The sequence below is a fragment of the Lygodium microphyllum genome, chromosome 24 (assembly GCF_053477565.2).
Source record: "Lygodium microphyllum isolate KBCC chromosome 24, Lygodium_microphyllum_v1.1.10, whole genome shotgun sequence".
NCBI classification, from domain to species: Eukaryota; Viridiplantae; Streptophyta; class Polypodiopsida; order Schizaeales; family Lygodiaceae; genus Lygodium; species Lygodium microphyllum.
In genome coordinates, this window is record NC_141158.1 from 23,907,737 (window position 1) to 24,051,915 (window position 144,179).

The following is a 144,179-nucleotide window of genomic DNA, read 5'->3' on the forward strand; positions in this document are numbered from 1 at the left end:
AAAGAGAGAGAGAGAGAGAAGAAGAGAAGAAAAGGGGAGAGAGAGAAATTAGAAATAGAGAGGGAAAAGAGGAGAGAGAAAGAGGAGAAACGGATTGTTGAGTGAAGTTGCTGTGCCGCACATCAACTTTGCTTGCCACTTTGTGGTAGCGAGGCCTAGTATTCTCTGTGCACATGAAAGTAGGTAATTTGTCAATAAAAGTCAATATTTAGACAAGTAGACAATTTTGTGTGAGAAACCTTTTATCTTAAGCATTTTAAGGTGATTTTTTTGAGTTAGATATTTGTTACGATTCTTTTGTACATACAAAACCATCTTTTTTGTATACATTGTTTAGATGAATTTAAATAGAAAGATTTCAAGCCAAAAACAGAACCCAATTTGTCATACAATCTTAAAAAAAAAGGCAATTAGATGATGCCGCCCAAACCCTAATAAGAGGGGTATTTTATCCCATAGGATAAGATGTTCAAAGTCACTGAGATGAGAGGATTTGAACCAAAAACATTTTGAAATGCACACACTTGCCCCTACCATCAAAGTTGCTGCTTGTTGACATACTCAGAAGGGTTTTTCAGAGGGCATGCTTTGCGAGTCTATCTTGAATGTGGAAATGATGTCTTGGACTTTGTAACTACACCAAAAGAGGAAACAAAAAAAAAAAAAGGTTTATTTTGCTGCGCAAAGCGAAGGCGATCAAAGGAGTAAATAAAGGCATGGTTTGTGTGTGAAGGTTCTCTTAGAATCCAAAATTCTTATAACTAGCTGGTCTGGCCTGATTCTCATAATACTCAAACGTTCCAAAAGTTAGGCAGGCACTCTCTCTCTCCGGGATGCCCCCTTCTTATTTGGGATGGGGGCGGGTCAAAAACACGTTGCGAGGAAAATAATTAATTTTTCGTAATTGACTGGACTCTTCTTAAGTTCTTCCTGGGAAAATTCAATGTTTTAGTATTTTTAAAAATTCACACACACACATACACATTCTCTCTCTCTCTCTCTCTCTCTCTCTCTCACATACAACACCATTTTATTGTGGGTCTAAGAGGACGAATATCAGCTCGCCTGTCGCACCGGTTCTTAACACAGATCTCCAGAGAAAACCCAAGAAATCCATCGGAAGTAGCCCCTTTTGAAGCCTTGGGACTGCCATTTGCTTGCTGCGATCAGGCCTCAAGCGCAATTGTTTGTTCCCATTGACACAAGCAGCTGGTTTTGGAACAGAGGCAGCAAAAGCAGCTGGTTTGAGGAAGGCAGTAGATCTACGATCAGGTGTGTTTTCACGTGTAATTACACAGTTTTCTCGGAGAACACAATGTACAGTTTTCTCGGAGAACACAATGTGATTACCTCATACAATGGTGGGTCATTACATGAGCATGTTTTACATTGTTAATTACATAAGCATACACAGATGTATGGTTGTGTGTGTTTTGAGAGAGAGAGAGAGAGAGTGTGTGTGTGTGTGTGTGTGTGGGGGGGGGGGGGGGGTTTTCGGAGGGCGCACGCATCCACACACTCTGTTCCACCCCAGCGAGAGAGAGAGAGAGAGAGAGAGAGAGAGAGAGAGAGATTGGGGGGGTGTGCGCGTCCACACACTCTGTTCCCCCCCATGTCTCCGACATTCTTTTGGTCGCCATAGAACTGGGGTTTGAGAGAGAGAGAGAGAGAGTGTGTGTGTGTGTGTGAAATATAATGATTGATCAATTGCTAGAGACTTTGACAGGACACAGCAAAACTGAAGTAGGTTCATCGATATAGTAGGTTTGCTTGTACAATTATAGTTGTTATAGTTTAATAGCTCCATGATTTGAAAACCTTCGCAATGATTTATGGACTGACTAAGTACTGGAATAGGTTCTTCAATCGAGTAGGATTGCTTGTATAAGTATAGTTGTCATAGTTTGGTAGCTCTGTGAGTTGAAAACCTTCACAATGATTTTTGAAGTAGCTTATGTACTGAATACTTACTCCATGTTCGAAATTTTAAGTAAACATTAAACCAAATTTTTCAGTACATTGAATGGTCTGGATGATGGTGATAAACATTCAAGAGGTGCGATACCATTAGGGTCACTCAACAATAAGGCTTGCATGGGTGACGATGTTTTAACTGGCCTTCTGCCTGGAGCATCTTCGTCTGTTTTTCTTTTTTCCATACCTGAATATGACAAGACATGGGATGATGTGGAATCAGTAACAGGCGACCTCATAGAGTGCATTCAGCCCTCACGACTTTCAGAAGCAAAGAGGAGGGCTGTAACTGAATATGTGGAGAGACTGATCAGAAAATACTTTGGATGCCAGGTGAGATTTGTCAAAATTATAAGGAAGAACTAAATAGCTGTTTAGATGCTAGTTTTAAATGTTAAACACTGGTATCCCTCTACTTTTGGCATTGTTATGTCAGCAAATTCCTTTGTCCTCATTAATGTGTGAAGTTTTAGGTTTGCACATTTGGCTCGGTACCACTGAAAACATACCTTCCTGATGGTGATATCGATCTTGCAACATTTAGTTTGGGCCATCATGCGAATGCTACTTTGGCTAATGACCTTAAAATGGTACTTGAAAATGAAGAGCGCAACAAAGACACCAAGTTTCGAGTTAAAGAAGTGCAATGCATACATGCTGAGGTTAGGTGATTTTGATTTACCAGTTTTATGAAATACTCTAGCATGAATTATTTACACATGCTGCATGACCAAGCCGACTCTTCCTTCTCCCTCATCTCTTTTTAAAAAACTGTTTGTATTTAATTTCTTGATAGAAGATCTCGTTGGGCTTGCTAGTTCATGGAACCTTAAATTTGGATAGGTAGGGACGTGGTCTCTCTTAGCTTTTGTACCTGTTTTTTCAAGCAATGGAAAGTTTTAGACTTGCAAATTTTTGGATATGAGATCAAGCTCAACTTTAATTTAAAAATTTTATATGACATGGGAGAGCACGATCAACACATGTATCTCTAATCTAAGCACATCAGGTAAGAGGAGGTAATGTCTTACTTATACTAAATAATATATATGTCACAAGCATAGGCAGAGACAACTATGTTGGAAATAATAAGTAATAGAATGGCAAACTGATTGACTCCAAACAACACTTTGGCTGATTGTTAGTGTGGAGATTTCTTCTAGAAAGAAACCAATCTCACTGTTCACCTAAACAATACTTACAGCTTGGTTTTCATATTTGATTAGACAACAATGGTGCTTGCAATAGAGGGTGGTTTGAAGTGTTTATTGCAATCTGCTTTGCATGTGGGCTGTCAAGGCAAATCGTATGCTCTGTAGCAGGGTCAAACAGCAGTATACTTGTGTTTGGTAGCTGCACTTGAGGTTTGCATCAGCCATCAGCATAGGTCTTTGAGTGATTGCATTCTGTGTGGAGAGGATAGTTTCAGCAGTGACATATATGCAGCTCTGCAATTTAACCACCTTAGCAGTTTCTCATCAATAATTCTCTTAAACTTGCAGGGAACACCACTTAAATCCACAGCTTTAACCACATTGTGTAGTGTTTACTGCTCTATGCATTCAGTACATGTCTTCTGTGCCTTTCTTTATTGAGTTTTGGTCTTTTGTAACTCAAGTATTAAGTGCATTGTTTTGAGTAATACCTCAGTAAATTTCAACACAGAAAAACTAGTCTTTGTGTGAGGTCATTGGGACAGGTGGCAGCTCTTGGATGCAGGTGTGGCAGCAAAAGAGATGATGTTAATGGCTGATGACTGAAAGAGAGAATGATAATGATGAAGGATGGAAAGGAATGGCCACAACATGTCCTTCCAAAGTTTCCATTCCAAAGGGACCAAGGTATTGGACCATGTTTGTTACAACAAGGTTGTAGAAAGCTTGGGAGATGAGAGAGAATGCTGAGGAGAGAGAAAATTCAGACTTTCTTCGCGAAGAATTGATGAAAATCTTCCTTTATTGCTGTTGCCCTGTCTCAACAGCTTATAGATGCAAAGAATTGAAGAAAATCAGTCATTTATTGTTGCTACCCTGTCTCAATGACCTGTAGATGCTGTCACCTACTATTGATTGGTCTTCTCCCACCCCTGGTTGCCTTAGAAGGTCCTCCAATGGCTGTAAATTAGACCAGCAATATCTCCTCCCTCTCTCGTGTAGGTTGAATACACTAAAATGCCTCTCTCCAGTCTCTAAAGATTTTTTTCAGTCTTGCATGGGCATTTTTGACAAAAGTGGCAGTCTTCCCAAATGGTTTTTTTAGCATAATCCATAATTAAATATTAAATTTTAGTCTTTAAAAAATCTAAAAATTAATCTAATAATTATTTTGATATCTCTACTGTCACCAACTAATACTTATGGCCAAATGAATGACCTAGGCCAATGCGTGGCACCAGATCCCACCAAGTACTTGTGCGGTATAATTTATACTAACTTTTGTCTTTGACATCTCGTGATTTTCTTGGATTTTGAGCTCGTAAATTTATTTTAACCTCAGTTACACCTCACATGTGCAACATTTACTTAACCATGTGATTAAAAATTAATCCACATGTTAAGTGAGGTTTCAAAAATATATATCCTTACGACAGAAATCCCTCTTTGGAACGTGTATACCTGTATACTTGTATAGATGAGGCTCATCTAGATGAGGTTTACTTATCCCATCTCACTATCCTTTTACACTCTCTAGCACGAGAGTTGTGAGGGATGACCCCATCACCTATACTAGCAGCCTAGAAGGAAGGCCCCTATAGCCATTGTCGAGGCCATATAGATGGAGGGGGATTGAGAGAAGAGAAAGACTCGCCAAGAGAGTCGTCACCCGTCGTTGCCATCCACACTTTCTCTTGTTGTGAAGCACAATAATAGCACTGAGATTTCTTTTGGAGGTATAACTTTTTTGTCAGAATAATAGCATTGAGACTTTTTTTGTCGCATGGTATTTCTCTCTGAAATGGGTATATTTGAAGCACCAAGAGATAGCATCCTCATAGAAACTTGAAGTTGAACACAATAAGTCTCCAATATAATAATTGTAGATAAGTAACGAATATATGTATGTTGACTATTAGGAGGAGATATTGCAGCATTGAGATCGCTAGAGGTTGAGAAATTTCAGATTTCTTTGGTGTAAATCCTAATCTGCAGATATAAATTAGGGTTTAGCAGCAGCCTCGAGAAGGGTGCTAGAAATTGGAAGCTCCAAGACGTGGATTCAACAGGGCTAGAGTTGTTTTCAGTCAAATTCAAGTGATGGGACTAGCAAATCAATGAATTTGGGGCATTTTTCATCTCCATCAAAGCGGGTGAAGGTAATTGACTGTCCAAATCAAGGGATAAATTAGATTGAAGGCTTGCTGATCATTTGGATAGCAAGGGGAGTTGGAATACCGAAAGGGATTGGGAGAATCTAATTGTATATCAACTTTTTTTTCAATTAAGTTAAAGAAATACTGAAAGGGATGTAGGTTTTGGGGCCAACAAGGTGTCCATTGTCCAAGATTGTAAGTTAATTTGCATTTCTCAGTTTTGTAATAAATGTTACTGCTTTAACTAAGTTGTAACCACTGAATTACCACCCATCCACGGAAGGAAGGTTGGTTTCATGGTTTCATTGTTGGGATACCACTCAATTTTTTGATTTGTTGTACTTGAGGCACCTGATTACAAGCCAAAGCTTTGTGCTAGTGTTGATTTTTACTCTTAGTTGAGAAATTACAGCAATATGTCTTCATACAATGAGATGGACTCAAGCAATGATAATACCTCTCAGTATGAACATTCGCATGGGAATGAAGGAAATACAATGCTTGACCTTGGACAAGGCTCAAATCATGGACAATAAGCTGAAAATGTTGCTGTTGGCCAAGATGCACGGCCTTCATGGCATAAGGAGATTGATGACTAGCAAAGTGAAGAGAAATTTGATGAGTTTAAGAATTGGATGAGGACAATAGCAAATCTCTTTGCTAAATTGGAAAAGGATCCTCAATTTACTCGATTTTTGAATGCTCCAAAGAAGGATAGCAAAGACAAGAAGAAGAAGATGTCTTCTATACCTTCGGGATAGCAAGATGTACCGAAGATAATGCCAAACCCTTCATTTGAATCACAGAAGTGCAAATCCAATGGATTTTGGAGAGTTGGGCATGTATGCTATGATAGGGCAGCTAGGATGTTTTGGTGAAAGCATGATTTTTCATGCTATGGTTGGACAAGGACCATAGATGGGAATGTATGACATAAATCCTTATGGTATGTAGCAACCAATGCATGGTGTGCAAGGGCCAATGTATTCGGGTATGACTGGAAATATGCAAAACTCTATGTATGGCAGCATTGGTTTGATGCTTGGGGTACAAAGTAGCATGTTTGGTACTGCATCTGCACCTTCGAATGCTTACGGGGCTCAAGGAATGAATGTTGGTCATGCGAATGCTCCGTTTGGTGTTGGTTTTGATGTAAATTCAGCAAATGCACCCTTTTTGCAAATTCAGCAAATGCACCCTTTTTGCAACAGCTAGTGTATGACAACTTGACACCCAAAGGAGCAGCAAAAGACTGTGAGAAGAATGGAAATGCAGTGAAGTTTGAGTTTTGTAGTGGTGCACAAGATAGGTTGAAAGCTTTGACTTTCATTCAGTAGTTTGATGGAACCTATTCAAGGGGAAACTTCACGGAGTCCTTGAAGATTTGAAAGACAGTCACTTTCTTGAAAGGGAATGCAATACAGTGGTGATCCATTGTTTTGATGCAAGGTAGAACATTGCCAACGTAGGTACAATTCAAGCAAATGTTTGTATCGAATTGGTTAATAAGTATCTTTGAGGTGGACATTATGACAACTTGGAATAAGTTGGATGCTAAGGAATGTAAGAATTTGGAGTAATATAATAAGAAGTTTTGGGATGCATTGTTGTCTATTACTTCTTATTTCCCTGTATCTCTTCATGAGCAAGTGGAAAAATACGTTTGTGGGCTGTTCAAAGGAATTAGGGATTTTTGCATTAAATCCATCGTGTCTAGCATGTCTCAGCCTATAGAGACTGTTGCTATAGTCGATGCTTTGTTGCGTGGGAAGGATTCAGACTTCCTAGAGAGTGGGGAGAAGCAAAATAAAAAGTTATGAAAAAGGGGCAGATTTGAAAAGCAATCTGAAAAGAGGCCAAAACAGCAAAGAAAGGGCTCGAAAACATTGGCACAACGTAGGGAATTTATGGCTGCAAATAAATGTTTTATTTGTGAACAGGAAGGTCACATTGCAAGGAATTGTCTTAATAGGCAACAAGCTGGAAAATCAGAAAATCAGGGGGATTCTAAAGGAAAAAGCCCAAAACATTAGTGGGATTGGTGCTCGATGTTGTTAGTAATTAGCCCAATGATGATGCTACTGAGTTGTATAGAGCATGGGGCAAAGTTAGGAATCAATATGCATTGATTTTCTTTGATAATGATGCACGAGCCAACTTCATCTCTGGTGACATGGCAGCTTGTCTAGGCATCAAAGAGGATGAGATGGGACCCATGGGGGAAGTTGGAATGGTATGTAAAGGCCATGCAGAGCCCGCCACATCACTCATTGGAAAGCTTTGGTTGCATATACAAGGATATGTGGACAACGAAGAGTTCTTCATTGCTCCACTTGAGGTTTGTGATGTATTGCTTGGTATGCCATGGTGTCACCATATGTATGCAATGATTGATGCTCTTGCAAAAAAGATCACTATTTAGCACTAATAGGAGATCACGAGTCAGGTGAATGAGCTGTTAGAACAAGGACTGATTTAGCCAAGCTTATCTCCTTTTTGTTCTCTAATACTATTGGTGCAAAAAAAGGATGGTTTATGGCGTATGTGCATTGGTTATCATGCTTTGAACAAGATCACGATAAAGAATCGCTTTTCGATTTCTGGGATCGACGATGTTATGGATAGATTGCAAGGGGCAGCCATACTCAACCGTATAGAGATGAAAAAAAAGTGGGTATCATTAGATACGCATTAGACCGGAAGATGTGCCTAAGACGGCTTTTAGGACATCTTTTGGATTGTATGAGTTTCTTGTTATGCCTTTTGGACTTACAAATGCTTGTTCCACTTTTAATGTTGAAATTGCATCTCCATTGCATGCTTTGTGAAAGAAGGATGTGCCATATAAATGGACAATAGTAGAAATTTCAGCATTTGAAAAGTTGAAGGAAAAGATGACTTCAGATCTTGTACTTGTGTTGCCTGATCTAAGGAAGTCATTCATAGCTCAATGTGATGCATGTGGTAACAACATTGGGGCTGTTCTTATGCAGGACGGTTGAGTTATGGCTTATAGGAGCCGAATTCTTCACGGTGCAGAAAAGAATTTGCAAGTCTATAAGAAAGAGCTCTTTGCTATAATTCTCGTACTATCTACGTGGAAACATTATTTGTTGGGGGACTGATTTTACAGTGCGGACAGACCATCAAACTTTGAGATAGTTTCTGATGCAGACAAAGTTGTTAGAGAAGCATATAAATGGGCAAATTTTCTCTCTATGTTTTACTTTTAGATTGTATATATTGATGGTAAAAAAGAATGCTGTGGCCAATGCATTGTCGCGTAAGTCACAAATTTCGGCCATCAGCATGGTTTATCCCACTGAGTTGGATGCCATGAAAGAACAATATGTTGCCGATTCAGACTTTGCTAATGTTTATGATCAGCTTTGCAATGGCCAAAGGCATTAATACTTTGTGCTAAGAGATGGATTTTTGATTATGCATGGATGATTGTGTGTCTCAAAGTAGTTAAGGCCTAGAGTTATCATTGAAAGTCATTCTTCTCTATATGCAAGACATAGAGGTATTGATGCCACGGTCAAGGCAGTGGAACATTTCTTTTATTGGCCAGCTTTGAGGCATGATATAGAACAGTTTGTTAAGACATGCATCGTATGTCAGAAGCTAAAGAATGATAGGTAAAACATGTCGAGTTTGTTGCAGCCCTTGCCTATTCTAGATAGGCCTTGGCAGAGCATAGTAACGGACTTTATTTTTGAGCTTCCTAAGACACCTATAGGGAATGATGGGATATGGACTATCATTTGCAGGTTTAGCAAACATGTCAATTTTATTCCGACGAGGAAGAAAATAAAGTTTGATCATATGGTAGGATTGTTTTTGCAGGACATCTTTAAGTATCATGGTATGCTAGAGTTGATCATTAGTGATCGAGACCCCCGGGTGACCAGCTTATTTTGGAAGGGGTTGTTTGAGAATATGGGTACTATGCTGAAATTCTTATCATCCTTCCATTTGCAGACAGATGGTCAGTTTGAGGAAGCAAATTCCATAGTATTAGATCTTTTGAGGTGCTATGTTTTAGACCACAAGACATAGTGGGAGTAGTATTTGCCCTTGGTTGAGTTTGCTTATAACAACACAGTTCATAGTTCCACGGGCAAAGCTCCATTTGAGGATGTGAGGGTGGCAGGCAGGTACCACCTATTCTACAAACTAAGGATAAGATCTTTGAGGTTGATCGTTATGTGGAAAACTTGGATGTAGCCTATGTAAAAATAAATATTCACTTTAGAGATTGCAAAAAAAGTAAAAGAGGGCAGCTGATTGCCACAGATATGCCTTGCAATTTGCAAAGGGTGATTATGCGTTGTTGCGCTTTGAAAAGGCAAGGTTGAAAAAGATGAAAGGAAGAGAAAGATTGTATGTGATGTTGAGTATGAGATACTATGGGCCCTTTCAGGTGTGAAGAAGATCAAGAATGTGGTATATTGGTTGTATTATCTCCACATTAGCGGATACATAATGCCTTTCATGTCAGCTTGTTGAGGCCTTTTCATGGTGATGTGCCAAAGGATATGTTTGCCAAAATTCAGCTTGAGGTTGAGGAGCTGGATGAGATTTTGGTACTCGAGCAGATTTTAGTACATAAGGAAAGAAAGGTTAAAGGTAAAGTTTCCAAGAGATACTACTTGAAAGTTAGAGCCACTCATCCAGTTATGGACAGCTCTTGTATGTAGTGGATCTCAGATGTATTCTGTATACACCCAAGGTACTGTGCTGATAGTATGTAGTGGATCTCAGATGTATTCCATATGCATCCAAGGTAGTGTGTTGATAGTATATTTGCCATGAGGTCACTACTTAGTGTACTAGTCATTGTGAGATGTATGCAAATGAGTATGAGTTTCCCCCGGGCATTGGAACTATACTTTTGCATTAGCTTATGATCAATTTGGCATGAAATTTACCTTAATTTTGAGAACAAAAATTTTGATAAGTTTTAGCTCAGTTTTTAATTAGCTTGAGAACCATTTATGGTTACTTTTGGGATTACTTTTGTATCATTTTTTCTATTGATTACTGGTTAGCTTTTGCAATTGAGTTTGTGATCAGCTTGGGGTCACATTTTCAACAATTTGTGATCAGTTCTCAGATCAATAAGTGATCAGTTTGTGATCAGATTATGCTAAGTTTTCAATGGTTTACATTTGGTTCCATGGACAACAACATATGTTATGATGCCATTGATGTTTTAACCATGGTTTATGCTTGGTTATGCTATGCTATGGTTTGGTTTTGCCAGATGAGTTAAACTCATGAGAAATAGAGATGTCATATGATAATCTCGTAATGTTTTTGAGATTCTTTGTAAGTCTTATGTTATATTATGTTGGTTAGTAATTTTCAGCATGTATTGGGCATATAGAATTATTGAGCAAGAGTGCGCAATGTTGTGTTAACTATGATGCATTGTGGAAATTCCAGTCCACTATTTTACTTTTGATGCATTTGGCGGTGTAATTGAGGACGATTGCAAGGATTTTTAAGGGGAGGGCTATCATGAGGACATGTATCTTTGAAACCTCACTTCACATGTGGATTAATTTTTAATCACATGGTTAAGTAAATGTTGGGAATAAAGGGCCATCGGGCCTTTTATATGTACACGGGTGTGAACACACACACATCACATTTGTACTTTCATATATATCTATCTAAAACCTAAAGAGGTACACACAAGAATTGTACCCAAGAACATTATGTCTCTCTCTCTATGACTCTCACTCTCTACTCTTGCTCATGTTTCGCTCTCTACCTAACATTTTTATCGCCAAACATTGTGTTGCCATTGCGCATCGCTCACTTCAAATTGGTATCAGAACTTAAGTTTCCGTGCGGACAATCCCAACGCTTCCCAGTCCACAGACGTCATCAAGCAATTGACGGGTGCTAAACGACACGGTCAGGACCAAGTAGACAACAACGGACCAGTGGGGCACTGACGCAACGCACAGTTGACGGGCTGTGTGTGACGAGGTAGTCATGCAACAAGGCAAGTGCAGGCACAACGTGACGGGGAAAGACCGGCAGACAGAGCGGTCTCTGCAGGCGCATGATGAGACATGCAACTAGTCATGTCGCGTGACTGATATGACAGGCAAGCGGGTCAACGAACACCACGTCATGTGTTAAAAAAAAAATCAAAAATTTTCTCCAAATCTTTTCTTTTACCCCCTTTCCTTTGACGGCGTTCACGTGTGGAAGCACAGTTTCCAGATCTGTGCAAATCTGGCTTGGAAAAATTGGGGCTTTTCTCGGATTTGGGGACTTTGATGCAGAAGGGGACAATTTGACTCAGAAATTGTGAAATCAGTGCACAATTGCTCGTAAAAATTTGGGGTTTTTTCACATTTTGGTGAAATTTCTTCTATTTTAGTGAAATTTGTGTACATTGGACTTGAAAAAATTTGGGGATTTGTCCAGATTTGATGCGAGCAAGACACAATAGTGATATTTGTCTCAGAAATTGCAGGAATTTGTGACATTTTGCCTCTGACATTTGGGGCTTTTCATGTATAGGCAAAAATTGGGCTGAAATTTACTCGATTTCTCGACATTGATGCACATTGGATCCCGTGCAATTTGGGGCTTTTGCCATTTGGGTGAAATTTGTGTGCCATTTGGTCATTTTATGTACATGCGGGTTTAATTCCATGCAATTTGGACATCTAGCACTTGGAAAAATTTGGGGGTTCTACTGAAATTGCTCTATTTTGGCAAAATTGGCCTATTCTATGCATGTTAGAGATAGTGCAGATGTATGGTTGATGCTTTGAGCACAAAAAATTTGGGGCTTTTGACCATGTGTGTCAAATTTTGTGCCCGTGGGTGCATGTACAACAGAAGTTGCAGCTAAAATTTGGGACTTCTCATGTAATGTGATGTATTTATCCTTGGAATGGAAGTAATCAGTTGTGGAGTGCTGTAGCACAAGATTTAGTGCTTCTGAAAATTTATTTGCAGATCTGAAATTTCTGCTTTTACATGGTTAGTTATTGCTGGCTGGTACTTGTTTGTACCTTGGTCACTTGTGTGACAGTTTGGGCCTGCACTTGCTGAAATTTTTGGTCACATTTGGGTTGAAAATCATGGCTGGCAGCAGTGACAGCAGTCAGCTCATGCACATTAAGAAGCTTGAAGGAGCACATAACTTTGCAGTCTGGCAAAAACAGTGCTATAATATCCTGTTGTAGAAGAAGCAGGCAAGGTCGATTAAGACCAAAGGGGCAAAGCCCGCAGATATGGAACAGGAAGACTGGGATGAGTTAAACGAGCTTGCATGCTCAACCATTGAGTTATCGATTTCTGATGCCTTGCTGTTTAACATTGAAGGTTTGGATTCTGCCTATGCTATTTGGACTCAACTGGAAGAACTGTATGCCCAGAAGAGTGCCGCTAGCAAAGTTTATTGGCTGAAAAAGCTTATGGAAATGCGTATGAAAGAGGGTGTATCAATGTCTACTCACTTGAGTGAGTTTAACTCCATTTTTGGCCAGCTAGTTGCCTTGAAGTTCATGATGGATGAAGAATTTAAGGCTACGTTCTTGCTTTGCACTTTGCCAGAGAGTTGGGATACATTCAGGACTGCTATGAGTAATTCTAATGTGATACTTTTGTATGCTGATGTAGAGAGTGCTCTACTCATGGAAGAAATGAATCGGCTGAACAATGCATCCAGTAAGTCTTCCAGTGCTTTGCATATTAGGGGCAGATCATAGCAGAAAGGCAAATCTGATAGCAAGGGATGCAATGAATCACGTGGTAAGGATGTTGAATGCCATCATTGTGGCAAGAAGGATCACTTTAAATGTGACTGCTACAAATTGAAGAAAGAGAAAGAAAAGGGCAAGAAGACAGATGATAGCAAGGAAGAGAAGAAAGAGAGTCAGCCTAAGAAGAGCAATGTTAAAATTGAAGAGGTGAATGTAGTCACTTACGACAATGACAATGGAAATGATGTACTCTTTGTTTCTTCACACTTTAGTACTCATGCTTTACTTGCAGATACGGATGATGACATGCAGACTTGGATTCTAGATTCAGGTGCTTCCTTTCATGTCACCTCTCATCATGAGTGGTTTTTTGATTATACAAGGGGTCAACATGGTGTTGTCCATCTTGGGGATCAACTATGCATGTGACATTGTAGGTCTTGGCAGTGTTGTGCACTTGTAGTCTCAGCATGGTTCTGTCTTCACACTTCAGCATGTACGGCATGTACCTCAGCTCAAGAAGAGCTTGATTAGCATAGGGCAGCTAGATGATGATGGATTTTATACCACCTTTGGTGATGGGAAATGGAAGATCTGTAAGAGATCTAGAGTGATTGCCAGAGGTTGTAAAAGTGATACCTTGTATCCTCTCCATGTATCTAGTGTGCGTGACCATGTTGCTGCCGTGACCGAGCAGCCAAGTGTTTCTTTGTGGCATGGCCGGTTGGGACACATGAGTCAAACTAGAATGAAAGTGCTTTCTCGTTTGGGTTACTTGCCTTGTCTTCGTTATGCTGATTTTGAGCATTGTGATCATTGTGTTTATGGTAAACATGCACAGATGTCTCATAAGAAGTCTCTTTCGCTGAAATCTTCTCCTCTAGAGTTAGTATATTCAGATGTATGTTAGATGCCAGGGTTATCTTCAAGGGGAAAGAAATACTTTGTTACCTTTGTTGATGATGCTACACGGAAGGTATGGGTTTATCCTATTTGTAGCAAGGATGAAGTGCTTGACAAGTTTAAAAAATTCTTGGCATTGGTTGAAAATCAAACAGATAAGATATTTTTTTTTTGCAAATAAAAAGTGGCTAATTATATTACTTCAGAAAAACCTTTGAATATAAGGAAGTGCTCATGCTCAACAGAATAGCTGGAACTGATGCCGAGTCGCAAATATATCAAATGTACAAGCCTCTCAGGGTGGTCTAGGGGGGATGGGGGCAAGAAGCCATGGAGGGGGGGTGTAATGCCATTTGGGGCTGCCTGCTTGCAGCCCGAAAAACTGATCCTGGCCACCTCAAGTGCGTATGAAATGACAATGGAGCTCTTGATGAACCCTAGACTCGCCTTGCACCTGATCCCATCGTCCGTGGAGGGAGTGGATGATGCAGGTCCAGAGCTCTGCTAGGGTCGCATGTATTGAAAGTCTCTCTTAGCCAAAAATCTCCTGACACCGCGCCTTCTAGATATGCCATCCAGTAAGACTCTCTATGATCTCCCATACTTCAGAGCGATTCGTTGTGGGCTCTAATACTTAGCGGATGGGTAGAGCCTTCAAATCGACCATTGCGCATGATGCTGCCTCGATAATGAATATCGTGTCTTGCATCCCGGCCTCATACAGAAGGTGACAACCCTAGCTGACTGCCTGCCAGCAGAAAGCTCTCCAAGAGATGCATCCAAGGTTGGAAGCCATGCGGCGAAGGATGCGACATGCTCCTCTCCATACTAGCTGCGTTGCCTGGCACGACCAAAGGCAATGTTTTGGGGTTTCCAGAGGCTGTGTGTAGCGCTTACAAACTCCCTCCTTCTGTATCTGGGCAAGCCAACTTTCCACCGCGAAGCTTCCATGTGCCACCAACCATAAGAAATAGGATACCCTTCTCGATCTCCAGCTATCCCATAGGCGGCGCCAGAAGGTCCGTTGGAAAGGCTCCGTGATGCGGTGCTCCGCCCAGTGCCTGCTACGCGATGGCGCCCAATCCATATCCTCTTGCATCAGTACGTGTTTGCCAATCGTGGCAATGTACTCTAGAAGCCTCGGTGGCTTCTTGGCGACTGCAGTGGTTGGCCACAGCCATTTCCCTGGATCCCACTTCAGCTCATCAAGTGGCCTGCCCTCTCGGATCCAAAGGCACCACTTCCTGAACTACTCCCAGAAGACAAAAACTTCCAGCCACCATGTCTTCCCTTGAAGGCCAATCACTCGGATCCTCCTCCGTGAAAGGATAGTAATCCCCTCATCTTGCTGCCGCCTGTCAAGAGCCAGACGCCCCTCCTCTTGCACAGTGAAGAAAGTCCCAAGTGGAGCGCCGCCCACTCTACCTGCCACCTGGAGGGGGATGCCTCTGCTGGTGAAAACCTAGCAGCCCATATCTCCTCGGGCTCTATTAGCTCTTATATCGGGGGACCAAGCCAATCTCAAGGAATTGCTGCATATATCTCCCTTCTCAGCTCCACGCCTCTCTGGCAGCTTGATACTTGCTACAACACCTCCTCGTCCACCGATCTATACACCTCCCACCATGTCCTGATGGTACGAGCCAGGCCGGCCTCCCACGTAGCCCACTAGATGTGGGGGTGCTCGCCAATCTGTGCCCCATCCTGATCTTTGACCTGGGGGTTCCAGATCATCGGTTGACGGTCTACCTCCTCCTGGCAGCTTGGGGGGCTCTGGATTAGGGCCTTATGGAGGCCCTACCACACGCGGAGCAAGCTGCATAGGAAAGGTGATCTGGGTTGATGTGAAGATCCATCTCAGGGACGACCTTCACTTACCACCGAGCCTCGGTCTACACTCCTGAAGACCCTCTTGCAATAGGACCTTCCAAGTTTGCTCTTCTAGTGTGAGGCCACGGATGACTAGCTTGCCCAAGAGGGCCATACTTTGATACTCTCGGTCTATGATCCCGAGCCCTCCCTCTGATTAATGCCGTATGATGGTCGCCCATGCCACCTTGGCCCCAGAATCCCTAGAGCCGTCTGACTCGGACCACAAGAAGTTCCGCACTAAGCGGCAAAGCTTCCCTGCACATGACGAGGAGAAGCACCAACATGAGGTGATGTACCAGGCCGTCGCTAGGAGGACCTGGTTAACCACCAGGGCTCGGCCTACTGATGAGAGGCGAGTCGTGCTCCAGTAGGTCAGTTTCCTTCAAATAGAATCGAGGATTGGAAGAAACTGCTATAGGCAGGAGTGATGTCGAGTCCCACGTGGAACCCTAGATAACGGACGGTCTGCCCTCTACTTACCTATCTTAATCCCAAGTGGATGTCCCACGCGGTTCTAGAGTCTGGGTTTGTGAGAAGACCAACCGACTTTCGCCAGTTGATTTTTGCTCCCACTACAGAATAGAACACCTCAAGAGCCAGCCTCACTCTCTCTAGTATCAGCACATCGTCCCCAATGTAGAGTGCTGTATCATCAGCATACTATGAGTCTAGCAACTTAGTCTCCTTCCTTATGGGAAGTTGGCCGCGTAATTCGCTCACCCGAGACTAGAGAAAATGGGACATCACCTCTGCAAAGAGTAGGAACAGGTATGGGGCCAAGCGGTAGTCCTGTCGGACCAATCTTGCCAGCCGAAACTCCTTTCCTCGCCTACTACCTATGAGAACCCTGCTGGTGGCCGATCTGTAAAGTGCGGAGACTCCGCGAATCCAAGTGTGGGGGAAACCCAACCTCACCATGGTGCCCTCTAGGAAATCCCAGTCCACCTTGTCATAAGCTTTCTCGAAATCCAAGAGTAGTACGACCAGTCTCTACCTACTGCGCTGAGTCCACTTTGTCGCCTTAAAGAAGGTGAATACATTGTCGAGGATGCTCTTATCCTGGACAAAGCTTGTCTGTGTGTCACGGATAATGTTTGGAAGCTCGGGGCGTAATTGCCTACCAATCATCTTTGCCAGTGTCTTATAGGCCACTGACAATAAGGTGATCGGTCTCCACTGGGAAAGCTCCAATCTATCTCTCCCTTTGGGGAGAAGACTGATAAGGCCTGCTGAGAGACTCCTTGTCATCTGTCCTGAAGTGAAAATTTCCTGGAATGCCATCAGTAGGGGGTCCTTCACCACCTCCCAGTAGGTAGTGAAGAAGGCCTTAGAGAGGCCATCCTCTCTTGGGCATTTCTGCCCGTTTTGTGTTTGGAAGGCCTCCTTAGGTTCCTTCTTTGTGAAAGGGGCTAGGAGGGAGCGTCCCATCTCCTCTGTGACGAGGGACGAGATGTAATCCCAGACCTGCTATCTACATTGCTGTCGTCTGGCGGCTGAGGTTGTCTCTTGCTAGAACAGGCGCCTATAGTAGTCGATGTCAATCTCCATCACCTCGTCTGGGCTAGAACGAGTCCTCCCATACTGATCTCGAAGGTTGCATATGTGCTCTCTTCAGGTGCGAGGCTGGTGCACTTGGAAAAACTCCCTACACATCGTGTCCCCTTTTCGCGCCCAGAAAGCTGCTGAGGTGTGGAAGGAAAACTTCGAGCGCTTGTCCTCAAGGCTAGCAATGGCAGCTCGCACGCACACCTCCTATGCCTGGAGGGTGGGGTCCCTTGGTGCCTCTTGTAATAATCTCTGTGTGGCTGCAAGGTCCTGCCAAAGTGCTCTCTCCTCCTCCTAGCTCTGCTGCCTAGCCTATATGGCTGCCTCTTGGCAGATATTGCTCGACTCGGCTAGGACCTCTGCAACCTCCTCTATGATCCGGTCCCTCTTGCCCCACTCCTTGGTCCAAATCTACTCAATTTGTCTTGTCACCCTCTCCCTCCTATAGATCGAGCCCGAGATCCGACAAGATCGTGCATCAAGGGCAGATGCTGGAGGATCAAGTGTTAAGAGAACCAGGCAATGATTGGACAATGTGGTGCCCGCCAACTGCCCAATCTGGCCTCCGCGAGAGTATCCCCACTCTCCCACATAAAACCTGCCCAACCGCTCTAGCAAGACATCACCTAGCTTCCTGTATCCCTAAGAGAAATCCAGCGACCTCTCCCTCCTGTGGAAGGCAGGATCTCTCCAGGCATCACGTGCTCCTACTGCCAGTAGGAAGATCTCCCATGCCTCCTGCTCCTCCCCGGTCATGCCCTGGTAGTTTCTGCCTCTGCCCTGGTGGTCCTCTAAAGCCTCCAAGTTGTTGAAGTCTTCTCCAACGATCCAAGAGTCCACCTCTAGAAGTCTATCCGCGATCTCCACCCAGAACCTGCTGCGTGCCCTAATCTCAGTAGGGGCATAGACATTGAGGACTCCAAGGTATGAGTCCCCAATATCCAATCTTATCCATAGAACCCTCCCTACCACTATCGTCCTGTGATCTTGTACACAGGCGGTGAGACTCGGTCCAATAGAGGTGCATGCGCTTCCGCTCTTGCCATGGGCACCAATGGCATGCTCCCAATAAGTGTGCAAGCTGCTTGAGAGTACCTTCCCTACCCTCTGAGCATGGGTGGGAGTGAGCTTGTACTCCTGTAGAAGTAAGATGTTGATCCGACTGGTAAGGGCAGGTTGTAGCTCCTACCGAACAATCAACTTCCTAGAACCACGTGTCCCACTATAGTGGAGGCTATTCACGTTCCAAGATGCAAGATGTAAACTCATGGGGAAACCTGTGATTGATTGAACAAGCATCTGTTTAGCATGGAAGCTGCAGACAAAGAAGAGGAGCTGTGAGGCATGCGGATGCGCTTCGCTGCCGGCCTAGATGTGGTGAACTCCATTCCCCCATGGTAGCCCTCGGTTGGACCATGGGGGTGATGAATGCGCTTGGTGGTACCACCAAGGCAGCATCAATCAGCCAAGCTGAGAAACGAGACTCCGTACACTGGTAGAAACAGGCTGCCTGTGCTAGGGGCCAGTCAATCACATCTACTGGTGCTCTCCACTGCGGGGGGGGGGCTCGAAAGATAATGCTCAAATGAGGGATCTCGGCTCCTGCCCACCAGTTGATGTCCATCATGCAGCCTGGCCACTATTGGGAGAAAAGTATCAATCCCCCTTCTCCCATCCACTGGGAGAAGCGGTCTGTCACTTGGCTCTTCACCTCCTCCTCTACCTGAGTCATCGTCCAGCCTCTTGTGTGAGAGGTTTGACAGAAGAAGACGTAGTTTGGTCCATTCGGTGGTGCTAGTAGATGGACCTTACTGCTCCTAGCCTTGCGTACCACGAAGATTCCCACCTCTAGGGGTAGTGGGAAAACTCCGCTCTGCGCAACTCTCAAATAAGAACATGGCCCACTACGAAAAAACTCCTGTGGTAGCAGCTGTGCCTGTCTCAGGTAAGTGTGGCGTGCGGCATGGACAGATGAACTGATGGCTGTGTGAGGGAGAGAGGAGGGGCTAGAGAGCCGATGGGTGGAGGATGTCAGCGTCTGGGGTTCCTCATTTACTGTAGGAGGAGTGGGGATGGATCACTTAAATTGGGTGGGGATCAAGGGGGGGCGGGGTGGTGGGGGTGAGGATCGAGAGACGGTAGGGGGGTCGGAGGCACCCTGCAGGCGTGGGGGGGTGTGTCTCTGGGGAAGGGGGGGTGTATGCTAGGGTTGGGGGAGGAGGAGGGGAGGGGGTGGGGGGTGTGGGCCCTTGGGTGAGGCGGCCTGAGACGCCTCTATGGGGGGTGGATGTGAAGATTTGTGGACCTGTCGGGTAGGGCGAGGAGGAGGGGGGGGGGGGGGTTTTGCGTGGTGCTATGCCAAGGGGAGGGGATGCTCGCTCTCCATCACCCTACCATGGCTGTGTCTGAGGAGCTCCATGCAGCCCCCCTTGCCGTCTCCCTCTCTGTCGTCTGTGTACTCGTGTGAAACCGTCCATATCGACTTGCGGGCCTGTCGACGGAGCCACCCTAGCATCGAAGCGCGTGCACTCTGCTGCCAGGTGCCCAAAGTCATGGCAATGCAAGCACTGCGTTGGCTGCCCAGTCACAATGATGTGCTGCCTAAAGGAGTGTCCGCTTGCCTCGATCTCTAGGAATTGTGGGATATTCTTGACCTCTTGCACTGCCACCCGTACCTTTGGGACTCATGCGGCTGTCACTGCGTCCGCAAAAGACGCGAGGACAGTGCCGAAGAGCCGTTCGAAGGCTTCCACCAATTGGCGATACTCTATTGCTAGGCCGGGAAAGAGAAGGGTGACCGGGTGCCGAAGAAACTTGTTGTGGAGTGCAAATGCCTCCACAGTGAAGCCACTGTACCAAGGGACCATGTATATGACCCCCTTCATGGACACATATGGTGAACTGGAAAGTAACTCATGAGTTGTGTTAGCTGAATTGAGCCGAACCATGAAGATCCCTTGGCCCATTAGAACCGTCTCCACGATCTGCGCCGTGCCGATACGCAGCGTGGAGTGAAGCCAGTTCTGAAGTTGGGCCTTGGCTGGGGAATGTCCTACTACTTGACCATAAATCGTTGTTTCCTTTAGCTCTAGCTCTTTACCTCGGACGGCTAAGAGCTGCTCCTCAGAAAGGACGACGCGTAAGGTGTTTGACTAGGGGGACACTTGTTGAATGCGCCGGCGTCTGACCAGAGGTTTCCATTGCGTGTCCCTTCTGAAAAACCACCAATCATATTGTGGTGCTATCTGAGGGGGAAAGTTGCTGCAGATGGAGGGAGCAACTTGAGGGTGGGGGGGAATGATGGCGAGGGGGGGGGGGAGCTGCTATTTTTTGGCAGTGGGGGAGGTGTTGGACGCCGTGGAGGTAGTGTGCCGGGGGGGGGGGATAGCGGGGCAGGGGGTGGATATGGCGGGGGAGGGATCGTGCTAGGGAAAAAGCAACTCCACGGGGAAGGGAGATGACGGGGAGTGGTGTGTCCCAAGGCGACAGGCGGAAGGGTGTGTAGTGGCAACGCCCGATAGGGCGGGTGTGAACCGTTGGGGTGGGGGGGGGGGGGGGGCGATTAGCCGGGGCAAGGGCGAACGGTCGGGGGCAGACAAGGCGGGTGCGAGTAGTCGAGGTGGGGGGGAATGAGTGTGGGGGCGAGTTGTCGAGCGGGCGCGAGCAATTGGGATGGGGGGCAACGATGCGTTGTGACGGGCGACTGATAAGACACTTAAGTATCTTCGTTGTGACAATGGTGGGGAATATGTGTCCAAGGCCTTTCAGGCATTTTGTGACAACAAAGGGATAAAGAGGGAGCTCACTGCCCCTCATAATCCATCCCAAAATGAAGTTGCAGAGCGTATGAATTGGACCATACAGGATAAGCTCTGTACGATGCTGTCACGTGCAGCTTTATCTCATGGTTTTTGGGCCGAAGTTGTTATGACAGCCGTATACTTGATTAATCGGTCACCAAACAGGTCTTTGGGGGGGGAGGGGAGTTCCCCAAGAAGTTTTGGGGGGGGAGTTCCCCAAGAAGCGTGGTCGGGCAAGCCACCTTCGTATGCACACTTGAAAGTGTTTGGCTGTGAAGCATTTGTGCACATATGTAAGGAAGAACGCAACAAACTTGAGCCAAAGTCTTGTAAATGTATTTTCCTAGGATGTGGTGATGAAGGTGAAATGGGGTATAGATTATGGGATCCCGAGAAAAGAAAAGTAGTACGTAGCAACGATGTTATCTTCCGGGAAGATCACATGCATAAACAACTCGAAAGAACAGAGGAAGTCCATAGGGTTGTATTTCGGGAAGAAATACCTTTTGGACAACAAAATGTGCCTGTCACAAGACTGTGACAACTAGTACATTTTTGTTGATTTCTTTATTACATATTTTATTTGGTTTTTCTTTTTGGAAGGATCCCTCTTGAAATATAAACGCCTGAGTTGCATGGCTAATATGTGAAACAGACAGGAATGTCTAGTGAGTCAAGACTGGACAGTTAAGGTCCAGTACAAGTCTGGAAGAGACTGATGGCACTGTAGATTGACAAGCCTGGAAGAGACTTGTGAAAGTGTATATGGACAAGTGTGTTGAAGAACTAGCCTGGAAGAGACTAGTTCAAAGTGAAGATGGACAAATCTTCAAGAGATTAGTCCATGTGGGGTCATCAGTGGAAATTCACTTTCAATTGAGCTACATTACAAATTTGGATGTAGCTATAGTCTGCAAAGATGGTCAGAAGACTAGTGGGATGTAATGGAAGCAACTCCTAAAATTTAGGGAGTTACTATTTTTGGACCTCGGAATCTGTTCACGTCATTATCTTCGTTTTTGCACGAGGATTAATCCTCTGGCTTGTGCCGAGGTCAAATTCTGCACCGAGCATGGAGAATTTTAAACCGGAAGGTTAGAACGGGAAATATCTTACAGTGCTGCCATTTGGCACAAATTGGTGCACTTACCTCTTTAAAGAGGACTGGCGTGCAGTTTTTTGGCGTGTAGGGGCTCATTTGAGAAGGACAGTTGCTGATGAAGAAGATTGGAGAGCTTGCCTACCTTGTCTATGATGCACAGAGGGCTGAGCTTGCTCCCTACTCTCTCTCTCTCTCTGACAGTATGGTTATGCTTCAGAATCAAGGGTTTTTCTTCTGATTCAGGTACAGCTGTGTGGGAATATGCTATTTTTGCATGAGGCAAGAGCCTCCTTTTTCCAGGAACAGGAGCAGTTGTTTGCTGTCCCAGGAGGGACAGGTGAGGGTGGTAACCTCACCAAGCAAGTGTCTGAAACAGCACTAAATCAGTACAGATTTTGGATTGTTCAGAGGTTAATTCAAAGCCCAATTGATGCCAGAATCAAGGGGCATTTGCCACAGATGTTGGAGAATAGTACAGGGAACAATATGAGCTGAAAATAGGTTTCAGAACAGGTCTGAACCAGTAAATACAGTGGGCTGAACAGTGCAGGGTATAGTATGAGTTGAAAACAGGTTTCGGAACAGGTCTGAACCAGTAATTACAGCAGACTGAAATGGTCAATTCTGCACTCCAACCAGAAGTTTCAGACTTGGGTAGAGTTTCCCCTCCTGGTCAACTTGTTTTGGGTCAGTAATTGTATTGTTATACTGCCAAATTTCACCCAGAATAGGTGAAAGACAGCCCATTGTACTCTCTCTCTCTTTAAAAATAAAGAAATACCGCAAGGGGCGCTTGACTTAGGGGCCAACAGGGTGTCTGTGTGGCAACAGGAGCATTCTAGCTTCCTGTATTCCTTCTTGATTCTATGTCTTTTAAGTTCAGGTAATGTGGGCAACTGCTAATTGGGTGAAAGCATTTATATATTTTGGTTGTACACTACCGCCCTTCCCAGTGAATAGGCCGGTTACAGTGCCCATTGTACATTAGCAAATACCTGCTGTAAATGAACCTGCAAATGCAGAAAGTAATGCTGGAAATGATCAGCCAGCCAGTTCCCATAATGACGAGCGACTGTATGTGCATGAATAGCTAGGACAACAAGCTGTTAATACTGATTTGCAGGCTGAAATGCCAGGACAGCAAGTTGAAAATGGAAATTTGCAGGCTTAACAGTCAGCAAACAATGATCATTGGGTTAGGAGATCATCTAGGGCTACTAGACAACCTGATAGATTCGTTCCTGGTGCAAACGATGTAACTGATTATGTCATATTGATAGACTGTGGTGAACCGTCTAGCTTCAAGGAAGCAATGGACAGATAGGACAGCAAAAAATGGTATAAAGCCATGTTGTCAGAGATGGAATCTCTTGAGAAAAATGACACTTGGAACTTGGTGCAGTTGCCTAAAGGGTGGAAAACCCTTCCATGCAAATGGGTTTACAAGATGAAGGTCACTTCTGGTTCCTTGCCAAAGTACAAGGTAAGATTGGTTGCGAAGGGGTACAAGCAGGAACATGGAGTTGACTTTTATGAGATATTCTCTCATGTAGTCAAGATGACTGCATTCAGAACCATTTTGGGCTTGGTTGCAGTTGAGGATATGGAGCTCATACAAATGGATGTAAAGACTGCATTCTTACATGGTGATTTGCATGAAGACATATATATGCAACAGCTTGAAGGGTTTGTGGCAAAAGGGAAAGAGAAGATGGTACGTAAACTCAAAAGGAGTTTATATGGGCTGAAACAAGCACCAAGAGAATGGTATTATAAGTTTGATACATTTATACAGTCTCAAGGTTTTCATAGAAGTCAAGTGGATGACTACTTGTACACGAAGAAGGCAGCAGATGACAGCCTGATTATCTTGGTTCTGTATGTTGATGACATGCTAATTGCTAGCAGGGATACTCATGCCTTGGACTCACTGAAGCAAAGTATTTATGGCAGCTTTGACATGAAAGGTCTTGATGATGCAAATCACATTCTTGGCATGTGAATACTCAGAGATAGGTCAAAAGGATTACTCTATCTATCTCAGCAAGAGTATATCTCCAAGGTTTTGCAGCGTTTCAATATGGAGGGGGGGAAAACAATTGGGGTTCCATTGCCTCCATATGTGAAACTCAGTGCAGAGGACAATCCTACATTTGATGATGAGAAGGCTGAAATGGCCAAGATACCATATGCTTCAACTGTTGATAGTTTGATGTGTGCTATGGTTACTACACGTCCTGACATTGCCTTTGCAGTGGGATTGGTTAGCAGATACATGGCAAACCTTGGAAAAAGCATTGGGAAACAGTGAAAGGTATTATGAGATACCTCAAAGGCGCAAAGGATTTGTGCATCTGCTTTGGAAAGCCGGCATCTGTCGTTGGCTTTACGGATGTAGACTATGCTGGTCGTGCGGCTTGCAGAAAGTCCACTTCTGGGTATGTGTTTATCTTCACAAAAGGAGTAGTCTGTTGGATCTCCAGGCTACAAAAGTGTGTTGCATTGTCTACTACAGAGGTAGAGTATGTGGTTGCCACTGAGACATGCAAGGAAGCTTTATTGCTTTCACGTCTCGTGGGAGAGCTTGGCATTACAGGGTTACATGTTCTCCATTGTGATAGTCAGAGTGCTATCACGCTAGCACAGAATCCCGTGTTTCATGCAAAGACGAAACACATACAGGTGAAGTATTACTTTATTAGAGATGTACTTAACAGCGAGAGTATTGAGCTTGTTAAAGTGCATATAGATGATAATTCTACAGATCTTCTCACGAAGGGTCTTCTAGTAGAGCGGTTTGCTCATTGCCGACAGATGATGGGAGTTGGATAGATATACGTATTTCAGCTTTGTACATACCTAGACTTAGCTGATTTTTTTCTCCTCTTAAGACACATTGCCTTTAGGTGGGAGGTTGTTGGGAATAAAGAGCCATCGTGCCTTTTATATGTGCACGGGTGTGAACACACCCTTAGCACGTTTGTACTTTCATATATATCTATCTAAAACCTAAAGAGGTATACACAAGAATTGTACCCAAGAACATCGTGTATCTCTCTCTCTGACTCTGACTCTCTACTCTTGCTCACGTTTTGCTCTCTACTTAACATTTCCATTCCTAGACATTGCATTGCCATTGCGCATCGCTCACTTTAGTAAATGTTGCACATGTGAGGTGTAACTGAGGTTAGAGTAAATTTACGAGCATGGGACCCAAGGAAATCACGGGATGTCAATGGAAAAAGTTGTTATAAGTTATGCTGCACAGGTACTTGGTGGTATCTAGTGCTAGTTGTTGGCCTAGGTCATTCATTTGGCCATAAGTGTCAGTTATTGGTGACATTAGAGAAGTGACATTTAACAGTATATAACACCAATTTGATGGTTAAAGATGGCACAAGGATACTTGGGAATGGAAGTTGCCCAACCAATTTAATCATTAGCGAGTTAGATTATTTTTCTAGACACCGAAATAATCATTAGATTAATTTGCAGAATTTAAAGATTGAAAATTAATATTTAAGTATGGATAATGTTGGAAAAACCATTTGGAAAGGTTGCCACTTGTCAAAAATTCCCATGCAAGACTGAAAAATGTCTTTAGAGGCTGGAGAGAGGCATTTTAGTGTATCTAGCTTGCAAGAGAGAGGGAAGGGATGTTGTTGGTCTGATTTGCAGCCCAATGAGGACTTTCTGAGGCAACCAGGGGCATGAGAAGACCAATCAACAACAGCTGTTGAGACAGGGCGATAGCAGTAATGGACTGATTTTCTTTAGTTCTTTGTGAAGAAAATCTGAATTTTCTCTCTCCTCAGCATTCTCTTTCATCTCTAGCCTTTCCATAGTCTTGCTATGAAGATTTCAGCATCAAGATCACCAGAGGTTGAAAAATTTCAGATTTCTTTGCTGTAAATCCTAATTTGTAGGCAGAAATTAGGGTTTAGCAATAGCCTCGAGAAGCATGCTTGAAATTGGAAGCTCCAAGACTTGGATTCAACAGGGCTAGAGCTGTTTTTAGTCAAATTTAGGTGGAGGGACCAGCAAATCAATGAATTTGGGGCATTTTCCATCTCCATCAAAGTGGGTGAATGGCAATTGATTGCTCGAATCAAGGGGCAAGTCAAATTGAAGACTTGCTGGTCATTTTGGACAGCAAGGGGAGTTGGAATATTGAAAGGGATTGGGAGAATCTCATTGTACAACAACTTCTTTTTCAATTAAGTTAAAGAAGTACTAAAAGGGGCGTAGGTTTTGGGGCTAACAAGGTGTCCATTGTCCAAGATTGTAAGTTAATTTGCCTTTCTCAATTTTGTAATAAATATTGCTATTGTAAGTAAGTTGTAATTAGGGAATGATCACCCATCCACGGAAGGAAGGCTGGTTTCATAAACCCTCTCTAAAGCTGAGCAGTGTACCACACGGTGAGAAGATAGACAAAAAATAACTAGAACCAGCCTGAAAATACTATCACCCAGAGCAACAACCAAAACGTAGGTGCTGATTAGTAAAACGTAGGTAGCAGACACCAAAACGTAGAGTTGGAAAGGGTCAGTAATAGGTCCCCAGCCTTGAAACAGGCCCAACAAGCTGAAAATGAGAATGTCAGTCTACAAAACGCTGAGGAAACAAGCCGAAAATGATCAAAAGATGGTTGCTCAAGCTGGAAATTAGTCGCAGCAATCAGAAATATGTCCAATCAGTAGTAGAAAAGCTAAAACTCAGACCTGAAACAGTGTAAAACAGCAGTATGAACAATGATCTTGCATTCTGATACCATGTTAGAAGTGGATGCAGTGATGGAAGCGAGGAAAACTGTTGTAAATTGCTAAACACAAGAGACAAAGGAAAGAAAAAGAGAAACATTGCAAAAGAAAAGAACACTCCACAAGGAACCCAAAAGCAAAGAGAGACTTGGGAAATGGAATCCATATACCAAGATATGAGACAATACAGAACCGATGTGAGTCACTAGCTGTGTAGGCATTGGCACTTGCTCCTCTCCCTCCACCAGAACTAGTCAGGTGATGAATGATCAATGAATGTGGAGGAGAAGCTTGAATTAATAGGTAAAAATAATGCCATAAATCATGTCAGATCGGCTAACATTTAATGCTGGTCAGCCAGCAGTAAATGCTAAAATGACCATGATCCATCATAAAATGCCAAGAAAAAGGCCTAAATAATCACGATAATATTCTAGTGTCCTAGCCCACTGACATGCACTATGAACTAACATATCAGCTAACAACATTTTGTACCCCTACTTTGCTAAACCTAATTGAACCCAATCCAAAGTTGGCTCTAATTGGAAAACATAAAGCTAAAGCTGCAACAACTAAGGATGGTTTGCCAAGTCTTCATCCTCCATCCATTTGACATCCACTAGTGAATAGTTTTGAAACTCACCAAATATTGTTTGGAAACCTTAGCCTTGATCTTTTGCTCTTTATGTGCCAATATTTTCTCAGGTACCAATATCTCATCCGGCTCCTCGACCTTGGGCTGAATTTTAGTAGATATATTCTCTAACACATCACCATGAAAAGACCTCAGTAAGCTCACATGAAAGGCATTGTGTATTTGTTGGTGTGGAGGCAATTTCAGCCTATCTTGTGCACACTAAAAGGTTCAAGCTTCACACTTTTGCCACCCTCATCATAGTCCTTTTGCCAGACGTATGGGAGTCAGATTGTCATAAATAGGTTGTTGCAAAAAGGGTGCATGTCATGCGACGACCTTGACAGGAGGCTATCGAGAAGATGATGAAGAACAGAGAAAAAGTCATTCGATACCAATGAGCACGAGCGATCGTTTCACCTCCCAGCCTTGCCTAGTTCATTGCTGGCCAGACTCATGGTGATCCGATTGCCAGCCGTCAAACCTTGGTGAGTCCTACTATTCTTGGACTCTCTTAAATGCTAGGCTCCCCTAAACCCCGTTCGGGCGCCTAAGACCCCAGACGGTCATCCTCGTGCATGTTTCCCTTAATTTACCTTATAATGTAACATTTCCTTCCCCTTAAGAATCGGTTTCGTCCTCGAAAATGATACTTGGAAGGTCTAACTGTAAATTGGGAAACCTTTTCTTTAAAGTACTTACTCGCTCCCATGTTGAGCTTTCTTCTGAACAATCTTTCCACTTAACCAAACATTCTTGATAAATAGTATTTCTTGTTCGTCTATTACGAACATTTAATATTATTTCTGGTTCATGTGGATTAGATTGGTCATTTAATAGCTCCTCAATGTTATCATTTAAGATTAGATTATCCAAATCACCCAGCTTTTTCCTTAACTTACTTACATGAAAAATTGGATGTATTTTACTACCAGCAGGTAGTTGGAGCTTGTAAGCTAGTTCTGCCACCTTTTTAAGTATTATGAAATGACCACAATACCTCGGTGAAAGCTTTGGACATTGTCCCTTTTTCATAGTTTTAGTTTGTTCAGGCACCTTAAGATAGACCAATTCTCCTTCTTCCTGCATATGCTCTAGCTCGATTTTGAGCTTTTTTAATATTTTCTTGAGCAAATTTTAACATACTATTCATATCCTCCAAAAAATCTTTAGCTGCCTGAACCTTTTCCTTATGTAGTCCTACTGCAAAAGAAGCTCTGGGCTGAAACCCATACATTAACATAAATGGACTATATCCAGTGGAAGAGTGCTTGGCACTATTATATGCAAACTCTGCTATCGGTAGATACTCTTCCGAATTAGTTTGCCTTTTACTTACATATGTCCTAAGCATATCTTCAAGGATTTGGTTAACCCTTTCAGTTTGCCCATCAGTTTGTGGATGATCCGCCGTACTCATGCTAAGTTTAGTATCCAATTTCCTAAATACCGCATGCCAAAATTGACTATCAAATTTTCTATCCCGATCAGAAACTATATTTGCCGGAAGGCCATACAATCGGTATATGTTCTCTACGAACAATCTAGCCAATTCTGGTGTTTTAACATCAGTTGAAGTTGGAATGAACCTAGCCATTTTGGTTAACCTATCCACAATCACCCACACAGAGTTGTGCCCCCTCTGTGTTTTGGGTAAAACAACAATAAAATCCATGGAGATACTCTCCCATTTTCTCGAAGGAATCTCTAGTGGATGGAGAAGTCCTCCCATTTTTAATCTTTCAGCTTTATTAACCTGGCATTTATTACATTTGACCACATAGTCAAGGACGTCCTTATTCATTCCAGGCCAATAGAACAGCCTTTTAATAAGACTATAAGTCTTATTAACTCCTGGATGTCCCGCGCTAGGGGTATCATGACACTCAAAGAGTATTTGGCGCCTTATTTCTGTATCTTTCGGGACACATACCCTACCCTTGTAGAGTAAATAACCATTATCAATGGTAAAATTATTCCACTTGAATCCGGTTTGAGCAACCCCTAATGCTCCATTTCCTAGTTGAATATCCTTAGATATTCCTTCCTCAATAGAAGCACTTTCATTTGGATCCCCATTTTTTATTGCTTCCCATATGTTGGAATATGCCGGATCAACCTGGCATTTTCCTTTTTAAGATTCAAGCAAGTTGGAAGTGAACTGAGTAAAACTCAATTTATTAATGATGGGCATTCTGCTGAGTGCATCAGCTACTATATTATATTTTCCTTTTCTATATCTTATCTCATAGTCGAACTCTTGGAGGAGTTCGGCCCATCTGGCTTTACGCCCGTGTAAATCCGGTTGATCATTAAGCCACTTGATGCTTTCATGATCCGATAAAATCAAAAGTTTGGCACCGTACAAATAGTGCCTCCATTTCTTCATTGCATGTACTATTGCATATAGCTTCCTCTCATAAACAGAATAATTCTGTTTTGCACGGTCTAATTTCTTGCTTTCAAAAGCAACTGGTCGACCTTCTTGTAATAAGACCGCGCCTATCGCCTTATCACTGGCATCAGCTTCAACCACAAATGGTTTATTGGGATCCACAATTAATAGTATTGGAGCTGTAGCAATAGCTACCTTAAGTTTTTGAAAATTTTCATTTTGGTCTGTTCCCTAATTAAAACTTTTTCCTTTCCCTTTAAGTTGGTCTGTCATTGGAACAGCTATTTTGGCATAATCTCGAATGAATCTACGATAAAATCCAGATAAACCTAGGAAGATCTGCAGCTCTTCCAGGTTCCTTGGAGATGGCCATTCAATAATTGCCCTTACTTTTTTTGGATCCATGTTGATTCCCTCTTTCGAGATAATATGCCCCAAATATTTGACCTCTTGTGCAAAGAATTCACATTTAGTTTTCTTCGCATAAAGGGAATGTGTTCTTAACAGTTGGAATACTAATTGTAAGTGTTCCGAATGTTCTTCTCTTGATTTACTAAAGATCAAGATATCATCCAAGAAGACTACTACAAAATGTCCTAGATAGGGCCGTAAAACACTATTCATCAGCTTCATAAAGGTAGCTGGTGCATTAGTGAGGCCAAAAGGCATCACCAAAAAATCATAATGCCCGTTTCTAGTACGAAATGCTGTCTTGGGAACATCTTGTGCCTTAATTCTTACTTGGTGATAACCTGATCTTAAATCTATCTTTGTGAAGAATTTTGCCCCTTGTAATTGATCAAAAAGATCTTCCATTCTGGGCATAGGAAATTTATTCTTCACTGTTATTTTATTAAGTGCTCTATAGTCAACACAAAGTCGCATAGAACCATCTTTTTTCTTTACTAATAACATTGGTGAAGCCCAAGGTGAATTACTGGGTTGTATAAACCCTTTATCAAGGTAATCCTTAATTTGTCTTTGAACTTCTTGGTGCTGTGTTTCACTTAACTTATATGGTGGTTTAGAAATAGGGTGTGTATCCTTATTTGTGTCAATTGGGTGATTTATATCACCCCTATTTGGTGGAAGGCCACTTGGTAAATCAGAAGGAAACACATCTTTAAATTCATCTAACAAACTGCTTAATTCATTATTTACATTCAACTCATAATCATAAGAAAATTGTTGCTTTATATTACAGAAAGTAAAAGTGTTTTGTACAGGAAGAGACCATAACATGTATACCTCATAAACTTCCTTCTTTATCAGCTTCTGAACTTCAGTAGAACACAACAAAGGATTATCAGATACTTCATGTTCACCTTGAATGACAAAAGTCTTACCATCCCTTTCAAATTCCAGTGTATTATGATGATAACTATGTTTTAAGGATGGTTCCAATCCCCATAGCCACTCCCTCCCTAGAGCAATATCAGCTCTTTCCATGTTCATAATTTGGAAATCAAGTTTATCTTTATATCCTTGAATCTCAATTTCCAAATTGAATACCATTGTATCCCATATTTTATTATCTTGACCTTGCATCATACGAACAACATATTGATGCCCACTCTTTTGTTGGGGAAGTTTCAATTTTTTGACAAGCGCATAATTTATAAAATTATGTGTAGCAGAGTCATCAATCATGACTCTAACTCTCTTTCCAGCTATCAATCCATGCACTCTAACTAAATCATGTGGCCCAAAGGCAGGCTGCCACATAGAAGTTGACATACAACACTTGTGTTGTACATCCATGTGCAAGACCTCCAAAGATTTATACCTTTCATGGCCCTTTAATTCTAAGGTCTTCATTACATGGATTTGTTTTTCTTTTCCCTTGCCCTTGTCCTTATCCTTTCCTTTGTCTTCTGCCTTTTTCTTTTGAGGGCAATTCCAAGCAGCATGGTTAGGGGATAGACAATTGAAACACAACTTTTCTTTTTTGGCCTTATCAAAGTCGTCTGGACTTAACTTTGGCCTTACATATTGTTTCTTTTCAAAAGGTTGTTTTTTACCCTTAAAAAATGGCATTTTTCTTTTAAATTTGCCCACAAATTTTGAGGTTTCCAATTCCTTAGACTTGGGCTTCGTATCAGTGAGACTAGTGAGTGTACCTGGACGCATACTATCTTCATTAATTAATGCAAATTTAATTGCCTGTTCCAGCGTCTTAGGTGAACTCCTTTTTACTTTCTTTTTACAGGCTTTATCTAGTCTCTTAATGAATCCTCTTGTCTTTTGAAATTCATCTATTTCTTCCAATTTGAGGATTATCTGTCGATTCTCCTCCAGATATGTCAGCAGGGGTCTTCCCTTTTGTCTGACATAATCCCAATCTTCCCAATTTCTTTCCATTTCATTTTCAAGAAGGAATTCTTTTAAAAAGACGGATTCAAATTGAGCCCAAGTTTCAGGTATTTTATTTGCCTCCTTTAAAGTTCGCCACGATTTATACGCTTTGGGCCCCAACGTTAAACTAGCCTCCAGTACTTGGAGATGTGGTGGAGTATTTTTAAGTTTATGTAAATCTTCCCATTTTTGGAGGAAATTAAAGATTGTATCTTTATTTCTATCTTTTTCCTCCCCGTGAAACTGAGGGGGTTTCATATCTTTTAGAACTGGATTATCCCTCAACTTGTGATAGGGTTCCTTAGGATCTCGCATAGTCACATCTAAATCTTTCGATGAAGATGGGACATCCGAGGTTTCTATCTTATTTTTATCTTTTTCTAACAATAAAGTTAATTGAGATTTTATTTCAGTGAGTGTTTGAGTTAAAAATTCTATTTGAACCCCCTGAGCTTGTACACGAGCAGTAAGATCATCAAATTGTTCTCGTGTAGCAAAAAATTCTTCCCACTGTTCTTCTTGCATCTCTGATTCATGGGGATCTACCATAGGGTGGTCCGCAGAACTAGAACCTTCCATTACTCCCTCTTTCCCTTTTTCTGCCATTAATACACTGGAATTGGAAAGCAAAGATAAGAAATTTGCATACAAAGTAAAGTACTTCCGTGGTTTTAATGACAGGGCAACTGTTGCTAGATTTATTAGTAAAAGCCCAAAGAGTGAGGAACAATCTTTATCTTTTGAACTAAGTCGGTCACGCAAGAAATGGAGCTTTTTTTTGCAGAAACGACTAGTATTTAGTCCCCTTCTTAATGATCACGCAGACCATCAATGCACCTTTCCTGAACTTGTTCTCTGCTCAGCCTGTACTTGTTATACAAGTGCAGTCGGAGCTGGCGAGAGAAATTCCAGACAATAAAAGATAGCGTGCAGTCGGCTGGTCACAGAGAGACCAAAGGGTGGCATCAGTTTTTTTTTTTTTCCTGTTTGTGTCTCACGGAATCCACGTAATCCAGGACACGGCGTTAGACATAAAGGACAGTCTCTTTTTCGCCAGATGATTCGTGACGTGGCGAAGATAAACCTTACGTCAAATTTGTATGACGTGTTACCAAGGCGCCGAAGACAAACAGCTTCACGGGTCAACGAGGCGAGACCCGTCGGCTTATTACCAGGGCACCGAAGACGAACGGCTTCACGAGTCAACGGAGCGAAACCCGTCCGCTCTTGAAGACAGTATGATTCGACGACTTCTCAAAAAGAATCCAACGCCTGCGCCCGCTCTGATACCAATGTCATGCGACGACCTTGACTGAAGGCTCTCGAGAAGATGATGAAGAACAGAGAAAAAGTCATTTGATACCAATGAGCACGAGCGATCGTTTCACCTCCCAGCCTTGCCTAGTTCATTGCTGGCCAGACTCATCGTGATCCGATTGCCAGCCGTCAAACCTTGGTGAGTCCTACTATTCTTGGACTCTCTTAAATGCTAGGCTCCCCTAAACCCCGTTCGGGCGCCCAAGACCCTGGATGGTCATCCTTGTGCATGTTTCCCTTAATTTACCTTATAATGTAACGGTGCACTTGCTGCATTTCCATGATAACCAGCACTATCAGATGCATTTACATTAGCAGTACTAAATCCTTGTGCTCCAACAGCCTATGGGATGCAAATACATTTCCATATGGCTGAGTTTGTGCCCCAGGCATCATGACTATGCTCCCATACATGGGATTGTGCATTCCACTTGACATACCTGGATACATTTGGTGTTGAGAATCATGCATTGGCAGTTGCATACCATAGGGATTCGTGCTATACATTTTCGCATGTGGTCCTTGACCAACCATTGCCTAAAAAATGGTTACACCACCAAAGTATCCTTGTTGTCCCACGTTTGCATTTGCATGAATACCTTGCTGTCCATATTCCCATGGATTGACACTATTAAGTTGGCCATGTATTTGCACTTGTTGTCCCACAGGTATCAACTGTTTGTGCTCATCAGTAACTTTGGGCTCTTTCAATGGAGGCTTGGGCATTTCCTTCTATTCTTGTGGCTGTCTCGAAGCTTTAGAAGGTGTCTTCTTCTCTTTGCCTTTGTTGTCCTTCTTTGGGGCATTCAAGAATTGAGTAAACTGAGGATCCTTTGCCAACTAAGCGAAGAAATTTGCTTGCACACTCTCACAGGAGTAGCATGACATTTTTCCATTACTTTAGGCCTGTCGAGTCGAAGTGGAAGCAGATCGAGAAAGAGAGCTGAGAGCAGACATAGTAATTGAGGAATTTAAGGACTGAGAGCTAAAGAGTGTTTGATAGTGATAGAGTGAGAGTGAGTCGTCGAATGGGTGTGTACCAGTGTGGTACACACAAAGAATGAAATAATATATTTATACTTAGTGTACGGTACACTTACACTTGTTAGGGTGGGTTCACATGTGTGAAGTAATATATTCATGGGAGAGTGCATAAAGGGCCTTTACATCCAACAACCTCCCACTTAAAGGTCCTAAGCGAACCTTTAACCAACTCCCACACGTCTAATGCAATGCTCACGAGGAGCCTTAACAAGACTTTTAGTGAGAACATCTGCAGGGTTATCTTGTGATTTGATCTTAGTCAAGGTGACTAGACCATCATCCAGAACTTGTTTGATAAAATGATACCGAACATCAATATGTTTGGTATGTGCATGAAACATGGCATTCTTAGCCAAGTATACAACGCTCTAGCTATCACATCTAAGCACAGGTGTTTTGGTGGGCAGTCCAAAATCCATGACCAAACGACCAAGCCAAATTGCTTCTTTTGAAGCTTCAGTGGCTGAAATATATTCAGCTTTAGTGGTAGAGAGTGCTACTATTTTTTGCAATCTAGAGCACCAAGAAACCGCCCCACCCGTCAAGGTAAAGATATACCCGCTAGTAGATTTGCGAGTGTCCAAGTCACATGCCATGTCTACATCACAAAACCCCTGCAGATCCAACGTACCCTTGCCATAGCAAATACATTTTTTTTGTGTGCCCTTAAGGTACCGTAAGATACATTTCACTGCTTCCCAATGTGCTTTGCTAGGACTTAACATGAACCTGCTTACAACACCCATTGCATAAGCAATGTCAGGTCTAGTAGCAACCATAGCATACATGAGTGAACCACAAGCTGAAGCATAAGGAACACCCTTCATGGTATCGGCTGCCTTGTCATCTTTTGGGCAATCTGCTTTGCTAAGCTTAAGGTATGGTGGAAAAGGTACGCCAAGAGACTTAGCATAAGACATAGAAAAACAATCAAGTACTTTGCTGATGTACTTATCTTGTGAGAGAAATAAGTTGCTCTCTATCTCGTGTGACACGCATGCCCAAAATATGATCAGCTGCACCCAAATCCTTCGTAGAAAAGGCTGAATTCAGCTGCCTTTTCAATGCATTAATGTGGCTTTTATGCTTACCAGCAATCATCATATCACCCACATAAAGTACGAGTATAATAAGGCTTCCATCATCAGCCTTCTTAATATATAAGCAGTGATCTGTACTACTCCTTTTAAAACCATGAGAGAGCATGAAGGCATCAAACTTTTTATACCATTGTCTAGGAGCCTGTTTCAAACCATACAAGCTTCTCCTAAGCTTACATACCAAATGCTCCTTTCCATGTATAACAAAGCCTTCGGGCTGTTTCATGTACAACTTTTCTTCCAGATCACCATGCAGAAATGCAGTTCTAACATCCATCTGAACAAGTTCAAGATCCATAGATGCTACAATGGCAAATAACACTCGAAGAGTGGTCATTTTGACAACAGGATAAAAGCCATTTTTTTGTTTATAGCCCTTAGCCACAAGTCAGACTTTGTATTTGGGTATAGCCCTTAGCCACAAGTCATTTTGACAACAGGAGAAAAGCCATTTTTTTGTGTATAGCCCTTAGCCACAAGTCAGACTTTGTATTTGGGTTTGCTATCCACACATTTTATTTTATAGACCCATTTGTTAGGAATGGCTTTTCTATCTTTGGGCAATGTAACCAAATCCCAAGTATCATTCTGATACAATGACTTCATTTCTTCCTGCATAGCTAGCTCCCACTTTTTCTTTAACTCACATGATAAGGCCTCTTTATACGTAAGAGGCTCACCTTCATTTGTGAGCAAAATGCTGTCCAAAGAAGGATTAAATCTTTCTATAGGTCTTCTAACACATGTAGACCTTCTTACCCAATGATCTGTGTTATCAGATAGTGGATCCACATCCAAGGGAATGTCAATGACCTCATTGTTTGGCTGCTGAACTGCATGTTCAGGTCGCTGTAATTCATTTTCAGCATGCTAGTTTTGGTGCTCAAGTTGATGTTCAATCTCCCCTTGCTGCCCATTTTCATCTGGCTCAATGATGGTACGCTAATTGTCATAATCAACATCAAAAGAAGCTGAATTTTCAGTGGCTGATGGCTGCTCTAGTAACTAATCATGCTGAAATTTAACTTTCTTTTTGTCTGAGTCATTAGATGTGACATTTTTCAGCAACTTTGACTCATTGAATATCACATCCCAGCTGCGTAGCACCTTTTTTATGCTTGGAACCCAAACTCGATAGCCCATTTCCCCTTCATCTCCATAACCTATCAAGATGCCTTTGAGATTTCATGTCAAGTTTGGTTCTGCTATCAACAGGTACATGTACATAGCATTTACAGCCAAAGACTCTTAAGTGGATATATGAAGCAGGTTTGCCAGACCAAACCTCTTCAGGAATGCCACTGTCAAGTGCATGATGGGGAGATCAGTTGCAAATATACACTGTGGTTTTAAGTGCCTCTCCCCAAAACGATTGTGAGAGATTAGCTGTGGACAACATGCATCGAATCTTCTCACATAACGTGCGATTCATTCGCTCAGCCACACCATTAGAAGATGGATTGTAAGCAGCTGTAAGATCTTGTTTAATCCCATTGTCACCACGAAACTTATTGAATTCTTTAGATACATACTCTCCCCCATTATTTGTTCTTATGCATTTTAACTTTAGGTCTTTTTGAGTATTAACCAATGTATTAAACCTTTTAAAAGCATCCAATGCCTCACTTTTCTGCTTAAGCAAGTAGACCCATAGCTTCCTAGAGTGGTCATCAATAAAAGACACAAAGTAACGAAAACCACTATGAGTTTTTATTGGCATGGCGCAAACATCAGAATGGACTAGATCCAAGATACATGCCTTCCTAGAGGCTCCATGAGAGTAGGGACTCTTTACATGTTTACCAAAAATATAATCATCACAAAAGTCAAGCTTTGAACTTTTCACATCAACTCTTCCAAGCGAAGAGAGTGCTTGCAAACCCTTTTGGCTCATATGTCCAAGACGCTTGTGTCATAACTCCATGTGTAACTGTACTTCAACAACTGCAATAAACTTTCCAAGAAGTGCCTTGCAATAGAGATAATACAGAGTCCCCTTTTTACCACCTCTAGTGACTAGCATAGATCCTTTTTGTATTTTCCACATGCCACCACCAAAAGTAGTGAAGTAACCTTTGCTGTCAAGTTGCCCAAGAGAAAGCAAGCTCTTCTTGATGCCAGGAACATACCTAACATCATAAAGAATCAATTCCTGACCATTTTCTAGAGCGTGGTGTATGATGCCCATTTCTTCAATATCACATGGATGATTGTTGCCAAGGTAGACTTTTCCAAGATTACCTTCTGCATAAGTAGAAAAACATTCCAGAGATGGAGTTACATGAAAAGAAGGACCGCTGTCAACAATCCACGATTGTGGCAAACCATCATGAGCTGACAACAAAGCATCTATCACATCTGTTTTAGTGATATACATGTCCTCCACTGTCATAGTAAGCGGATCTGAAAATGCAACCAGCAAATCGGCATCTTCATCATCTTCTATCTCCTCAATGACAACACTAGATACCACATTTGCTTTTTCTCTCTCTTTGGGGTTAGAGCTGCCATCCTTGTCATTCTTTTTGCCTTTTGCATTAGCCTGCTTCTTACGTTCTTGTTCCTTTTTAAAGTACTTGCAATCGGGCTTTTTATGTCCTTTGCGACCACATTGATAACAAGTTACATCTTGCTGTTTTTCCTTGGTTTTGCTGCGATTTTTGTTTTTATTTGCAGCATTATATATTTTTTCAGGTCTTCCTATTACATTGTAGGCTGATCCACTGTTTTCCCCACTTGCCTTGCATCTAATCTCTTCATTTAGAATAGAACCATGCACACCATCAAATGTCAAGTTGGGGTTGTTGCTCAATGATACAACCAATGCTTCCCATGAATTGGGCAAGGTTATGAGCAAGAAGAAAGCCCTCAATTTAGGATCAAAAGTTGGCAAACCTGCATCCTGTAACTGAACCAAAATACCAGTGAAAGCATTCAAATGATCTGAAGCAGGTTTGGACTCATCAAGCTTCAAGTTGACCAACTTCCGCATGCGATGTACTTGATTGACAGGAATTGTATTTTCATAAGTAGCCTTAAGCTTTTTCCAAACTACATAGGCAGTATCAAGCCCTTTTATATCAACCAAGTTGTCATCTGTGACGGCCATTTTAATGTAAGTAATGGCCTTTTTATTCATTTTAGCCCAATCCTCATCTAACAAAGCAACAGGCTTATGTTCTTCTAAAGCATCATCATAATCCTTTAGAAAGAGTATACACTACATACAATCTTTCCAAATATCAAAACCATTTCTGTCAAATTTACGAATCTCAAAGAGATTCTTTGTGTCAGATGTAGATGCACTGCCAGCCATTTTCAGCAATACACAATTGCAATAATGGGCTGAATACTTTCAGCCAATAGCAAGGTTTCTAAATTGTAACAGCAAGTACACACTCTTGTACTTCCAAAGTGTCCAAGAAGCAGATGTTTAGCTGCAAATTTCAGTCTCAAGTACTGATTACAGCATTTGCATGAACCAAATCTGATACATTTGCATTAAGGATAGCTCCCACTTCAATAGTACATCACCAAAATTCCCAAATGCAATGATCCAAATGTTGTATTTACCACTGTTTCAATGCATAATGAGTATTCAACAATGCATTTACCAAGAGAAACTGCCCTTTTTCAACATTTGAAGAATCCAAAACTATAAAGACTCCCACTCAGTAGTGAATCTGCTGCAAATTTCAATGTTCAGTCTCAACACGACTTAAAAATACATCACCAATGTGAAAAGCCCCAAAATTTCTGCAGTGAATCTGCTCCAATTGCATAAATACATCATTCCGAGCATCAAATGCAAGCTAATGTTGCAGAAATTTCACAATTTCTGTAAAAGCCCCGAATTTCGGGGTCCCACGCTGCACAATTTCCAAGAAATTGGCTCATCCAAGAAAAATTTCACTTGCATTTGAGAATTCCCAAAATTTTTTGGGGCATGTGCACTCTATGTCTGCAATTTATGGTCCAGAGATCATTGCAATATGTGTCAATTATCAAATTTGGGAAAAGCCCCAAATTTTAAGATATAGATTTGCACAGATTTGAACTCTGTGCTTATAGGTGTGAACACCTAGTAGAAGGGGAAAAATAAGGTGAGGAAAAATTAAAAGAAAAATTGCCGTTACCTTCTGCCCGCCGTTCGTGAAGCCTTTGCAGCCCGCCGTCGTGTTGCACGCCTCCAGTCGTATCGCGTAGGTTGTCCCGTCATGTAGTCTTGTCCAGTCACCTCGTCACGCAGTCCCGTCCAGTCGAGCAAGTCGTCTCATCACGCAGTCCCCTCAGTCGTTAGTCTACGATTGATATCCGTTACATCTGCACATGACGAGTTGCCTGGCTTGGGCGATTGTTGACGCTTGGCACTTTGGTTGCATCCGACCAGTCACCCGACCAGTTAGCCGCCTGATACCTGCTCGTCTACTCCTCAACAGCCTAACAGACCGATTGCTTGCTTGCGTGAGCCATTGGCTCTGATACCAGTTTACTGAGTCGAAGCGGAAGTAAATTGAGAAAGAGAGCTAAGAGCAAGCACAGTAATCAAGGAGTTTAAGGACTCAGAGCTAAAGAGTGTTTGATAGTGATAGAGTGAGAGTGAGTCGTCGAATGGGTGTGTACCAGTGTGGTACACACAAAGAATGAAAGAATATATTTATACTTAGGGTACGGTACACTTACACCTGTTAGGGTGGGTTCACATGCGTGAAGTAATATATACACGGGAGAGCGCTTAAAGGGCCTTTTACACCCAACAAGGCCTGAAATCTTTAGTAACGCACGACTTATTCTTTATCAAAAGAAATCCATCTTTGATAACATAAGAATTTAACTTTTTATCAAGTTGTAAACTTTCCCAAATGATTTAAAAGTCTTCATCAAAAGCGAACATGTCTCTCATACTAGTAAAATTTGTATAATGAATCATGGACATTGCATGAATCTAACATCGTCTTGACAAGGCATTGGCTACTTTGTTTTACTTTTTAGGAATATGCAATATTTGAAAGTTACATTGAGCTAAATAATTGGCCCATTGAATATGCTCCTTAAAAGTCTTTGGTTGGTTGATAAAATGTTGCAAACATTCATGGTCCATCTTGATGAGGAATTCTCCACCTAAAAGCTAGCTTCTCCAATCTTTTAAAGCTTGAATGATGGCCATTAACTTCTTTTCATAGGTAGTAGCATTCTTTTCTGCATTTTGCAATATTTTACTTGCATAAGAAATTGCATGCCCTTCTCTGTGGTTTAAGATTGCACCAATGCAATCTCTTGAAGAATCACATTCCACAAATAAAGATTTCTACAAATTAGATGTAATTTAAATAGATCCATTGTTGATTTAGAACTTTAGAGCTTCAAGAGCTTCCTTCTCTAGTTTGGTTCACTGGAGTGCCATTACTTTCTCGGTCAAAGCATGCAATGGTTCAACAACCATTGCAAACCATTTAATGAATCTCGTGTAATAAGAGCATAATTCCAAGAAACTTCGAACTTCATGAACATTGGTCAATTCGGGCCATTGTACAACAGCCTTGGCTTTTTTTGGATCTATGTGAATCCCCTCATTGGATACAATGTGGTCAAGTAGTGAATCATTTCTAGGAAAAATTCACTCTTTTTGCCATCCAAATAAAGTTCATGTTTACAGAATTCTTGAAACACTATTTTCAAGTGTTGCTTATACTCTTTTTCATATTTTGAATGAATCAAAATGTCATCTAAGAAAGTATGAGTAAACTTCTGGTATGCTCTAAAGATTCTTTTCATCATTCTATTAAAGGTTACAGGAGTGTTGGTGAGACCAAATGGTAGCACAAAGTACTCATACAAACCAAAAGTTCTCTTGAATATTGTTTCATGATTATCTTGAGGAGCAATCCTTATCTGATGGTGGTTGCTCTTCAAGTCAATTTGGCTGAATAGTTTAGATCCATCCAACTTATCCAAGATATCATAAATTCTTGAAATGGAAATCTATTCTGAATTGTAATTTTGTTGAGGGCCTTGTAATCCACACACATGCACAAAGATCCATCTTTCTTGTGCACTAAGAGGATTGGAGAGTAAAGAGATGAGGAATTCGGTCTTATTAGACCCTTCTCCAATAACTCATTCACTTGCTTCATAATGTCATCTTGTTGTATTGGACTTGTATGATAGGGTGGCCTATTTGGATGTGAGTGTCAGAAGTGGATGCGTACAAGAGTGAGTCACTGGCTGCATGGGCATTGATACCGGCTCCTCTCTCCAACAGGAAGTCCAGTTGGTGAATGATGATGATAAATGAGGAGGACGAGCCCCAGAATAAATAGGCATGAAATGGCCTAAAATAGTAGCTGGTCGGCCAGCATTAAATGCTGGCCAATTGGCATAAAATGCCTAAAATGACACAACTAGATCACCAATAAGATGCCTAAAATAAGGACAATGTGTCCAGTCCTGACAAGTATCCATAGACTCACACATGAGTTGACAATCTTGCTAACACCCTCTCTTAGATCATGGGTGTTTGATATGATGATACAAGAAGAATGACTTATCAGAGTCCATAGAACATAGAATATGAGCCATTGGAGTAGAACCATGGAGTATCCAAGTAGTGGATGATCAAGCCACCACCAAGGTGCCTTGGAGAGAACTTGAGGTCGATGTTGGTCGTACCAACTTTCGAAAATAGAGAAGAACCATGGCGTGTCTCCGTGTTCGTTATCAATGTTTTGCAGTGTCATACAGGACCATCTTGTCGAAAATGCCTCTGAATATATGCGACTAAGGATTCCTTGCCTTCGGCTAGATTGCCAAGTGTCCCCTTGTGTGAGCTCAAGACTAGGAGCCAAGCCCGCTCTTTGTGGAAGAACCAACTCTTCATGAACTTGGATGTCAATCCTAGCTCCAGGGTTTTAACTTGCTAGACTTCGGTCAATGCATTAGGGATGTCCTTCTCAAAAACCTGTGTACATCACCTAGACTAGAAAGCCAAAGAGGAAGGGGCCACCAAGCCCTTTCCTTGATTTGAAAAAGCAGATTCCTTCTGCGCCTTGGACGTCGCCTCTTGGCAGAAGGATCGGAGCCAGAGAGGAGAAAGATGATGACTTGTCGAAGGAGTCCGCATCCTACTTTTTCTTTTTTTCCTTTTTCTTTTGTGAGGCTACTAACCCCTTGCAGTCCTTCCACAAGTGTCCCTTCTTGCCATAGTGGTAACATTGGGCATTCGACTTCTAATTCTTGTCGCCCCTCTTTGAAGTTGCAAAAGCCTCACCTAATCCTTCATAATGAGAAGCCTCTCTTGTAAATGCAAAGATGCCTCGTGCTCAAGTAGTATTGAGGACGTGTGGGAAGCTCACGAGTGTAGATGATGTCTACGCCCTCAGAGCATTTGCCACTTCATCAAACTCTAGGGGAAGCTTGTAGAGTATTGTTCCAATGAGATGTGCCTTGGGAAGGGTAGATTGCATGTGTTGAAGTTGGTCCTGTACCTGTGTAACATAGAGCAAAAATAACTAAATGGTGTCCTTAGACTCAAACTTCATTTGCTGAAGTTGGCCATAAAGAGTCATTGCATGCATGGTGGAAGGTGCCTCATGCAACATTTGAAGCTTCTACCATACTTCAGGATATGTCTTGTAGGAGGTAACCATTGGGAGAACTTCTTTAGAAATATATTGAAGAAGAGTAGAATAGGCGCGCGCATCATCGACATGCCATGTAAGCACAACTTTCTCATGGTTGTCCTCATCGAAATCTTCATTAGGAAGTGGAAAAAGATGTTGAGGACAGAGAATAGCTCCACAAACAAGGCTTCATAATTGCTTTTGCACAAACTAGCTTTCATGATAACACTCCATGCTAGCTAGCCAAGTCCATTAACTTATCATCTGTAGAAGTGCACAGAGGAGCCATATGGAGAGGATAAGAAGAGAAGATAGAAGGTAGATAGAGAGACAAGATAGTCAACCAAATAACAAAGACTGCACAATAAGAGAGTTCACATGCAATATTCTCAAGCTGAGCACACAAGTACAAAATAAGAAGCACAAAAGCTGCAAGAAAACAGTTAGAAGATATCGCCTTGCACAAGACCACAGGCAAAACCTGAGAATACAGATATGCTGAAAAAAATCAGTTGTTAGCTGTATAGGAGCTGCCAGGGGGAGAAACAATAGCACAACTTTAAAATGCAGGTCTTGAAGGGGTAAGCGGAAGCTGATGCTACATTAAATGCAGCAAAAGCAGGTAAGGCAGGCAGCAAACAGGTCTTGTGGCAGCAACAAACTGTCACTTGCAAATGGAGGAAAGGTTTGCAATTAGCAGTAAAACCAGTAGTAGGAACCTAGATCTTGCAATTTGATACCATGTCAGAAGTGGATGTAGCAATGGAAGCATATACATATGCTGAAATAGACTGCTGAACACAAGACAGAGAAAAGAACACTGCAAAAGAAGAGAACTCAGAAGAATGCTCGGGAAATGGAATCCATATACCAAACATGAGACAATCACGTACAAGTGTGAGTCATTGGTTGCCTGGGCACTGGCACTGGCTCCTCTCTCCAACAGGAAGTCCACTTGGTGAATCATGACGATAAATGAGGAGGAGGAGCCCCATTATAAATAGGCATGAAATAGGCCTAAAATAGCAGCTGGTCGGATTGGCATGAAATCCCTAAAATGTCACAACTAAATCACAAAAAAATATCTTAAATAAGGACAATGTGCCGAGCCTTGACAGGCATGCACAAACTCATACTAGTTGACAAACTTGCTAAGAGTGAGCTCCCAAGAATGGGGTCAATCATCAATGTGATGATCTTCTCGCCTTTTCGGTGGTAACTTGTTAGGTAAAGTGTCTACCAAACTGTGACATTAATGTGACATTAAAAGTGACATTTAATGTCACGTTAAGGTCACAAATATTGAATGTGACATTAAAGTGACATTTAATGTGACATTAAGGTAAATCTAGGGGAACATGCACGAGAATGACCGTCTGGGCTCTTGGGCGCCCGAACGGGGTTAAGGGGAGCCTAGAGAGTAAGAGAGTCCAAGAATAGTAGGACTCAAGAAAAGTTGACGGCTGGCAAAGGAAACCGGGAGAGAGGTGCCAGCACTTATCTAGGCGTGGTTGGGAGGAGAAGAGGCACTCGTGCTCACAGAGGCTTCATCGTTTTTCTGTCTTTTCCTAAGTTATCTTTCATTGGTATCAGAGCCGTGTGGATTCCTGGAGATCTTCAACGAAAGGGCAGTGACGGATTTTCAAGTGCTCCGCGATCCATTCAGTCGACAGTCGACGGACCCGTAAAGTCGTTGGTCAAACGTCAAGTGCCCGCTATTCATTTAGTCGACAACAGTCGACGGACCCGTAAGCTACTGGTCAAACGTTACGTGACACGTCACGAAAAACTTGACGTGACGTGTAATTGTGGTCACGTAACGTATCGAAAGGGCAGCCACTTTTTTTTTCACGCCTGTTGTGAATGCGTAGCCTGATCGTGGGCCATCGAATCTTGGCCACGCCTGTCTGTGAATGCCCCTCCATGAACACACCAACAAGCCACGCATTCTTCTCCTTCTTCACGGGCTGAAGTTGAAGTTCTTTTCTGATACGTATTTGATCAGTCGACTGCGTGTTCGGACTTCTTTTCAGCCTCGACTGTATTTATATCACAAGTACAGGTTCAGCAGGAAGCAACTTCAGGAAAGCGACATTGATGACCAGCGTGATTATTAAAGAAGGGGGCTGAATACTAGTCGTTCTGCAAAGAAGCTCCATTTTCTGCGTGACCGACTTTGTTCGGGCGATAAAATTTATTCCTTACTCTTCCGTTTATTTCCAAACCAGCAACAACTGTCTGCCATTAAAATCAGGGAAGTACTTTACTTTGTATGCAAATTTCTTATCTTTGCTTTCCAATTCCAATGTATTAATGGCAGAAAAAGGGAAAGAAAGGGTAATGGAAAGCTCTAGTTTTGGGGACCAACCTATGGTAGATCCTCATGAACCAAAAATACAAGAAGAACAATGGGAAGAATTTTTTGCTACACGAGAGCAATTCGATGATCTTACTGCTCATGTGCAAACTCAGGGGGTTCAAATGGAATTTTTAACTCAAATACTCACTGAAATAAAATCTCAATTAACTTTATTGTTGGAAAGAGATAAAAATAAGATAGAAATCTCAGATGTCCCATCTTCATCGAAAGATTTAGATGTGACTATGCGAGATCCTAAGGAACCCCAACCTTACCATAAATTGAGGGATAATCCAGTTCTAAAGGATATGAAACCACCTCAATTTTACGGGGAGGAAAAAGATAGGAATAAAGACACAATCTTTAATTTCCTCCAACAATGGGAAGATTTACATAAATTAAAAAATACCCCACCACATCTCCAAGCACTGGAGGCTAGTTTAACTTTGGGGCCCAAAGCATATAAGTGGTGGCGAACTTTAAAGGAGGCGAATAAAATACCTGAAACTTGGGCTCAATTTGAATCCGTCTTTTTGAAAGAATTTCTTTCTGAAAATGAAATGGAAAGAAATTGGGAAGATTGGGATTATGTCAGACAAAAGGGACGACCCTTGCTGACATATCTGGAGGAATATCGTGAGATAATCCTCAAATTGGAAGGAATAGATGAATTCCAAAAAATAAGAGGATTCATTAGGGGACTAGATAAAGCTTGTAAAAAGGAAGTAAAACGGAGTTTACCTAAGACGCTGGAAGAGGCAATTAAATTTGCATTAATTCATGAAGATAGTATGCGTCCAGGTACGCACACTAGTCTCACTGATACGGAGCCCAAGTCTAAGGAATTGGAAACCTCAAAATTTGTGGGCAAATTTAAAAGGAAAATGCCATTTTTTAAGAGTAAAAAACAACCTTTTGAAAAGAAACCATATATGAGGCCAAAGTTAAGTCCTGATGACTTTGATAAGGCCAAAAAAGAAAAGTTGTGTTTCAATTGCCTATCCCCTAACCATGCTGCTTGGAATTGCCCTCAAAAGAAAAAGGGGGAAGACAAAGGAAAGGATAAGAACAAGGGCAAGGGAAAAGAAAAACAAATCCATGTAGTGCAGACCTTAGAATTAAAGGGCCATGAAAAGTACAAATCTTTAGAGGTCTTGCACATGGATGTACAACATAAGTGTTGTATGTCAACTTCTATGTGGCAGCCTACTTTTGGGCCACATGATTTACCTAGAGTACATGGATTGATAGCTGGAAAAAGGATTAGAGTCATGATTGATGACTCTGCCACACATAATTTTATAAATTATGCACTTGTCAAAAAATTGACTTCCCCAACAAAAGAGTAGGCATCAATATGTTGTTCGTATGATGCAAGGCCAAGACAATAAAATATGGGATACAATGGTATCCAATTGGAAATTGAGATTCAAGGATATAAAGATAAACTTGATTTCCAAATAATGAACATGGAAAGAGCTGATATTGCTCTAGGGAGGGAGTGGCTATGGGGATTGGAACCATCCTTCAAACGTAGTTATCACCATAATACACTGGAATTTGAAAGGGATGGTAAGACTTTTGTTATTCAAGGTGAACATGAAGTATCTAATAATCCTTTGCTGTGTTCTACTGAAGTTCAGAAGGTGATAAAGAAGGAAGTTTGTGAGGTATATATGCTATGGTCTCTTCCCGTACAGAATACTTTTACTTTCTGTAATATAAAGCAACAATTTTCTTATATTTGTGAGTTGAATGTTAATAATGAATTGAGTAGTTTGTTAGATGATTTTAAAGATGTGTTTCCTTCTGATTTACCAAGTGGCCTTCCACCAGATAGGGGTGATATAAATCACCCAATTGATATAAATAAGGATACACACCCTATTTCAAAACCACCGTATAGGTTAAGTGAAACACAACATCAAGAAGTTGAAAGACAAATTAAGGATTACCTGGATAAAGGGTTTATTCAACCCAGTAATTCACCTTGGGCTTCACCAATTTTATTGGTAAAGAAAAAAGATGGTTCTATGCGACTTTGTGTTGACTATAGAGCACTTAATAAAATAACAGTGAAGAATAAATTTCCTATGCCCAGAATGGAAGATCTTTTTGATCAATTACAAGGGGCAAAATTCTTCACAAAGATAGATTTAAGATCAGGTTATCACCAAGTAAGAATTAAGGCACAAGATGTTCCCAAGACGGCATTTCGTACTAGATATGGGCATTATCATTTTTTGGTGATGCCTTTTGGCCTCACTAATGCACCAGCTACCTTTGTGAAGCTGATGAATAGTGTTTTACGGCCCTATCTAGGACATTTTGTAGTAGTCTTCTTGGATGATATCTTGATCTTTAGTAAATCAAGAGAAGAACATTCGGAACACTTACAATTAGTATTCCAACTGTTAAGAACACATTCCCTTTATGCGAAGAAAACTAAATGTGAATTCTTTGCACAAGAGGTCAAATATTTGGGGCATATTATCTCGAAAGAGGGAATCAACATGGATCCAGAAAAAGTAAGGGCAATTATTGAATGGCCACCTCCAAGAAACCTGGAAGAGCTGCAGATCTTCCTAGGTTTATCTGGATTTTATCGTAGATTCATTCGAGATTATGCCAAAATAGATGTTCCAATGACAGACCAACTTAAAGGGAAAGGAAAAAGTTTTAATTGGGGAACAGACCAAAATGAAAGTTTTCAAAAACTTAAGGTAGCTATTGCTACAGCTCCTGTACTATTAATAGTGGATCCCAATAAACCATTTGTGGTCGAAGCTGATGCCAGTGATAGGGCGATAGACGCGGTCTTATTACAAGAAGGTCGACCAGTTGCTTTTGAAAGCAAGAAATTAGATCGTGCAAAACAGAATTATTCTGTTTATGAGAGGGAGCTGTATGCAATAGTACATGCAATGAAGAAATGGAGGCACTATTTGTATGGTGCCAAACTTTTGATTTTATCGGATCATGAAAGCATTAAGTGGCTTAATGATCAACCGGATTTACACGGGCGTAAAGCCAGATGGGCCGAACTTCTCCAAGAGTTCGACTATGAGATAAGATATAGAAAAGGAAAATATAATATAGTAGCTGATGCACTCAGCAGAATGCCCATCATTAATGAATTGAGTTTTACTCAGTTCACTTTCAACTTGCTTGAATCTTTAAAAGGGAAATGCCAGGTTGATCCGGCATATTCCAACATATGGGAAGCAATAAAAAATGGGGATCCAAATGAAAGTGCTTCTACTGAGGAAGGAATATCTGAGGATGTTGAACAAGGAAATGGAGCATCAGGGGTTGCTCAAATTGGATTCAAGTGGAAGAATTTTACCATTAATAATGGTTATTTACTCTACAAGGGTAGGGTATGTGTTCCGAAAGATACAGAAATAAGGCGCCAGATACTCTTTGAGTGTCATGATACCCCTAGTGCGGGACATCCAGGAGTTAATAAGACTTATAGTCTTATTAAAAGGCTGTTCTATTGGCCTGGAATGAATAAGGACGTCCTTGACTATGTGGTCAAATGTAATAAATGCCAGGTTAATAAAGCTGAAAGATTAAAAATGGGAGGACTTCTCCATCCATTAGAAATGCCTTCGGGAAAATGGGAGAGTATCTCCATGGACTTTATTGTTGCTTTACCTAGAACACAGAGGGGGCACAACTCTGTGTGGGTGATTGTGGATAGGTTAACCAAAATGGCTAGGTTCATTCCAACTTCAACTGATGTTAAAACACCAGAATTGGCTAGATTGTTCGTAGAGAACATATACCGATTGTATGGCCTTCCGGCAAATATAGTTTTTGATCGGGATAGAAAATTTGATAGCCATTTTTGGCGTGCAGTATTTAGGAAATTGGATACTAAACTTAGCATGAGTACGACGGATCACCCGCAAACAGATGGGCAAACTGAAAGGGTTAACCAAATTCTTGAAGATATGCTTAGGGCATATGTAAGTAAAAGGCAAACTAATTGGGAAGAGTATTTACCGATAGCAGAGTTTGCATATAATAGTGTCAAGCACTCTTCCACTGGATATAGTCCATTTATGTTAATGTATAGGTTTCAGCCCGAGCTCCTTTTGCAGTAGGACTGCATAAGGAAAAGGTTCAGGCAACTAAAGACTTTTTGGAGGATATGAATAGTATGTTAAAATTTGCTCAAGAAAATATTAAAAAAGCTCAAAATCGAGCTAGAGCATATGCAGATCCTCACCGAAGAGACATCTCCTTTGAAGAAGGAGAATTGGTCTATCTTAAGGTGCCTGAACAAACTAAAACTATGAAAAAGGGACAATGTCCAAAGCTTTCACCAAGGTATTGTGGTTCTTTCATAATACTTAAAAAGGTGGGAGAATTGGCTTACAAGCTCGAACTACCTGCTGGTAGTAAAATACATCCAGTTTTTCATGTAAGTAAATTAAGGTAGAAGCTGGGTGATTTGGATAATCTAATCTTAAATGATGATATTGAGGAGCTATTCAATGACCAATCTAATCCACATGAACCAGAAATAATATTAAATGTTCATAATAGACGAACAAGGAATACTATTTATCAGGAATGTTTGGTTAAGTGGAAAGATTGTTCAGAAGAAAGCTCAACATGGGAGCGAGTAAGTACTTTAAAGAAAAGGTTTCCCGATTTACAGTTAGACCTTCCAAGTATCGTTTTCGAGGACGAAACCGATTCTTAAGGGGAAGGAAATGTGACATTAATGTGACATTAAAAGTGACATTTAATGTCACGTTAAGGTCACAAATATTGAATGTGACATTAAAGTGACATTTAATGTGACATTAAGGTAAATCTAGGGGAACATGCACGAGAATGACCGTCCGGGCTCTTGGGCGCCCGAACGGGGTTAAGGGGAGCCTAGAGAGTAAGAGAGTCCAAGAATAGTAGGACTCAAGAAAAGTTGACGGCTGGCAAAGGAAACGAGGAGAGAGGTGCCAGCACTTATCTAGGCGTGGTTGGGAGGAGAAGAAGCACTCGTGCTCACAGAGGCTTCATCGTTTTTCTGTCTTTTCATAAGTTATCTTTCACAAACAATCTTCATACTTCTTTAAAAAATTCATTTACTCCTCACTCATATCTGAGATAGACTCTTTAATTCTAGACTTTTGTTAGAATCTTTGACAAAACTCAAGTACGAGGAAATAGACTTTTTCATTGCTTTACAAATTTGTATATGGGATAAGATGGGAATAGAGTTTCCTTCCACTCCCACATCAAAAGATACATTTTTACCCTTAAAGGAATTCTAAATTTATTTTGATTCCAATCAATGGTTGGATCTACTCTTATATGCTAGGGTATTTTTAATACAACATCACAATTACCAAGATCTCTTATGACAAAACTCATGATATACATAATCTCCTATGTTGATTCGTAGCTTCCTAGAAATGGGTGTAGCTTGAGACTCCATCCCTAAAAAGCACACCTGACATTTTTGGTGTTTCAAACCTCTCCTTTGGTAGATCTAGAGTTTCAACAATTGGAGGATGGATATAATGAGATGTAGCCCTTGTGTCAAAATGAATGAGAATAGGCTGATTAGCAACCTTATCTCGAGCCATATTAAAGCTTCCTTTTCTCTGATGGAGTTTTGTCTTGTTGTAAGGATTCTTTAGGTACTTCATTCGCTTGAGGTGTCCTTTTTCTCCACAAGAGAAACATTGCATTTCTCTTGTATATTCTGCTAATTGTTTACATGTTAGCAACTTCTTTTTGGATGGCAAAGGTGGTGTACCTCCATCCTTATGCTAACTGGCATACAAACAAGCTAGGTCCAAAATGTGGGCCCAGGGCCCACGTCAGCAGCCAATTGACCAAAATGGTCGCTATGCCAAAAACGAAATGCACTAGTGCCACCTCAATCTAAAGTGTGTAAAATACATAAAGTGAGAGACAAATACAATGATAGAGCTCCTAATGTCCTCAACTGACTCAAACTAAGACTCATAGGCAGGAGATACTCCCATGAAACACAAAGGGCCAGGGAATCCACAACTGCACGCCTACTTGGTGAAGACAATTGGGGTACCAAGTCTCGTGAGGCCATGAAGATGGAAGCCCAAGTCTGGAACAGATAGGACTCGCAACAAAGTCAAGGTGCCAACACCACAAATAGGTGCCAGTGAAATGTCATCAATAGTTCCTGTAGCCCCGGCTGAAACTGGCTGACCTGCAGCACTAAATGTGCCATCAGCTGTCCAACTACCTGGCCTGACTGCCTGACACCTGCCCTGTCTGACTGGTTGCCTGTGCTGCCGCGAAGCTGCCTGAGCTGCCCGACTGCACTGCTTGCCCACACTGTCCCTGCCCAATTGTCTGACTGCCCCCCACCTGCCCATTGCCCATCCAGGGGATGGTCCTCTAACAATTCCATCTGTTGTAGATTAGTGTTCATCTAGTGTCATGTTGTCTAACTTTGTTCATATCAAACTTTAACCTCCTTGATTTTCTCATCTGTTGTAGATTAGTTCGCTTCATTTGTTCCCATCTGTTGTAGATCATTGTTCATCTAGTGTTGTGTTGTCTAACTTCATCCATATCAAAACTTAACCTCCTTGATTTTCTCCATCATTATGGGGGTGGGGAGAGAGAGAGAGAGAGAGTGCATCATAAGATCACTCACAATGTCACTGCCAAGACAATGAAAAGCATAGACAAGAGAAATGAAGACAACAATAAAAGAACTCGATGATGTACATGAAGATACAATAGTTACCCCAGAGTGAGCAAACCTTTAGTTCTCATACAGTTGCAAGGCATCAAAACTAGGAGACACTCGGCAAAATGTTACTGATGTGGAGTTGCTGGCCAGATTTTTTCCTTTCAGTTATCCTGTTTGAGTTGATTAAGTGTCATTGAGGATATAACTATCTATTAGGGAACCCTTGACTCTTTTGCAGTTTTTGCATTGTGCATTTGGACTCTCTTATGATTTTTTTAGTTAGCGGTTAATTCACATGGGCTATGAGAAGATAACAATGCAGCTCAGCCAAATTTGTGGTAACATTCTTCTGTTCAGTTTGTGTAAGTAGTGCATATCTTAAAGTGAAGTATTGCCTTTTCATCAACAGGCCATAATAATCTATATAACTGGTATAGCATGAATGTTTGCAGGTTTGAATTATCATTTATTAGAAAGTATAAACCTGAGTGTTTGCAGGTACAAATTGTTAAATGTCTGGTTGACAATATAATCGTGGACATATCTTTCAATCAACTCGGCGGACTATGTACCCTTTGCTTTTTGGAGGAGGTGGGCAAACTTCAAAGTTTATTTATAGGTCTGTAATTCTCTGCATTGATTGAAGATTTTACATTTAACAAACATTGTGCAGGTGGACCAGCTGATAGGTAGAAATCACTTGTTCAAGCGGAGTATTATACTTATCAAAGCTTGGTGTTATTATGAGAGTCGCATTCTAGGAGCTCATCATGGGTTGATCTCTACTTATGCTTTGGAAACACTTGTTCTTTACATTTTCCACGTGTTTCATGCTTCACTTCGAGGTCCCCTTGAGGTGAGTGGTCACTGATTCATTTATAAACTGCTCTTGGAAAGTACAGGGCAGTCTTTCAGGAATACAGGATTAAAGTTGTTTATGCTTTATTATCTTTTCTTGCCCAGATTCTTATTCTTTCAGACAGTGAAGAATGTTTGTCAGTATCGTTAGCCTAAAAATTCTTCTCTTTCTACAGGTTTTATTTAGATTTCTTGAGTTCTTCAGTCAGTTTGACTGGGAGCACTATTGCCTCAGTCTGTGGGGTCCAATCCATTTGTCAGCACTACAAGAGATGGCAGGTAGAAAACAGCTCTCATATTTAGCTCATGTTTGGAGCTGTAAATTAGTCCATTTGAGCCATTTTGGAGGTTGTCTCTTCATGTAGTCAGCAGTTACACTCTTGCATTTGTCTTCTGCTTTTTCATTTGCAGCTGAGCCACCCCAAAGGGATAGGACAGATCTTCTGTTCAGTCATGAGTTTTTGTATAAGTGCAGCCAAGCATATGCTGTATTTTCTGTGGGCCAAGACATCCCCGGGAGGATGTTTATCTCAAAATACATGAATGTTGTTGATCCTTTGCGAATAAATAACAACCTTGGACGCAGTGTAAGCCGAGGTATAGACATGTTACCTGAAGTCCGTGTTTTGGTGCTCATTCTACAAGGATCTAGTTGTATACTAACATTTGCTGGTGTAACTAAATGAATATAGGTAATTTTTACAGAATACGCAGTGCTTTTGCATATGGTTCAAGAAAACTGAGAAAGTTGCTGCTCAGTCCAACTGATGACCTTACAGAAAACCTGAATGACTTTTTTTACAATACCAGAAAATACTCTGCAATGCAGCGGCCAGATGCTTTCACGTCACAATATAACCATCAAGAGATGACAGTCGCTGTTAATTGTGAGCACAAGATAAAAGATAAAAAGGGTTGCCGAGGAGCAAAGCAATCTGACATATTAAATGACTTGGAATGCATTGGGAAATGTGTAGGCCAAAGAAATGATTCTGTGACTGCTTCTGTCTCTGTTTCAGTGAGTGACGCATTGCAAGACAATGTGGATCAAGCAGTTCAACCTAGCAGTATTGAGACAGATGTGAAGGATTGTGAATGCTTACAGGTAGCAAGCAAAGCCAAAAAAGGCAATGAAATCAAAGCAAACAATCCGTTTTTATTGCTGCCTGAAAATTTAAGTACAGTTGGTAAAAAGAAACTGGAGAGAATGCATTCTAGTGAAATCAACAGATCAGCAAAAGTTGATCCATTTTCAGGCGTTAAAGCATTGCCAGTTAACAATGAGGTAGTAGCTGATAACAGGGGTGACATAAAAAATGCCAAAGACTTAGCAAATAACATGGTTGAGCTGTGCTCTTCTGAGCCCCAATTCCTGATTGAAAGAATGGGACCTTGCCAATGTTCACCTGTACCAAGCACATGGCAAGATGCTAGAGCACTCCTAGTAAAATGGCGAGCTAATGGTCATACTGAAGGACGATGTGAGGGTTGTTGTGAAGACCATCAAAATTTATCTTCTATGCTGATGTTAGAATCAGAATCTAATCCTCCGGGGGGGTGCCATAGCAGTCATATTCAGCATCCTTTAAGAACTTCACCATTGTTAACTACTGATCTCGACCTACATTGTCTCCATGAGGCTTGCAATGTCTTAGATACAGGGATCTGCACCTTCAGTGGTTCTCCACTAACAGATTCTAGTGTGGAGGATGGTGAAGGTAGCAGCTCAGATCCAAAAATCCATGCTTGTCACAGTTTTGAATTGACACATTCTGGGACACCCGTCAATAATGGCAAAGGAAGGTCAGGAGAAACATGCCCTGTGGCAGTGAAAGCTAGTGCTCCTCAAGATTCCATATGCAGCAAAAACGTTTCTGCCAGTAATGACCATTTCTCTTATTGTTCAAAGTTATCTACGGGGCTAAAGAAAAAGGCTGAACAAGCATCCATACAAGCCCATGTCTCAGACAAGCTGAAGGGTAATGTCTCTATGTATTGATTTCTTATAATGATTTTAATAGTTCTGAATGTGATGTATCTGACTGGTACATTCTGCAGATGACAGGAAGTTAAGATCCAAAGATGCATTCGAGGGTTCCCCTGTAGCACCTTCAGCTGGGCCGAATGAATGCTTAGTTGTTAATGGATATGCCTGTCCCTCAGTTGATTTTTCACAAATGCAGAAGTTTTCCTCCATTGTATGGCCAAGTCATCTTGGACCTTTTTCATTTTATAAAACCCCATCAGAATGTTTTTCAGCGATACCCGATCCTTTTGCTGCTGACATGAATCCATTGCTAAATGGAGGACATTACTTTAGCTCCGCATTTCCAGAATTCAAAGGGCCAGAAGATAAGTCGCGGTCATCTCTGAACGTGCGCACACCACTTTCTGGGATTCCAGAAATGGCTGTTTCTCAAGCGCAATCAGAGACAATGTGTACAATTTCCAACAGTAGTCCAGAGGAGGTCCAATTTGACATTCTTAGAGGGGACATGCTTACCAACCTGCTCAATCTGCATGCTGGACACTGGATTTTGGTCTCACAGGATTATGGGCCACTGGTATATGCACCAATTCCCTTCCTATCTTTCAATCAAGAGCACTTCTCTTGGGAAGGTCCTGGAAGACGTACAAATAGAAATGCAAACATGGTAGCGCATAATTTTCCTTACCGAAATTGCCAGTTTCCAGACCCATCAATGAGAAGTTTCAGCTCACAGAAACCATATCCAGTGTATAGAAATAGTATGCTGCCAGAAATTCCGAAGTTTCACCGTGGAACTGGAACTTACTTACCCAACATGGTATGATATTGGATGCTGTGTCTTGTATGGAAGTAGAATACTCCAGAATGTGTTTTGTTAATGGGATTCTTTCTAAATTGTTTTGGGTCCAATGCAGACTCCAAGGCCATACTTAGGCAGGCAACCGGTTGATAGAAACTTGTGTGGAAGAAACATGAATCATAATAATACATCAAGTAGGGCCAATTCTTTCAGGCATCATGGAATGGTCCGTGGGTCCAGAAATGAGGGGTTTCATACCATGAATAGGGTCAATTCACATTTGGATAGAAATTACTCTGAAAAACAAGCAGGAGAAAATGGGCATGAAATAAGGTCATCTGGCTATCCTGTTGAAGCAAATGTTTGCTCTGGAAACACAGGCATTATAGCTGGAGATACTGGCCCATCTACACATAGAACTACAGACAAATCATTGCATGATTACAGCACACATAGGCCAGAGCATGGTGGTGTAATCGCTCGTCCACAAACCTATGATAAGGTATTCTCCGCAGACAGCAGAAAATATGGCTTGTCCAATTTATCTTCAACCAAAAGATCTCAGGAAACTGTGATGGAGGATGGTAATGACAAGCAACGTGAGGCACTGGCTGGAGGTGCACATGAGAGATTGAGGCACAGCCGTCTGACATTCAATGAAAAAATGATGCAGTCAAATGACCTACAACCTAGGTATGGAGGGCTTGTGTCTCTTTGGGTGAATTGCAATCCACTGTTTTCACATCCTGATTTTCTGATTTCAGCACAAGGTAGTTAAACTTTGGGTGCAAGGAAGTGTGAACAAACACAGAGAGAGAAAAAAGATAACCATGAAACTTGCTTGAATTGTTTTATGTTGTTTGTACCCTTTAATATTGACATCTGTGATACACTCATTGTATGTATCTAAATGCAGTAGTGAAAGTGTGTTCACACTCGGAAAATCTGCAAAGACACAGTGTGTTCACTTATATGCCATTTGTTGAGGATGTGGGAAACTCCCTTTTTGGTGAATGTGTAATGAACCTCTGACATTCTCACACACTAATGTGATGGGGGGTTATCTCAAAAGAGTCATTCTGATCCCGAAGTCTAAAATGCGTAGGGAAGTTCTTAGTTTGGAAGTGGCAGCCTCTACTTTGTTGCAGTATTAGCAAGTGGGGGCTTTTTTCCCCCTTTTTGTGATGTCGATGACAGCTTTGCTCTGTTAGAAAGCAAAGTTGGCACTTCTTTTCTCTTATTGTTTAGTCTTCCTCTATCAAGACGGATCTACAGTTTGGTAAGTATCATGGCTTTTGGGCACTTTGTTTAGCCTTTACGTGGGCGCCTTTAAGAGGCAGCTAGGCAGCTATTTTAGGGTTGTTTAAGTTGTTTAGAGTCTCATCTTGAGGCCTGTATGTGCTCCACTTCACTCACGGTTGTTGTATCACATCATCTTGCAGCCTTGGTGAGAGGGAGACTGGAGACATTGCTGCTGGTCATCGTTGTGCTGGTACTGTGGTAGTACCGTACTGTTCATCTCATCCTTCATCTAATAACGATGGAGAGCAATAAATAGGACTTGTCCATTGAGCTGGCTGATCAGCAACCGGCTGAACTGCATTGCACTGGTGAAATTCAGTTGATTGGCCTGAAATTGGCCGCCCAGCACTGCTTGCCTGTACTCTTTGTGTCTGCCCAGTGCCTACACATGGCTGTAGAGCCAGCACGGAACAAGTAAAATCAGGCTGCTCAATGTTGTTGGTCATCAATGCCATGTACATGGACTGAGAAAGTGCCATTGACATGGAGGAGCTCCACCTAAAATGTTTCCAAGCGATAAATAGACGGACAAAAACTGTGTTAAGAGCGCCTGATGTCCTCGTTTGACTCGGATAGAGACTCACAGGCAGGTTGTGACCCTAGTAATGTATAGTTGGGAATGGTTGGGCTAAGCCGCTGACTAAATTGAGAGATGATAGTGAGGAGTTATCGAAGGTGCCAAAACTTGATAGAAAAGAACATCAAGGACCAGGGGCCACAGGATGTTTATGGTAGTAACATTGAAGGTTGTCTCGATGATGCAAAAGAGAGGCCGCTCCATGAAGGCCTGATGAAGATTGCAATCTTTGAGAAGCCTCCTCAAGATCTTGAGAATTCCCCCTCTGAACAAGAAGGCTAGGGAATCCACAGCCACATCATAGAGATCACCCCCCTTAGAAAGGGATGGGAATAATGAGGGGACAACTAGAGGAGATGGTGGCAGATGGGGTAGAAACTGTGGGGCAGGGGGTGCATTGATGGGAACGAACTAGTGCAATTGTGAAAAGATGCCTTGGAGGGCCCTTCACACTAGAAGGGAAATGAAGCCAATATACCTCTCTCTCTTGTCAACTTGTCACAAGAATGACTCTAATCTAGGATCCTCAACAAATATAGCTTGCTTAGTGAAAACAACTCTAGGTATGGAGTCTTGTACGGCCATGAATAGAGCGCAAGTGGAAAAACCGTTTTTGGGGTTTGGTGGAAGTCTATTCTAAGCATATAAGAGGGGGCAATAGCCTTTCTAGTGGTCCTAAGCTGTAGATGATAGGTTCCATGATCGTTTGAGTAGGGCAACAATAGTTTTTCAGCCTTTCTTGTGATGAAAATCTGAATTTCTCTATAGCATTTTCTCTCATCTTGGAGCCATCTCTCAAGTTATCTCAACAAGAGTTATAACGGTGGAGAGATTGGAAAATCTCTGGTATAAACCCTAATTAATAACAAAACTTAGGGTTTGACAGCTAGCTCGGTATTCGTGCTTAGAATTGAGGGCCTAGGACTTGAATTCCAATAGTTGAAATTAAAGAATTTCATGGAAATTCAAGAGGGTAGCAACCAATTGTAAATTTGGGGCTAAATTTCTCTAACAAGGAGCAAGGTGAAGACCAATCCTTGAGCAAACCAAAGGGCAAATTGGTTTCAAGGCTTGTTGGTTATCTATGACAGCAAAAGGCAATTGGAGAGTAAAGGAGATTCAAGGAATCTAATTGTATTCCATCTAGATTGCAATTTAAGATAAAGGAGTACCGCAAGGGATGCTAGTTTTGGGGCCAACAAGCTATCCATTGTCCAAGATTAAAGTGGTAAAGTGTGCATTTTGAATTTTATGCTTGTTGTAATTAGTGCTTAATTAGGTTATTTGCCACCCTTTTCGAGGAGGAAGGTTGGTTCTAGAGTTTGTTAGAACAAACTTCTCTCTCTATCTTAACCTTCGAATCACTAGAATCATAGTTGCCAAGGGTTTTTGAAATGAGCTATAAAAGGAGCCATCAATATATGCAATGATTATGGATAACAACTCAAAACAAAATTGCAGCAATCAATGCCAATATCCATGTCAATGTGTTAAGTAAATCGATGATAAACAATGATTACAAAAGTCTCAAGACATTTCGGAGATGGCATTTGTGAAAGTTTAAAATAGGTGTTTCATACATTTATGAAACGCCTAGGTATGAAATAAGTTTTCTAACCTTATGAAACGAGTTTCTTGGCAACTATGGTTGGAATGAATCTCCACAAGCCTCCAACAGCCTTCTCTTGAGTTGCATGGGGAAATTTTGCCATTTGATAGCTTTCTCAATGGCTTTTTCCGCCATTTAACTAATTTTCAAAAAAAAAAAACCATTTTGATTTCTAAGTGGTCTTAGATATTAATTAGTCCTTGAACTGGCATTAACTTATCAATCAATGCGTAGTTCCTAATGTCATCATCGACATTTAATGGCTAAGTAAATAACCTAGAGGCTAGGCCCAAATTGTCATCATGTACCATCTACTACCTAACTAGTATAACTTATTACAATTCATCTTTGATACCCATTGACATCTTGGGGTCCTTGACATGTCATTGTGACTTAACGAACTTTCATATTACATGTGCATCTCACATGTGTACATTTAATTAATGTTTAAGCCAAATGCTAAGCAAAGCATAAAAAATTCATGTCTTTGTGACAATCTCCTCCATTTGGTTGACGGGTCCTTCATTATGGGGAAATTTGCGATAGAGATGTTGTAGCTTGACCCTTGAGGGGCATTCAATGCTTGAATGTTTGGACCTTGTAAAGGGATGCCAACCCAGTTGAGACCTCTATGGCAATGCATGTATGTCTTATATGCACAAGAAGAGAAATCATATAGCTCAAACAAGAGAAAAGAGTGGGCTCTGGCATTGAGCCAATCCCATAAAGCTATCAAGGTGAGTGATGAGTGATTGTAATGAACTCCCATAGATCAAAAGTTTCAAGGATGTATTTTACTTTGTACGACTAGGGCGAGTAATTGGTCCCATTAGCTTTTTGGAAGTGGGAAGATGGGGTAGAACGAGCACTTGAATGGGTGGTACCATAATAGCCAATTGTGGACTTGTGGCCATGGAAGAGAGAACAGGGATAGAATGATATGAGGGTGGTTAGGAGTTGGGCCGGTTTATTGCATCCTTGGATATTTGGATGGACACTAGTAGCATTTGGATCATGACCACGTCTCAAGAATTGGTGCCCCATACTACTAGTTTGTACCATCCTAGTATATAGATGCACCAACCTATGGGCCAAGAGTCCAAGAGTGATGGTGATCAACGCTATTAGCACTTGTTTGGATGTTCAAAAATGTAACACATTCCCTCTTATGAATATTGTTGTCCTCAACAATATCCTTAAGAATGAAGTGAGAAAGATGACTCTTTAATGAACATATCGACTCAAAAGATAATGAATAGTGTCCTTGAGTTATGTGAAATGTATCCACCTTGAAAACCTAGGGAGTGACATTTAGTCGCCTAGTTGCTTGTACAATCATGTGAACATATACAATCAACTTTCTTAATTAGCCCATTAAGCATTGGCTTATTTCACGCCTTTAGTATATGTACATGAAAATAGCAGTAAACAATCTTTTAAAAACAATACTTTACTTCAAATAAGGTGAATACAAAGGCCATCGACCTATAGCTATATCTCATCCTTAATCTAAAATAAAAATGGCTCTGGGCAAAAACTACCTTGTATTGAGCCGAAATTGCCATGGATAGACAGAGCAAAAAACTCTTTGGATTGGAACTACTAATACTAGGCAAAAAAACTTGTCCATTAACTTGGGCCTCCACAATCCATCCCCCGACTAATAATTAGTCATACCTTGTGAAAGTTCACCTAGAGCTTGGCTGGTTATCACAGTTCTCCGGCAATTAGTCATACCTTGCGGAGAGACCTCTTGAGTCTTGTCAAGACGGCCAGTCCAAGCACTTGGGATAATATTGCTTCTATGGGAGAGCTAGCAAGACGCTTACGGATAGCCGTCTTTGCTCCTCGTACTACGAACCTCTTTTGTCAATACTTGCTTTGTAAACCACAATCAAGTCAACCTTTGACTACAACAATCTATCCTTTAATTAAAACGAAATACAGTGCCCAAATGGTTCTTTGAAAGTAAGTTCACTTCCGTTGCATTAATATCACAACTCAAACAATAACAAACCATGATTTACAATTGCACCTCACATTATCTATTAGATGGGGTTTAATATTAACAATGGTAAATTGTGGTTTCATCACAAGGATTTTAAAGTGATTTATATTGATTAATGGTAAATTGAAGTTTCATCACGAGGATTTTAAAGTGATTTCTATTGATTAATTTTCTATAGATTAATCTCATTGGCGTGAATTAAATCCAAGAATTTTTCCTAATAGTTGAGGTCTATTTGTTTATGACAATCTGATGTCTCCAATTTTATGACACCGTTTAACTAAGAATAATTGAATAGCAATAATTTCATGGATTTCTCGGTTATATGACAATGGCCATGTTCATTAAATAATAGTTAACTAGTCAATATTAGTGATTAAGGATTCATCGTAAAATATACTAATTCAATGCGAAACAGTATTGTAATCCAATAGCAATAATTAGTAGCAGTAGACAAAAATCACAAATTGAGGGAAAATTGACCAATTAAAAGATAGCAATTTTCTAATGGTAATTGGCACATATTAGTTTAGTTAATTAACTCGTACATATTATTTTTAATAAAAATCCAAGTAAATTGTTAATTTTGATTAAATTGTCTCATTAAAATCAAGATTACTAAGATAGTTAATTAATCCATAGTTAAGCCTATGGTAGTGTTGGTTAATTAAATGTTGTATGTATTATACTTGGTATATGATTTTTGGGATAGATAACTGGGTTGTGTTCATGGTTTCAATGGGATAGGTTTGGGTTGAGGTATGGTCAAATGTCGTTTAGGGGCCATCTTGAAATGCAAAATTTTCACCCGAATTTATTCCTTCAGTAGACTAGTTGTTCGTGCACTGGCAGTTTCATGTACGGGCTACCAATAAACTTCATGATTTCCCGATAAATTGCTGAAGTAAATTACTAATGTGGGGTGCTCTAAATCTCGCTGAAGACCGATAATCTTGCCTCTAAAACAATTTGGAATTTTAGTGGCTAGTTTGGAGATAGGGATGGAATTATTGAATGGTGCCTAATAGAGATATGGGTAGCTAATTTGGGACTGTTTTTGGGGCGTGTGAAGCAATTACAATGCTTGTTTGCTTTCTAAATTAATCTAAATTAGGGCTACAATTAGCCCAAATTTGAGGTCAATTGCTTCCCTCTAGCTTGAGATAGTGCGAGGATTAAACTAGCTTTTTGGGGTGCTAGTTTCGGACTAGGAATGAGATTTTAGGGCTAGATTGAGGATATGGAAGGGTTGTGGATTGAGTATAACAACATGTAAGCTCTCTCATGATTGATTTTTAGCCATTGGGGGGACTCCCCATCGTTTATATAAAGGTGGTATGACCTTGTCTTTAGGCTTTTGGATCAATTTAGAGCTAATGTAACTGATTAGAGGTTATGGATGGCCACGATTGATTGAATCTCTTGTTTTGGTGTTGTTACCCTCCCTTATTAGCAATCTTCAGTCAAGAGAGAGCTCATAAGGATTTGTGATTAGTAGAGAGCCAAAAGAGCATGTTTTGGAGCAGTATAGAGGTAGTAGAGTGCTTGGGAGAGTAGTAGTGGAGAGATTAAAACGTTTTTGTTGTAGTCATGGGCTAAAGTCGCCTCATCTTCATGCTTCATGATTGGTTCTTGTCTATTTTAAAGTCCCCTCATCCCCCTTTAGCCACAATTTTTTTTGCATTTTTAAAAAGATTTTTAATTGTTTTTTCCCCAAAACATTGACAAAAACATGCTTCCACCTTTTGGCTTGAGTTTTTTTGACTAAAGTTATTCTCATGTCCAGATTATTATTTAATGTTGGAATTTTTCGCAACATGATTATATTATGCCAAAAAGGTTCGTGATGGTCTAAAATAGTCATGGAAATGTGAATTCGGGTACAAGTATGCTATATATATATATTTTCACTAGACAATCTAAATATGTCATAGATTTTCAATAAAATAGGATGAAACTAACATAACAGAGTCATAAGAAGAATAAAATAAACTTATTAACTTGTTGAGATGGTTTTAAAATGTTGGTTTCATTAAGTAGAATAAGTTTTGGAATGGACACATTACATCATGGGACTTTCTTAATCGGGATTATTAGTTCACCCTACCTTAGGTATTATTTCAAACAATTCATGTTGAACATGAGGTGAACTCAAACATCTAGAGGTAAATCTAACTCCTAAGACATGTTATTTTTCGTCTTGGTAATTTGTAAGGGCCACAATACCTTGATAACTTATAGCACTTGATGTGGCAGTTATTGAATTGGAGTCCTTTGGGACTTTAAGATAAACCCACATGCCCTCTTGGAGCTCTCAAGGAGTGTGGTTTTAACTAGCATAAAATGTGACACAATCGTAGGCCATTTTAATGCTTTTCCTTGGCAATCATCAACATCTCATGTATATTGAGTGGAAAGTCGACTAGCATAAAATGTAACACAATATTGGGCATTTTATTTTTTTTCTTGGCAATCATCAACATGTCATGTATATCGAGCAAAAAGTTGACCATGGATTTTATTTTCACTCCCTTGAGCTTGATAGGAGTTGGTGAGGTTCATAGCCATAGTGAGTAGCCAAATGCTTAGCACTGTTATAAGTAAACTCAATGTGAGGAAGATAGCACTTCAGATCAAATTATCTACATGATATATATGTATATAGCATATTCTCCATAGTTTTATTTGTCCTTTAGTCTATCCATCAGCCTCATGATATTCCGAGGACAACATGGACAATCGAGTCTCCAATTTCTAGAAGATTGTTTGCTAGAAATGGCCAGTGAACTTAGGTTTAGGATCACTAACTATTTCTTTGGGCAAATCATAAACTCGATGCTGCTAGCTCCCATGCTAGGGGGTGAGCCCATTTGGTTGTATGGTTGGGAGATGAGCCTGATGTGGATTCCTTTTATGTTCTCTGCTCTGCCCTCAACCTAGTTGGTTAGGTCTTCTCTAGCTAGAACAATGTATTGTGTACAAGTGGGTCTCCTAGAGGGATGTTTCAGTCACAATCCACTTGTCGATTTGCATTATGATCTCGGTGAACTTTGCAATGTTCCTCGTGATAAAGCAATCGGTATGCTAATCTTCTTGGTCTTGGTTGTCAGTTTGGTGGTCCTCATGGTCCTGATCCACACGATCTTGCCAATGGCACTGGTTTGCTATCTTTGTCCTTCGAAAAAGCCTGCAAAAAAACAAAGAAATTAGGCTGGTACTGTTGAGGATGATGTGCTGGAGATGACATCTGCCTGCTGTAAGGGTCTGTGTGGCTGCTGTACAACCTGCTTTGATGATGTCAGCAGAAAAACACAGGCTTGGAGGGGGCAGCACTGATTAGTCAAAGCAGTTAGGAGGGGTCATGGCTGCAAAATGCAGGGATAGCAGCTGCTGTGGTCGAGAACACAGTTCCAGAGGTCAGGCCTGTTGAAAACACAGCAAAGGATTGTCCTTACGGATGGAAACACAGCATATCAGCATTGGATGATGTTGCCCAGTAGTCTTCAGCTTGAAAAGACGCTCCACTTCGGTCATGTCTGGCTCCCAACTTGGCAAGTAATACCATGTGAGAGTGCGCAACAGAAAAGAACAAGAACATGAAGTGTGAAGAGAAGATGAAGACAAGAGAATGCAATGGAATTGAAGGAAAAAATTTGACTGAAACTGAAAGTACAAGGCTGCCCCTACATGTAGCATGGAGTGTTAGTGAGGGATTTAGATAAGAGGTAGGAAAATGATGACAAACGAATGGGGGAGGCTGGATAGAATGATGTACTAGATGATGGAGAGGAGGGCAGGAATAAATAGAACTGCCTATGAAGCTGGCAGGACTAGTAAAATCCAGCTGACTTGCCTGAAAATGATTGCACTACACCTCCTGCCCAATGTTGCTGGTCATCAGTGTCATGCACATGTTGAGAAATCACTTCTTTAGTTCATTCACTTGAGATAGGGTTTCGTACTGACAGCCCCGAAAAGGATTGGCGCCCTCATTTTGGGCACTTTATCAGTGGGCGCCTACACAATAGTGTGCCACCCTAGGCAGTTGAGGCCTATATGTAGGTCACCTCTTCCCTCATTCATCATCCATCCTTCGCATCATTCCACTCTCTCTCCATCATTCCACCACCCTTCTCTCTCCTCGCCATTGGTGCTCATACTCCTATCGGAGGACATTGTAGTGTGTGGCCACCTTCTTTCATCTCCGCACTTGGCATCATCTTCCCTACATCTAGTGATAGGATTCTGGTTTGTGTTTGCAGCTTCCCCCAGTTAGTGTCAGCACACACAACATTGTTGTCAACTCCCTCTCCCTTTAGGCATCACTCGTTATTGTGTTTTTTTGTTTGGAGGCCTTCTCCCATCTTGGTGTCATCATCTCTAGCTTGGCATCAGCATCATCCATGGTGCTATCAATCTACACACATTAGGCGTTTGTATTTTGCAGCTCGGGGAGACTCCACATATCTGGTGTCATCATCTTCATCCAAGCGTTTGGTAGCTCCCACATCTGGTGCCATCACTCCACACATGTGGTATCATCATCTTCATCCAGGCATCAACATTTGGGCTTCTTTCCTTGCGTTTGGTAGCTCACATACACTTGACATTTGCGTTTTGCAGCTTGGCCACTTCCTGGCATTTTAGGATTGCGCTTCGCTCCCTCCATAACTAGTGATTTTCTTCAGCTTGATGGCATCAGAGGAATGCACTTCACTCCCTTGACAGTTGTCCTTCATCTTCCAATGATTACTTCGATAGCCCACTGCTTGGAGGATTACGTTTCTCTCCCTTCATTGTGCAAACTTCCTTCAAGTGCTACCGCTTGATTCATATAGGAGAGTGCAGTCATCTTCTGAGCTTGGGCTCCATTGTATCAGCTCTTCTTCACATAGGATGATTTCGTGCTTCATCTTGTTCTTGTGTGTTTTTTGAGTTTCTTCTCTCTCAATGTTTGCTGTACACACATTGTGTTTCTTCCCGCAAACCCTACTGTCTCTCTAGTTTATTGCATATTCTGATAGCACATGGATTGAGAAAATGCCATTGACATAAATAATCTCCACCTAAAATATCTTAGAGAGAGAAATCGATAGACAAAGGATTTGTTAGAGCTCCAATGTCCTCATTTGATTGAGATTGAGGCTGCACACTCTAGTCGCTATGGCCAAGAATGCTTTTAGTAATCAAACTCATTTCAATGGGTCAAATTTTACAATTTCATTGAACCTAACGCAACGAGTGCTTGAGTCTCAAGGTCTTTGGGACATAATAGTTGGTCTAGAGGCTATGCGAAGAAGGCTTGGAATGCCACAGAAAATGTCGAGATGACGTAGGGGTTACTTCTTGAGTTTTACTCATAGTTACAATACTATTCTCTAGCATCCAATTGTTGGAGTTTTGTCATTGGCCACTATGTGGTGAGAGATTAAACTAGATGTATCAATGCTGATCACGAGGTGCAGGAGTTTTCGAGTAAGGAAGGGGACGATTTGGAAGTCAAGATGGTTTAGTATAGACGCTTACTCTTAAGTTCACCACCACTAGCTTAGTGAAGTTAGACGAAGACCATGATCCCAAAATGCCTCCACTTTATGCAACAAGCCATTTCGTTGCCTTGATTGCCAACCTTTTACAAGTTTGAGTGTTAGCCCTTGCATTATGCAAGGTTGCACGATTAAGTCCATAAAAAGACCACCCCATTATTGTCCACTTTAGAGAATGTTGTGCTTTTCTCTTCTTAAAGGGAAACCAGAGGTTCAAGAACTCTTGAGAAAAGAAGGTAGGTTCTAATAAGGGTGACATCCCATCTTTAGAGGGAATCAAAGAATCTAGACATATTCGGTAACAGCTCCCTAAATAGAAATGATTTTGCACTCAATATCAGTACTCGGGTCATGTAGATAGGGAGTGTCATAACAATATCTAGGGTCTTCTACCTAGATTATCACCATTGTAGACTATTGTTGAACCCATGGGCGGTGTTCCCTTTGGGCAATTGAGAGGGCATGCTCACCCAACACTAGCACCTATTGCTCTTATTTGTCATGTTCATGCAGATACCTTACCCGCCTAAGTGATGCACCTTGGTAGGGACTTTTTGACGGAGTTGCACAATGGTGGCCAGATTATTAGGCTCATGCCTTCTAGACTCCTTAGGGTACACTAGGCTAGTCTAGCATTCACTTTTACTCCTAGCTCAATAGGCTATTGAGTTGGGCCCATAGGCTACTGGTCCTTATGCTGATCTACCTTTAGTATTTTCATTTATCTTCCGTTGCACATATTCATTTATTTAGTTAACTCATGCATTTTAAGCTTCTATTGCATCTAACTCTTACATTAGTGTTGCACTATTTTTCTTTGCTTAGCACTAAAGCATCTCAAAATGAAGCATTGGTATGTAGGTTCTTTTCTACTACTTACATGTTTGGTTTTCTATTTTCTTTTGGATTTTAGTAAAGGACAAGCATGGTAGGTTTACAATAGTCATTATTGAGCTCAAGACACGAGTTGTTAGCTGATCCCTTGTTGTTTCATCTTCCTGTGAGCCTTGTTTTTCTATTGCCATGGAGATTTCCTCTAATGAGGTGGATCTTTAGGCATCTCTTGTTGCTACAATGGTGGTTACTTCCCTATAAGTCTTTCAGCTTGGGGTGTGCGCTTATTCATCGTCCTCCACATATTTCTTGACTCCACACAAAGGCCAACATCAGACGACTCCTTTGATATCGACATCCATCGTTGAGAGGGTGTTTTTACCATTCATTTGGTACCTATAAGTTTCACCATTGTATCCTTGTCCTTGACATCGACATCCTTTGTTTGTGTATCCTCCTCTTTGCATCACATAATCATTATGTTATATTTGTAAAAGGGTCCTTGGGTAAACGAGCAATTTCCCCATGAGGGAGACTGTCGAAGTGGCACCTTGTAACCAGCCTTCCTTCTTGGCAAGGGTGGTATAAACCTGATTTAACTGTAATAAAAGGCAACATTTGTCACTAGGTGGAGATACTTTTTGTAGTTGCTTTCCTTATTTATTTATATAAATATTTTATTTTTCTTTTCTTTAGTTGCTGTTGCTTTTGTCCCCTAGAGTTCTCTTGGATTGAGCCGGGATCTTTGCATGGCTAGAAGAGATGGCCATTGGGACAAATTGGACTAATGGTTTGTTTTAGCCTTAGGACCAGTTCCATATTGAATGGGCACTGAAGAATAGAATGCCATTGGTTTGGGATTGTGTGCTTAGCCACTGGAGATGGTGTAGGACAATGAGCCTGGCCAAGACAGAAGATGCACATGTAAGAATGCTCACGGAATAAAAGTCACCGTAACTGAGCCACATTATACTTTTTGATGTGGTTGCAATGATAAAAGTTGCTCAGAACAACTTGAGGAATGCAGAGGTCACCATCCCTAAAATTTAGGAAGTTATTATTTTTGGATCCCAGAATTTGTTCGCGTCATTATCTTTGTTTTTACAAGAGGAGAAATTCTTTGGTCTGTGCTGAGGTCGAATTTTGCACCGAACATGGAGAATTTTAGACCGGAAGGTTTAAACGAGAAAGTTGTTACATGTATGCAATGTGGCACAAATTCCCAAAAGAGAGAGAGAGAGCATTAAAAAAAAAAACGTAATAGGCATTAGGGATAGATCTGAGAATGAAGTTTTGGAGGAGTTGCGGGCAGATTGCTGCAAGTTCATCAGCTAGGGAGAGTACTTCGTCTCTGACTCATGTACGGAGGTAGAGCTCGCTCCCTTTGGTCAACTCTCTCTCTATTATCGGAGGTAATGCTTTGCATGATGGGCTGATTCCATCGAAGGTACAGTCTTGTGTTTTCTTTGCACTTCTACTAAGATAAGAGCCTCACTGTCCAGGTTCAGGAGCAGCTGTTGGCTTCTCCAATGCAGGAACTAAAGAAAGTAATGACTATGCCACACAGAAACGGGGTTTGTCAGCTCTGATTTAGTGCTGTTTGTGGGATTGTTTTAATGCTGGAATGATACTTTCCTAAAAGGGATCTTGTTCTGGACATGCTGGACAGTAAGAACAGTGAATTCAGAGATCTGGAGAGTAAGAACAGTGAATTCAGAGATCTGTAGACTGCAATTCTGCACATGAATCATTGAGTTTTAGTCATAGAAAATGCTTTCCCAAAAGGGATGTTGTTCTGGATATGTTGGATAGTAAGAACAGTGAATTCAGAGATCTGCAGACTGCAATTCTGCACATGAATCATTGAGTTATGGTTACAGAAAATGCTTTCCTAAAAGGGATGTTGATCTGGTCATGCTGTACTGTCCTTATGCAGCTGGGATTTACTCAGAAAATATGAAAACCAACTGCTCACAAGTCATGTATTTTGGAACATTTCATTTTTGTAACTTTCCATCTTTTAATTGATAAAGAAATACCGAGAGGGGCGTCGATCTTTGGGGCCAATTTGGTTTTGAGCGAGGGAGTGAGGTCTCTGTTTTTGTGTGTGTGTGAAAAGACCAGGTGTTAATTGAAGGAACTACCACTTTATGCGAGTCATAGACCGGTTTCAACATTAAATATAAAAATTTCGAAATATATACTTTACCACTAATCTTGGAGAGCCAACACTTGATTGGCCCCAACAATTGGCACCCCTTGTGTTATTTCTTTAATTGTATTGCTCTAATTTGAAGTACAAAGAGATATAGGATGATCCCTCTTCAAATTGAATACAATGGGCTATCATAAATGACCAGCATTGCTTAGGCACAATCTGCTCCTTGATAGTACAACAATCTGTGCACATATTGGGTCATCTTGCATGCTGGCCATAATAATTTGAGAATGGGTTACCCCTTGGTTTAGCTGCAAATATCTTGCCTTGAGTTGGTAATCCAAGTTTTGGGTCTTCAGTAATTTTGAAACAACCCTCCTCTAGTTTGCACGGGAAATTTTGAAGAGTGGGAGCTTGTTTTGCCACTTGGCAGCTTTCCAAAAATAATTTACAGCTTTAAATAATTACATTTCAGAATTTATTTTTTGAAAATTAATTAATGCACCATTTCCTTGCCCAAGAGTTGGCTAGTGCCCATTCACATTAGTGATGTTAAACCCCATTGGACATTTAATTGTCCCACACATTAGTTGGCTTAGGAGTGGCATTGATTAACTAGTTGATGCCTAGTCCCAATGTCACAACTGGGCATTTAATGGCCCAATTAATGGCCTAGATCAAAACTAATACCAGCCACCCACAAATACATGTTTGGCATAAATTTATACAACTTTTGCCAGTGTCACTCACTAATTACTTGGGTGACTAAGGTATTGAGAGTCACTTAGACTTTGCACTTGACATGTGTGCAAGGTGATGGTTATTGACCATGGGGAGCCCAAAGGGCCACCCTAGAGAGGCCAAGGTATCGGACAAATAGTGCAGGTTAACTACCCAATGGTTTTGGCTCACAAATTATAAAACATAGAGCATATAAACCACTTGCAAGGGTGTTGATGATGAAGAGTGAAGAGGTATGCAAATGTTTATAGGTGACTAGACTGTAGGTGGAGACTACTGGGGACTTGAAGTGAGTAGGACACTCATGGGTGGTCTGCACACTGAGATGCATAGAAGAATATTACACAAGGCAAATGAGAATGCTCATGCGACAAGGTGTGCCACAAGGACACATATTTTTAATGCTTAGCTTTGATATTATTAGTGGGGGAGACTCTTTTATCTGAAGAGAGGAAATTGCCTATAACTCCAAGCTGTCTACTATACTTCCACTAAAGCCAAATGCTGTTGGTTCGATTGCACTAAAGGAGATATAGCAAGAGGAGGTGAAGAAGAAATGACTCCAGCACTCTAGTGACTTCAGCAATCCAGCTTCAAATCACATACCAACACAAGCTATCCTAATTGAGGTCTGCACTTTTCTTGCTCCAAACCTGCTTCAATGCTAGGAAAAAGTCACCTCCTTTAGAGGAAGCTTGAACATCAAGAGAGTGGCCTGTTTGTTGAGAAGGGTGGCATGTTCCAAATGCTTTGTTGGGTTGTTAGTTGAGAAGGGTGGCATATATGTGAAGAAATTGCATCAGCCATAGGAGAAGGAAAGACTGCAAGGTGGTGGACTATTTGTTGAGATGGACAGCTTGTTCCAAATGCTTTGGCAAGCTGTTTGTAGTCTTAGTAGGTTCTTGGATAGATGACGAGCACCTGTCGTTCAACACTTGGGTTGCATTGGGTGGGACCTGTTGGGGTAAAAGGGATGAGCTTTTCTTGGTAGTCCTAACACAGAAACACAAATAATACGGTATGACAAAGCACAGACTGATAGAAGGACACAGTTAGGGTTAGGGTAACTTAGAGACAATGAACATAGAGAGAATAAAATGATATGACTATTGAATATACAATGCTCATGCATCAAACACACTATGCAATGAATGAATACTGTACCTTGAACTCCTGTATCTCTAGGATCAGGGCAAGGGTAATGAGCCGGAGAGTGTGTTGTACTCCAAACGGATCTTGAATCACAACAAGGCAGCCTCCAGATGTCGAACACCAGCAAATGCAGCCAAGGAAGGTTGGATTTGATGATGCAAACGGTAGTGCAAGAGAGAGAAAGACTAAAAGCGTTCGGATGTTGAACACCAACAAATGCAACTAAGGCTGGATCTGATGATGTAGACTGTAGTGTAGGAGAGAGAAATACTAAAAACGCAGGTGAGAGAAAATAGTGAATGTAGGCTGCAAGAGAGAGAAAATGGCAAATGCAAGCTGGGACGAGAGAAAACAGCAAGTGCAGGCTGCAGGAGAGAGAAAACAGCAGCGACAAATGCGGAGGGCAGTAGTTGGGGCCTGCAAACGTAGCAGTATGCTGATGTGGCAGGCTGTACGACAACTGGATGATAGACAACAGCAGTCACTTGGCTGGAAATAGCAGCAAATTGATGACGGAGGGCTGGAAATATATGCTAGATGAGTGAAGACTGCAATGGACAGCTTGGACTATGATGTCCTTCGTGAACGAGGTAGGGGCAGTAAGTTGAAAACACTTGAAACCTGCAAAAACGAGATTTGGGGCTGAATTGAGGGCATCATATCTATTTATAGAAAGTTTGGGCCGTCCCAAGTGGGTTTGTGCTTATGGGATATTGACACTCTCTAAGAACACATTTCTTTTAAATAAACAAGGTTTCTTTCTTAATTAAGCATGTTTTGGGGTCGTTTAAGTGATGCTAATGCATTTTTAGCTCAACATCTCCTCTTAGGTCCAAGAACAATGTCATGAGAAGTAGGCTAACCACGCCATTTTTTTCTTTATCTTTTACCCTAAGGCGTCCCATCCCAAAGCAGTCGGAGTATCGAACAAAGGGTGCGCGTTGGCTGCCCAGTGGCCTACTAAGACTATAAATGCGATGGTTATCTTACCAAAGGAGTCCAAGCGATCACCCCAGAGAGGCTAGGGCATCGGACAAACAGTGCACGTTGGCTGCCTAGTGGTCTATCAAGTCCTGCAAAGGCGGATGGAATCAACTATGGACTTTTTTTTTTTTGAGGGCTTTGCAGTTTTGATAGATTTAACATTAAGCGAGGGTTTCAAATTAGTTTGTCCTATTAAATATCCGTGTCCCAAAAGGGAGAGTGATAAGGGATGGTCAGATCCAACATCTTCACAAAACAAGCATACTATCTCGACCATTATTGAGTGTTGGTGAAGAAGGAAAATGGCTAAGGTGTGGGTGACACAAATATAACAAAGATGTGAAGCAAGCAAGACAAGCAAATCAAGTAAGCAAGCAAGCTAGGGAGGACTGCCATGGAGACTACCATGTGCAATGCCACGAATATGGTAGATCTAGAGTCAATCACTCCAAAAGACCTAAAAGGGACAAATATGCACAGATGCAGATTTACATGAATAGAATGTCAATGCATGGCGTAATACAAAGGGAGACGCAAGATGCCATGCTCACGCAAAATGCAATGCAACGATGCTACTTGGTCAGTGCCCTTGAAGGAGAATCGTTCACTTGTCTAAGTGCCCTTTTATAATTATGTCTCTTGACAGTGCAGATGAAGTTACAAATGTCCATAAGTACAATACAAAAGAATAAATGAATGATTGGATGTCTAAAAATTGTAAGTATCATCACTGTCACTATTAAGAGAAATAGACACTCCCTCTTAAACTAGAAGGGGAAGCATTCTCTCCCCGTCAATTTGAAGTAGGGGAGGGTATACCCAAGTCAATATTGGGTAGAAGTTATTGAAGAACCGGCCGGTTGACCGCTTTGGTCAAAATGTCTGCAAAATTGTTTGATAAAGACACAAACTCTAGGCGAATAGTGCCTAGCTCAACTTGCTCTTTGGGAAAGTAGAAATGGATTCCCATATGCCCTATCCGTGGTGTGATGATCGAATTGTCCGCAAGGGCAATGGCACTTTGGTTGTTGTAGTAGACAATGGTGGGAGAGTCACAAGCGAAGTGAAGGGCTGCTAATAAGGTCCTCAAGTAGATGGCCTCGGTGGTACCATTGAAGAGAGCCCTATACTCAACCTCAGGCGTGGAAGTCTCCATCGTCTCTTGCTTATGGCTGGACCAAGAAATGGGAGCCGTGCCCAAGGTGAAGAGGTAGCTACCATGGGAATGTCGGGTGTCAGGATCTCCTTTCCAATCAGAATTAGTGCACCCCTGCAAACATAAACCAGAACCATAAGTGAGGCCATAAGAATAAGTACATTGTAAATAATGCAACACAAGGACATGCAATCCAATGTGACATCCTAGGTGCTATGAAATATTGATTGAGTAAGCTAAGTTTGACCTAGTATGAATTAACCAAAGAAGTTTTCCTACAATAGACCTATATATATACGCATCAAAGGGCTGATCTAGAGTATCCTTCGATAAGTGGACAGTAGGATCGAGAGGCGTACCATTGGCCATGTCTGATCCGTAGTAAAATGTTCCACGAGTTGAAGTGCGTACTTTTGTTGTGACACAAAAATACAACCCCCAGATCGAACTTCATATATCCCCAATAAGTAAGACAACAAACCAAGGTTTGCCATTTCAAATGTAGCACTAAGCTTTGCCTTGATTTCCTCTATGGCAGTCGAATTGGAGCCTGTGTGATGAGTAAGTCATCAGTATACAACAGGATGGAGTTGACTCCCTTTGCATTGGATCGAACATATAAGTTTGGTTCATAAGGGGTAGAATAGTATTCGTGAGTCTGTAAGAACTCGTCCATGCTATGGAACCAAGACCACGGTGATTGCGTTAGCGCAGAAAGAGCTTTCTGCAAGTGAAATACCTTATCTCTCGGGTTTGCAGAAGGAAATCTTGGTGGTTGCTCCACATAGACTTCCTCCTCCAGATAACCATTCAAAAAGGCACTCTTGACATCGATCTGATGTATTGGCCAACCATGGTGAGCGGCTAGCATGAGTAATAACCGAAAAGATGTCAACCGCGTAGTAGGTGCGAAGGTCTCTTCATTATCAATACCATGCTTCTATTGAAACCCTTGCATGACAAAAGGAGCCTTGTACTCGTCTAAAGTCTCGTTAGCCTTTAGCTTGGTCCCAAAAATTCACTTTGTCTTGATGACTTTCTTGTGGCTCTGATGATCCACCAATGTCCAAGTCTCATTTTGGTCAATATTCTCTAGCTCCTTCTCTTGCCATTGAGGGTGCTGAAGAGCCTCCTGCTATGTATTTGGCTCAGAATGTGCTATGCAATCAGTTGTAAACAACGATGCAAATGACGCTTGAGGTGCAAGCTGCCGGGGCAGATCTTCTAGGTCTCTTCGGAGTGGAATCTGGTGGTAAGATCCCCGAATTCCACATGCTCTGCTGGCACCAGTGACATAACGGGTCTCGCAGAGGGAGACTTGGGAGTTGAAGAATTTGTAGGTAGGTCAAGAGCGGATAGTAGACCAGGCTTAGTAGGTACAGTCTCCAATGATGTGGAAGGAGGAATTGGATCAGAATCTTGTGCAGAGGATTGCACGATATCCCTCTCATTAAAGATGACGTGCCTCCTAATGATCACCTTGTTCGTTTGAGGATCAAACAATTGGTAGGCTTTTGCTTCTTATGAATATTTGACAAAGATAAGGAGATCAGCTTGAGGAGTGAGCTTTCTTATTTTATCATCAGGTGTGTGTGTGCACATGTACGACACTCGAAGACTCTGAAGTGGGATATGATAGGCTGAGAGCCAAAGAATGCCTCGTACGGGGTTGTTTAAGGAAGAGCCATAGTGGGGTACGAGTTGAGGATGTACACTATAGTGTTAGCAGCCTCAACCCAAAGGCACTCAGGGAGCTTTGTTGCGAACAACATAGAGCGTGCCATTTCCATGACTGTCCAGTTTCTACGCTCTATGGCTCCATTTTGAGAGGGGGAGTTGGTAGAGGTGAGTTGGTGAGAGATACCATGCTGTTGTAGAAACTTGGAAAACTTGGGGAGATAAACTCATCACCGCTATCACTCCTCATGCAACCAACGCGATGATTTGTCTGGTTATGAACCAACAACACTCAAGCAGAGAAATATGTGAAAGTATTGGACTTATGCTTGAGGAAGTATACCCACATGTATCTTGAATGATCATCCACTATTAAAAAGAAGTACAAGGCACCGTTCAGGGTAGCAGTGGATGTTGCTCCACAAGATCAACATGAATCAATCTAAGAGGCACCTCAGCGCTATGTGTAGATTGTTGAGGGACTGGGATATGGTGCTGCTTCTTGAGTTGATATGCGTTATAGACATCTCGAGCTAGCTTCGGGCGAGGAAGGCCCTCAACCATTTCACAGAGAGTCAACTCATAAAGAGAGTCATAGCCAAGATGCCCTAGGCGGAAATGTTGGGATAAAGGCCCTTTTTCACCTCCATGTATTGTACACGTACATTATTTAGTTGTACATGTGAATGCGCCCTTACGTGCCCTAAGTATAAATACATTTTATTCTTTGTGTACCAATACATTGTTGGTACACCCAAGTTGAATCGTACTTTTACACACACACACACACACTCTCTCTCTCTCTCTCTCTCTCTCTCTTTCACTCTCACTCCTCGACCTGCTGCTCACTTTGTAGCTGAGCTCCAACAACTGGTATCGGAGTTGAAGGTATAAGCCGACAGTCACTCGTCATTGAAACTGACAGGTTAAATAGATTGCTCGCGATTAGCACTAGTCGTTAGGTTCCAGTAGAAGCTGATTGGTCAACGGGACAGCAGGTGCACTCGGCAGAGGTCTAGCGAGTGACCAGCGTGGAAGGGCTGAGTGCTGGCAACAGGAAATGCGGGCAGCACAACGTGTGGCAGCAGGTGTGTGGCATGACCGAGCAGCAGCAAGGTGACTGAGCGTGTGGTGTCAGACTGCACATCACACATATCAGCCCGGGCAGCAAGTAGGGGTTGACGACGAGTCAGGGTGCAACGCGATGTGATGCTTGACGGGTCAACAGACCTCCTTTCCCCGTTTTTAAAAATCAGAAATTTCTTTAATTTTTGAATTTTCCCCCTCGCCTTCACGGGGGTTCGCGCACTAGAAGCACAAACGTCAAATCTATGCAAATTTGAGCCTGAAAATTTGGGGCTTCTCCCAGATCTGAGCTCATCTATGCCTGGCAGTGATATTCAGGTCAGAAATTGCAGACATTGTGCGTGGTGACCTTAATCAAATTGGGGATTTTATCAAATTTGTCGGAATTTCACTCTTTTGAGTGAAATTTCCTGACATTGGACCCCGAAAAATTGGAGCTTTTCATGCATTGGTAAAATTTTGCTCAACTGGGTCAGATTGGCTGACATTTATGCATTGTTGGATTTGGAATTTTGAGGTTTGTGCAGAATTTGGTAAATTACAGCAGTATTTGCCCGTGTGGTGGTGGCTGGTTTATGTATTAACAGCAGAGATTTATTATTGTTTGAGGAAGAACAACAGTGTATTTGCTGGTTCAGCTTGTGCTTCTGCAGTTCAGTGCATTTACTCTTTGTGTTTGTGATAAAAATAGCTGCAACTTCTTCTAGTTCAAACATCAAGAGTTTGATGGAAATCGAACGGTTTGATGGTCATGGCTTTGACCTTTGGAAAGACTCTATGTAGGGCATATTGTTCTTAAAGGATTGTGAGGATGCTTTGCAGGAATATAAACCCACACAAATTTTTGATGCAGATTGGGCCAGAGTTAACAAAAAGGCTGTGGCTTACATAAAGATGGGTGTCACTGATGACATTTTGACAGACATTAAGGGTTTAGATATAGGCTATGCAATATGGGAGAAGCTGAAAACTACCTATGAGATCACCACACCTGTTAATCAGGTGCATTTAATGTGCAAGTTGGTGAATATGTGACTGAATGGAGTCAAAGCCTGTAGTTGAGCACTTGAGTGCATTTACTGGCATTTTAAATCAACTCAAGGATGCAAATTTGGATTTTGATAATTAGTTGAGGGCGATCTTTTTGATCATGACACTACATGATTCTTGGGAGACCTTGGTGGTTTCTCTCAGCAATAACCCCAATCTCTCATATGATGGTGTGAGGGGTTCAATCTTGAATGAAGAAACTAGACGTATGTCTAGTAGAGAAGGCAACAACTCAGCTTATAATATAAGAGGCAAGGCTGAAAAGAAAAATGCAAATGCTGGATAGAGAAATAGAAGCAAGAGCAAAGGAAAGGAAAAGAGTGATATTACTTGCTATCACTGCGGTCGGAAGGGCCACAAGAAGCCTGATTGTAGATACTACAAGAAAAAACAAGAGAGAAAGAAGAATGTAGGAGACAAAAAGAAGAAAGAGGATAAGACAGATGTATTTGAGGCAGCCAAAGGAAAGGAAAGGGCCAATGTGGCCTCAAGTGTAGTCATAGAGGAGCTTTCAGATACAGAGGCTGATGTATTATGTGCAGTTAAGTATGCCTTGTATGTCACATGCAGGATATGTAGATTACCAAGGCTGATGTGATTGATGCACTTTTGTCAGTTGATGATGGTGTCTCTTAGACTTGGATTGCAGACTCTAGTGCCTCTTTCCATGCAACTCCTTGCTTGGAGTGTTTTGCTATGCTCAATGCAGGTAGTTATGGAAAAGTGTACATTGGAAATAACCATGCTTGTAGCATTGATGGGATTGAAACTGTACACTTGTCTTTAGATAATGGGCAAGAGCTTGTATTGAAAGATGTCAGATATGTGCCTTGACATCAAGAAGAGTTAACTATTTGTTGGTCAACCTGACTTGCATTGTTACACTACACTGTTTGGTGGTGGTTTGTGGAAATTGAAAAAGGGTTCCATGCTGATTGCAAAAGGAACCAAGAAGGGCACTTTGTATTGTTTGCACTGTAAAGTTTTGAATGGCAAGTTCCTTGTAATTGTTTGCTGAAATTGGTTGTCATTTGGAGTTGTGGCATAAGAGATTAGGCCATATGAGCCAGAAAGGACTTGATATCCTTACCTCTTTGAAGAGGGTTGATGGAAAAGGCTCTAAACTTGATTTTTGTAATGGTTGTCAGTTTGGAAAGCAAATGAAAAATTCCTTTTATTGTGGTGTCTCTCGTAAGTTCAATGTCTTGGACTTAGTGCATTCTGATGTATGTAGTATGCCCGTGAAATCGTTGTTTGGTGCTGTATATTTTGTTTCTTTTATTGATGATTGTTCCAAGAAGATTTGGGTTTATCTGTTGAAAAAGAAAAGCGAAGTGTTTGGTGTCTTTAAAACTTTTGATGCATTTGTGACCACGCAGACAAGTAGAAATCTGAAATGCCTGAGAATTAATAATGGGGGTGAGTTCGCATCCAATGGATTCAAGTCTTTTTGTGACTTGCATGGAATTAAGAGGGAGCTTACAGCCCCTTATAGCCCTTCTTCTAGGGTTGTTTCCGTACGTAGTACAGACTGATCAGTACGGTACGGTACGGTACGTATCCGTACGATTTAGTACAAAAAAAGGGCACTTTTTTGCCACTCCTTTAAGTCTATAACTTTCTTTTTTTCTTTGAACTTTCTTTTTTTTTCTTCTTTCTTTCTTATTTCTCCCCCAAGTCTCTCTCTCTCTCTCTCTCTCTCTCTCAAGCTTCTCACACCCTCTTTTTCTCTCAAGCCTCTCCTCTCTCTCTCCCTCTCAACCTTCTCTCTCACTCTCTCTCTCTCTCTCTCTCTCTCTCTCTAGCATCTTCTTGTCTCTAGTTGCACTAGTACTACGTACGAAAGGTTTGATACTATACCATACTTTAGGTACCGTACCTTACGTATTAGTACCATAAGGTATCAACTTAATGGATACATCTTTCCTATTCAAACTGCACTTTGGGACGAGCTAAATGCTCCTTATATTAATATGATTCTCCCATGAGATTAGGTCATTTGAGATTCAAACAATTTCTCTCAACCTTCTCTCTCTCTCAAGCCCACACTTCTCTTATTTTTATGATCATGCATGTATGATGTATCCACTTCCATCTATGTAGTTATAAGTTGTAGGTAGTAGTAGCGCATGTTGGGCATGCAACATTAGGTTTTGGCATGTTAGTACTCATTTTATATACTCTAATAGCATTGCTATTTAGACTTGAAATATCTATTCTATTATCTTTAGTCCAAAATAATCAAGTTATTTTTTTTGTACTAATATCGTACCGTACCTTATAAAATCTTAAGGTACCATTTAGTACGGTATTTTATTGTACTGTACCGTATCGTACCTTTCATACTTGGCAACTATGCCTTCTTCAAATGGGGTGGCTAAAAGATATGATATGACTTTATGTGAAAGGATACAGTGCATGCTGTCTTGCTAATCTCCCTCATGAATTTTGGGAAGAGGCACTGCGATTTGATGACGAGTGTCAATCAAAGGCTGTCCCGTTGACCAGTCAGCTACTGGAACTTGACGACTAGTGCTAATCGCGAGCAATCTATTTGACTTGTCAGTTTCAATGACGAGTGACTGTCGGCTTGTACCTTTAGCTTTGATAGCAGTTGTTGGAGCTGAGCTGCAGAGTGAGTAGCTATTCGACGAGAGAGAGAGAGAGAGAGAGAGAGAGAGAGAGAGAGAGAGAGAGAGAGAGAGAGAGAGAGAGAGAGAGAGAGTGTGTGTGTGTGTGTGTGTGTGAAAGTACAATTTGACTTGGATGTACTAACAATGTGTTGGTATACCAAGAATAAAATATATTTATACTTAGGACACGTAAGGGTGCATTCATATGTACAACTAAATAATGTACGTGTACTATACATGGAGGTGAAAAAGGGCCTTTATTCCAAGAGGAAATACCAAAGACGCCTATTGCTCATAGGCTCTCGAGATGTGGCTAATGCCTAGAAGCTGTGGAACACGGAGTCTTGGGCTATTGGCTTGGTAAGAAAATGGGTCATGTGGTATAGGCCATTAGGTTGTGCCTCACTGTGAGTAATCACTAAACCAATCTGAGAGTCAAGGACCTTGATTGTGGTCGTTGCAAAGAAAATTGCTCGCCCCAACCGGCAAAGCTGCTGAACAAATAACAAGTTCCCCCCAAGTTGAGGGACATAGTATACATTGTCTAGCGAAGCCAGATTCGGACCCTTGTCAATGGCAATACTGACGCAACCTTGAGCTTGGATCTTGACTAAGGAGTTGTGTTCTACACGGACCTGTGGCTACAAGGGCTCGAGCTCCATTGTTGATAATCCAAATAGGTGTTGATATGCTTGGTTATGACGAGTCGGCCTCTACGGTAACCTTGTTGAGAGGCAACTCACAGATGTGGACAAGACTCACATTGGATGTCTGTACGGAGACAATATGGGCCTCTGCAGAGCTAGACAAGCCCTTTGGAGTTGAGAACGTTATCAACTGAGATGGTTGACTAGTTGCAGTGAGAGTTTGACCTTTCCATTGCCCCTTGCCATCACCTTACCTCTCTTGATGGGGATTGTGTGACTAAGGAGCGGGGAGCTATGACTTGGATTTTGGTGCTATGCCTCTTGCCTTTGATTGATACTCATCATTAAAATGGCCAGCCTTTTGATAATGTTGACAATACCTATTCTTCTTAGGTACATTCTGCCACTTGGATTTGAATTGAGACTGGGAGTTTCCTTATGATTCCCCTGCTTGATTTTGATTTTGTTTACCCTTCCCCTACTGTCCCTTTTGAGAATAAGCAATAAGAGTCCTTTCTGAGGGATTATTCATATGAAATTGATCGAATAACCATGGATAATGCAATAGTTGACATTCAAATTTATAGAATGTGGGTAAACTGGGCAGAGAAACCACTTGTTGCACAAAATTGAAGTATTTACACGGCGGCTTGTTAAGAAACAAGGTGACCTGATAATTAAAGGACTTAGGAGTCCCTACAGTGGAGAATTTAGCAAGGAGACGTTGATACTCAGCCAACTTAACTTTCAAGTTGTCCCGATCAAAGATTTTGAAGTTTTGAAGCTCATGGTTAAGATTTATTCAACAGATCCTATCCCAAGCTGCATAACGGTCAGTCAAGTGTGCCATCGCTCTGACTCTAAGTCAAAATGCTAAAGTTCAGAATGAAACTCAGGCAATAAGCCTGCATCAACTTGACAATAGCAAATGCATTCCTAGCCTTCCATGAGCGGACGACCTCGTATGGAACTAGTGTGGGATCGGATTGGGGTTCCAACCCCTGCACAAGATCCCATAGGTTTTGTAAGTCAAGGATATGTCTCATCAAGTAGAATCAAGTTGTAAAGTTTGACCCGTTAAAATGAGTCTTGTCATTGAATGCATGCTTGGTGGAAGATGAGGTAGAAGTATGAGGTGTCGGGAATGTGGGGTAAGATGGATGTGGAGGATAAGATGGTGGTGGTGGTGGAGGTGTTTGATAAGGAGGGGGGGGAGGGGAGGAGAGAGGTGGGAAGGAAGAAATAGGCTATGAGTGTCGAATGAGTGCTGATTGATGCAGAGGCACTGGAACATGAATGTTTTCATAAGGTGCCGGTGGAGGCACTGGGATATATAAGCCTTGTCTAAATGTCAGTTGGGACATAACATAATAACCAGAGAGTCCACTAGGTAATGCCATGGAGACAAACTCTTGTAAAATATTACACGGCGCAGCGAACAGAATCTGAGAAAGAGATAGAGAGTACACAACAGATAAGAGGAGAATCAGTAAAATTCTTTAACTCCAAACAACTGATACAAAGATGGCTCTGTCCACCCGTGCGCTTCCACTGTGTGAAGCTTAGATGGCGATCTAGACAGAAGATAGGTGAAGAGCTTAAGGCTAGCTGGAACAACAACTCTGACTGGGTGAAAGATCAGTGTAAGATGGCTGCGAAGGGGTTTAGCTTTTATAGCCCGCGAAGGTCGTTAGGTCGGCCTGCTGACCGACCTACCATATGAGCCTCCACTAGTCGGCTAGGGAATATTCCAGGGAATATTCCCTTTACCATCGGGCCGGGGGCGCTGCCCCCGGACCCCCGCCAGGGGGGCCGCTGGCCCCCCTGGGACCCCCCAGCCAGGGGGGCCGCTGGCCCCCCTGGGACCCCCCAGCCAGGGGCCGCTTCCGCGGCCCCCGGACCCCACAATAGGGGCCCCTTTTAACTCCCTTACCACGCAACTCAATGCAATGTGCCTCGAGTTGCTACCAGCTTAACCACTCCGTCTAACCCAAAGATTAGACCCACAACAGTCACCTTTTTGCCATCCGGTCACATAGACCTCATCTGATATACAAGTCAGGACTCAACCAATGTCCGGGCTCACATTTGGCTTCTCCTCATAATGGGGGCCTTACAACTTTGAGCACCATGGATCATTGGTAGCACCTAATGAGGGTGGGGCATTGATCATATCTAACACCCCCCCTCAATGTCCACCCATAGGTGAACTATCTCCTCGGCCCAATGCCGAGTCTCTGAAGATGAACTTGAAGCAGATCCTTCGTAAGTGCTTTGGTGAAGATATCTGCTCCATTCTCCTCTGTTGGACAGTAGACCAATTCCACTATCCCATCCTCCATCAAATCACGCACATAGTGATACTGGATCTCTATATGTTTGGTGCGTGCATGAAACACTGGATTTTTGGCAATGGCGATGCAACTCTGATTGTCACATCTCAGCACAGTTGGTTCTTCATCCTGCACTCCCATATGCCATAGAATCCTTCTCAACCATACGGCCTCACATGCAGCAAAACAAGCTGCCTTGTACTCTGCTTCGGTAGAAGACAATGCCACTGTTGGTTGCTTCTTACTAATCCAAGAGAAAATTCCTGAACCCAAAGAGAAACAATAACCAGAAACTGACTTCCTGGAATCAATGTCTCCTGCCCAATCTGAGTCACAGTTCCCCACAAGAGAAGTTCCGAAACTGTATGTGATACCATAGTCAAGAGTTTTCTTCAAGTATCTGAGCACCCGCATCCCAGCCTTCCAATGACTCTCATGAGGTTTGTTTGAGAACCTGCTCAAAACACCAACAGCAAAACTGATATCTGGTCTGGTGTTACACAAGTAGATTAGACTGCCGACTAACCTCCTATACCTCCCAATGTCTGCTAGTGCTGATGTATCCTCAACGGATAACTTTACATTCACCTCCATAGGTGTAGCTATCTCCTTGCACTCGGTCATGCCAAATGCCTTCAAGATCTCCCATGCATACTTCTTCTGAGAGATGAAGATCTTTCCTGGCTCTTGCCAGACTTCAATCCCCAAACAATAGTGCAGCAAGCCCAAGTCTGTCATTTCAAACTCAAAACTCAAAGCCTTTCGAGTTTGGTTGATCATATCTTCATAGTCACCTGTAATAAGAAGGTCGTCCACATATAGGACAATCACTACAGACTTTTTACCATCCCTGTAAACATACAAGTTAGCATCTGAGGCACATCTTTTGAAGTTTAGGTTTAAAAAGAACCTATCTATCCGCTGGTACCATGCTCTGGGGGCTTGTTTCAGCCCATACAATGCCTTCTTCAGTTTACACACTTTGTTCTCAGAATGGGGGGCCTCAAACCCTGGTGGCTGAGCCACGTACACCTCCTCCTTGAGGTCACCATTTAAGAACGCTGACTTAACATCCATTTGGTACACTGGCCACTTCTTGTGGGCAGCCACTGCAAGTACCGTGCGAATAGTGGTCATTCTGGCAGTTGGGGCAAATGACTCTTGAAAATCAAACCCTTCAACTTGTGAAAATCCTTGGGCAACCAGTCTAGCTTTGTACTTTTCTAAGGTACCATCAGCCTTGTACTTTACCTTCCAGATCCACTTGGTGCCAATAATCTTCCGCTTTGCTGGCCGATCCACTAGCTCCCAAGTGTCATTCTTCATTATGCTGTCATACTCCGCCTGCATAGCAGCCTTCCATGATGGATCTGCAAGTGCTTCTTCTAAGTCAGTTGGCTCCTTTACTTCTCTCATAATCTCAACCATCAAGGCCATGTTGACTATGTGAGCAGAAGCCCTCCTTTGCTCCTCTATTCTCTGAGACCTCCTTGGTCCGTCTGCCTTCTCCTCAACAGATGCAGGCATAGGATTATTGTGGTCATAGAGCTGCTTCACCCAACGCGGCAATGGCTTTTCCGGTGGGGTGATGTCAGGTTGGTGAACTTTTTCCTCATCATCTGAAGATGATGCTTCCTCCTCCTTAAGGATAGGGATAGCTCTCGGGACAGGTTCATAGTGGACTACTTCTTCGCTTGATGATAAAGTGGAAGACCTTGCCTTCTCCTCCTCCACTGTATGCGGCTCCTCCTTGAACACCACATCACGGCTCGCGATGATCTTCTTTGCCTCTTGGTCATATAACTTGTAAGCCTTCTGCTCATCACTATAACCCAAGAAGATACATTTTCTGCTTTTTGGTTGTAACTTGTTTCTCTTCTCATCTGGAACATGTGCATAACATTCACATCCAAAAATTCTGAAATGTGAAACAGATGGTTTCTTACCAGTGTAAGCCTCATGAGGTGTTTTTCCCTTGAGAGCCTTTGTGTAGCTCCGATTTAGAATGTAGACTGCAGTATTAACAGCTTCAGCCCAAAAATGGTTAGGCAATCCCTTGCCCTTTAGCATGCATCTTGCCATCTCCACAATGGTACGATTCCTGCGTTCCACAACACCATTCTGCTGAGGTGTGTGAGGCGTCGTCAATTGACGCTTGATCCCTTTGCTCTTGCAAAAGCCTTCAAACTCCTTTGAGTTGAACTCACCACCACCATCTGTTCTAAATTTCTTCACACTTTTCCCTGTTTCATTCTCAACAAGTATTAGCCATTCTTTAAACTTACCAAAAGCTTGAGCCTTATCACGAAGGAAGTACACCCACATCTTCCTACTGTAGTCATCGACAATCAACATAAAATAAGAAGATCCCCCCAAGGCCTGTGTAGGCATCTTACCACACAAGTCAGCATGCACCAACTCTAGAGGAGCATGTGCTCTATTCTTGCTTTCTTGTGGAAATGCCTTTCTCTGTTGCTTGCCCATCATACAAGCTTCACATGGTTCCTTCAATTCAGTTATTGTAGGTAGGTGAGCAACCATACCTTGCTTTTGCATCTCCTTCAATACTGCAAATCCGATGTGTCCAAACCTTTCATGCCAAAGCTTACTTGTGCCCACTCCAGCGGTGGCTGTAAGAGCACTTAGCTCATACAGGTTGTTCCTCCTTTCTCCTTTGCCAACAATTGTGCCAGCACTATCAATAATTTCTGCACCTGTCTTCTTGAACCTTACTTCATGACCAAGATCAGTTATGGCAGCAACTGATAAGAGATTTCTTCTGATTTCGGGAACATACAACACATTTGAAAGCTTTTTGACTTCACCATTTGCAGCAACAAAAGAAATAGTACCTGTGCCCGCAGCAGGGCATTTAGCATCATTTCCAACCGTCACAGTGATGGATTCTTGTAGAGGCTGCATAGAACTGTATAGACCTTTCTTGTTGGTCATGTGACGGGAGGCCCCACTATCCAACACCCAAGAGTCAGTGGTAGATTCTTCTTGCGCCGAGGAGCACACTTCCTCAATGGTCGCCATGAATAATTCCAACTCTGCTTCAGCCGTATTGGCTGTCTCTTTCCCTTTACTTTTAAGGGTACCATTCTTTTCATCTGCCTTCTTGACACGACAATCTGCAATTGCATGTCCTTTCTTCTTACAGTAGAAGCACTCTCCTTGAAACTTCTTCTTGCCGCCCTTCTTCTTTTTGTCACCATCATTTTTGGTGGAGGAAACACCTTTGCCTTTTGCATTGGCAGAGAATGCAGCATCTCCATTGTTGCTTCCTTCTCGGGCTTTCAGCCTCAACTCCTCCTCCATTAATAATGCACAAAACTCCTCAAAAGTCAAAGCTTGAGGTCTCACCTGAGTATTAAGGGCAGTTACTAGTCCATCAAACTTTTGTGGACAAATCCGAAGACACCTCCGAGCTAGCTCTTCGCTAGTCTTTTGTATCCCAGCGCCAGCCATCTGGTCGCGCAGATTCTTAATCCGAGTGATGAATGCTTCAACCGTCTCTCCTTCAGCAAACTTCTCCGCTGCTAGTTGATTCTCCAAGTTTTGAATCCTTGTTTGGTTTCGTGTTTCATACTGACTCCTTAGTACATTCCAAGCCTCTGACGCTTTGGTTGTATGCTGAATCAGAGTCAAAACACTGTCAGAACAGCTTGTAACTAAGGCACACAATGCATCTGCATTCCTTCGTTTCCAAGCTCGTAGAAGATCTGCATTCGGAGGAATCATCACACTAGGATTTGATGGGTCGGGGGTAGGCTGTGGTTCTGCGTCAGTCCCCAGCACAGTCTCCAGAAGCTCATAAGAATCAAGGATAGTAGTAATTTTGAACTTCCACAAGGTGTAGTTTGTACCATCTAACTTGCTTTCGCTGAAGGTTGGTGGACGAATCCTCAGTGTTTGAATAGCCGGTACAGCAGCACCACCTCCTGCACCGCTTCCTGATGCGCCAGAACTGCTTCCCGGAGTCGACATCGTTTCTCTTTGCTGTTGAAGCCTTTGCCTCTTGCACTCTCTCCGATCTCTAGAGCCCCCTGGGCTCTGATACCATGTAAAATATTACACGGCGCAGCGAACAGAATCTGAGAAAGAGATAGAGAGTACACAACAGATAAGAGGAGAATCAGTAAAATTCTTTAACTCCAAACAACTGATACAAAGATGGCTCTGTCCACCCGTGCGCTTCCACTGTGTGAAGCTTAGATGGCGATCTAGACAGAAGATAGGTGAAGAGCTTAAGGCTAGCTGGAACAACAACTCTGACTGGGTGAAAGATCAGTGTAAGATGGCTGCGAAGGGGTTTAGCTTTTATAGCCCGCGAAGGTCGTTAGGTCGGCCTGCTGACCGACCTACCATATGAGCCTCCACTAGTCGGCCAGGGAATATTCCAGGGAATATTCCCTTTACCATCGGGCCGGGGGCGCTGCCCCCGGACCCCCGCCAGGGGGGCCGCTGGCCCCCCTGGGACCCCCCAGCCAGGGGCCGCTTCCGCGGCCCCCGGACCCCACAATAGGGGCCCCTTTTAACTCCCTTACCACGCAACTCAATGCAATGTGCCTCGAGTTGCTACCAGCTTAACCACTCCGTCTAACCCAAAGATTAGACCCACAACAGTCACCTTTTTGCCATCCGGTCACATAGACCTCATCTGATATACAAGTCAGGACTCAACCAATGTCCGGGCTCACATTTGGCTTCTCCTCATAATGGGGGCCTTACAACTTTGAGCACCATGGATCATTGGTAGCACCTAATGAGGGTGGGGCATTGATCATATCTAACAACTCTGGCACCAATTGATCGACACTCGGGAGAGATTGGGGGGAAATACCCAGGCTGCAATGATCTCGAAAGTGTGTGAGAAAAAGGTAGAACACCACCCGATTGAGGAAGAGATGAGGCCCTAACGGCTGTGCTTAAGTTTGAAGAACCCCTTGGTGTCGTAAATGAAAATACATGTGATTCTACATAAGATGCAACATGTGGTGCACTAAATGGACGTTGAAAGGATGTGGTAGCGGAATAAGATGGTGGGATGGGAGGGAGATTATATGGATTTGTGATACGTGTAGATGTGGAAAATAATGTGGGTTTCTTTTGTCTATTAAATACATTAAATTGAAATGATGATGATGAAGGTGCACCTACTTCATTTTGACCTTTGAAAGCAAAATTGTTTGAAGGAAAAGAAGAGGAAGGAGTACTCACAGTTTCTTGTTTCAACTGCTTACCTAGTCTTGAGTTTATAAAGAAATATCTTTTTTTTTTTTTTTTTTTGCAAATAAAATGTGGTTGATTATATTACTCAAAAAAACTGATTACAACAGAGTGCTCATTCTCAACAAGTCACAAATACATCATGTATACAAGCCTCTCAGGGCGGTGTGGGAGGGATGGGGGCGAGAAGCATGGGGGGGGGGGGGGGGGGGGGTGTGTATCGCCATCTGGGGCTGTCTGCCTGCATCACGAAAAACAGGTCCTAGCTCCCCCAAGTACGCATGAAATGACAACGGAGCTCTTGGCGAGCCTTGGACTCGCCCTGCACCTGATCCCAACGGCCACGGAGGGAGTGGATAATGGAGGTCTAGAGCTCTGCTAAGGTCGCCTGTACTGAAAGTCTCTCTCCGCCGAAAGCCTCTTGACACCATGCCTTCCAATTATGCCATCCAATAAGACTCCCTATGATCTCCCATACCTCAGAGCGTTCTGGTGTGGGCTCCAATACTTGGCGGATGGGTAGAGTCTCCAAACTGACCACTGCGCATGACCTTGCCTCGATGACGAATATCGTGCCCTGCATCCCGGTCTCGTACAGAAGGTGACGGCCTTGGCTGACTGCGTGCCAGCAGAAAGCTTCCCATGAGATACATCCAAGGCTGGGTGCTATACGGCGAAGGATGCGGCATGCTCCTCTCCACATGATCTGCGCCTTCTTACACAACCAAAGGCAGTGCTTTGGGGTTTCCATAGGCTGCTGTGTGCAGTGCTTCCAAACTCCCTCCTTTTGCATCTGGGCAAGCCAACTTCCCACCGCCAAGCCTCCATTTGCCACCAGCCATAAGAAATACGATACCCTCCTCGGCCTCCAGCTATCCCATAGGCGGCGCCAGAAGGTCCGTCGAAACAGCTCCGTGATGCTGTGCTCCACCCACTGCCTGCTACGTGATGGCATCCAATCCATATCCTTCTGCATCAATACATGTCCGCCAATGCTAGCAGTGTACTCCAAGAACCTCGGTGGCTTCTTGGCGACTACAGTGGCCGGCCATAGCCACTCTCCTAGATCCCACTCCAGCTTATCAAGTGGTTTGCCCTGTCATCTATTTCCCTTCTCCTCAACTCCACTCCTCTCTGGCAGCTTGATACTCGCTGCAGCACCTCCTCGTCCGCCATCCTGTATGCCTCCCGCCATGTCTTGATGGTACGAGCTAGGCCGGCCTCCCAACTAGCCCATGAGATGTGGGGGCACTCGCCAATCTGTGCCCTTTCTCGATCTTTGACCTAGGGGTTCCGACCACTAGAGCTCTGCCTGCAGGGGAGAGGTGGGCTGTGCAGTAATAGGTCAGCTTCTCTGGATGGAGTCCAATGCTTGTACAAATGGCTGGACTGTTGTGATGTCAAGGAACCAGAGGTATTTGGCTGTCTGCCCTTTGCCCAACACATTGGGGACCCAGCATTGTCCAGTAAAAGAGTTAACATGGGAGCATGGTGAGCACTATTCAGGAAAGGTTTCCCACTTGCAGGTAGACCTTCCTAGTTCTCTTTATGAGGATGAAAACAGTTCTTAAGGGGAAGTGTCACCAATTAAAGTGTCAATTAATTTATGCAATATTTACAGAGATTTTAGGAGCTGTGGCTGCACATATATGATAGAGGCCTTTTAAAACACGGGGCTCCAGCAGTGAGTCCAGTGCACAGAGAATCAGTAGTCAATGTGTCTGCATGTAACAAGTGCATTGTAGAAAGCATACAGAAATACTAAAGATGATAGAGAGAAACCTGTCAGTTTTGGTAGCTCTGAGTATACATCAAGCCACTTGACAATTATAGGTATATGAGTTGATACAACACAACAGATATCCTCCTGGACACTCAGCTCTACAGTTTGCGGTCAACTAATTAATGGTTTTTCTTACTTTGAACCACAGAGATCTTAAGTCTAGCTTATATACCTGACATCTAGGTTCTGTACCTTTACAACAATGCTGTTTGTATTCCTATTTTGGCTGTTGCCAAGGCAGTGGGTAAGTCAAGGTGTCCAATCATTTAGACTTCTGATTGGTTAGTTTAACTTGTTAAGTTACTGTTATAATCTTTCTACCGTTGGATCGATGCCTTCTCTCTCTCTCTCTCTCTCTCTCTCAGTTTATTTCATCAATCTAACACATTCAACAAATTTTGCAGCTCAGCGCAAGGTTCATACCTTCTAAAGGACGAGGATTTTCCTCCCCTTCAATTTTGTGGTCAGCCTAGAAAGTCTGCAGTGTTTGATTCTCAGGATGAGTCGAGCAATAGGCATTCTGAATTCCATGTATGTGTAGTGGGCCATTCTGTGTAATTACATGAATTTCAGCTGCAAGGAAAATGTGATTCTATCTCGGCATTAGTGAATGTACAGTTGGCTCTACATTGAGAAGAGCTTGAAAATTTGAGGGTTTTTTAGAGAAAATTTTGTAACCACACAGAACTCAATCCAGTATATATCAAGCTGGTATACAAGGCTGAACAATTTCCCCTCTGTTCATTATACATGGATTTTCACTAGTGAAAATCCCGTTGAAAGCCACAATTAATAATGGTCAAGCACACTTCCTGTAATGAAGGTTCAGTGTGGGTGTGTCTTGAGAAGTTGAACCTGAAGAATGTTGGTTGTCTGGATGATTGTGTTTGGTACAATAGGTACTGGAGTATGTTAGTTGTATGATCTAAAATGTTGCGATATTGGTTGTATATTCCAATCAAATAGAAGTTGTGGCACATGTTCCAAAGGTATCATTATGGCCTTGGAATGCTTTCTTACTCTGCAGAGAACTCAGAAATTTGGGATCATTAAACCTGACAAGCAAGCGTATGTACGTTTGTTGAAAATAAGCACCTTCCCATACTGAGGTCTAGGCGAAGGTTGCCTGCCACTGTCTCTCATTCTAGAGAGCTGTAAGATTAGAAGAAACAGTACAAATAACAATGGAATTATTAAGTGTGTTTGTGGAGGAAATAGTAGGGGTTGTCAGGTAAGGAGCAAAGAGCATATACTTCAGTTTATTATTGTTATTATTATTTCGGGGGGCTTTGTGCTTTTCTATGATTCGCAATTATGATTTGTTGGGTAATTGCAAGATTTTATCGTATGACATGGCTACTCCAAGTACATAAGACATCGTGAAACATGAAGTTATACCATGACTTTGTTGTAGAGTAATTCATGTTTGCAAGCACCTTGGTACTTGATCCTTCTTAGGGAAAGAAAGAAAGGAAGGCGTATTGTCATTATTTAAAATGCCTCAAACTTGCATAGGACAAAAAAACACATATTAAGAGAAGCTAGGGGTAAGGAGGGGTTGGTGGAATTGCTTCCAAGAGAGTGAGTTGGCTCAATACATGTGATATGCAAAGCTGAGTGATGTGGAAAACCCAAAATCTTGATGATGACTAATAGGATGTACACCTTAATAACGTCAAATCCATATGTAAATACAGCCTAATATAAAATACAATGTTTGGATCAAATAAAAATTAGAGGAGATGGTGATTCAAGTTGCCTATGAAGACACACCCATGTAGTGAAGATTTAGAAAAGGGCGTGCTAATGGATTAAGAGCCAATATGTGCTCTAATTATATTCAACTCTCTTGATCTTGGAAGATCCAATTTGCATCTCAATCTGTTGAGGTGTAACTAGGGGCAAAGGTGGTTTAGGATTATTATCTAATGGTCTAGATATTGAAAGCACACTAGAAAGAGAAACAACCACTATGAATGTAAAAGATAGATCGCTCAGCCCGATACATATAGATCATAGCCAAGACTGAGACCAAGCATGAGTCACTCGAGAGGATAACACTCTTATAACTCTTCCTTTTGTTAGGTGAATCTAAATCAAATGAGAGGATACCTAGACTATCTAGACATGCACTTGGGAGTCATCTTGCCCCCACATAAGATGCTCTAGAGTTAGGAAAAGCCTTGGATTTGTTACTTAGGACACTATAACACAAAAATATAAGATGCTAAGTCCATGTATTTTACCCTTTTCTTTTTTATTTTGTCCAACGTTACTTATTTCATTGTTATTTGGTGGGATTGGCTCATCGACCTTTTTATTTTCTATCATGTGCGAAGGAGTCAGCATCAACTCGAGCTTGACTTGTACCCAAGAACTTACTAGCATCTTGTAATGTGACACATAGATTTGGCATTTGTTTCTTCTTTTTATTAAGTCTCATACCTAGGTCTCATCCCAAGGAGGATAGTGCATCAGCCCTAGGCTTGAGTCAAACCTAGGTACCTACGAATCCCTCGTAAGGCGACGATGATCTTCTAGCTTTATATTTTTTTCTTTTCTTTTCCTTCATGGTGGGACTTTTAAGTAATATAGCCCATAGGCAACTTGCTCAAAACCAACCCCTCACTACACCATGGGATTTTATCATGACATAGACCTAGATAGAAACTCATACCTAGGCTAGCTACCTTACAAGAGAAAGTTTGATATCTATTGATCATTGTGGCTAGCGAAAATGCCACTCTAATTTGTCTTACAAACACCCTCAAAACAAGGAAAGAGACAAATGCATCCCTCCTAGGAGGACTACTTAAACAAAGCCCAAATTTCAACATCAAAATCATGTGTCACACCACAAATAGACCCTACCCCTTACCTCAATTGAAAACTATAGACAAAGCAAGGGTTATTGCATTGAACAATGAGCTTTCCATCACTAGGGAAGAGATCAAGAATGTAGTACAAGGGAGAGATTTATCTCCATTGTGTAACTCTCTTAAGATGAATGAATTTTTAAATCTCAAGTAATAAGGTTTTATCCTTGAAACTTAGTATTCTTGCTTCATCACACTTAAAAAATATGCAATAGTCATGGATATGGTTGCTGAAGTGGCCAAGTTTTACCAAGGGTTGAATCCTCCTTGAAATGCCCAACTAGTAGTAATGTGGCCAAAGTGATCTATAAGATGCTTTCATCTACGTGAAGCCACTAACCAAGGTCATTGCCAATAAATTCATAGGACAACAATATTGGGGTCAATCCAATCAACCTACTTTTTAGCTAACTCAACTCCAATGTCTTATTTGCATTAGAGTTGAGGTAGCTAGAAGATTGTTGGTAGAATTGGCAAATAGGAGAGAAGTTCGTTCAATCTAGCAAATTAAAACTACTAAAGAAGAAAAATCACATCATTTGGACCCTTATTACGTAAGGGAGGTTTGATAAGCTAAAAGAGTGCCTAACAATAGTACCCATCTTAAAGTTGCCCGACCTCACCAAGGAGGTTAAGGTCATAACACATGCCACTTCTCTTGCATTTCAATGTGTGCTTACTCAATGTTGAGAAATAGACATAGGCTAAGTTTGTATCCTATGTATGCATAAATAAAATAGAAGCTATGAGTAAAGTGATGTAAAGGTCAAAAGGTAGCTATCACTTTTGGGAGATATTTTGTGTGTACTTAGTTGACAACGGAAAAAAGACAAGAATGATAAAGAAAAGAAGATTGCTTGAGCCTCCATATCTCGTGCCATTGTTTCTTCCGTTGTGCATCCATATCCATTTTTTCCAATTGGTATCAGAATGGAAGCGTGGGATCGAAAGATCAAACTGAGAAGCGTGACTAATCAAGGTATATATCGAATTGAAAGCTTGCTGTTTGCCATTAAATCATTACAAATCCTCATATTTCTTTGCTATGGAGCATGTTCTTGGAAATATGATGTATCCTCCTAGAGAGGATGACATGATTTGGATTCAAAAGCAACAAACCATATGACACACCATGCACAATGGTTTGATAGAAAGCAACAAATGCAAATTGAAGAGCATGTGGCTATAGGAGATGACACATTGCATAAGATAACTGAGATTGATAATGTTTCTTTGGTGACTAGAGATGGGACAGAGAATAAGCTTGGTGATGTTTTGTATGTACCTATAATCACTAAAAATTTGGCTTCAGTTGATCAAATGGTTGATTAAGGGTTGCAAGTAAGGTTTAACAAGTATGGTTGCTTCATTGAGAAGTTTAGGAATGGAAAACCTAGTAGGCTCATTGCTCGTGGTAAAAAAAAAAGGCAAGTTATTTGCTTTAGCTACATGAATTCCCATCGTTCAGAGTTTTATGTATGTTGAGACTAGGTATGGACAATATAAAGATGTTGAGCTATGGCATAGAAGAATCGCGCATGTGAATTTGAAAAGGCTTAAACAAATGTGGTTTAGATAGGTTGTTCATGGGCTTTTGTAGTTTGGTTATGTAAATTATGATCATATATGTGAGGCTTGTAAGTTTGGCAAGCAGTTTAGGCTCCCATTTCCAAAAAGGAAAAGAGTGAGCACTTATCCTTTGGAAATGGCATACTCTGATATTTAGGGTCCATGTTAGAATGTCTCTTTGAGCGAAAGATATAGTTTCTATATCATTTTATTGATGATTTCAATAGGAAACATAAGAGTGAAGTATTTGAAAAGTTTTTGGAGTTTAAAGCCATGAATGAAAATTTCTTAGGAGGAGAATATATGTCAAATGAGTTCTCTTACTACTTGAGAGACCATGGGATCAAAAGATGTGCACAAGAGGAAGAAGAGAGCTCAAGAAGTACAAGAAGAAAATGTTGTTTATTCAGTTGTTTATGGAGTACACATGATATACTCTCTCACATCACTGAGTGACCTCTTGGCTATTTAAATAGCCTTTGGATGGCTAGGGTTAGGGTTTCCCCTTGGCCTCCAATCCATTCACACCTAGCTATCCTTATCCACCCTTGCATACATAGGGTTCATATGCCTATCTCTCAGTAACCCCCCTCAATGCCAGAGTGGCATTGGACTATAGGACATGTTAATGTGCCCTCCCTCAAATAAATGGGATGCCTTTATAAATCAAGCTACAAGAGTGCTTATAAATAGAGGATTTATAGATTTAGAAAAGTCGATCATCAAGTGTTTTGGAGACAAAGTTGGCCTCCAATTCTTTTGGTACTTAAGGAATGGTGGGACATTTACTGGTAATATGTCCTATCTTCTTACATTTGTTGCACTTCATTTTCTTAGGATATTTTTCCCAATAGTTGCTAATCAAATGTCCCTTCTTATTGCAAAAGGAGTATTTGGTGGAGATAGTATGGACCAATAGTTGCTAATCAAATGTCCCTTCTTATTGCAAAAGGAGTATTTGGTGGAGATAGTATGGACCAAGAGTTTCTCATGGGCCGTTGAAGTAAGTGCCTAATTGATGCTACCTTCTTTTTGATTTCTTTTCTCCTTATCTAAGTAAGATTGGATGGTGCTTTCCAAGTTTGGATTAAAGATATTTGTAAGAGTAGTTACAAGGGTTGGAAATACCTTCTTTATAGCTTTTAAGAGAATTGCAATGGAATTTTCTTCATGAATTGGAGCTTGAATTGAGGATAGCTGTGCCATGAGCCCTTTCATGTGAGAGATGACTTACCTAGGTCTTCTCCTTGTGCTTATACTCCAGGTAAAAAATTTAATCTTAAGGAAAAGTTTAGATTTCTTTCCTTTAGCCTCATAAAAATTTTCAAGCTCATCCCATTTCTCCTTTGGCAGTGGAGAGTTGGTCATGTGATGAATCCAAGATTCATCTCCAGATGAAGCATGATTATGGCTTGGGCTCTTTCATCATCTTCTACATCAAGTGGGTTTGATGGGTTAATAACCTTGGTCCCTTTGATGAAGGGCCAATAGCCCCATTCCATCATTTTATACTTCACTAATACTTGCCATGGATGAAAGTATTTTCCATCAAACTCATGGATTTGAGGTCTAACATTGGCATATGCCGTGGCCATAAAAAGAAGTTCTTACCGATTACACACACCATCCAATAAGTGTGGAAGCAAAAGAGATGACTAATACGTAGCAGGTTCAAATGTGATATATTACAAGATGAGATGAGGGGTGAGGACAATGGTCTATGTGTTTATAACCTACACATAGCCTTAAAATGACAATTAAGCACTTAATGAATATGCTTATGATAGAGGATAATCTCCTCAATATTGAGATTTAGCGTAAACCATCTTCCACATACTCATTAGAAACATAGTATATGTTTACAAGTTGGCTTTCTTATGAGCTTAATGATGTTCACCTATCTTTGAATCTAAGATGGAGCTTTGAGATATGGAAGAGACTCCAAGGGACTTAAACTAGTGATTAGAATCACTATTAGTGTCAACCAAGGCGATTAATGTTGAAAGAAGAAAGCTTGATATTACCTCCTCTTCTCACATGAACTCCTCCAATGAAGGTAGGTGTTGGCTAGCTATGGAGGTTGAAGGACCAGGATGGAAAAGTGAAGCTTATCTTGTGCACTTAGGTTTAGGAAAGTTGAAGGGATTAGAAATGGCTCTAATACCATGTTGCAAATTAGATCGTGCATCATGATAAGAAATGTGAACAAGAGGGAGAAGAGAGATCAAGACGTACAAGAAGAAAACCTTGACGATTTAGTTGTTTATGGAGTACAACTGGTACACTCTCTCACATCACTGAGAGTGACCTCTTGGCTACTTAAATAGCCTTTGGATGGCTAGGGTTAGGGTTATCCCCTTCCCTCTAGTCCATTCACACCCAACTACTCTTATCCACCCTTGCATACATAGGGTTCACATGCCTATCTCTCAACAAAAGATAGGTTACATGCATGTACATATCACAACATAATATTGTTATGGAAAGGAAGAACATGATCATTGTAGAAGTAGCAAGAGTTATGATGAATTCGATACACATGCCCTTGACTAATTGGGTTGAGGTAGTACATACTGCAGCCTATATCATGAACAAGACACCTACAACCTTGAATCATCACATGTCTCCGTATGAGAAAATGCATGAAAGGACACCTACAATTGCATATCTTAGGGTGTTTGATTGTTTTATGTTATGTTAATGTCCGTGATGATTTGAGGAAAAGATGGAACCAAAGGTTATTAAATGCAATTTTCTTGGGTATCTAGATAAGAAGGGTTACAATGCTACGATCGTGTCAGTAAAGAGGTCTACATAAGCAGGGATATAATATTTAGTGAGTGTGTCTTGGTATAGACCGAAAGCTACAGTTGAGATGGAAGTTTATGATAATAGTGATAATGATCACTATGAAAAGAAAATTGTAGCAAATAATGGTTAAAGAAATTGGCATATTGAGGACATGTCTAGACCTTAAGACTATGAAGAGAGCAACGTCACTTATAGTCCATGGAGTGATAGGTTGAGTGTATAGAAGAGGGTAAAAATTGCACAATAAAAGAATCTTATGGGTGAAAGTTTTGAGGATGAGTCTATGCATGATGAGTTTGGCATGCCGCATGTTAGAACTCTAGGGATAAAGAGTGTAGGAAAGTATGTTTCACCATATGTAATAATGGTTGAGACACTTTCTAGTGCACCTCAATTGAGGTGATCAAATAGAGTGAGGCATCTAGTTGATAGATTGACATATAAATGGATTCATGAAGATGCATTACGTATACATGGTATCTTATGTGTAGAATATAGAGCCTACTTGCTTTGATGCGACAATTGAAAGAAAATATTAGAAGGAAGGCATAGATGAGGAAATGGATGCATTGTCAAAGAATAAGGCATGGAATCTAGTTGAGTTTCCTTATGGTGGTAAGAAGGCAATTGGCTACAAGTGGGTGTATAAAGTTAAGTGCAAACTAGATGGCTCATTGGAGAGATGCAAAAAAAGGTTGGTTGCAAAGGGTTATGCATAGATGTATGGATTGGTCTATGAGGAGATATTTAGTTTAGTGGCGATTGGTGATTACATTAGCTTCTATTTATGGTTGGAAAGTATATCAAATGGATATTGAGAACACTTTTTTGAATGGTACATTGGAAGAGGAAGTATATATGGATTAGATAGAAGGGTATGTACATCCTAAATATCCGCATTATGTGTGCAATGTGAGGAAGGCATTGTATCAATTGTAGCAAGCACCTAGAGCTTGGTGTGAGAGGATCAATAAGTGTTATGTAGCATGGGATTTCAACAAAGCATGGTTGATTATTCACTTTATGTTAGCAAATAGAGGATGGAATGCTAGTGGTCATCTATATTAATGATCTTATCATCACAAGTACTCTTGAGAGAGATTGCTATAGTAAAACAAGGGCTAAACAAGGTGTTTGACATCAAGGACCTTGGTTTATTGAGGTAATTTTTGGGCATTGAGGTGATTGATACTCCACATGAAGTTTGGTTAGTACAAAGACAATACTCATTGGAGATGTTAGAGCAGTATGGAATGACAACATGTAAGCCAGTGGATACACCATTGGATCAAAACATAAAGATGGTGGATGATGGTTAGTATGTTAATGATGTTACTATGTTCAGGAAGATGGTTGGTAGCTTGATCTGCATAACCATAATAAGACCAGAACTTGAGTTATTCAATGGAAGTGATAAGCCAATTCATGCAGAAGCCATGTAAGTCACATTTGGATGCAGTGAGAAGAGTCTTGAGATATGTGAAGAAGATAGTTATCTTTGGTTTGTTCTATGAGAAAGGGATCAAGTATACATTATTTGGATCCACAGATGTAGAATAGGCATGATGTATCATCGAAAGATCCACTAGTGGTTATGCTTTTTCATTTGATTCAGCCATTGTGAGTTGGAATAGAAAGAAGAAACCCAGAGTTGCTTTATTTAGAACACGCAGAGTATAGAGGTATAACATTGGCAATATATGAGTAGACATGGCTGAGATTACTATTATATGATATGGGGATTGGGATAAATGGTGGATTTATAATGTACTATGATACCATAGTAGTATTATGTTGGCAAAGAATCTAGTCTACCATGCAAGGACAAAGCATATCGAAGTGCACTACCATTTCATTAGAGAGAAGGTTATAGGTTGAGGTTGTCTCTTTGTTGTGGCTAATATTGCAATCGGAGTTTGGGTGTGCAGTTAAGTGTGTTCTGATTGTGTAGAGATTGATGGGTCACTATGTAGGGTGTCTTGGTATTTTGTACAATACCAAATTGTTGTGGAAGATTGGGAAGCCAAATCCATATGTTTTTGACATAATATCCTTGAGCATGTAGCAAGGCCTTAGGGATCCACCATAGCTTTGTGATGGTTCTCATCTTCTATTGGTAGCACCTTTGTCTCATGGCTAGTAGATCCTAATAATTGAGTTGCAACTGTAGCAACTTCTTTATTAGCACTCTTTACTTTTGAGATCCACTTGTTTGAGTCACTTTTAGGGTTCATTATCTTACTTGTGGTTTTTTCTTGACCTCTTTTTTCTCTTGTGGATCATTGTGTAAGGTGATACCCCCTCCCTAGAGGCATCACTATGTTTTGTTAAAAGACATTGGTGGCTTACTCTCTGCATGGCAGTAGTGAGATCACCCTTGTTGAAAGTCACAATAATTTTCATGCTAGGAAGGGCTAAGTGAATGCAATGATTGTCCTAATAAATGTTGCATTGGTTTGCCACTTAAAAGTTCTGCTTTATAGGGTTCTTTTCCTAGCTTCTATTGCATGTAACAACACATGACAAATCATGAGGAGGCTTTCAATTTCCATGCTTAGTATTATCTTACACTTTCCCAAGAAGTTACATGTTTCATCCCTTGATGGGTTAGATTTGACATTAATCAAAATTGTAAACATTACACGGTGTAGCGAGAATAGAATTTGAGCAAGAGATAGAGAAAGAGAGTATACAACAAATAAGAGGAGAACAAAAAATTTCTTTAACTCCAGAAAAGTTGATAGAAAGATGGCTTTGTCCACTTGTGTGCTTCCAATGTGAAGCTTAGATGGCGATCTAGATAGAAGATAGGTAAAGAGCTTAAGGCTAGCTAGAATAACTCTAATTGGGTGAAAGGATGGATCATGAAATCTGTGAAGGGGTCTACCTTTTATAGCGTATGAAGGGAGTCATGTTGGATGACCTTCCATATGCACTTGTGTCTGTTGACCTTCCATGTGTACATGTGTTTGTTGACCTTTCATGTGCATCTCCACTAGTTGGCCAATGAATATTCTAGGGATTATTTCCTATCCCATTCAAGAGGCTCTACTTATGTGGCCCTCTCTTGCCCAATTCTGAGTCATAGTACCCCACAAGAGAAGTACCAGAACTATATGTGATACCATAGTCAAGAGTTCCCTTCCAGTATCTGAGCACTCGCATCCTAGCCTTCCAATGATTCTCATGGGGTTTGATTGAGAACTTGCTCAAAACTCCAAAAACAGAATTAATATGTGGCCTAGTTTTACACAAGTAGATCAAGCTGTGGACCTAAACTCCTATACCTCCTAATGTGTGCTAGTGCTGACGTATCCTCAACGGATAACTTTTCATTGACCTCCATAGGTATAGCTCTATCTCCTTGCACTCGGTCATACCAAATGCTTTTAAGATCTCCCATGCATACTTCTCTTGAGGGATGAAGATCTTTCCTAGCTCTTGCGAGACTTCAATCCCCAAACAATAGTGCAAGAAGCCCAAGTCTATCAATTCAAGCTCATAGTTCAAAGCCTTTTGAGTTTGGTTGATCATATCTTCATAGTCACCTGCAATAAGAAGGTCATCCACATATAGGACAATAACTATAGACTTCTCACCATCCCTATAAACATACAAGTTAGCTTTTGAGGCACATATTTTGAAGTTTAAGCTTAAAAAACACTTATTTATCTGCTGATACCATGTTCTAGGGGCTTGTTTTAGCTCATACAATGCCTTCTTTAGCTTACACACTTTGTCTCCGAATGGGGGACCTCAAACCATGGTGATTGAACCACATACATCTCCTCCTTGAGGTCACCATTTGTCAAGAATATTGATTTATCACCCATTTGGTAAACTTGCCACTTATTTGGGTAGCCACTTTAAGTACTATGTGAATCGTGGTCATTCTGGCAGTTGGAGCAAATGAATCTTGAAAATTAAACCCTTCAATACCTATGAAAATCCATGTGCAACCAATTTGACTTTGTACTTTTCTAAGGTTCCATCAACCTTCTATTTGACCTTCTAGACCCCACTTGTTGGTGCCAATAATATTTCTCTTTGGTTACCAATCCACTAACTCCAAGTGTCATTCTTCATGATGCTATCATAGTTAGCTTGCATAGTTGCCTTTCATGCTGAATTTGCAAGTGCTTCTTCCAAGCCAGTTGGCTCATTTACTTCTCTTATAATCTTAGCCCATCAAGGTCATATTGACTATGTGAATAGAAGCCCTTCTTTGCTCCTCTATTCTTTGAGATCTCCTTGATCCATTTTCCTTCTCCTCAATAGATGTGGGCATAACATTATTTTGGTCATAGGACTGCTTCACCCATTGTAGTAATGGCCTTTTTGGTGGCATGATGTTAGCTTGGCAAACTTTCTCTTCATCATTTGAAGATGATTCTTCCTCCTTCTTAAGGATAGGTGTAGCTCTTGGGATAGGTTCATAGTGGACTACTTCGCTTGATGATAAAGTGGAAGAACTTGCCTTCCTGTATGTGGTTGCTCCTTGAACACCACATCACAGCTTTCTATGATCTTCAAGAACTTGCCTTCTTGTATGCGGTTGCTCCTTGAACACCACATCACAGCTTTCTATGATCTTCTTTGCCTCTTGGTCATACAATTTGTAAGCCTTTTGCTCATCACTATAACCCAATAAGAAACATGTGTATAACATTCACATCTAAAAGTTTTGAAATGCGAGATAGATGGTTTCTTACCAGTGTAAGCCTCATCATGAGATGTTTTACCCTTGAGAGCCTTTGTATAGCCCTGATTGAGAATGTAGATTGTAGTATTTACAGAATTGGCCCAAAAATGGTTTGGTAATCCGTTGCCTTTTAGCATGCACCTTTCCATCTCCACAATGGTGTGATTCTTGCGTTCCACAACATCATTTTGTTGAGGTGTATGAGGCATTGTTAATTGATGCTTGATCCTTTTGCTCTTGCAAAAGTCTTCAAACTCCTTTGAATTGAACTCACCACCACCATCTATTCTAAATTTCTTCACACTTTTTCCTATTTCAATTCTCAACAAGTTTTAGCCAAAGCTTAAGCGTTATCATGAAGGAAGTACACACATATCTTCCTACTGTAGTAGTCGATGATCAACATGAAATAAGAAGATCCTCCCAAGGCTTGTGTAGACATCTTACCGCACAAGTCAATATTACCAACTCTAGAGGAGTATTTGCTCTATTCTTGCTTTCTTGTGGAAATACCTTTCTCTATTGCTTGCCCATCATACAAGCTTCACATAGATTTTTCAATTAGTAATTACAGGTAGGTGAGCAACCATACCTTGCTTAAGCATCTCGTTCCAAAGTGCAAATCTAATTGTCCAAACCTTTCATGCCAAAGCTTATTTGTGCCCACTCCAGTGGTGGGGCTATAAGAGCACTTAGCTCATACATGTTGTTACTCCTTTCTCCTTTGTCAATAACTTTGCTAGCACTATCACAAGAATTTCTACACTTGTCTTATTGAATCTGACTTCATGAATAAGATCAGTTATGGTAGCAATTGATAACAGATTTTTCCTAATTTTAGAAACATACAACACATTTGAAAGCTTTTTGACTTCATCATTTGTAGCAACAAAGGAAATAGTATCTGTGTGCTTGTAGCAGGGCATTTTGCATAATTTCCAATCATCACAGTGACGGGCTCTTCTAGAGGTTGCATAGAGCTGTATACACCTTTCTGGCTAGTCATGTGACAAGATGCGCCACTATCCAACACCTATGAATCAATGGTAGATTTTTCTTGTGCCAAGGAACACACTTTCTTAATGGTTGCCATCAATAACTCTAGCTTTTCTTCAATCGTGTTGGTTTTTTGCTTCCCCTTACTTTTAAGGGTACCATCTAGCTTGCCTTCGCTAAAGATTGGTGGACGAATCCTCTGTTTAAATAGCTTGTAAGTGGCACTGCCTCTAAAAGTGCTTCATGATGTGCTAGAATAGCTTGCGAAAGCCGACATCGCTCAACCTTGCTAAGGAAGCCTTTGCCTCTCGTGTACTCTTTGATCCCTAGAGCCCCCTAGACTCTGATACCATGTAAAAATTACATGGTGCAGCTGAATAGAATTTGAGCAAGAGATAGAGAAAGGGAGTATACAACAAATAAGAGGAGAACAAAAAAGTTCTTTAACTCCAAAAAAGCTCATACGAAGATGGCTTTGTTCACCAGTGCGCTTCCAATGTGAAGTTTAAGATTGTGATCTAGATAGAAGATAGGTGAAGAGCTTAAGGCTAGCTGGAATAACTATGATTGGATGACTTTCCATATGTACCTATATCTATTGACACACATGTGTCTTGTAATGTGCTCGCCAAGCTCATTCCAAGGTGCACCTTTTGTAGTCCATCAGTAGCTTTTCCAAATGATACCGCCCAATGCTCCCTTGGAGTATCACATGGTTTGTCACTTAGATCCTACTAAGTCTATATCACAACTGAAGAGTTTTGGGGCCCCACTAGGATCGACCTAAATTTTGAGTTCCTAAAATCAGTTGGGTCTCCTAACAGCTAGCTAGCATTAGCAATTCGAATTCCCACTTCTCATAGGATCATTTAGACTGAAGCAGACTTGCCATTGTACTTGGTTCAAAGAGAATGGGAGATGAAGGAAAGTGCGGCACATCAATCCTCCTGCCCATAAAGCAAAATCCCATTCCAGCCCCCCTAAAACAATGCAAGTTGGTTCTACCTAGCAACTAATTGGTCATTTTATCATTTTTCTATTTCTATTGTAAATTTAGAAAAGCTCGTAGCTAATCGAGACCACTCTACCATTGGACACGGACCTGCACTGTCGGGGGTCACGCCCACCCGCTTTCCTTTGGTGATGGTATCATCTTCAGTTTTTTTAAAAAAAATTACCTTCAACACATTTATTGAAACATATACAATCAACTGCCTTAGGTTCTTTCACGTAATTTATCTCACGGACACACATAGAATTCAAACAATCCTTGAATAAAACAAATTCCTTTATTATATTGGAAGTTTATTACAATTTTTATATTTTCGACTTTGCGAAAGATATACCGAATTCCACGAGGGTATTCTGCCCACCAAGATTCCACCCTTGTAAATAATATTAGGGTTCCATGATCCCATACTAGGTCATGAAGGGGGTTGTCAGATTCTAGGAGTAATGCGGAATTTACAGCCAGAGCCCCCCCTGGCACCCACATTTCCTATTGCCCAAGACTATTCCTACAAAGAAACCTTTCGCTATGGAGCTGGTCTAAGTCTCTCGAAGCAATAACCATAATCCCCTTAGAGTAGGGACTCATAGCTAGCTTGGGGATATCCTAGCACGATGTTTCCTTTTATCTTGTTTGTCATTGTTTTTAAATCAGAGATCTAGATTCTAGCAAACATAGACAATATTTTCTGTAATTGCATCCAAACATATAGCATTGATGCAAAGTCAATTACACATTGTGCAGCTCATAGCTTCACTTAACAAGGTAGACCTTAACCTAAGGTAACCTTACAATCTAATGAGGATTCTCCTCCCCATAAAGAAGTGTTGAGTACATCTCTTTCAACTTTGTTATGCAAGGCACGAGTTTCCCGCTTAGGGTTAAGTTATCCAATATAAGTGATACCTTTGCATAAACTATTTTTGAAGAATATCCAATATTTCCTTAACATTGAACTATCCTAAGAAATAGTGAGTTCCTTTAGTTGGTACCTAGAAAAATACAATGACGATAACCTAACGAGACTATTTACAAGGCTTTTAAATGGAACTTTACTTTTATAACAAAGAGCTATTCAATACTTAATCTTGTCACCTTTGACAATAGATATATCAAGCTATTTTACTTCTTCTTTACATTAAACTAATCTTGAGTGTGCATATGGCCCTTTACTCATTTCATGCAATGCAACTAGAAATTATTTTTGTGCGCTAACTAACGCATAACTTGCAATTCTATTCACAATATCCTATTGCATAGATCATTCCATAATACTAAGTTATTTTTTTTTGCAACCATCTACACAGCTACCTAATAGTTTAGTATCTAGTGTAGTTTTCTACTTCATAACCTATGCAATATCCACCTGCAACTATTTGTATCAACATCCTAGATGAAAGCTATCATTCTATGTAATTGCAAGTATGGAAGCAATATTTTATGTACTTAATTTTCATATGGATGCTATCCATGCAATCTAACAAGTAGTTCATGCACTCTTTAATGCAAAAGCTAACGTTTAATGTAAAATTTTGGCAAAAACCTTATTATTTTATGTGGCGATATGAAAACAATAGTCTATTTCTGAGACACAAGTAACCTCGTTTGGCATGACGACATTAGAAATTGTCTTTGCTTGCATTTGCATTCACCATGCCCGATGTTCCATTGGTAGTGGCAATCCTAGCAACCTCAAGCACTACAACATCTTTGGCAATACCCATTCCTTGGCCAGTTGTGGTAGTTCTCATTTTTTTTGCACCTCATTGCTTTGGTGCCATTGTCGAGAGTGGGGTTGAGAGGTAAAGATGATAAAGAAGGACGATTGAACTTGGGATGGGAAAGCATGAGAGAAGATTGCCTTGTCGCGATGAACGATAGGAGGTAAGTTAACTCTCTCTTTCACTAACTCTCTATTCTCACTAACTCCCTATTCTCACTAACTCTCTCTCTCTCTCTCTCTTTCTCTAACTCTCTCTTGCATCCTCTCAGAGCATCTTCCTTCTGTGTTTTCGAGTGGGAGAGGTATGTCTTTATATAGGTAGAAGGAAGTACGTACTACCTCTCCCTTCCCTTATCTTTCTCCTCCCTTTTTTCCATGATAACTCCTTCTCTCTAAGTTAAGATTGGGAGTTTCTTTACTCATTGATCAAAATGGTGATGATGACATCAATGATAATGGCATTCGTAGGGAATATGGCCGTGGCTTATTCATCGTGTAGATTCAGGAGGTGGCAACCTTTTTGGTAGCGACAACCAGTCTATTTTTAATGTTTTATTAATGTTTTTTATAAGTAACTATGATATATATAACTTATATAACGTATAAGCTATAATATAACATTTTTAACTAACCTTCTTACCTACTAACTAACTTATAAACTAACCTATTACCAAACTAACGTTTTTGTCTTAACTAACAAAAATTTTTCTCATGTGATGAAATCAAAGAGAAAAAAATATTTTTGGAGATGTAGGGATGCTACATCCTCCTCTCCTTAGAGGAATTAAAATGTCCTCATCTCGAGAGAAACTATGGGTATTGTTGATAAAGAACATTCTCATCTATCCATATAGCATCTTCTTCAGGGTAGTCTTTCCACTAGACACAATATTATCTAAGGGTTCTACTTCTCAATTTTCTCTCTCTTACATCAATTATTCTGTTAGGTTGTAGCTCAAGGACTCCTTGGCTAGGTATTACGACTTGTTGATAATCAATGATATGGTTAGGGTTAGCTACGTATACTTTCAATAAGCTAACATGAAATACATTGTGAATTTTCACATTCTTAGGGAGTTGTATCTTGTAAGCGCTTGGTTCTAAGAAGTTGAGAACCTTATAGGGTCCATAATATCTTGGACTTACCTTCTTAAATTCTCCCAAATATAAGGAACTATTCTTTGGATGGACACGAACAAAGACCATGTCTCCTTCTTTGAAGATTCATTCTTGCCTTTCCAAATTAGCATATGCCTTTTATCGGTCCTTGGCAGCTTGATATCCTGTCTGATAATCTTGATTTGATAACATTTTTCTTGAAGCTTCTACTCTTAGGGTAGGATTGGAAAAATTAAGTGGCATACAGAAATCTTGACCATATAGTTTTTGAAATGGAGTTATCTGAATACTTTGATGATAGCAGGCATTATAAGAAAATTCTACTAAGGGTAGATATTGAATCCACCCTTTAGATTCCTTGCTGCAATATGCTCACATAATATCCTCAATCACTTGGTTAACTTGTTCTGCCTGCCCATCCGTTTGTGGATGATAAGTAGTACTACTGAAACAAAGTTGGGTTCCAATGGCTTCAAATAAACTTTTCTAGAAATGTGATGTGAAAAGAGAATCACGATCACTAATGATCCTTTTAGGCAACCTATGTAACCTAAAAATTTGTTTCACAAAAATTCTTGCAATATCTAAAGCTTTGTAATTGGTTTTGGTTGGAATAAGATGAGCAACCTTTGTTAGCATGCCTACTATCACCATCATTGAATTATATCCTCCTTGCACAGAAGGTAACCCAACTACAAAGTCCATGCTAATAAACTCCCATTTCATTTGAGGAATGTCAAGTGGCTGGAGTTTTCCTGGTAACTTGACACTTTTAGATTTTACTCTTTGGCAACTTAGACATTTAGTAACATACTTAAGTACATCACCCTTGAGTCTTTGCCAGTAATAGCTTTACCTGATAATATTAAGAGTTTTTGCATAACTTGGGTGTTTTGAAAAAGGAGAATCATGTGCTTCTTAAAGTATGCTTCTCTTGAGAGTCTGACTTGAAGGAATGCATAATCTCGTTTTGAAATAAACAAGTCCTTCGCTTAGTTGAGAATTTCTAATACTTAGTCTTGAATTTGGGATCTTGTTCCTTATTTTGAATTTCCCAAAACAATTGTTGATAGTCTGGGTCCTTATTTGCCTCATCCTTAGTCAATTCAATGATAGGATCAGTTGGCATTAATACCATGGTAGCTAGAGTTTTTTCCCTAGATGGTTCCTCAATGATAAAAGCATTAAGGAAGGCTTTACGACTAAGGGCATCCACTACTACATTTTCTTTACCAAGTCTGAACTTAATTTCAAAGTCATACTCCTATACAATTTTGATCCATTGTCGTTGCCTCATATTAAAATTAGGCGGTTGAGTAAAAATCCACTTAAGACTTTTATGATCTGTGACTAAGGAAAACTTATTTACAAGCAAGTAATATCTCCATAATTTGAGAGCATGAATCATAACTAACAACTCTAGCTCATGAGTAGGATAACTCTTTTCATGGACTTTCAATTTTCTCAAAGAGTAAGCTACGGGATGACTTTCTTGCACCAGTACGCATCCCAATGCAAGAGAGCTGGCATCTGTGATGATAACCTCAAATTTCTTGCTTAAGTGGGGTAGCCTCAAGATAGGAGTAGCTTTTAAACTATGCTTTAGTTGCTCAAAGCTAGACTGTTCAATTGGAGTCCAAATAATAACAACTTGCTTTTTGAGTAGGTCTGTAAGAGGTGCTGCAAATTGGGCATAGTTTCTGATGAATATCCTATACCATCCTGTTAGACCTAGAAAACTTTTCACTTCCTTGATAGTGTTTGGGGGTGGCCAATCCTGAACATCCTTGACCTTGGTAGGATCTACTGATATACCTTCAGTATATACTATGAATCCCAAGTATTCAATCTTCCTTTTGAAGAAGGCACACTTCTTCTTCTTGGCATACAACTTATGTGTTCTCATTGTCTCTAGGAAAATGCAAAGATGTGGTTCATGATATTCTTTCTCCTTAGAATAAGTTAGGATGTCATCAAAGAATACAAGAACAAAATCATCAAGATGAGGTCTGAAAATGTCATGTATTAACCTGTTGAAGGTGGCTGGAGCATTTGTCAACCCAAATGATATCACAATGAATTCAAAATGATCGTATCTTGTGTTGAAGGCAGTTTTAGGAATATCTTCATCCTTGATTCTGGTCTGATAATATCTTGATCGAAGATTGATCTTAGAAAAGATCCTTTCTCCTTAAAGATGATCAAGAGCCTCGTCTATTCTTGAGATCGGGTACTTATTCTTCACTGTTACCTAGTTTAGCCCTTGGTAGTCGATACAAAGATGTAGAGTTCCATCTTTCTTCTTCTAGAATAATATTGGGGCTCCCTAGGGTGAACTACTTCCCTCAATATACCCTTGATCTAGTAGTTTTTTGAGTTGCTCTTTCAGTTCGATGGCTTCAATAATATACATTTTGTAAGGTCTTTTTGCAACTGGAGAAGCTCTTGGAACAAGTTTGATTTCATGATCAACTTTTCTTTCTAGAGGTAACTCAATTAGCTCTTTCGAAAATATGTCATTGTATTCTTTTAACCAGGATGGTTCTTCTTCTGTCTGACCATCTTGATTTACCTTATTAAGCTTGATCAAGTAAAAAAGTAATCCTTTCTTTAGGCCTTTCACAATTGGAGAAGCTTTTGCTAGTTGAACCTTAGGTTTCCCTGTTTCACCTTGTGGAGTCACTATTTTACTGTTCAAATCTTGAAATGTGACTTGATCTTTTCCATAATGGATATGAGCATCGTTTGGGAATCAATGAATCAATTCCTAGTAAACACTCATAAGTTCCTAAGTTCATTAACCTGAACCTCATACTTGAAAGGTTTTCTCTTAGACTAAACTCTACCTTGGTAGTTTGCTGTGTAGAAAGTACTTCATTTCCATTTGCTAATTCCACAAGCAGCCTTGATGCATTTACTATGTATATCCCTAACTTCTTAGCACACCTGGGCGAAATAAAAGAGTGTGTATGATCAAAACTTTAAATGATTTACCTCAGTGACTAGTTGGTGTCTGTATTACCGAATATTTACGATTTGGACCCTTGTGGGAGTGCAGTATGAACATTCATTTTTTCAATATCTTTTTCCATGGTAGGGTCTTCCTCCTTATTAATATCTCTAAGGGTAATATTTCATGTTCTTCCTCTTGCCATAGCTACTTGACCTCGGCCTTGGGAAACTCTGCCTTGACCTCAAAATGGCCTTGGTGATGGTTTCCACCAAGCTTTGGACAATCTCTCCTAAAATGTCCTAGCTCAATACAATGAAAGCACCTAAGACCATCCTTGCTTCCCTCGTAAGAACAAAATTTCCAACTACATTGAATTTCACCTTTTTCTTTTGACCTTGGTGAAATTGTCCTTGGGTTCTCTTTGTTTGACCTTTGAATCCTCCTTTGTTTTGGTTATTATAACTCCAAAACTTATTTTTTAAAAGGTTTTGATTGTACTTCTTGTACAATAAGAGTAGCTTGAATCAAAGCATCTTGGAGGTCTATTGGGCATATTGATTCCAGACAAGTGTTTAGAGGAGAATTTAGCCCATTGCAAAACTTGGACACTTGTTGAGCAATATCCATGGAGGGTCCATATTTAAGAAGTGAAACAAACTTGAACTAATATGCCTCCAGGGTCAGTCCCATTTGCTTCAAATTAAAGAACTCATTCATTTTGTGGGTGCGATAAGCTAGAGGCAAATACCTTCCTCTTATAGTTTCTTTAAGAAAATCCCAAGTAATGGTATTTTCAAGGACATCTTGATCTCGACACCACTGCTTGCACCAGAGTCGAGCCTCGCCGATTAATTTTAGCTTAGATATCATGGCTTGGTTGGCTGGGACAATTCTAGTAGTAGTAAAATAATCTTCCATGGATTCAATCCAAAGTTCTACATCACCTTCCACATTCTCGTCTCTCCCATCAAATTTCGGAGGTTTCACTTGCTTCAAAAGATTTCTCTTTTCTTGAGCTTTGTTGGGAATTATTGTGGGCGCAAGATTTTGGGAAATTTTCAACAATTCCCAAGTTAATCTTTACAAAATTTAAATAGCGTTAATATTAGAGTTTGATAATCAAAATATTTCTCACTTAATCTATTGAAACAATTTCAAATAAATCTCTTTTTCCATCAAATATAGCTAAAGTCAAACTACAATTCAGAGGTTCCAAGGAAAAAGTAGGGTTCCATTATTTCTCTGATGGATAAAGTATCAAACAATTTTTATTTATAACGGACGTACAAGGTAATCAATGGGAAGAAATACATTATTCACATAGCTCATAGGCTCATCTTGTTTTTCAGAAAAGGATTCCCTACTACAATCTAACCATGACACTCTGATACATCCTTTATGAAGTAATTTGGATTCTGAGAGTATATCTCTAGGAATCTATATTTTTGAGGGAGATCAAGAAATCCATCCTTCTCGTAGTTGCAACAGTTAGAGAGACATACAGCCTTTTCTCTACCCACTAGAAGGATCTTTCTAACTTCCTCATAGATATACCGATTTAGTTTGATCTTCTCGTCTCTAGTATATAGGGTTGGGTTTATATTGGCCTCATAAAAAAGATAGATCTTGACAACTTTAAGATCTTCCATCCATTTCACCCTTTTCAAATTATTCTGAAGATAAGCTCGACGGCTTGCATCGATATAGCAGTACCCTTGGCTAATCATCCATCGTCTCTCACAATACAGAGGCGAGGGATTGTACATCCGGTTTAATATTCACATCATATGATTTCTCTAGGCAAGACTAGATGAATGGATAGTTGACATAAGCATTACTTGAAAGATCAAGAATCGTTACTCTGCTAGAATTCAAAAATATACATTAATAAAGAGAGTGACTCTTCCGTAGTAATGACACACCATCCTGTAATTACTAGGATTTCTATTCTACCATCCACCTCTTTCTCTAGAGGTCCCATTGCTGTAGAATTACCATGGCCTCCTAAAAGCTACATGCCACCAAATTATTGATTTAACATGTTTTGTTGGTTAGTGCTGGTATGATCTATACCATGGCCTTTAGAGAAGAGGATCTACCATACCTCCTTCCTAAACTTGAGTAAAGTACTTAGACCTGTTCAACACTTATTTTAGATGATTCATCTTACATATTCATCAAAATTTGGAAATGGCTTGCGTACTTATACATAAGTAATAAAAGATTTCGAAGCCTTTTCATCTAAAATAGATGAAACTAAATCACAAACATCTTCTCTTTCGATTCTTGTTTGAGCTAAAGCTTCTATGCCTTTGTGTTTGCTAAAAACATATTTTAAAGGTGGTTCAAGTTGCATGTGAAGTCTCTATATTTCTTATATATCCCAATATAGTGTTATCAATCTATAGATAATCAATATATCACTTTTTTATCTTTTGTATTTTATTATTTCAATGCTTTTAATTATTCTATAGTTGATGGATCACTCAACTCTAGTTTCTTTTCTTCATCTGAAACAAACCCATACATACATCTTCCAATAAGAAAGTTTATCACACAAAACTTCCATGAGTTCTTGTTGCTTAACTTCTCAATAATAGGGTTTTCAATGTTCTCTCGATAAGAGATAGATTTAAAGGCACACTTTGTGGTGGGATTTCAAAGTGTTTGTTGTGGATCCTTTTAGTGAAAATTGAATATTTAAAGCTTCAAATGCGCGGCCATTCATGCAAATTATTCAAGGCACAAGAGATGGAACATTTTAAAGTTAGAGCTATTAGCAGAGTGCTAAGTCAAGTCTACAATGAGTATAGAAGAGTCTAGCCATTAGTTGCTCTTCATTTTTGTGCATTTGAGATGCCATTTTATGCTTCAAGACCTTAATTTATATTGGAACACAAAAGAGGGACGTGTCTTCGGCAAAAAAGTTTAAAAATCATGAGGGCATGCCCAATTTGAAGGGGCACTTGTGGTAGGGTTCGAAGGGGTTCCTTTTTTAAATGTGTCTTCTTGTTATGAAGAGAGAAAGAAAGAGAAAAAACAAGTAGAAGATCAAAACGCCTTTAGGGGCTCTTTGTGATGACCTTCTCCTTCCAAATCTTCATCATCTAGAACTTTTGATCATATATTCGTAGCCTTCTCCTTTCTCTTCGCCATGATCCCATTTATGTGAGCTGTTTTGAAGAAATGAGAAATCAAAACATTTAGTATTTCTCTCTCATTGCATAAATTTAGTCTTTTTCCCTCCTCCCTTCCCACACACATGATGTTAATTCTTATGAGAGAAGGGGGAAGGAGAGTGTGAGGGTGAGAGATGGAAGCGATGCGATGAAGGATGATCATGAGGCAGTGCTAGAGCATTGGGAGTCTTACCAAGTATGTTAGCAGCCATTGCAGGTGCCAACGACATTGGTATATACACGAGATAAGCGCGTCACATCATATTTTTTAAGGTAAGTTCATTAATTTTCATAGTAAATGAAATGTAATTAAAAAACTATTAAAGGAAGAAAAAGGGATATGAATACTTAATTTTTAGTACTTTATATTTGTTGTATTTTATTTTTAATAAATTTCTCTTAAATAAATGGCCAAAAATTGAGAAAATCAATACATAGTAGAATACTATAAATAAATTTAAAAAAACAATAAAACGATTACATTTCAAATATGAATTCAAAAATCATAAAAACAAGCATATTTGTGTCTAAATAAGGTGTTTTGGAAGCATGGAAGTAGTCTTAGTGCCGTGTGTAGTGTGTCATCAAAGGAATCTATGTATTAAAAACTAGAGAATAATTACTAAAAGTATTGAGTCTTTGCTGCATATCATGAATAGGTTGATCTTATTTCATCTATGTTCCCAAAGGTAGCATGAGTCAGGAAGACTCAATGCCTTCACGATATAACTAGCAACATTGCAATAAGTAGAAAATTCATGAAAGATATAAAGTGATGTTTGCTACACATACACATATTGTTTGCTCATTAATTATGGTTATGCATGTTCATCCTTACTACATTCAAGCATGTACTAGACACAATGATGTATAGTACCAAATTTGCCATGATTGAGTGTATGAGGTAGTCCTCGCTATTTAGTTACGTGGGCTTAAGAGGCTTATAAGTAAGGGAAGAGTGGAGTTTATGTTGCATCTGTGCAAAAATATGAGGATTGATAGACCAATCCCTAACCGGGCTAGTATACTAATTTTAGAGGCCATGGCACTTAGTCGAGAAGCGTGAGCCTATGTTACATCCCGAGGGGTCCACTAGGGTTTACTGTATGGTACCACATGACTGTAAGGGAGGGGGTTATTCAAGGGAAGGAAAGTACATTTAATAAGGTAAGGTCCCATAAATAGGGGGTAGATAAGGGGTATTTTCATATATTTCTTGCACGCGGGTGACGTCTCCTTATTACTACTAGTGAATCCCCCGTGTGTTACATATATATGGTACCTTATATTCGGCACTCCTAGTTGGAGTTCAAGGTAGGCAATTAGATAGGTGGACCACATAACACATCATTTTAGAGTTTAGTGGGGTCTTCTAGCTTATAGTTAGTTGCTTATGGCCATAGGGCCGTGGGGGATGGTTGAGTGAGAGAGCCACTATCAAGCCCATTTTAGGTCTCAATAGGTGGTGTGTTTGTTGGGAGTCCTTTAGGATTTCTAGTAGGGCCTAAAACTTGGTTCTCGAGCATATACCTCTTTTTCTCAAAAGTGGAGAGAGAATTAATAGGTCAAGAATGAGAAAGAAGGCTAGAAATCTCTCGTATCCAACAAGAGGAGAATGAAGAGCATTTGAAAAACGTGTGAAAGTCTTTCGCAAGTATTCCCTTGATGACACTAGTCCTATATCTATTAAAGTTAGGAGTCTTTTAGCCCATGTAGTAAGAGTAGTTTCAATGCGTGCATGAGTGGAAGCCTACCTTTAACACCTAAAGCCAGGTGGTCTGCCCCTTCGAGAATTAGTCGAAGTGGTGGGTTAACTCCACCCCATAGTGGTGCCACTAGCAGTACTATAGTTGTCCTTCCTAAGCCAATCATCACATCTACTACTGTTGGTGCTAAGCCTATTTCTATACCCATAGGCATGGCATAGCCACCACCCTTAATGCCCTCTCAAGCAATTCAAATTCCTATTGCTGGTATAATAGCTCTACTTGCTTTAGTGTATCCATTACCTATCTTTAGTGGAAGTTCGAATGAAGATGAAAAGTTACATATCAAAGACTTTCAAAAAATTATGTTCAATTGTGAAGCCAATGAGAAAGTGCATCACTTGATGTTCTTTAGCATGACTTTGAAGGAAATTGCACTACAATGGTATTACTGACTCGTGGAAAATTTGATTGCTGACATGAAAGGGTTTTACACTATGTTTTGTAGGGAGCTCTCCTAAACCAAGGGTTAGTACAGTAGCAACCCCTTTGCAAATTGGGAAACCCAATGCAGGGGGGGGGGGGGCTCTTGAGGCCATTGGCTATGAGCCTTGTGCATCCAATGTCGTAGAAGAAGTAAAAGAAATGATCAAACATTATACTAACATGATCATGGATAAATACCATAAGATCATAGTGGATGTCAATTTCTTAAAGCGACAACAAAATCTGATGAACACTAGAAAGCTTGAAGATATGGGTCCATCAAGGTTTAGCTACAAGTGGTGTGGTGGTTAGCACCTTCTATGGAAATTTCCTCATGTGAAGTGCGATACATGTGGAAATTTAGGACATATAGCCCTCACATACTAGAGTAGAATTAGTTCACTCCAGTAAGGTAGTCAACAATGTGGGCTAGTGAATCATTGTGCGAATGATAGGAATACTTGAGGGTAAGAAGATTTTGCAAAGGGGAAAGCCACCCTAGAGAAAATGCCTAGCATAGTCAACTTGATAGAGATGCTTCCAATTATTGAGAGATTAAAGAAAAATCAAAGAGTGGATAATCATCACCTTGAGAAGGCCTGGTAGGTTTTTAGGGATGAGTCAATAGACCTGGGGCCGATGCCTTGTCTTCCTGGGGGTGATCTCCAGTTGGATTAAATAAATAAGGATGATTGGAGTGAAAATAAAAGTGAGTAGAAGGAAAAAAAGGATTTAGTGTCGCCTTCTTGGGTACTGAGTCAAGACCTAAGACTGATACCCTATTCTCCTTGGGTCACTACACTTAAATCCCTCATTTTTACATGCTTGAATATCAAGTTCAGAAGTATTAAAAAGCGACGAATCAAAAGGATTTGGAAATGAAGGATCAAGCTATAAGAGTCCTCACCTAGTAGGAGCTCATGGTCTAGTTGTCCTAGGTCAAGCAAGTAGTTTAGACCACCACTTAGGATGACTTCTTTTGATAGTTCTTTTCAGTTGGTCTGTGTCAGAGCAGATGGTTAGTGACTAGATTTGGATCTCTATCACAGGATATACTTGGCCTATCCCTTGTGGGTTTCATGCCTTGATTTTGTCAAGGGGTAGGGTGAGAGCTATGTTTGTGTTTTGCTATGTATTCTTCTTTGAAGCAGCTTGATACTCTTGATAATTTCTTTATGTGTAGATCACTTTGTGGATTTGATGGGCTGAGTCGCCCTATCTTGTGGCTCACCAATGAGAGCAGAATTTAAACACCGAGAAAATGCTAGACAAGTGTGAAATGATAAGAATTTAAGGCAGAATTCAAAGCTCAATGGAAGCGAAAGTTGCAGATCCGACAATGTAAGTGGCCGTGGAAGAGGGGAATTCAAATTAATTTTAAAAGATGGACCTTGTAGTGATTGCATATTTTTCATTCTTTTTTAGAGTATTAGATTGAAGTAGGATACGTTCCAGGGCAATTTTGGGGCTTAAAGATGGATGCACAGAATTTTTCGGAAGTGAAATCGGGCAATAGACAAGGGAGTAACTAGAAGCTGGGCATGAAGGAACAAGGGAGAGTGTGAAAGTAACTTGGGGGGAGACATGAGGGTATGAAACTTGGGCTACTTCGTGGAAAAAAAAAGGGGCCGCCTGCATAACGAAGACAATTTGGGAGAGAGGGTGGTTAGGAGGCTAACAACAATCCACCAATTTGATCATATCAACCTCCTCCATTTTTTCACTGTCAATCAACTGTCTCCACACGGAAAACGGTGGCCTAAAGAGGAAGAACAAAAATCAATCTTTCTCTCTCCTCCCTCTCTCTCTCCTCTTGAAGATGGTTCATGTGTAAGTAAATGGGAAGAGATTGGAATGAAGACTGGTTATTTGACTTGCATTGAATCGTGACGGGATCATGTGGATGTTGAGGAATGATGGCCAGCATGGTTTAAGAATCAATGGCAAGTTTGACCGCTACCCGAAAATGCAAATATTAATTTCTAAAACCCGAGAAAAGGCAATAAACCCTTTTTCAATGGAAATTCAAATCTTTTTTGACAATTTTTGATGCAATTCTTGTTCATGTGCAATAAGAATTTATATGATACTTGGTTGCAATATGTTTGAGGGTTGTGTGTTGTAAAATTCAGAATCCATGCTCATATATATGAGTTATTAATTTTTGAAAACCCAAAAAGCGTATTTTTAAAGGAAAAATGGTGTTTTCGTCATTTTGGAAAATCAAATTATAGTCTATGGAGTAAAATGGAACGCCAAAATGGATTAGAGTGATTTAATTTTTTGACATAAAAAAGTCAAAGAAATACATCAATTTATTCAAAATAAATCAAGAAAAATGGGTTTTACATGGAAAAAATAGATTTTATTCTCTAAAAATTTACAAAAAATTATAAATGTCTTTGTGCATGTATGGTGTGCCTAAGGCATGAGGTCTAGCCTCATCTTAGCTCCATTTCCATATTATAGCGTGTGATTTATTGCTTTCTAGAAGATAAGAAAATGATATGAAAACATTCTCTACAGTTACCACCACAAGTATAACATTAAACGATAGGGAGGGGAGGGATCATGAGTGCTTAATATAGGTTGAAATATGATTTCTTATAATGAAATTTAGATATTGGATGCATTAATATTAAAAGTTAAAGGGTTCAATAGCACGAGTATGCTCGGTGCTATCCCCTACGCAACAAAGTAAATATGCTAGTGGTATGAAAAGCATGAAAAGAATTGGTTGTGCACATCCACATTGTTGATTTGATTGAATGAATTATTTGTGCAGTCATGGGCATTCACCTTTGCATTGCATTCCATATACATGGTATCAAACAAGTATCAGCTCTCTTGGATTGCATAGCACTTGGTTTCCTAAAATTTGACCCATGTTCAGAGTGTGAGAAGTCCCAAGCTATAGGATTAGTATGTTCGTTTCTTTGGGGATCGAGTTAGTGAGGATTATAGTTTATCTCTTCAAACAATTTTTATAAAGAGAGGACTACGTGTTGTATGCATTATATGTTTGAATGGTGCATCTTGGGGCCAATCCCCGAGGTGTAAGAGATCCATAGGGGGGCCATGGCAGTCAACCAAGGGCCACTCCCTGTGTATGTGCTATGAGGTACTAGACACTGATTTGTTTGGGTACTCCGAGGAGTCTAGAAGGGATTCGTTGGACTATAAATGGTACATAAGTGTGTATAAGTTAGATTAGAGAGCATATTCTCCATACACTCCCCTAGCTGCGAGGCTGAGGGGTGTTTTGGTTGAGCATAGAGGCCCAACTAGAGCCTTAGAGCCAATATCAGGCTTTGTTTTGGTCCCGACATATATATTTGATGCTCTCAAGTGTAAGGTTTATAACATATACATATGATGCTCTCAAATGTGAGGATAATTACAATTTTCACTAGGATTATTTTGTTGGTCCTCATTCAAGGGAAAGGCAAAGAGCAAGCAAATCCCTAACTCAAAAGAGACACCAACTAGTAAAGGAAGTAAGGAAATGCTTGAGGAATTGCTTCAAGCACATAATGAAGAGAGGAAACTAGTTAATATGACCATCCCTCATGTAAGAGGTCTGGTAAATGATACTAAGGATATGGGTAACATGTCTAAGACCACCACAATTAGGCAATGAAGAGCTCCTACACAATGAAGGGAAATATATAAGGCATATAGACAAAGAAATTGATGGAGAGCTAGCATAATGCAATGAAGGGTTCCAAATTCCCTCCTACATGCTCAAGAGTACTACGTAGGGAATCATTAGTTATGGTTGCCTAGCCACTTGTGGGATCACCTCCATCGTACTACACACAAACACCTTCTCATTGAAGATACACAAAACTAAATGCAAAATGAGATGCAAAGAGGAACAAAATGAGGGAGTCAACATTAACCAAAATCCCTAAGAATAAGCAATTGACAATGGACTAGGATAAGAATGAGGGAGTCAACATTAACCAAAATCCCTAAGAATAAGAAACTGACAGTGGACTAGGATAAAGTTCTAGAGCCAACAAGCAAGCAAGAGCAACCAACAGTAGCGATGGATAATGTGCCTAATAAAGAAGAATTGGTTGAAAAGATGGAGTCTTAAAAACAAAAGGTAGCTAAATCATTGTACCCTAACAATGTTACTCACATGACCTAGGAAAGTCCCATGAGAAGAAAAAAAAAAGAAGAGATAATTGATGAGTAGTCTAATGACATGCTTTTTTATACCAACTGAAGGCCTAGAGTCTCCTAAGTTAGAACCTTCATTGTCCAAAAGAAAGAAGAGGAAGCAAAGGAGACAAAAATGACAACAAAGCAATTATAGAAGCCACAAAACAGACCCCAAGGATAAAAGCGAGTAGCCGATAGCCTTGTCACACAATCAATCTATGGATATTTCCACATTTTCTTCTCTTATTAATGCTAAGCCTATGGATGCTTCCAAAAGCTCCAAGTATTCCAAGTAATAAGTTACCTTCAATTGTTTGCTGGCAAAACTTGATCCATTGAGAACAAAGTGAGTCATGCCTAATAAAAAGTGGAAATAAAACATTTGCAACTATGACTCGTGACAAACTTATCACATCTAACAAGAAAAAAGACATGGTAGCTATGGATCATCAAGATAAGCATCAAAACCTCGAAGGTGCAAGTGATTCTACACTCAATCAATATTTCTCATCTTGCACTAAACCCCTAGCCATGCTAAAGCCCAAAGAAATGATTAGAATCCTAAATGAAATGGTAGTGGAGTAAGCTTCCTTAGAAAATACAAATGCCAAAGAGTGCCTTATTGACTTAGATGCTAGGTTGAAGTTTCTTGCACACATCTACATCCACATTGATATGGCATTGCCCAAAGAAGATGAAGAATACCTAGCATATCTGCCATTGTGGGAGGAGAAAGAACATCATGAATATAATGGCAAGCTTTTAGATAACCTCATGTGATGGGTCTCTACTAACAAGAATTGAACTTTGATGGTGGATGCATTTGAAGCCTTGCTCTAATGACTATCTCGGAGGAGCAATGAGCCAGATGACAATCTCAAATATACGTGACATATATAGGCTCCAATTCTTTTCATGTACTTGCTATTATTTGAGGTATGAAATTAGCTAGATCCATCTTAGAATATCCCCTACTTAACAAATCCTCATGAAAGAGGAGCTGCATGTCACTAGTAGGCTAGGGCAAGGTATGGTACTACTTGATGTCATGCACAATACTTATCCTTGAAAGTGAAGTTACCATGACTTTGCCATGCCTATGCTACACTTGAATATAATGTTGAGTTCTATGATTGGATTTTATAATCTCAGAGTCACATGGAATATGGAACCAAAGGCTATATATGTGTACATAAATAAAAAGTGTTTCCAATGATTGTGTATTGAAAAAACAAAAGGAAGAAACCTCACATACCCTATAAACAATGATCATCAAGTAGAGTTGACAAGGAGTAGAATTAACTCAGATAAATTTAGGTAAGCAGTACTTCTTTCAATTGAGATCTATTAATGTATTTGAAGAACATCAATCACATGTGCTCTTACATTTTAAGTAAGTGAATTCAAGACAACATAGGTTATTAAGTTGGTGGATCAAACATTCCAACCTCCCCTTGAAGAATCACCAAAAGAAATACAAAGACCATCCTCCACATGTAAGTAGGCCTCGATCAAAATTCTATTGGCTATTCTCTCTTCCCACAAACAAGGCCCAATACCAATAAGAATATAAGCTTCCATCAATGGTGAAAGTTCCTTCATCGATCAAGTCTCAATCTCCAAGATATCCTAACTCGATTCCCAAGGATTACCCTATTACTACCTCTTCAACATTGTTTGGGTTTCTTCCTTCCAATGGCCTTAGTTGGCCAGCTTTGTCCATAAGCCCTTGGCCCCACTTCTTGTTCCCCCTCAAAAAATTGAGGACATCTATGATGAATTTTCCATCATTTTATCAGACAATCTTATTGAAGGATATGACAATGATTCTTCTTACTCAATTTCCATCTCCGAAGTATCGCACCTTCTATATCCTTACCTCTAAAATTCAAAAGACTCTTCCATGGAAAGAGCTAGCTCTACTTGTTTTGGAGCATGAAGAGTGTCTCAAGGGGATTGGTGCCAATGGATCTAATTTTACTAAATCCTTTACTAGAGGTTCATGAAGGGGAAACAAGAGGGACAAGAATGTTAAGAACAAGAAGAAGTAGCTTAAGTACTTAGAGTCTTCCTCAAGCTCTTATAGTGATTCAAAGAAGCCTAAATACCCACATTGTGGGCATATCATGTTACAAAGCGGAACATGTGGCAAATCTAGCAAATCAAAATCACAATCATAAACAAAGAACTTAGTGGAAAAATCTAACAAATCAAACATCTCAACTATTAAATACAAACAGCATTATAATACATAAGAGGATTTGAATAACTCAATAGATTGAGAAAGACAAGAGAAAAATGCATGATTGGGTCCAGTCTCCCCCATGGCAAAAGCCATGGTTTGTTATATATTATAGTTTTACATGAATATTTACATTCATATCTTACATATAATTACAAAGAAAGTACAAATGTCAATTGAAATACAAAGTTTTAAGAGTTAAGAGGTATCTTATAACATGCTACAGTTGTTGCAAAAAATTCTATGCTCTGAATTTTGATGTTTTGACATCACCATCGTGTCCGGAGCGTGCCAAAACTCTCAAAGCAGTTTTTGAAGCTTTAAATTCCAATTCCGGACGAGGGAGCAATGAAAAAACTCAGTTTTTACCCTCTTCTCTTGTTTTACGCGTGATCTTATTGCTTTTGTAAATAAAGCTAGAAAAGCCTTCTAAACTTAACCACATTAAGAAAATAACAAGGTATTAAAGTAGGCAATAAAAATATATCTTAAATCTCATATTCCAAAATAGTATATATTAAAAATAAATAAATTAATAGTACTAAGGACAATGATCTAATTATTACTAAAGAAGTTTAAACTTATAACTTACAAATAAAGTAATAATAAATACACAATATTATATATTATACTTAAAATAACTAGTTATAATTATGAAATTTACGCTTGGACTTATGCTAACGCCTAGTGCTATCCAAAGCTACTGCTATATGCTCCACACATCAACTGAAGCATTCACAATTGTTAGAAAATAATAAGATAAAACCCACAAAAGTGAGTACCTAGCAGTCTTCAACTACAAAATAATTAAATAGGTTGGAACTTTGTCCTAACCTTAATTTAATTTGAGTGCACTCTAAACTCATAAATGTCTATTAATTTGATATGTATTTTGCGGAATCACCCACTGTGGAATCACCCATGTGCACATTAAATTAACACGACGCCCAAAAAGACAGGTGTCTCCATCAACTTCTCGCACAAGGAATCCACCTTGTGTACGAGCCCCAGCAAATAAATATAGTTTTACCAAATCCACTGTAAAATCTCACGAAATCCACCGTGGAATATGCCTCTTGGCATCATATCAAGGGTATGACACGCTGGGGACTCTTAGCTCACTTATAATTAGATATGTCTCCCTAAGTTACTAGCACCATTCCTTTCATACTTTCCAGAATGTCTCACGGTGTCATACCCTTGATATCACAGTGAGAGATTCTAGAAAGCATGAAAGGAATGGTGATAGTGACTCAGGGAGACATGTCTATCTATAGGTGAGTTGAGAGTCCCCAACGTGTCATACCCTTGATATGATACTAGGAGGCATATTCCACGGTGGATTTCGTAAAACTATATTTATTTTTCGGGGCTTGTACACAAGGTGGATTCCTTGTGCAAGGAGTTGACAGGGATGCCTGTCCTTTTCGAGCGTCATGTTAATTTAATGTGCATGTGGGTGATTCCACAACGGGTGATTTCACAAAATACATATCAAATTAATAGATGTTTATGAGTTTAGAATGCACTCGAATTAAATTAAGGTTAGAATAGAATTCTAACCTATTTAAAACAGGAGAAGAGGGTGAAAATTGAGTTTTTTCATTGCTCTCTCATGCGGAATCGGAATTCAGAGCTTCAAGAGTTGTTTTGGGAGTTTTGGCATGCTTTGAACACGATGGTGATGTCAAAACGTTAAGATTCAGAACACAAATTTTTTTGCCACAACCGCAATATGTTATAGGATACCTTTTGACTCTTAAAAATGTATATTTCAATTGATATTTGTACTTTCTTTGTAATTATATGTAAGATATGAATGTAAATATTCATGTAAAACTGTAATATATAATTAAGGATGGCAAACCATGGCTTTTACCATGAGGGAGGCTAGGCCCAATCGTGCATTTTTCTCTTGTCTTTCTCAATCTATTGAGTTATTCAAATCCTCTTATGTATTATAATGTTGCTTGTATTTAATAGTTGAGATGTTTGATTTGTTAGATTTTTCCACTAAGTTCTTTGTTTATGATTGTGATTTTGATTTTCTAGATTTGCCACATATTCCACTTCATAACATTGGTATCAGAGCTTGGCTACGCTCCGAGTTTTCAATTGTATGATATCGGTCTATAAATGCGAATACTGTGAAACAATCGCAATTCACAAGACAAATCACTATATATGAATATTGCAGCTACATTTCTTGTGTTTTGGGTAGCTTTATATCCACAGTTGATTGACTCGAATTGATACAATTTGTTCTTCTTTAAATTTGGATTATAATATGGACTTGGCTATGCAAAAATGATGAAGCTTTTGAAGTTTATTTCATAGTAAATCATAGCTTTGTTTTATTTTATAAAAGTTTCAAGTTTAAGCATATTAAGTCTTTATTTATATAACATGCTATATAGAATAGGCACTTGAAAGTCGTTTAGCTATTGTATATACTTTACCATAAAAATCCTCTCGAACAAGTATTTTTCAGGTAATGTAACTTTTTTCTGGTTTATATTTTGAGGATGGTGTAATTTTTTTTAAAAAAAAGCCCTAAAAAGGATCTACAATTGTTATTAGATACATATTTTACAAATTCTGAATATGTAGCGAGTTATTTGAGTCCTAAAGTGACCTTGAATGCAAATTTCACAACATATGGAGAAAACTGTGTAGTAGCCAACTTTGAGCCCTTTCTTTTAATGATCTTACCTTCAGATTTGATAATCCATCATAGGGACATGAATGGTAGATCTTTTTGTTGTCTACAACTCTCTAGTTATCATCATGACCTGATTCTATCCACAAAGAAAGTTATTTATCTTGAAAGTAGGTCTCTCGTCGTTAACCCAGGCTTAGTGAAATTTGTAAATATTTCAAAATATACAGACATCTAATTTCATAGTAGGATAGCTTTTAATCCATTTGGAATTTGAGTATACTCCTAAAGAAAAAGTTTTAGCTTGTACAAAGATCTAAAACTTATATTAGATATAGTTTTGTCTAAATATGCATATATTAAAAGATAATCATATCTAAATATGCCATAAAACTTGAATATTACTATTTTTTACTAAGAGACTAGTATTTTATTCAACTTTAGCCTTATCTTTAATATGTTTCTTTTTAAATTTTAGTCTTAGTCACAAGAAGATATACGTTATTTTGTAAAAATTCAAAGTAGGCATTCAATATGATTCTCACTCTAATTTTTGACGATTATAGTATGCCTTTAATGTTGTTATTTTTTATTTGATTAACATTGAGAGTAAAAAATTAACTCATTCAGTTGAAGATGTACAATGGATAACCGCCCACGCCCTTAGTGCTTACCCTACACTGCTAGCTCCACATTGAGCGACTAATAGCAATTGATAACAATTGCTATTCCACCTCGGGGGTATGATGCTAGGAGGCATATTCCACAGTGGATTCCGTGAGGTTTTACGGTGGATTTCGTAAAACTATATTTATTTGTTGGGGCTCGTACACAAGGTGGATTCCTTGTGCGAGAAGTTAATGGGGACACCTATCCTTTTCAGGCGTCATGTTAATTTAATGTGCACGTAAATGATTCCACAGCAGGTGATTTCACAAAATACATCTTAATAGACATTTATGAGTTTAGAATACACTCGAATTAAATTAAGGTTAGGACAGAGTTCTAGCCTATTTAATTATTTTGTAGCTGAAGACTGCTAGATATTCACTTTTGTGGGTTTTATCTTATTATTTTCTAACAATTATGAATGCTTCAGTTGATGTGTAGAGCAGGTAGCAGTGGCTTTGGATAGCATTGGGTGTTAGCATAAGTCCGAGCGTAAATTTCATAATTATAATTAGTTCTCTTAAGTATAATATATAATATTATGCATTTATATGATATTATATTATTAAAATTATTAATCTATTTATAAGTTATAAGTTTAAACTTCTTTAGTAATAATTAGATCATTGTTCTTAGTACTATTAATTTATTTATTTTTAATATAGATTATTTTAGAATATGAGATTTAAGATATGATTTTATTGAAATAAGCATTCTTTATGGAATATCTTGCTATTTTCTTAATGTGGTTAAGTTTAGAAGGATTTTTTAGCTTTCTTTACAAAAGCAACAGGATCGCGCACAAAACAGGAGAAGAGGGTGAAAACCGAGTTTTTTAGTTGCTTCCTCATTCGGAATCGGAATTCAAAGCTTCAAGAGTTGTTTGGGAGTTTTGGCACACTCCGAACGCGATGGTAATGTCAAAACGTCAAGATTCAAAGTACAAAATTTTCTGCAGCAGCAACTGCAACATATTACAGGATACCTCTTGACTCTTAAAACTTTGTATTTCAATTGATATTTGTATTTTCTTTGTAATTATATGTAAGATATGAATGCAAATATTCATGTAAAACTATAATATATAATTAAGGATGGCAAACCATGGCTTTTGCCATGGGGGAGGCTAGGCCCAATCGTGTGTTTTTCTCTTGTCTTTCTCAATCTATTGAGTTATTCAAATCCTCTTATGTATTATAATGTTGTTTGTATTTAATAGTTGAAATGTTTGATTTGTTAGATTTTTCCACTAAGTTCTTTGTTTATGATTGTGATTTTGATTTGCTAGATTTGCCACGTGTTCCACTTCGTAACACAACCAATTTGATAATAAAAGATCTCCTATTTCAAGAACCCCACCCAATTACCATTTTTGCCTGACATCTAATGCCTAAAGTATTGCCAGTGCTCCCCATCAAACTTAAAATGGCAACCACTACTCTTCTCACAACAATCAACCCATTTGTTCCCAACATGCCTCAATTTTAGTGCAAGAAGCTGATGTATATTATCTTTGATGAAGAGTGCCATATGACTCACACTTGAAAGGTAGAAATCACAAATCTAACTAACATGCAAGGCATCATTAATATTTTGGAAATTAAACTTTTTGAGCATGTGCATGCAATATTTTCTAGTTGATATTCCATAATAGTAATGCATGTATGCAAATGTCAAAGTAGCATGATAGATTAATGACATATGAATGGCCAAGAAACTAGCTGATAAATCAAAATATGACTTATGTAATAGCTAAGTGACCTATAAATACATGAAATGGTAACTTAGAATATGCCTCCATAATCATCATTTAAGTTGTCACAATTAGCCTTGATCAAAGTTAGAATACTTAGAAGAATGGACATGCTCTTGAGAATGCTTAAAAGAATAGCTATGCTCTCCATGGGTGTTCTCTCTATCCTATGTATCTACACCCTTACATAGGGTTGCCTCAACCTAAATGTTGACTCCCTTAGCCTCCTTTGGAGCAATAGCCTCCATATTACATGTGCAGTGAACTTCTACACATTGTGGGATATCTATTAGTTTAATGAAGTGTTATCTTAGAAATCACACTAGGTCATAAATATATTTAGAGGTACTTACAAAAGGCTCTATTGAAGGAAGCCTTGCTAGCAAAGCTCAATAGTTGTGATATCTATCTTTGCAAGAGTGGGTGGATGAATTAAAACATATGCATGCTTGCTTTACTTAGAAAAATGGTAAAAATATCCTCTTTCCCATCTATTCGAGAAATGCATGGCTTGCTCATATTGGCCTATGCCACCTCCTACGAGATTTTAAAAACAAATGTAGTAGAATAAGAGATTGCATTTATACTTTTTAATGTAATTTATCATAATTCATGATCTTATACAATGCAAATGGAGATTCATTTTAGCATATCTACATCATGGTCCATTATACATGACAATATTAGGTGAATCCATCAATATATATGCATTGCTATTAAGATCACTAAAAGAACTCAAGATACTATCAAGATCACTAAAAGGACTCAAGCTACTATAAACACAAGAAGGAGGACTGTCTTTAGTTGGGACAATGTTAATAGAAGGATAGTTGCATTTGTTATTGAAGGGGGGTTTCTGTAAGGTACCCGCCCATTTGCTATCCAGGCAAACTTTTAGCGGTCTATCGAGAAACAAATCTAAGTGTTGTTGCCTGGCACTCCCATGGAATGTTTCAAGTTTTGTCACCTAGGGTTTCCCTAATCCGCCTCGCAACGAAATGTTCACGGCCGAACCCACTAGGATCAACCTGAAATTTGGGCTCCTAGTGGCCAAGGACTCCTAATAACATTCTAGCATCGGATCCTGGGCATCCTACTTTACGCAGAGATACCCAAGCTGAAGCAGGCCCATGCTGCACTTGGTTCAAAGAGAATAGGAAACAAGAGGGATACGCCGCTCAACATCTCTGCCCATAGGGCATAGTCCTATTTCGGTCCCCTAAAATGGCATGAATCGGGTTCTAACCTAACAATACCTAAAGGTGGAACGACGGTTAAATCTTGTGAGAAGCCTCCCAGTTCTCTGGGACCACCCTGCTGTGGGACAGACCCGTTGGGGATTCCGTCCACCCGCTTCCCTCAATAGCTTTAGTTTTCTAATTAGGTCCTACCACATTTATGTGTGACACTTAAATTCAGCTTCACTAATTAAGCCTTTTGGGGAACATGGTTCGTTCGCATAACTTATAGCACAGACACGAAAACATAGCAAGCAATCTATTGACAAACAAGTTCAAACAAGTTCCTTAACTTATTTTCAAGTTAATCTTTGTCTCTCGCCCATACATGAGAAATTATATATCCCTTTTGTCCAATAGAACTATCTCTTCTGCCATGCAGAAGTAACTGGTCCAAATCACATGGCACCACAAATTCAATCCTTTATCTAGAATAGGATCTCCCAACATGCCTAGATGTTGGGGGCCACGGAGGTCTTCAACTCCATTCTAGACCTAGCAAGGGGTGTCTAGAGATCCACCTGACCCACAAGTTGTCTAGAAGCGAAATATCATTCCCATGGTTGGCCTTTTCACCACTCGACCTTTGGCCCATGAATCGAGTAGTGCCCTCTTTGGGTTAATCCATGGTGCGATCATGGAGGTGATCCACCCATGCAATATATCCTTCCTTAATTAAATCCTTTAGGAATCTAGCACAACAAGGCATTCAGTTCTAATATCATTTTCTAGGAAAACATTCCTTTATCCCCATGGCAACTTGTCATCACAGACCCTTGCCATGCATTTGGCATAAATCACAAGCACTCGAAACAATAATCCAAACAACAACTAACAACCAATTGAATGTAAAAGCATTTAGGATGTTAGATCAACCAATAAAAAAACCAATTGTATTCTTGCCAAACAATGCAAGAATAGTCACGATAACATTACCATCGCATATATGTTCTTCCCCTTGGGATCAAAGAGCGATTCTATGTAAAATTTACTTAACACTTGTATGCATAATTTTTAATGTCATGATTATGCCATTCATAACCCTTGACCGATTCCTCCTTGTAATTGCTCTATCAACAAACAAGCCATATGCAACTAGGTGCAATTAACTTTCCTTAATACATGCACTTTGCAAGCTCAATCTTTTGAATATGTGAGATAAAATTTATCCCTTCCGATGACCTATACTCTTGCATCATAGTATGGGGTCTAACGTATCTCATACAAGAATCAAAACAAGCATCTATCAATTTGGAAATACATTACTTACGACTGGAACCACAGTTGGATTGACAATGATACCTTTGCTCGAAGCTTCATTGCTGGTTGTGGGATTGCCATCCGCATGCAACATTCTTCGCTTGGAGGCCATCGTTCGCAAGTAGATTCAAGAGATAAAGAAGGAAGAATAGATTAGAGATGGGAGAGTGAAAGGGAAGATGGGTAAGTTGGGGATCGAAATAGAGGGAATTGAGCTAACTCTCTTCCTTGCAGCCTCTCGAGGTGACTCTTCTCTCTCTCTCTCTCTCTCTCTCTCTCTCTCTCTCAAGCTCTCCCTCACAATCTCTTGGAGAGAGATCCTTCTCTCTACCTCTTCCTCGCAGTCTCTCGGGGTCTCCTTATGCTTCTTGTGTCTCCCCATGCCTCATATTTATAGTGGAGAAGAGGGCTTGTGACTGAGAAGTGGAGCTCTTTGTGGAGGGGGATCTTGGAAAGATCAGTGATCTGATGCTAAGATCATAAATATGATGGTTCCATTGGCTCCGAAAGGGGGGTAAAACCCCAAGACACTTGATTAGAAAGCACTTAGTTCACTCCTTCTTCTTTTCTCCGTTTGAAGTGTTGTTTTCTATTTGTAGACTGCGATCGTGGCAAACGTGATTTCACAAATCCCTCTCTTTATTTTTTTATTTTTATAAAATCTCCAAAACTAATCAAAACATCACTTGTCTTTTCTTTTAAATGACATCCAGTTCTAGAATTCTCCATATCTTTTTAAGATAATATCTAAAATATCTAAAATACACTAGTTTTGCCCAAAATCTAATATTTTTGGACCATCCAAACTATACACATTAATAATAGTGATTAATATAGCTCATAAGTCTCGTTCACATTGTAACTTACGTGAAGGGTGGCTACGGTCTTTGTCAATCTGAGAAAAATATCGGATTTACGACTCTCGATTTTTTAAAATATATTTTTAATTAAATAAAAATCCTTAATTATTAACATTAGTTAGTTTTTTTTTCTTTAGTTAGTCTTTAGTTAGTAATCTTACTAACTTATTAATTGACTAACTAACTTTCAAACTAACCAACTAACTTTTTTTGTGTGGAAATATTACAGTTTCTCTTGAGTAGATTTTGGGAGAGAGAATTGAAGTTACATCCTTGTATCTATTACCGAGGGGGGGTTTCCGTTGAGTAGATTTTTTGTGAGAGAAAATTGAAGTTAAATCCTTGGAGCATTAATATGTCAATCAAAGCATCTTTCTTTACATTAATCTTGTGGGCTTGTCACATGAGTTCTTGTCTCAAGAAATGTTGTAGATGTATGCTAGTAATAAACGTGTGTATTACATGCATGTCAATTTATAACTACCAATGCATTTGTTATTGGCACAAGTTCCAAATTATGATTTAACATTAACAATGCATCTATTTTCGGCTTAAGTATACATGAGGATGATGCACATAGGAGGACCTCGTACTCATCTTTGTCAATGTAGAATACTACATCCCACTCTAGCATACCTCACATACTTATTAACAAATGGGGATGATGGGGAGCCCCATGATGACCACTTTTGAAGGTTAATAAGGGTTCAATTTCATTGGGGATGGATGTTTCTTTTGTCTAAGAAAGGTATGCTACTATTGAGCCTCCTCCAAAGCATCTTTAATCATTTGGCATTTTATGCAATGTTGGCCCAATTTACATACTTATTAGTTTTGTAATGAACATGCATATGAGCTAATGTTCTTCCAAGTATGAATTGCTTATATCATTATCATTTTACTACTAAAGGTTTGAGTTATATATTAGAGAAAATGTATCCATACATATATGTCTAAAATTTTAGCCACTAGAGCAATCACATGCTAGATATTAAGGTCTATGAATAGTTGGTATACATGTCTAAATTACTTCTGCTTGATAGTGAATTGATGGCACATCAATCAAGGAAAAGATCTAAGATGGTTGGACAATTAGGGTTGAGACCTCATTCGATGAATGAGATCGGTCTAGGATTGAGATCCATGTGAAATCCTCATTGATTGCATTATGGTAGGTACCTCATTCAAAGAGTTAGATTAGTAAGTCCTCTATGGAGTGCAAAATTAGTCCACTGTGGGTCCCATGCATATATTTGATAGTTTACTACCTCATTTTCAGCAAAGTGCACTTGACTTTGTTCAATTTCAACAAGCTATTAAGGGTTTATGGAGCAAAAAATTTAGTAACAAAATCATGTTGTACAATAGCTTGATTTTCAGCCATGAATTAGGGTACCACTGATGATGAAGTGGTTGATGACATGATAAAATAGTCCATACATGGGTACTTGATACATTATGGGACAACAAACAATCCATTCCACTTCTTGGTAGAACTAAAGTAGCCATTTTCCATGCATAGGATGTAGGTTTTGTTGTCTAGAAAGGTGGAAAGGTTCAATTTTTAGCCTTTTGCTATAGGTTAGTGATTTTAATTGCCTCCAATGGTTAGAGCAGGTTTGACAAAAGTGGAGGGATCCCTAGTAGGTTGCCTTCTAGAGTTAGATGGGGCTACCCATTTTCTTATGCAAGTCATTAATGCAACCATGTCTTCCAAAATAGACATGGAATTTTAGGCTATCATGGATGGTTTACTAGCTCTTCCACTTCTCTTCCACCACACAATCAAAATCTAGATGAAGAGAACTAATTGATCTAGCACACTAATTGTTCCTCTTTCTCTCTTACACAATAATTGTGATTGCTCACATCGAGCATCTAATCAATTCTCATGAGATATGGTTGGAGACAGAGATCAAGTCTACAATATGATGATTGTCATGGACAAGGTATCTTTGGAGGTACCTTAGTCATGTTTGATATGAATTCTTTTAATTTAAGTAAAGAATTGAATGTTCCTTAGTTTAGGGGTGTTTGGATGTGATGCTTATGTTCACATCCCCAAGAAGCAAAGAGATAAGCTTGAGAAAAGTTTCAAAAGATAGGTATCCATTGGCTACAACTATCAATCATAGGGATATAGGCTCTATGATCCCTTCCCAAGAGATTTCTATACAAGTTGAGATGTGTAGTTTATCAAGTTTTTGGATCTATGAGAAGGGGGGGGGGGTGAGGGGCACCCTATTCTTGGAGATCCAAGTGTGATAGTTGGGTACTAGACCTAGTGCATATGGAGCCTATGCATCTTAAGACTCCATCTAAAGTAGAGGAGATTGCTTCTCCATAGTGTTGATGGATGTTCTAGATACTTCAACTAAGGTAGAGCAACAAATGGGATATTGAGCTCCTCCATATTGGGCATGTGAGACACTTTGTGATGTAGGGATAGAGGGACCTCCCAAGAAGTGGTAGTTGTAGGATGGCCCACAATGATCTCGGAGGAACTAGGTGCACTCCACTGAACTTGTTTGTACTAATTATGGTTTGATGACCCATGCCAAGTAGGATCATGAGCCAATATCAACAAAGAGGTAGTATATGTTGAGATTTATGCAATCGCCCTCCTAAGACAACCCCTTTGTATGGAGTGGTAGGGCAAGGGACATGCAATAGCCTAGGAGAAGTTGCTTGAATCCCATAGGCACAATGAGAAAAGGGGAACCATCCTACAACTATGAAATCATTTACTGGACATTGAGTTAAATGATTAATGCTATTGTACTTTATACTTTCAATCTTGTATCTCTACTCAAGATTGCATTTATGAGTCCAAGCTAATCTATCTTGGAACCTAATTCACTTGAGTAAAAATCAGTGTATCTAGTCTCAATCATCATGCTTCTTGTCATTGACTTCCATCCTCCATAGCTAGAACTTGCTCAAGGATCCGTGTTTCTCAATAGTATATCTTATCATTGGTAGAAGGTCGTGGAGAAAGAGTTAGGGTCCATTGAGTGGAATGGAACTTAGCACATTGAGCCATGACCTGTTCATCAAAAGGTTATGGGATTCAAGTAGAGGTTCAAGACGAAAGACCTTAATGATAATTCACTTGACAAGCACAAGGCACACTTTGTTGCCAAATTCTTTATGTAATGGCCATGTGTTGATTTCCATGATATTTTTTCCCTCATAGCTTGTATGGCCAAGTAGTTGGATTGTTCTAGCCAATTATAAATGATGGCCAGTTTTACTAGTTGGATGTCAAGTCTACCTTCTTGAATGATAAATTAAGGAGGAGATCTATATAGAGTAGTCTCTTGTCTTTTCTTCCTTAGATGGTAAGGTATATTGGTTAAAGAAGGCCCTCTATGGCCTCAAACAAATCCCCCATGCATGGAATGAAAACATAGGAGGACCACTTGTGAGACTATTTGTCTTAAGATATTATTCAAGGAGGTTGGCTACTCAGAGGAGGCAAGGGCTACTACGCTGCTATGCAATAATGAACAATTGCATAGTCTTTGCACCAGAATGTTGTATTTCACGCTAGCATGAAGAATATAGAGATCTAGTATCAATTCATTCATGAGAAGATCTTGGATGGAAAAATTGACGTGGAGTATTGCAAGATAAGACAATAATGTGGTAGGTTTGTTTACTAAGCCTTACGCTGTGTTGAGGATCTAAGAGGGCATGTTAGAGATTTGGCACCTCCACTTCATGTATAGTCCAAGTTTAGGCATCTAGTTCCTTTTTATATCAATGCTATGGTCACCAACTCAAGGTTTCTTATATTTGCAGTCATCTTATTGATATGATCCTACATAGAAGAGAAATCATCACCATAAACTATTCAAAATTTCTTCTCTAGCATGATATGGTGGGTAAAGGTCTTTTGATGGTAGAGGGAAGACATCTTTATCCACACCTTCATTGAAATCCAAAGTTTGCGCACATGTAAAAGGATAGATCCATAGTCTCAAAAAGCAAAAGAGGGATCTAGAGTTAAGTCAATCCCAAAGGGCTATTTGGTCCATTGTGGAACAAATGTGGGGATCCTCCACTAGATGGGGGATTGGGGTGGTAATAAAGTCCCATTAGTCAAAGGTGTCAAGTATATACTCCAATTTGCATAACCAAAGGGAGTAGTTTTCAATGTTATTTAGGGAGAGAAGGAAGCACAAGCACTTGAACATAATGTGCCATCATGGTTATGTAAGGATCTATAGTATAGGCCCTATGGGAAACATGTAAAAAGCAAGGGGAAGAAGGGCTCTATCATATTCTTGAACTATCATAGGAGAATGTGGCTTTGAATGTTTATCTTCACATAATTCTTAGGCACTTGACCAGAAGGAGAATAAAGCACAGGCACATGAACAGAATGTCAATCACAATTAAGCAAGGGCCTATAGTACATGCCATGTGGGAAACATGTAAAAGAAAGGGGAGAATGGAACTCCTATCTTATCAATCAATCATAGCAAGAATGTGGCATTTAAGTGTTGATCTTCCCATCGCTCTTCATGTAAAAAGAAAGGGGATAAGGATACTCCTATCTTATTGATCAATCATAGCAAGAATGTGGCATTTGAGTGTTGATCTTCCCATTTCTCTTCATGATGATTTGATTGATGGGACCACCTATTAGAGGAAGATTGAATTGTCTCCTCATCTAAGTCATCAAAAGCATCAAACCTATGAAACACACAAGTATATGCCTTTTGGTGTTAGACTACCTAAATGAAGGAGAAATTAGCCACACCTTGCAACAAAAAAATGTATTTTCCTTGCCATTTTTTAGAAGGCTAGAGCAATGCAAAAAATATGTATTCTTCATGATAAATCCATTGGAGGCAGGCTACAAATATCCAAAAATGCTAGAAACTAACTAATCGCATGAATTTGGGCCTCAAATGTTGGTTGAATTGATAATCAATAATAAAATAATGAAGAAATATTGATCAATTAAAAAGACTAATTGCTCCATGTGCTAGTGTAAACATAGCCTCCAATCACTAAAATAAAATGCAATAGGCTAGAGAATAACATTAGCCAATTTGAGCACACTTAAATCAATGGAAAAAGAAATGCATGCTTTAAGTAGAGTTGCCTCCTCCATCAAAACACATGATAGAAGGAAGTTTAGAGAGATTTGGCATGTGGAGAGAGGTATGAAAGCTTCAAGCTGACAGGGTGCTGCTGGCTATGGCTATCATGGAAGCTTCATTAAATGTAGGAATGCAAATGAAGTTGGAGATAGGGTCTAGTACTCAAACTGAGCTCAATAGAGATGGAAAGGAGCTGAGAGGAGTGAAAGGAGAGTCGGGCCATGCTCAACTGAGCTCTGATACCACGTTAAAATATGCGGGATCTAGAGCATGGCTATGGTGGCTTGTAAGCATAGACTAAACTCATGATGACATTGATTGAAGACCACAACTGTTACACAAGTGAATTAGGTTCCAAGATGGAAGCTTGGACTCATAAACACAATCTTGTGTAGGATTGACAAGTATAAGATTGACACTAATTGATAAAGAAAAGCATCATCATGTATACAATGCTTTATAGTTGTTGGATGGGTACAGTTTTCCCTTTCTATGCATATGGGATTCCTGTAGCCTGCATGTCTTCATCCCAAACTGCCTCATACAAAGAGGCTACATTAGGTGTGATTGCTAATATCTCAATAGGTACTACATTCGAGCTTCCTTGTATTAGCTTCCAGATGTTTCATATTCTGAAAATGATATACCTAAGCGTGTTTTGGATTCATCACGGTTGGCTATTGGGGTAGATACCAAAGAGCGTATTGACTCCAAGTCAAGATATGGTCGTACGTACAAATCGATTTATTTACGACTAAGGTCCTAGCTGGGTCAAGATAAATCTTGGCTTCGGTTATCAGCCAAGATTTCATTTACCAAACCATTCCTTTCAAATGAGCTCAACATTTCACATGCGCATCTTATTTTTTAAAAAAAGATGCATATCCCATTATGTGGTGCAATTAAGGCTATTCATGATGCCATGCAAGTCTAGAATGCAGGCCTTTCCGAGTTGTCGATGGCGATGTGAAATTCCCCATTCATAAAAATCTCTTCTAGTGCATGTATGCAACTCAAAAGGCATGACCTAATTATTTAAATGCGAGTGTACATGCATATTCATTGCAAATGCGAGTTAATTCACTATGATTGTCTACGTGATGCAATTTACTTATATGGAATATTTATGTGCCCCGGCAATCTATGATGCATCTACGAAAGTTCGAGCCTAATACTTGACTTAATTTTTGCAATAACCCGTAGATGCTTAATCTATTCTTGACAACTCATGGTTATTAAACCCTTTTAGTCTATCTTTCAAAATATGCAAGTTACTCGATGCAAGGTATGACTTTTTCTTAATGATGCTCATGCTTTAAATATTCGATTTCAATTTCTAGACACGGAAGCGGCACCTGGTTTTGGAGTGTCTCAAATTAGCGTTCATGCTTGATAAACCGTTCATGTTGATGGTGACATATTTGCCCGATCCTTCTCCCATAGTCGAGGCTTGGGAGAGTTTACGCTTTGGCGCCATCTCGAAACTAGAATGCGATCTTTACTTCTCTTGAAGGATTCCTTGGTGTCGAAGTTCCTTATGCCTATTATTGACTTTCGTGGTCTCCTTGTCAATTAGAGGCAGCCGATGGAGTGGCTATGGGACTTGCAATGGGGAGAGTGGGTACTGGAGCCTTTGCCCATGAGAGGAGTTGTCCTTGGCTTCTTCTCTCTCTCCCTCCCTCTTCCTCTTTAACTCTAGGTTCCCCTTCCCTCTCCACTCTCTCTCTTACTCTCCTTCACTACCTCTCTCTGTATGTCTTAAGCTTAGCAGGAGGGGGGGCAGAGAAGAGAAGAATGGTGTGTCACCCTTCTTAAGAAGGGGGGGATTATATAGGGGATAAGTGGGTATTAATGTGGGGGAAATAATACTATGATAGGGTTTTGTCATGGCTCGACTGTGTGTTGAGTGCTTGAGGTCCTAAGCACAAACAATTTGGGAGCCTCTTGGGTGTAACCCGATAGTGATGGATGCATGCATTATCTTCCTCTTTACCTTCATTGAGTACGCGTTTAGCTTCCTTTTATCATCATGATCTCCTCCTTTACCTAATAATTTTAGCTCCCTCCCCTTTTCACATCCATGTTCCGTCATCATGACCGTCTTTTGGCTGCAGCCCCCCCTTCCGTCGTCGTCTTCCTCGTCACATTAACAATTAGTAAAACTCCCCCTCCATCTCGTAGTTCAACTCCCCCTCCCTCCATCATCAAATGGCATCGATAGGGGGGAGAAAAAGGTAATTAAAATAATTCATTTTTATTTCAAAAATTAAAAAAAAAGGTAAAGAGGGGGGAGAATTTTGACGGCGATCACGACTGTAATAGGGGGGAATTTGTTGGCGACGACGAACGATGGCAGAGTGTTACATCCTTCCCCCCTTAAGGAATCAAGATGTCCTCATCGTAAAAGAAATTGGGGGTATTGTTGCTTGAGAGTATTCTCATCAATCCATGTGGCATCTTCTTCTGGATAGTCCTTCCACCCACTGGATGAGGTACTCTTTGAGGGTTATACTCCTCAATCTCTTTTCTCGGATGTCTAGGATTCTATTTGGCCAGAGCTCAAGGACTCCTTGGCTTGGCATTACAACTTGCTAGTCTTTGAGTACATGGCTAGGATTGGATACATATTTCTTTAATAGACTAACATGGAATACATTGTGAACCTTTACGTTCTCAGGGAGTTGGAGTTTGTAGGCACTGGGCCCTAGGCATTTGGGGATCTTGTAGGGTCCACAATACCTTGGACTCAATTTCTTAAATTCTCCCAGTGATAAGGAACTCTTCTTGGGTCGTACACAAATAAAAACCATATCCCCTTCTTTGAAGAATTACTCTTGTCTATTTAGATCCGCATAGGCTTTTTGCCTATCCTTGGCGGCTGTAATATCTTGTCTGATGGTTTTGACCTGCTCATCCATCTCCTCAAGCATCTTCCTGGAAGCTTCTACCCTCAGGGTAGGATCTAAAAAGTTCAGTGGGGTACGATAATCATGCCCATACAATGCTTGAAAAGGTGTCATTTGAATGCTTTGTTGGTAAGAAGCATTATAGGCAAACTCTACCAATGGTAGATAGTGGATCCATTTCCTGGGTTTGTGACAACAATATGCCCTAAGAATTTCTTCAATGACTTGGTTGACTCTATCCGTTTGGCCATCGGTTTGAGGGTGATAGGCTGCACTGAAGCAAAGTTGTCCCAATGGCCGCGAATACCTCTCTCCAAAAGTGAGGGAATTGCGGTCACTAACAATCCTTCTAGGTAACCCATGGAGTCTGAATATCTCCTTGATGAACAGTCTAGCAATGTTTGAAGCTTTATAGTTTGTCTTGACTCGAATGAGGTGTGCAACCTTAGTGAGCATGTATCCTCCTTGGACTAAAGGTAATCCAACAACAAAGTCCATGTCGAAAAATTCCCACTTTATCTAGGGAATGTCAAGAGGTTGCAACTTCCCAAGCATCTTGACATGTTCTGCTTTAATGCACTGGCAAGATAAACATTCCATGAAATATTTGAGCACATCTCCCTTAAGACTTTCCTAATGGTAGCTCTTCCTGACCGTGTTAAGGGTCTTGCCATATTCGGGATGGCCTGAAAAGGGGGAATCATGTGCTTCCCAAAGTATCATTTGTTTGAATTTCCTGCTTGAGGGCATGAACAATCTTGTCCTAAAGTAGACAATTCCCTCATTGATAGGTGGCTTTGTTGGTGGGTACCAAGGGGCTAGAATGGGATGGATGGGGGGCTTACCCTTGCCTTCGATGACCATGGACGACATGGCTTCACGTACTTGTGCACTTGAGCAGGGTCTATCTTCCCTAGGGAGACTTAAAGTCCCTAGGCCATCGAGTTGGATCTGTTTTTCTATGGACCGGTGAATTGCTTTGGCCATGTCTTCCTCCTCCTGTCTTCTCAACTCTGCCTCCTCTTCCATAACTCTTCTTTCTCTCTCTTTTTCTATGTTCCTTGCTTCCTCAGCCAACCTTTCAGCTTCTTCCTTCTCCTTCTTTTTCCACTCTGTCGCCTCTCTCAGGGTTTCCTTTTTTGCTCTTTCCATATCTTCTTCTTCCTTTTTCCTGCCCGCCGTCTATTTCTTCTTCTAAGTTGCCTTCCCAGTGAACTCCTTTGTTTTTCTTTGTTCGGATTGAGCCTCTCGCTCCTCCTTCTCTGTCTTGATTTTTGTTAGATTGCTCCTTTTGATGGGTCAGTGACCTGTTTGGGGTCTCATCTACTCCTTTTCTTCCTTGTTGGGCCTCTTTCACAACCTCCTAGATGATGGTCATCAGTATGCTTCCATACCCGATGAAGGAGGCTTTCGAGGAAGGTTTCTTCCTCTTCGTATTCTTAGATGCAGGGGATTCCTCACCTGCTTGTTTGTTGCCCACAACTAGTGCTTTGGCCGCTTGGTCTATTGTTTTGCACATGTAGCCATTTCAATCCACCTCATCCAGGGTGTGGGCTGCCACATTCTCCAGCATAGGTACACTGATCCGGTGTGTGAGGGAATTGTAGCGTTAGTTGGAGAAAACGGCATGCACCAACTTTTCCTGTATGTGAATCTCAACATCGGGGATGTCTTGTATGCTGATGCCGTCATTTGTCAAAACTTCTTCCCTATTCATCTTTAGTAGGGCATACACATCCCTTTTACGTTTTTTCTCCACCCTAGGTTCCAGCCCCAGTGCTTTCTCCACGAAGGCTTGGCTTAGTGGTACTTGCACTTGTCGGGCATTGTCCCCCCTTCCCACCATCACCATTCCACATTCTCTGTTGAGGTTGTATGTTCCCACCATCACCATTCCGCATTCTTGGTCGGGCTTGTATGTTTTCAAGAACTCTACACACTTCGTGTGGTTAGGTTCCTGTGCAAACTTCTCTACGTACTTGTGGAGCTTGCACTGTTCCACTATTCTCCTTGCGGCCTGCTCCTTGGCCACCATCTTCTCAAGGTTGTGAATGTTGCAAAATTTTAGCTGACTATAAGCTCGATTTTCCAGGCTGATGCCGTACTGCGCTCTCTCTTCCTCCGTGAAGGGAAGTCGGTGGGCACGGTCTTGTTGCAACATCTCTCGTTCATGTCATGAACCATACTTTCCATTAGTGCTATAATTAATATATATACAATAATTTGCTGAAAAGAAAGATTTTATGTTTGTTGAATGAAAGCATTAAGATCCAATACAGATTCTTCCCTTCAAACTTTTTGTTTTTTATTTCAAAGTTTTTGTGACATTCCTCCTACATCACCAGTTTCTTATGTGTTTATTACGTTTACTTGATCTTGATTGGTTTTAATTTGATTCACGTTCACCCTACCCTCGTACCCTCTCCCCTTCATGATTAAGAAGAATCCTTCCTAGGATCGAAGGGTAGGAGATCAAGGGCATTTAGCATTCGGATATAGGGGTTACTTGCGCATGAGCCAAGTATAGAATTCTGGGTTATATTCCAACTGAGCCTTGGGGTCTAGAGAGCGAAGGGTCGGGTACTTACGTGTGTGATGTAAGTGAGGACATTCGTTAGAAAATCGCCAGAATCGACGCGGCTAGCGATGTGGAGCTCTTCTTCGGTCAGGAGAGACGATCAAGATATGGGTGTCCTTTGACATGCTCTTCCATGGGTCGGCCACAAAAGTGGTTAACACTCTATATGAGGTGGGTGCGACATAGGTTGGGTCATACTCTGATGTCTTGATTGCGCGGCGCTGCTCAACGTTGGTCATGATTTGACATCCTTTGAGTTCCCACTACAATTGCAGAGTATACCAGTTTCGTAAAAATGGGGAGTCGGTGTCAGCTAACGCTTTCAACTCCTCGACTTCTTTGTTAGTGTGGAAGAAGTCACACACTTATTGTAAGACGTAATGAGGCATTGCTTGATGGCTTGTTCTCTTGATATCTCAGTGTGTAACCACTCAGCAAGCTGAGTGGGGTATTTTGACAAATGCAAATTTGAATGTTTCCCAGGAACAAGGCATCGTGCAAACTTTTGTCGCTATTAAAGGCTCTTGTAGCAGGCTTAAGTCCAAGCAGTCATAACTTAGAGCCAGTGACATGAACGTGGCATCTAAGTGTCTAAGACAAGAAACAACGTCATCCCCTGTCTCTTTGGCTAGGTCTGTGACTAGAGTTAAGAATGATTTCCAATCATAAGATGGTTTAAGGCCCGTAGGTGGCTGGGGTCTAATGGGGCTAGGAAGCTCAGCGGAAAATGATGGCAGTTGCCCATGAAGCGGTGGCTGAGCCTCGTGGATAAGCATCGGAGTAGTGCCTGCTATGGATGGGCTGCTACACTAAGATTGGGTTTTGCAAGTCTTATCGGCATTAGCAGGGGTTGAAGGGGATAACTTTGTTTGGGGTTTGGGCCGATAGTCTTGCTCAAATATTCTGAGCTTATGCGTGGGTGAGTTGGTAGGAGGCAAGTTTGAAAAATGCTGCGACTTCTGGTTCCAAAGTTCTAAGGGGCTTGGGGTGATTAAGCAGGAGGGTGGCATTTGAGTGATGCCATGGGCCGTTCTGGCCTTAGGGATCCATAGCCATGCATTTCCCTCATAGTAGCCTTGCACGTGCAAGAGGGCTTTAGAAACCCATCTTGTCTTGATCATGCTTTGATTTTTGTAATTCTGTCTCGGCCTCCTAGGTTTAGAGTTTCTTGTGTCACGAAGACGTGGGCGTCTATTCGAAGGCAGCGGTTGTGGTTGTTTAGGCCCCCATTGAAACTCGGGTTGTTGGGCCTTCGCTTTTGCTGCTATGAGCAGCGGCCCGTGAGACTTGGTGGATGGTGGTTGAGCACTACCCCCCTATGTAGACTTGGCTACGAGTATTTCTACCGGTGGCCTTGCGGACTTTAATGGGGTCACGTAGCCCTTGCTGAAGACTATAACAATACGGACGTTGCCTATGGCGAGGTAGATGCGCTACGACTCATAATCGACATTGTAGTGAGTTTTCTTCTTGAAGGTTCACCCTAGTAGCAACTCTGTGCCTGCGTCTTTAGTGCTTGGCAACATGTAAAAGATCATTGGTACAGGCTCAGACTCGATAGCAACAACGATTCTACACTTGCCGAGAAGTGCATATGAGCGGCCCCCATATGGGTTTAATTGGGCATTAGTGGGCTATAGTGGTGGTTTACCAAGTTGGGTCCAATGATTGTGAGTTAAGACCTGAAGTCTTCTCCCTCGTCGATCAAGGCATTGAAAGTGCATGTTTGCTTAGCAGTGACTGTGATGTGGAGGTATGTAGATTCTACGGCTTTCTCATCCTCATCATCAATTTTCGTGATTGTGGCGACTTGTACCGTGACAGGGGGTTCCAACATTGGTGGCTCATGCAATGGATGCGTGGGAGGATAGTACTTCTTAATGCGACTGCCATTAAAGAAGCCTATGGCGTCATCGTCTAGGGTCTCAATCTCAACGTTGCCAGTTCGGCTAATTGCATGAACTTTGAAAGGCCCAAGACCTCTAAACTTCATTTTCTCCTTGTGTCCTTTAACTGAGTACAAGAGCACTAAGTTGCCCCATTCAAAGTTGCGTTGTTGGATATGCTTGTCAAACCAACTCTTGCGTGGTGCCTTTTCACATATGAGCACATGGGTGGCTAGAAGGTGTGTTTTCGAGAGGCGTTCAAGTTCAACCAGGCATTGCGTCCATGCCTCCTTCCCTTCCCACCATAGACACACTCTTGCTCTCTCTCACTCTCTCTCAATGTCAGGGTATGAAATGAGCTCTTCCTTGACCTCTTGGCTCTTAAATCCCTTTTCGAGTAAGGTTTTGATGTCCCCAATCACTCACTTGCCGACATTAACATCCCAAGCATTCTTTTTTCCCATTTTTGCATGACTTGTGCCCTGTTTTGCCCTGTTTTATAGTAGCAAACCCTACGCTTTTCCTATTTGGTTTCCTAATCCTAAGCTACTCTAAATGCAACAACGGTCAAAGGCAAAAAATTGAAATGATTTATCCATCTTTTCCAATCATAAAACTAGCAAAATAACCCAAAATACTTACTTATTTCGAAGATAAAAAACCCAAACTTCCTACCTACCTCAAGCTCCAATTCGGGGATGAGTCCCTTACTTCGATGCTCGATATGAGGCATGCGAGTGCTCAAGCTTGAATCCGTTGGTCCCAGCAAAAGGAACCAAAATGTAGTGGGAGCTCATGCTCAACCGCCAAGACCCACGGATCGCTTATTGCTTCAAGCATTCCAAGCGAGCTCTCATGGCTATCTCTCACCTAGTTGACGCACCGTCGATCCTCTCGTGGTGTAGTAAGCTTACCTTAATCCCGAAATGAGTTGCCTCCTCCCTCACACAAGCCAGTAGCTCCACGATCCTAGATGCTAGCTCAAGCATCCTCAAGCCTCCTCCATCTCCAAGCTCCATCCACCAT

At 40.6% G+C, this 144,179-nt stretch overlaps 1 protein-coding gene across 1 annotated transcript; it reads left to right on the forward strand.

Moving 5' to 3' along the window:
* Window positions 1–1,136: 1,136 nt before the first annotated feature.
* LOC148014921 (uncharacterized) lies at window positions 1,137–91,813 on the forward strand (the record flags this gene model as incomplete). The annotated part of the gene is made up of 11 exons (XM_087665143.1): window positions 1,137–1,272; window positions 2,198–2,307; window positions 2,448–2,636; window positions 53,033–53,125; window positions 53,208–53,390; window positions 53,569–53,671; window positions 53,804–53,989; window positions 54,085–55,371; window positions 55,451–56,199; window positions 56,297–56,874; window positions 91,094–91,813. Coding segments are annotated over 11 exons (3,768 nt in total), but the record flags the coding sequence as incomplete, so codon positions are not given.
* Between the last annotated feature and the right edge of the window lie 52,366 nt (window positions 91,814–144,179).